The sequence below is a fragment of the Oncorhynchus gorbuscha genome, linkage group LG18 (genome assembly GCF_021184085.1).
Source record: "Oncorhynchus gorbuscha isolate QuinsamMale2020 ecotype Even-year linkage group LG18, OgorEven_v1.0, whole genome shotgun sequence".
NCBI classification, from domain to species: Eukaryota; Metazoa; Chordata; class Actinopteri; order Salmoniformes; family Salmonidae; genus Oncorhynchus; species Oncorhynchus gorbuscha.
In genome coordinates this window covers 21,781,839-21,903,734 of record NC_060190.1, presented here as the reverse complement: position 1 = coordinate 21,903,734, position 121,896 = coordinate 21,781,839, and the positions used below count along the sequence as shown (strand labels likewise).

Sequence of the window (121,896 nt, the reverse complement as noted above, 5' to 3'; positions counted from 1 at the left end):
ACATGATGTTTGAATGATTACCTGTCACGTGACGAGGGGGTGTTCTAGTTTAAAATTTCTATGTTGGTGTTTTGGTTTGGTTCCCAATTAGATGCAGCTGGTAATTGTTGCCTCTAATTGCGGATTATATTTAAGTAGCTAGTTTTATATTATTTTGTGTATGTGCACCACGTAGTCACGTTTGTTAGTTTATTTGTTTTTGTTTTGCTTAAGTTTCACTTTATAATAAAACTGTGGAACTCTACATACCCTGCGCCTTGGTCCCGTTCTTACGACAACCTTGACAGAATATTCCACCAAATGAGGACCAAGCAGCATACCTACGAGGTAAAGGAGTTTTGGACATGGGAAGAAGTGATGGGTGGATACGAAACCTTTCCTTGGAGGCAGACGGAAGGTAATAATGGAGGACAGCGACAACGGCAGGGTTCGCGGGCACAGAAAGCCGAAGGACAACCCCAAGTTTTTTGGTGGAGGGGGGCACAGGGGGTGGCCGTCTGAGCCGCGGGAAGAGCCAGAGTAGACGATAGAGAGGTGGTCGGTCGACCCAAGGATAGAGCCAGAGCCCGCCTGGGAATCGATGGAGCAGTGTGAAGAGGGATATCGGAGTCATCAGTGCCGGCTCAACGCGCCAGATCTCCAGTGCACCTTCCCAGCCCGGTACGTCATGTGCCTGCTCCCTGCACTTGCCCTGAAGAGCCAGAGACCATCAAGGAGGCAACGGGGAAGTTGGGAGAGAGAGATGAGAGAGATGTTGTGCATGTGTGTTCTCCTCAATATCCGACCAGAGGATCCGGTTAGCAGTCCGGTGCTACCTGCGCCGGCTTCACGCATCAGGCCTCCAGTGTGCCTCCCCAGTCCGGTATGTCCTGTACCTGCTCCCCGCACTCGCTCTGAAGAGCATGTCACCAGTCCGGTGCTACCGGTACCGGCTCCACGCACTAGGCCTCCAGTGCGCATTCACAGTCCAGAGCTTCCGGTGGTGGTTCACAGTCCAAAGCTTCCGGCAACGGTTCAGAGCTTCAACCCTTCAGTTATGGCAAGCCTTTATAATCGACGGTCCAGCGACGGTCTGGAACGTCCAGCAACGGTCCGGGACCTCCAGCGAAGGGCAGCAGTCCGTAGCTTTCAGGCACGGCGTCCAGTCCAGCTCCATAGCCGGAGCCTTCCTCTGCGCCAGTGTCTAGTCCTGGCACGGCGTCCAGTCCAGCTCCAAGGCCGGAGCATTCCTCTGCTCCAATGTCCAAGCACGGCGTCCTCTGCGCCGATGTCCATTCCAGGCACGGTGTCCAGTCCTGCTCCAAGGTCTGAGCCCTCCTCTGCGCCGGTGTCCAGTCCAGACACAGCGTCCAGTCACGCTTTTAGGTTGGAGCCTTCCTCAGCGCTGGTGCCCAGTCCAGGCACGGCGACCAGCCCAGCTCTATGGCCAGAGCCTTCCTCTGCGACGATGCCCAGTCTAGGCACGGCGTCCAATCCAGCTCCAGGGCCAGAGCCCTTCTCTGCGCCGATGCCCAGTACAGGCACGTCATTCAGCCCGGTGCCATGGTCGGATCCGGGGTCTGGGGGAGGCTACGACCTGCACCGGAGCCGCCACCGACACTAGTCATCCCCCCTAACCCTCCCATTTGGTTTCAGGTTTTGCGGCCGGAGTCCTCGAAATAAAGATGTGGAACTCTACGTACGCTGCACCTTGGTCCCATTCTTTCGACAACCGTGACACTACCTCATCTCTGTACCCCACACAATTGTCTGTAAGGTCCCTCAATTGAGTAGGGACTTGCAAGCACAGATTCAACTACAAAGACCAGGGAGGATTTTCAATGCCTTGGCAAAGAATGGCACCAATTGCTATATGTGTAAAAATAAATAAAGAAGATGCTGAATATCCCTTTAAGCACGGTGAAGTTATTAATTAGGCTTTGGATGGTGTATCAATACACCCAGTCACTACAAATAAAAAGGCATCATTCCTAACTCAGTTGCTGGAGAGGAAGGAAACTGCTCAGGGATTTCACCATGAGGCCAATGGTTATTTTAAAAGAGTTAGAGTTTAATGGTTGTGATAGGAGAAAACTGCGGAAGGATCAACATCGTAGTTAGTCCACAACACTTACCTAAATGACAGAGTGAAATGCAGGAAGCCTATACAGAATAAACATGTGTGATTGAACATTTTATATTTGTGCTTTTCTAACATCCAATTTATGTGTTATATTCATTTTCTTTTCTAATAACCAATTTCTGTGTTCATGCAAGTGACTGATTGATCGAATTTTCACTATCTGCAATTTGGCAGTATGCCCAGAACCTTGTTTAGAGAAAGAGATATCTCAGTTTTGGCATAGTTTGGGTTTATATCGCTGATGAGGTCAGCGATCAATCTTTTCATTGGCGAGGGTTCACTCATTAGCAGGGGAATGGGAGGCACCAACTCTGATAGCTTGCTCATTATTATTATTATTATTAATATTTGATAAAGTTTGGGTTTTGACTCGTTGGAAACTGCAAAAACGATTTGAATCAATTTATAGATGTTAATGAATCATTAATACTGCATCAGTAATGTGGGAGTTGGACTTCAAGGAAACTTGCAAAAGCAAAACTTAATTGATTTAGCAATGTTAATGATTAATCACACATGTATAGACTATCTGGGAATTAAACTTTAACCTGAAAGCGTCATTGTATCTAGGTTAAATTGACAAGTTTAAAATGTCTCATTGGTTGGAATAAATTAATTTGGTCCTTATCCGAATGATTAACCGGGAAAAAAGGTTTGTTTGGCAATTTACCTTTCTTGTTAAATCATATGAGACACGATATCCAATCAGTTGAGATTGGTTGGATATTATTAAATGTAACCAGATTTTACAGATGTGAGAAGAAGAAGTTTGGCTTCACATTGGAAAAACAATTATTCCCCCCCAAAATAGCAGATTCTTCACTTCAAGGGGTCACTGACCCTGAAAACTGAAATCACACAGGTTTCCAGCAAAGGTGGGACTTCAGTCGCCCAAAGCTTGGGATGTCCGCTGTAAACAAAGAAAAATGTACTCTCTATGTTAGCTTAGCTCTAATACAAAGCTAAACGCTCTTGTACAAGAATGTTCACTTCAAGCACAAAAAGGTCCCGTTCAATTCGGGAATGGGGGTTTACTAACGATGTCTCACGTTCAACCCAATCTGCGTTTCTTGCTATTGATATTACCGGAGCACGCAATAACAAAGAAATACTCGCCACGTCTACTCACGCGAGAGACAGAGAGATAATACTACGCTTCTGCCAAGCAAATATATTTTCTCAAATATCCTTAAATCGGCTGGCCCTTATGTCCTAGCTCTGAAAAAAATTATAATTCACCGTAAACACTCTGAACCTTTGTCAGATATACCAGACAGGTGACAATCTCTCCCTGGTATTTGGGTTGAAAGGAAACACACACCACTCAACATCAATTCTACCTACTGCTTTAAAAAAAATGCTATGCAATTCCTGATGACTGAATTCAACAGTAAGGCCTAATTTTGTCTTAGATTCCTCACACGGGGGCACCAATATGTCGTGGCTTGACTTTAACATTAATCTGAAGACAGTTAGTTAACTATGTTTAATTGCTATCCGATTAAATTAATCATGTAACAATTAACTCATTAGAGCGGGTCTTTAAAGAGTTAACATCTCCCGAAATAAACTATAAAAAGATATATACTTATCACATATATAAACAGTCAACTTATTAATCATAACCTCATATCATATCATCATTCTGAACAGTCATAACCTCCTTGCATCTGCAAAAACCCAAGCCCTACTCATGATTCAGTGCTACACAAATTGGTTTAATTATTTATTTAATAGCTAATTAAAATGGTAAAGGATAAACACACACATTCTGCACCGGCTATTGACTGGAGACTTAACACACTGAAAACAGGTTCTTAGCAGAATGACAACAACATGGATGCTTGTTAAAACCTCTTAAGGATCCACCCCTTTGTTTCAATTTTCGCATAAAATGACATAGCCAAATCGAACTGCCTATAGCTCAGGCTCTGAAGCAAGGATATGCATATTCTTGGTACCATTTGAAAGGAAAGTTTGAAGTTTGTGGAAATGTGAGAGGAATGTAGGAGAATATAACACAATAGATCTGGTAAAAGATAATACAATGAAAAAAACAACCATTCTTTTGTATTTTTGTACCATCATCTTTGCAAGAGAAATTGCATAATGTATATATTCCAGTCAAGGTGCCATTTAGATTTTGGCCACTAGATGGCAGCAGTGTATGTACAGATCATTAGACTGATCCAATGAGCCATTCCATTACTGTTCAAAATTTTTCATCAAGACTGCCCAAATGTGCCTCATTTGTTTATTAAAATTGGACAGTGCAGTTAGATTAACAAAAATGTAAGCTTTCTTTTTATTTTGTATTTTTTGTGAATTTTACCCCTTTTTCTCCCCAATTTCGTGGTATCCAATTGTTGTAGTAGCTACTATCTTGTCTCATCGCTACAACTCCCGTACGGGCTCGGGAGAGACGAAGGTTGAAAGTCATGCGTCCTCCGATACACAACCCAAACAAGCCGCACTGCTTCTTAACACAGTGCGCATCCAACCCGGAAGCCAGCTGCACCAATGCGCCGGAGGAAACACTGTGCACCTGGCCACCTTGGTTAGCGCACATGATGAGACAAGGACACCCCTACCGACCAAGCCCTTCCTAACCCGGGCGATGCTAGGCCAATTGTGCGTCGCCTCACGGACCTCCCGGTCACGGCCGGTTACGACAGAGCCTGGGCGCGAACTCAGGGACTCTGATGGCACAGCTGGCGCTGCAGTACAGCACCCTTAACCACTGCACTCCCGGGAGGCCAAAAATGTAAGCTTTCTGACAATATCAGATATGTCTGTGTGCTGGGAAATTGTCTTGCTACTTACAACCTCATGCTAATCGCATTAGCGCACAGTAGCTCAACCGTCCTGCGGGTGGGACACCGATCTATAGAGATCCTTAAGAGGTAAAATAAAATATGGAGAGGGAGAGAAAGAGGGAGACACTTAACATTGCTACATTCAGAAACGACTCTCACCTACAGTAACCATACACGTTGCACACGAACCGCCGCACACTTTGAGCAAGAAGACAGCAAATACCGAACAACTACGAAAGATAACCCTGAAGGAGCTGCAAAGCTCCACAGTGGAGATTGGAGTATCTGTCCATAGGACCACTTTAAGCCGTACACTCCACAGAGCTAGGTTTTTACAGAAGAATGGCCAGAAAAAAAGTCATTGGTTAAAGAAAAAAGTAAGCAAACATGTTTGGTGTTCACCAAAAGGCATGTGGGAGACTCCCCAAACATATGGAAGAAGGTACTCTGGTCAGATGAGACTAAAATTGAGCTTTTTGGCCATCAACGAAAACGCTATGTCTGGTGCAAACCCAACACCTCTCATCACCCCGAGAACATCATCCCCAGAGTGAAGCATGGTGGTGGCAGCATCATGTTGTGGGGATGATTTTCATCGGTATGGACTCGGAAACTGGTCAGAATTCAAGGAATTATTGATGGCACTAAATACAGGGAAATTCTTGAGATTTGAGACTGGGATGGAGGTTCACCTTCCAGCAGGACAATGACCCTAAGCATACTGCTAAAGCAACACTCGAGTGGCTTAAGGGGAACATTTAGATGTCTTGGAATGGCTTAGTCAAAGCCCAGACTTCAATTCAATTGAGAATCTGTGGTATTACTTAAAGATTTCTGTACACCAGTGGGACCCATCCAACTTGAAGGAGCTGGAGCAGTTTTGCCTTGAAGAATGGGCAAAAATCCCAGTGGCTAGATGTGCCAAGCTTATAGAGACATACCCCAAGAGACTTGCAGCTGTACTTGCTGCAAAAGGTGGCTCTGCAAAGTATTGACTTTGGGAGGGTGAATAGTTATGCACGTTCAAGTATTCTGTTTTTTGTCTTATTTGTTTGTTTCACAATCAAAAATATTTTGCATCTTCAAAGTGGTAGGCATGTTGTGTAAATCAAATGATACAACCCTCGCCAAAAAAATAAATTTTAATTCGAGGTTGTAAGTAGGCAAAGGGTCTGTTGAGACAAAGCACATTATTTGGTGAATTTGGAGAGCACAGGCCTGGATCTTCTCCCTTGATTAACAACAGGGCATGAGTTGTTAATCCACATAAATTATTTTCTTCCCCCTCCACGGGTGAGAGGGGGTCTGATTGAAGTTATTCATTGCAAACCTGATCTATTTGGATTCTCGTGGTCAGTCATTAACAATTTAAATATACAATTATACCTATTGTACAAATGTGAGCTTTGAGTTACTCAAGGTTATCAAGTGAATAATTAGTGAAAATTGTACAATAATAAATGACCTCAAATGTCTTTATTCCTTCTAAAACAAAGAAAGTAGACAACTGGAATATGCATAATCCTTACACTCATAAATTGTTAATTATTACAAGGCTGGCATTCAGTACATCGCAGGACAAACTAGACTTTCCTTATTCTCCACAATCTTAGGACAGAAGCACAATACAAATCTCCAAACGCTGTCTTGACTACCTATTCATAATGCTTATCATACACATGTACATACTGAGTCCTGACAGAAATTCCAGACACTTCCATCCATAATAAATAGGAGCAGGGGTTAAATTGGGCCGTCGCATTCTATGAGAGAAAAGAAAACCCCCTCAAAGTGCTTTCAAATTGCAGTGGAGAACAACGTGGAGAAAAACATGCATGTCAAGTCATTGTGGCCTACAACATTCTTAATGTAGTCGCTGGAAAACACACATTTTAAATCAGTTTTGATGGCCACTGTTAAAAGAGGAGGATCACAGAGCGTTCTAATTTTACTCAACGTATTTCTCAAATCCCCAAAATTTGTGAACTGCACCATTTTAGAACTAGAGTTTTTAGCAGTGGCATGGTTTATGCGCCTTGGCACTCGCCAATGGTGTTGAATGCATAGGAAAGACCAGGGCCAAACGTACCATGGGGCAGGTGGTATTCAGAGTACATGATCCTTGGATGAGTGCCAGTGGGACATTCAAATCATCAATATGTTGCTAACTAGCAACAAGATAATGTTTAGAGTTTGTGATCTAGCTAATGATTAGCCCAATGGGGTGAATTCAGATGGGTAACCCTCAGTCTATTTATATATATAGCTACTATGCTACAACAGGGGAAACTATACATCTTAGATGTCAGTATCATTTCATTTCAATAGGCTGTCCTTTTAAAAGTCACCCGAACTGAACGTCTCAGTCATTCCCCCCCCCCCCCCAAAAAAAATGGTAGGTTCTTCCAACCTGTAGTATGCTGTAATATGTACTTTTGTCATCAACCCGCCATGCGGCAGTTGGAGAACTTTTCCATTGAACAGTGTATTTTGCCTACACCCTATGGTAAATGTGGGCTTGTGATTCCTGGACGTTTGTACTTAGCATCCGTTTTTGGCCTTGTCCTGTGCATACTCTTCAGCACACCTGAGTGCCTCAGTGAGGTTGGCCCCACTCCCTGTGCCCTTTGCCACAGTGGCAGAGCCACCTGCGTTCCCTCCCAGGCGGGCACACACTGTCAGGGCCCAGTCACTGGCAGAGAGAGCACTAAAGCCCTATGGAGAGACAAAGATCAGGAGTGAGTGTTGGTGTGATGGAGAGAGAGAACAGGTGGGTAAAGAGTGTGTGAATATACACATGTATTTGGACAGTGAAGCTACATGTTTTAATTTGGTTCTATACTGCAGCATTTTTGGATTTGAGAGCAAATGTTTCATATAAGGCGACAGTAAAAACAAAAAATAAAAACTATTATTTGAGATTATTTTCATAAGGTGCATTCAGAAAGTATTCAGACCCCTTGACATTTTCCACGTTTTGTTACGTTACAGCCTTATTCTAAAATGGATTAAATTGTTTTTCCCCCCCTCATCAATCTACACACTATACCCCATAATGACAAAACAAAAACAGGTTTTTAGAAAATTAAATATTACATTTCATAAGTATTCAGACCCTTTACACCATACTTTGTTGAAGCACCTTTGGTAGCGAATACAGCCTCGAGTCTTCTTGGGTATGACGTTACAAGCGTGGCACACCTGTATTTGGGGAGTTTGTCAGATTCTTCTCCGGAGATCCTCGCTAGCTCTGTCAGGTTGGATGGGGAGCATTGCTTCACAGCTATTTTCAGGTCTCTCCAGAGACGTTCGATCGGATTCAAGTCCTAGCTCTGGCTAGGCCACTCAAGGACATTCAGAGACTTGTCCCGAAGCCACTACTGCGTTGTCTTGGCTGTGTGCTTAGGGTCATTGTCCTGTTGGAAGGCGAACCTTCGCCCCAGGCTGAGCTTCTGAGTGATCTGGAGCAGGTTTTCATCAAGGATCTCTCTGTACTTTGCTCTGTTCATCTTTCCCTTGAGACTGACTAGTCTCCCAGTCCCTGCCGCTGAAAAACATCCCACAGCATTATGCCGCCACCACCATGCTTCACCGTAGGGATGGTGCCAGGTTTCTTCCATACGTGACACTTGGAATTCAGGCCAAAGAGTTCAATCTTGGTTTCATCAGACCAAAGAATCTTGTTTCTCATGGTCCGAGAGCCCTTTAGGTGCCTTTTGGCAAACTCCAAGCGGGCTGTCATGTGCTTTTTACTGAGGAGTGGCTTCCGTATGGCCACTCTACCATAAAGACCTGATTGGTAGAGTGCTGCAGAGATGGTTGTCCTTCTGGAAGATTCTCCCATCGCCACAGAGGAACTCTGGAGCTCTGTCAAAGTCACCATCGGGTTCTTGGTCACATCCTTGACCAAGGCCCTTCTCCCCCGATAGCTCAGATTGACCGGGCGGCCAGCTCTAGGAAGAGTCTTGGTGGTTCCAAACTTCTTCCATTTAAAAATGATGGAGGCCAGTGTGTTCTTGGGGACCTTCAATGCTGCAGGAATGTTTTGGTACTCTTCCCCAGATCTGTGCATCGACACAATCCTGTCTCGAAGCTCTTCGGACAATTCCTTCGACCTCATGGCTTGGTTTTTGCTGACATACATCGTCAACTGTGGGACCTTAAATAGATAGGTGTGTGCCTTTCCAAATCATGTCCAATCAATTGAATTTACCATAGGTGAACTGAACTCCAATCTAGTTGTAGAAACATCTCAAGGAGGATCAATGGAAACAGGATGCCCCTAGGCACAATTTCAAGTCTCCAAGCAAAGGGTCTGAATACTTACGTAAATAAGGTATTTTTTTTTTTTTTTGCTAAAATAAAGAAACAAACTGTTTTTGCTTTATCTTTATGGGGCACTGTGTTTAGATTGATGAGGAAAATAAATAGTTTAATCCATTTTAAAACAAGGCTGTAGCGTAACAAAATGTGGAAAAAGTCAAGGGGTCTGAATACTTTTCCAAATGCATTGTAGGTGAGAGTGGGGTATGTTGAGACATTATTTACATTCAGGATCACTATATCAAAGGAAATATAATATTCTTTCTAACATAGATATCTACAAATATTTCAGGATGTTGATCATCCCTGAAAATAATCAGAATTCATGTAAACATAACAGTTTTGAAAACATAGTTGGCACAACTTACCTTGATGATGGGGTAAATTGAGCATAGGGACACATTTTGTAAAACTTTGCACTTTTAAAATAGACTCAGGTCCTGGTGTAACCTCATATCCCAGCGATAATGCCCTGCATTACACCTGGGAAGAAAATACTTAAATTGTGGCCTAGAGGGGGGCGAATCCAACTGAGGAAGGCGTTTTTCATCATTTGAACTTGACTAATCACACGAACGAAAGCTGTCTTCAAAATAGTATGCATATTATGCATAAAACTGCCAAAATGTAATCTTCATTTGAGGTATATTGATTAGCCATTAGATCAATTACCCACAAAGCAATCATTTTGACTATATTAGCCCATAGCGCTACAAGGATGCACTTTCATGCTAGGGTTAGGACCTCATATTACAGCTTATAGAGACCCCAACTGATGTACAAAACCGTCTTAAAACAATCTACTTTGGTTTAGATAAAATAATCATGAAACCTAAATAACAAATCAATTTGACTTTGTTAATATCAGGGTTTTGGACCGAACTTGCTTACCACTTTTCCCATGTGTTTTCTTCCTTCACAGACTCCATGAAATAATGACCTTTCCCTAAATATTTGGTCACACTATTAATTTTGTGTATGGTTTCCTAGAAACAAGGGGTGGCACAACTCACCCCACTCTCCCCCATCTTTTTTTACCATTAAGAAATGAAAGCACTTTATGTATTTAGTCTCCCCACCCTTGACATTAGAGGTCGACCGATTAATCGGAATGGCCGATTAATTTGGGCCAATCGGTATTTTTGGGCACCGATATATCTTTTTTTACATTCTTATTTTCAATGACGGCCTAGGAACGGTGGGTTAACTGCCTCATTCAGGGGCAGAAAGACAGATTTTCACCTTGTCAGCTCGGGTGATTCAATCGTGCAACCTTACAGTTAACTAGTCCAAAGCAATAACGACCTGCCTCTCTCTCGTTGCACTCCACAAGGAGTCTGCCTGTCACTAGTTAACTACACATGGTTGATGATATTACTAGATATTATCTAGTGTGTCCTGTGTTGCATATAATCTAACTGAGCATACAAGCATACAAGTATCTAAGTATCTGACTGAGCGGTGGTAGGCAGAAGCAGGCACGTAAACATGAATTCAAACAGCACTTTAGTGCGTTTTGCCAGCAGCTCTTCGTTGTGCGTCAAGCATTGCGTTGTTTATGACTTCAAACCTATCAACTCCCGAGATGAGGCTGGTGTAACCGAAGTGAAATGGCTGGCTAGTTAGCGCGCGCTAATAGCATTTCAAACTTCACTCGCTCTGAGCCTTGGGGTGGTTGTTTCCCTTGCTCTGCATGGGTAACGCTGCTTCGATGTGGTGGCTGTTGTCATTGTGTTGCTGGTTCGAGCCCAGGGAGGAGCGAGGAGAGGGACGGAAGCTATACTGGTACACTGGCAATACTAAAGTGCCTATAAGAACATCCAATAGTCAAAGGTTAATGAAATACAAATAGTATAGAGGGAAATAGTCCTATAATAACTACAACCTAAAACTTCTTACCTGGGAATATTGAAGACTCATGTTAAAAGGAACCACCAGCTTTCATATGTTCTCATGTTCTGAGCAAGGAACTGAAACGTTAGCTTTCTTACATAGCACATATTGCACTTTTACGTTCTTCTCCAACACTTTGTTTTTGCATTATTTAAACCAAATTGAACATGTTTCATTATCTACTTGAGGCTAAATTGATTTTATTGATGTATTATATTAAGTTAAAATAATTGTTAATTCAGTATGGTTGTAATTGTCATTATTACAAATACATTTTATTTTTTAAATCTGCAGATTAAATCGGTATCTGCTTTTTGGTCCTCCAATAATCGGTATCGGCGTTGAAAAATCATAATCGGTCGACCTCTACTTGACATATTAAGAGAAAATGCCATATCAGTAAATACAGTGATGTAAGAGCTAGAACCTATACCTTGGGCACTTGGCACGCACACAGGACCTTCCCCGTTGGCTGCTGGTGGGAGAGTAGCATGATCAGGGTCTCTGGGGCTCTGTCACTGTATTGGTTCACTGTCTTCATCAGCACCTACAATGAGAGCAATGGGATCAACTACATTGAGGCTCAGTTTCCCAGAGCCTTTATAACGGTAAGTTCATCATTAGATCCCACTTTAAGTGCATCATTAGAATCTAAGGTGTTTCCCCAAAAATTATGGTTGCATTGAAAGTGATTGATAAAATACAGTAACTCCCTCGCTGTGAATACTGATGCATTAGTTTTATATGGGGCAAAACGATCTAATTGTGGATGTTAAACAACTACTGAGCCTCATCAGAAATTCAGATGAAAAACATACTGATATAGAGTCTGTGTCCACAGTGTCCACTACAATATTCTTGCTGCTATTCTTTATGAATAGTGATTGGGCTTTCACAGCAGCCTGAAAATGGAACAAAAGTAAGTAAGAAAGAGAAAGTAGTTAAAAGTACAATTAGTATAATGCTTTATCATGCAGTATTTATCATGCATTAACTATTGTGATTGTTTTATAATGCTGTTGTGACTCATGTGTCTTCCTGCATACAAAAAGTTGGATCATTTTCATGTATTTTTACTTGTCACATGAAATGGTTATTGTGGGGGATATAATACACATTTGAAAGGACAATGGGGTTGTGTGCTTGTGATACCTCTTTGGTCTCCAGTTTCCTTATGCTTGTGTTGGTTGTCCTCTGTAGACCTTTGAGGCGAGTTTGAAGCTCCCTCCGCTTCCACTGTGGTATAGGAGTACAATCCACTGCCTGGGACAAAACACAAATAGGGCCTAAGCATTTGTGTCATATTCACATTTAATTCTAACTATTTAAAGTAATGTGGTAGCTTAGGACTATAAGGTTATATCTGCAAAAAGATGATTCTGAGTAAATTACCTTTAAAGTTTCGAACCATCATTGGTTTGAGTGGTGTTTTTTAGGAGTTTTAGTTTTAGGAGTTTTTAGGTGTTAAGGAGTTTTTATCTTGTATTCTTTTGAACTTAACAACATGAATTGGGGTATTTAGAGTACTATATGGGTGGAGAACATTGAACAGAACAAGGCTATGTCAATAACTAAAATTTAGGGCAGAACCTTTCCATAATGAATATTTACTTCACCCTGCTCACCCCCCTGATTTCCTCACTAAGGTATTTCTAGACTTTTCAGAATTAAACTCGGACACTGCAGTGGTTGGAGGAGATATTAACTGCTTGTTGAACCCCCATATTGATAAGTTTCCCAGCGGTATATCTTCACTCTCTCCTCAAGCTAAGTCACTTAAAGCTATTTGTGATGATCTGGGGTATGCGGATGTCTGGAGAGCTTTTCATCCCTCCAACAGAGAGTTCACTTTTTTCTCTGTACCTCATGGATGTCAGACTAGAATAGATTATTTTTTATGCCCAGGACGTCTTTGCAGTCTGTTTTATCCGCTAGGATAGGAAGCATAGTCATATCTGATCATGCTGAGGTGATCCTGGACATAAAACTCAACGGGGCATTCAATCGGTCAAGACATTGGAGGTTGAACACAACCATTCGTAAAGACCATACATTCACATCATATTTTATTACAGAGTTTAAAGCATTTTTCTCTATTAACTCTCAATCAACAGATAACCCCTCGCTCCTTTGGGAGACCTGTAAAGCGTATGCCAGGGGTCTGATGTCATACACAGCTACTAAGAGACGGAAAAAGCGGGAAAATCAAAAAATGTTAGAGGGTGAATTAGGAACTAAAGAGAAGGACTACATTAAAACGCCCACTCCTGCCCTATTAAAGGAAATATCAGTCATTAGATCAACGTTAGACTCTCTCCTAACACAGGACGCTGAAATGAAAATGAGATTTGTCAGGCAAAAGCTATATGAACATGGCGATAAGCCAGGAAAGTACTTGGCATACCTAGCTAAAAAGAGGGCTGACTCTCAGTCAATTGCTACTATTACTGATTCTGATGGTAATCATTTATATGAAAATAAATTGATAAGTGACTCATTTAAGAAATTTTATAGAAACCTTTATGCCTCAGAACTGCCAAAGGATGCACCCAAATTAATGGAGAACTTATTTTGTAAGATTGAGCTCCCTACTATCTCCGAAGAGCAGAGGTCCCTCCTCAATGCCCCTATTACCAAGGAAGAGATAATGTTCGCAATTAAGAACCTGCAAAATGGTAAGGCCCCAGGACCAGACGGGTTTTGTAGTGAGTTCTATAAAGAGTTCCATGGCCTGATCCTTGAGCCATTACGTGATATGTTTAACCACTCATTTTCAAATGACCAACTCCCTCAAACGCTGAGAGAAGCCAACATTTCACTTATTCTCAAAAAGGGAAAATGTCCAGAGTCTTGTTCCTCGTACAGACCAATTTCCCTTCTGAATGTGGATAGAAAATTGCTTTCTAAAATTCTAGCCACAAGATTAGAGGACTCACTGCCACTAATTGTGAAAGGAGACCAAACTGGCTTCATTAAGGGCCGTAAGTCATGCAAATGTCAGGCGGCTTCTTAATGTAATTCAAGCCTACCAACAAAGTGCTGTGGATGGTCTTGTGCTCTCCCTAGATGCTGAGAAGGCATTTGATCATGTGGAGTGGTCTTACCTATTATTTGCTCTAAATAAATTTGGTCTGGGGGACAACTTTATAAAATGGGTGAAAGTTTTATATGATGATCCTCAGGCTGCTGTCCTTACTAATGGGCTAAGGTCAAATAGCTTCTCTATACACAGAGGTACCAGACAGGGCTGTCCTTTATCCCCCCTCTTTGCACTCGTTATGGAACCACTGGCCGAGGCCATCAGGGTAACGCCTGCTATACAGGGGCTGCTCATTTGTGATGTTCACCATAAAATAAGCTTGTATGCTGATGATGTCCTGATATTCATCTCTAGTCCCGAGACTTCAATTTCATCTCTTATTAATATTATTGAATTATTCAGAGAATTCTCAGGCTACAAGATTAACCTTACTAAGTCAGAGGCTATGCCACTTGGTAGCCTACACTCTGTACCTAATACTTCTCCCCCCTTCCCTTTTAAATGGTCTCCCTCAGGTTTCATGTATCTGGGTATATTTGTAACTCCTAAATTCCAGCTAATGTACAAAGCCAATTTTGTTCCCTTGTTTGATACACAATAAGAACTCTCTCCCGATTTCTTGGTTGGGTAGAATATCCCTCTTCAAAATGAACATTTTACCTAGACTACTTTACCCAATCCAAATGATCCCAGTATTACTCTCCAATAAGGTAATAAAGGATGTAAATGGATGGCTAAGTTCCTTTATATGGAGTAAATGCAAGCCAAGACTTAAGATGGCAATATTGCAGCTGCCAGCTTGGACCTGCCCAATATCAGGTTCTATCAATGGTGTGCCCACCTTTGTTATATTTCTGACTGGATCACAAATGAGGACTCCTCTATTAGACATTGAGACTTCTCTTTCAAAATACCCCTTACAGGATCTTTTATTTTTCAGAAGTTTCAAGTCTGTAGAAGATCACTGCAATAATCCCGTTACTCTTAACACACTCAAAGTATGGAGGTCAGTTCAACGCTTCCTGGGAAAGTCCAAACTAACCTCTGCTCTTACCCCAATTCTTAACAACCCAGATTTCAGTCCAGGATTGCTGGATGCTGGCTTTAACTTATGGCTTAATAAGGATATACGCAGGCTAAATGACTTATTTGCTGATAAGATTTTGTTGTCATTTGAGCAGATGGTCGAGAAATATTGACTCCCAAAGCAGGACTTTTTCCGCTTCCTACAAGTAAGACATTATATTCTGAAGAGCACCACCTTAATTGGTAACCCCGATGTGTCCGTCATTGAAATAATGCTTTTTTTTCCCACAAAGGAAAATGTTTGTAAGTCTGTTTTATGATACTTTAAGGTCATTTTCTGCTGTCAACACACAGAGGGTGAAACAAGTGTGGGAGAAAGAATTGTCTGTTACTATTGACGAAGAGATGTGGGAGGACATTTGGAGATATGCAAAAACAATATCTATATGTAACCGTACTAGAGCAATCCAATTAAGAATAATACACAGATTGCATACATCCCTAAATCACAGACATGCTTTTAGCCCCACTTCCTCTTCCCCTCAGTGTCTTAAAAGCAAAACTGATACAGGCACCCTAAGACATTGTTTATGGTCATGTACCAAAATACAAAGATACTGGTCTGGTGTTCTGCAAGAAATTGAAAAGATCCTAGGGGTTGATCTAGAATTGGACCCAGTTTCTTTACTGTTAGGTCTCCCTAGTAGGCATGTTACTTCTGTGGGTAAAAGGAGGCTTTACAACATCCTTACCTTCGCAGCGAGGAAAAACATCCTTTTACAGTGGATTAGTGATAAGGTTCCTTCTATTAAAGACTGGCATAAGATACTATTTGAATGGGTGCCTCTTGAATATCTGACATGTACATTGCATTCTAAAACAGACCAGTTCTACAAAGTATGGGAACCTTACCTAAATTACCTAGAACCTGAGGTATCAGCTATTATGCTGCAAGGATTCTCTTAGAATGGCGGGGATCTATGTATTTCAGAACTACACTGTACGTTCCATGTGTGGAACCTAACCTCTTGGTTTAAACTGAGCTTTTTTGTTTAATTTCTGTTTGTAAGTTTGTTTAAAATGTATGTATTGAGAGACGCGGTGATGGGATGAGAGAAGCACCGAGCGGGAAGAGGAAAATGGTGTACGTATGTATGGGTGTGTATGTGTGTATGTGCGTGCGCGTATGTATGCGTATGTGTGTGTATATGCATGTGTGTGTATGTGTGTGTATGTATGTATGTATGTATGTATGTATGTATGTATGTATGTATGTATGTATGTATGTATGTATGTATGTATGTATGTATGTATGTATGTATGTATGTATGTATGTATGTATGTATGTATGTATGTATGTATGTATGTATGTATGTATGTATGTATGTATGTATGTATGTATGTATGTATGTATGTATGTATGTATGTATGTATGTATGTATGTATGTATGTATGTATGTATGTATGTATGTATGTATGTATGTATGTATGTATGTATGTGTATGTATGTGTATATATATGCGTGTAGATATGTGTAAGCGGGTGCTGTTTTTCTTGTTTTTGTTCTGTGTGCTTTGTCTCTGTTGTTGTATCTCTTAATATGGGTGAAAATGGTGAAATTACATTAAAAATACTGTTACAAATAACTAAAATTTAAAAAATGCAGGTCCCATGTTCTCAGCTATTCAAACACTTAGGCAATAATTTAATACTGTCTGAAATTGCCTTTTGGAGCATTTTCAATATTGTCTGTCTAATGACCATCAGTTAGGTCAGTAGGGAAGGAGTGGAAAAGCATACATACATCTGTCAGTATGCCCACTTCTTTGGCCAGTCGGTTGGCATCTGCGAGGGAGGGGCTGGCGACCGTTGCAAGACGTGCTGACAAAGACTCCACTTCCTGGGTCAGGACCTGACCCGCCTCTCGAGCCTGTGAGCCAACAAAACAACGACAAATATCAGAATGAATCTCGTTGAAAGCTACTTGTGATTCTGTAAAATCTCAACTTGGGCTACGTCCCAATTATCTCTCCTTCCTCCAAAGTGTGCATTTATTCACTCCCCTTCACTAATTTGAAAGGAAAGAACTGGTTTAAGAAATATTGTGGAAACTCCCACAGGCCCATGCCTCCAACAATCCGATGCTTATTTGATCATGGAGTGTTTTTTTAAAGATCAGTGATACATGACATCCTAAATAGGAAAATGTACAAAATTAATACTGAATCAGCAACACAAAAGTCTTGAGCGAGGGACTAACTGGTGCTGTAAAACACGAGAATACAAGGGATAAAGTGACGTGATTATATAGTCCGCTACTATGCACCTCTGGCATATTCACAATAAGTCACGACCTATTTAGTTTTATGTCTTCTTGCTTTTATATAACACACCTCTCTGGCGTCGTCTCCAGTGACTGCCACGATACGGCTGATCCCTTTAACCATCTGCCTCTCGGAAATGATAACCAAATCCCCGATCTCCCCGGTCGTCAGTAAATGCCTGAAAAAGAGAAAAACGCTTGGTCTAGTAGCCCTTTAGAAACAGCCAATGAACATAAAATATTTAGCATTGTTCACAACTATAGGAATGGTCAAATCTACTCCTCCAAATATATGAACCGTTTCTATCCTTAACCCACGATAAAACGTATACATTCTACTGTCTCTTCTCATTTTGGCTCTTTTACAGTATATAGAACAATTTGCCACATCCTCACAGCCCGAAAGGTAAGGCAGTGCATATTGTCATTTCATAATATCTTATGGTAAATAACAAGTAATGTTAAGTCCTACTTTTAAAAATGCCTTTTGAATCCATCATAGAGAGGGAGAAAGAGTGATTGAGTGAGAGAGACAGACAGACAAAACTTACGTCCCACAGCAGAGCTCCACTGACGTCCATCTGTCCGTCTGAGAACCGTACAGGTCTGCTACGGGAACTGCCACGGACACCACTCTCACCGGATCAGGGTACACCTAGGAAGAATTACACAGGATTCGGGAATCCTCCAATGCCAACACACTATTATGCAGAATATCTTGCACTTACAAATTGCAACCATTGGGTTGACACTTATACATTGTTAATGTATTATGTTGCTAAGAGAATTTAACAACACTTTACAAAACACAGTTATTATCAACATTATTCCTTTTAATCTGGGTAGGAGCATCCCCGAATCAACACACAGTTACCTCATCCACAGTCCTTAGACCTGGGATGTCTTTAGCCCGGGCCAGGGGAACCTCTTCTATGTACACCGCATTATTCTCTGTGATAATGTTGTGGATGCTCCTCTCAATCTCCTGGAGCTGGGGAATACTCAATGATCCCTACAGAGTGACCACCAAAAATCAATTATTATTATTACATCCAAAAAAGCGTTTTCATAAGAAAATGCATCTGCACGTCGCTCCAACGGGTAGTATAACTTTTTCATTATATTTCATTATATCACAACGGTTTGATTTGTCTTATCTTAGCAATTTCTTCTCAGCTAGCTACATAGCCGTCTTTGTATCAAAGATAATTGCGTAATTATCGTATTTCGCCGTCCTAACGTAGTCTTCACTAGCCAGCTAGCTAACGTCCACTGATTAGCTGCACTGGAGAAACTGTTACACTCAACTGAACGACTTGATTAGTTTAGTGTTAGCTAGCTACATAGCTGTCTTTGCTGTCTTCGTATCATCGTATCATCGTATCCAAGATAATTGTGTTGTTTAGGTTTAGAGTGTGTAGTCTTAGAGTGATTATCTTAATTTACCGAGGTTAGCTAGCCAGCTATTTGTCGTCCTTAACGTAGGTGACTCTGCTAGCTAGCCAACAGCTAGCCAACGCTAGCCAACGTCTTCTGTATAGAACTCAACTACCCGGTCGCATTCACAGGTTGTATCACATTTTCACTTCATTTTCATTACAGTACAACGGTTTGATTTGTTTGATCGTAGCTAGCTACTTAGCTAGCTACATAGCCGTCTTTGTATCAAAGATAATTGTGTAGTCTAGAGCGATTTTCTAGGTTCGCTAGCCATCTATTGTCGTTCTTTTAACGCAACGTAACGTAAACAACACTGCTAGCTAGCCTGCTAGCCCCCGAATAGCAACACTGCAGAAACTATTACACTCAACGGAACGACTTGATTAGTGTAGTGTCAACAACGCAGCCACTGCCAGCTAGCCTACTTCAGCAGTACTGTATCATTTTAATCATTTTAGTCAATAAGATTCTTGCTACGTAGCTTAACTTTCTGAACATTCGAGACGTGTAGTCCACTTGTCATTCCAATCTCCTTTGCATTAGCGTAGCCTCTTCTGTAGCCTGTCAACTATGTGTCGGTTTATCCCTGTTCTCTCCTCTCTGCACAGACCATACAAACGCTCCTCACCGCGTGGCCGCGGCCACCCTACTTTGGTGGTCCCAGCGCGCACGACCCACGTGGAGTTCCAGGTCTCCGGTAGCCTCTGGAACTGCCAATCTGCGGTCAACAAGGCAGAGTTCATCTCAGCCTATGCCTCCCTCCAGTCCCTCGACTTCTTGGCCCTGACGGAAACATGGATCACCACAGACAACACTGCTACTCCTACTGCTCTCTCTTCGTCCGCCCACGTGTTCTCGCACACCCGAGAGCGTCTGGTCAGCGGGGTGGTGGCACCGGGATCCTCATCTCTCCCAAGTGGTCATTCTCTCTTTCTCCCTTACCCATCTGTCTATCGCCTCCTTTGAATTCCATGCTGTCACAGTTACTAGCCCTTTCAAGCTTAACATCCTTATCATTTATCGCCCTCCAGGTTCCCTCGGAGAGTTCATCAATGAGCTTGATGCCTTGATAAGCTCCTTTCCTGAGGACGGCTCACCTCTCACAGTTCTGGGCGACTTTAACCTCCCCACGTCTACCTTTGACTCTTTCCTCTCTGCCTCCTTCTTTCCACTCCTCTCCTCTTTTGACCTCACCCTCTCACCTTCCCCCTACTCACAAGGCAGGCAATACGCTCGACCTCATCTTTACTAGATGCTGTTCTTCCACTAACCTCATTGCAACTCCCTCCAAGTCTCCGACCACTGCCTTGTATCCTTTTCCCTCTCGCTCTCATCCAACACCTCCCACACTGCCCCTACTCGGATGGTATCGCGCCGTCCCAACCTTCGCTCTCTCTCCCCCGCTACTCTCTCCTCTTCCATCCTATCATCTCTTCCCTCCGCTCAAACCTTCTCCCACCTATCTCCTGATTCTGCCTCCTCAACCCTCCTCTCCTCCCTCTCTGCATCCCTTGACTCTCTATGTCCCCTATCCTCCAGGCCGGCTCGGTCCTCCCCTCCCGCTCCGTGGCTCGATGACTCATTGCGAGCTCACAGAACAGGGCTCCGGGCAGCCGAGCGGAAATGGAGGAAAACTCGCCTCCCTGCGGACCTGGCATCCTTTCACTCCCTCCTCTCTACATTTTCCTCCTCTGTCTCTGCTGCTAAAGCCACTTTCTACCACGCTAAATTCCAAGCTGCTGCCTCTAACCCTAGGAAGCTCTTTGCCACCTTCTCCTCTCTCCTGAATCCTCCGCCCCCTCCCCCCCTCCTCCCTCTCTGCAGATGACTTCGTCAACCATTTTGAAAAGAAGGTCGACGACATCCGATCCTCGTTTGCTAAGTCAAACGACACTGCTGGTTCTGCTCACACTGCCCTACCCTGTGCTCTGACCTCTTTCTCCCTCTCTCTCCAGATGAAATCTCGCGTCTTGTGACGGCCGGCCGCCCAACAACCTGCCCGCTTGACCCTATCCCCTCCTCTCTTCTCCAGACCATTTCCGGAGACCTTCTCCCTTACCTCACCTCGCTCATCAACTCATCCCTGACCGTTGGCTACGTCCCTTCCGTCTTCAAGAGAGCGAGAGTTGCACCCCTTCTGAAAAAACCTACACTCGATCCCTCCGATGTCAACAATTACAGACCAGTATCCCTTCTTTCTTTTCTCTCCAAAACTCTTGAACGTGCTGTCCTTGGCCAGCTCTCCCGCTATCTCTCTCTGAATGACCTTCTTGATCCAAATCAGTCAGGTTTCAAGACTAGTCATTCAACTGAGACTGCTCTCCTCTGTATCACGGAGGCGCTCCGCACTGCTAAAGCTAACTCTCTCTCCTCTGCTCTCATCCTTCTAGATCTATCGGCTGCCTTCGATACTGTGAACCATCAGATCCTCCTCTCCACCCTCTCCGAGTTGGGCATCTCCGGCGCGGCCCACGCTTGGATTGCGTCCTACCTGACAGGTCGCTCCTACCAGGTGGCGTGGCGAGAATCTGTCTCCTCACCACGCGCTCTCACCACTGGTGTCCCCAGGGCTCTGTTCTTGGCCCTCTCCTATTCTCGCTATACACCAAGTCACTTGGCTCTGTCATAACCTCACATGGTCTCTCTTATCATTGCTATGCAGACGACACACAATTAATCTTCTCCTTTCCCCTTCTGATGACCAGGTGGCGAATCGCATCTCTGCATGTCTGGCAGACATATCAGTGTGGATGACGGATCACCACCTCAAGCTGAACCTCGGCAAGACGGAGCTGCTCTTCCTCCCGGGGAAGGACTGCCCGTTCCATGATCTCGCCATCACGGTTGACAACTCCATTGTGTCCTCCTCCCAGAGCGCCAAGAACCTTGGCGTGATCCTGGACAACACCCTGTCGTTCTCAACTAACATCAAGGCGGTGGCCCGTTCCTGTAGGTTCATGCTCTACAACATCCGCAGAGTACGACCCTGCCTCACACAGGAAGCGGCGCAGGTCCTAATCCAGGCACTTGTCATCTCCCGTCTGGATTACTGCAACTCGCTGTTGGCTGGGCTCCCTGCCTGTGCCATTAAACCCCTTCAACTCATCCAGAACGCCGCAGCCCGTCTGGTGTTCAACCTTCCCAAGTTCTCTCACGTCACCCCGCTCCTCCGTTCTCTCCACTGGCTTCCAGTTGAAGCTCGCATCCGCTACAAGACCATGGTGCTTGCCTACGGAGCTGTGAGGGGAACGGCACCTCAGTACCTCCAGGCTCTGATCAGGCCCTACACCCAAACAAGGGCACTGCGTTCATCCACCTCTGGCCTGCTCGCCTCCCTACCACTGAGGAAGTACAGCTCCCGCTCAGCCCAGTCAAAACTGTTCGCTGCCCTGGCCCCCAATGGTGGAACAAACTCCCTCACGACGCCAGGACAGCGGAGTCAATCACCACCTTCCGGAGACACCTGAAACCCCACCTCTTTAAGGAATACCTAGGATAGGTTAAGTAATCCCTCTCACCCCACCCCCCCTAAGTTTTAGATGCACTATTGTTAAGTGACTGTCCCACTGGATGTCATAAGGTGAATGCACCAATTTGTAAGTCGCTCTGGATAAGAGCGTCTGCTAAATGACTTAAATGTAATGTAAAATGTACTTTGCTATTATTCTGGCTCCATTGTTTGACGTGACTTTGTTAGCCAAAGTAGGCTAGCTAGCATGCAAGGGATAAGAATATTGCCAGCCGTCATGGCACCAGAACATTTAGAACAAACGACTGGATCGAGTCCATAGTTTTAGACCAAAGATTTAATGACTGGGTCGCGTCTCTGGCAACCGAATCGATAGAACGAACGACCAACCGGCTTGGGTAGCAACACTAGATTTGTGTTGGGACTATATCTTGTGGAAGGATGAAATAGTAACAATAAATCAAAATAAAGTTACTGAAAATGTATATAATTGAATTGTTGGACAACGACAGATGATGAAAATCACGGATCATCATTATACCTTGACGCTGAAGTCAAAGCGTAGGCGGTCTGCCGCGACATGACTGCCTCTTTGCTCCACAGAAGAACCCAGCAGCTGACGGAGGGCGAAGTTGAGGACGTGTGTGGCGGTGTGCTTGACCATGCAGGCTAGTCTCTGTGGCTGGATGTGAATAAACATTCATTTTCTTATTAGCAAATTAAATTATGACATGTAATATTCCATTAACATAATCATATTAATGACAAAGTATACGTCACAAACATCCCACTGGGCACAGACTTCAGTTCAACGTCTAGTTTTGATTTACGTTCATGTGAATTCAACGTGAAATCAACCAAAAATGTCCCCCTGTCATTGGATTTAGGTTAAAAGTTGGGTGAAAAAAATACAAAATTCCCATACGTTTATGACTTTGTAAATCCAATCAGTTTTCCACATTGATTCAACATCCTCACATTGTATTTTTTGGTTGAAATGTGGAAAACAACGTTGATTCAACCAGTTGTTGCCCCATTAGCTTTAAAGAGCACATCTCACAAATAGCTTTAAAGAGCACATTTCACAAATAACACACACACACACACACACACACAGTTAATTTGTTGCAGAAGCCTAATGAATAAATATTTATTTTATAAGCTATACTGCGTTTGTCTATGGCATGTGTCAAACACATTCCTCAAAGGGCCGAGTGTCTGCGGGGTTTTCGCTCCTCCCTTGTACTTGATTTATGAATTAAGGTCACTAATTAGTAAGGAACTCTCCACACATGGTTGTCTAGTGCTTAATTGAAAGGAAAAAACAAAAAACCAGCAAACATAAGGTCCATTGTGTAAGCTAAGAGTCGACCTGTAGAAAATGCTATACCTCATCCAGGTAGAGCTGGACCTGGTCCCCTTTTCTCAGCACTTCAGCAGCGGTGACCTGATGAACCACATATCCCCCAGCAAGCTGCACAGCCTCAACAGGGTACAGGACATCCTGAGGGAACACACACACCATCCCAACTAGGCTAGTAAATATACTATGAATGGAATGATTCAATGAATGTAGTTTCAATAGCTCAGTAAAAATGTTGCTGAGGGATAGGACATTCATACGAAGGAAAGTTGACATCAGAAACATTCAATGTATGGACCCCACATTTTCAGGTACATCCTTAACAAGCAGCTCACAGACACACGTTGTGACACAGTGTACTTAAACATGGTGTCCTAAAAAAGGTGTAGCTAATGCTGACCGGCAGTCCATCTCTGATGAAGTAGCCCTGGTCATGGGACTGCCCCCCTTGCTCTGCATAGAAACAGGTCCGGTCAAGCACCACACCACACCTCTGGCCCCCGGCCACCTCCGAGACAAGAGTCTGTCCATAGTACAGGGCCTGCACGGTAGCATGGCAGGGCTGGAACACTGGAGAAAAGACACAGGGCTCCTTTCAGAGAGAATGAATTGGACAGCAAAACAAAGGATAATTGACCTGAATATAACATATTGACTGAAGATTATCCTTTGGAGTGCTGTCTAACTCATTCTCTAAGGATTTTACTAGCGAGGATCCAGCACCCAACCGTTTTAGCCTAATTACTGTAATTGTGAGTGAGGATGTTGTTTATAATCTTGAGAACTCATCTATACCATATTTGCCATCCTGTGCCAAGCTGTAGTGGTACTTGGGGGAGTCGTCTGTGTGGGGAACTTCTCCACTCTGCAGCTGGGCTAGGCTGTGCAGATCCAGATGGACCAGCGTATCCCCAACAGAGGTCTGCACCTGACACCTAAGCTGGTGGTGGGGAGAGGAGAGACAGACACGGAATGGGGTGGATCATTTTCAGTAAAAATATACTGAAATGATACTTATCTGCAAAGGTTGCGGAAAAAGCTGGACGGCCTCATTTAGTTGAAATAGTTTAAAACCATAAATAATTTTTTATTAAGAATTAATTCAAGCTTTTAATGTAAAATGTAGTACTAATTAAATAATTCAGTGTTGAGTAAAGGAACAAACTAATGTATGATAAAATTATAAAAGTGTAATGTTTGAAGCAACTGTCCAGTGATAATCTCACATTCAACTCATACCCAAATATTGTTTTTGACTCGTCCTATGTGTGGCCAAAGCATAAATTAGAGAAAAGACACAAGAACTCCACCTCAAAGGTGAATCTCAAACAGGCCGTTTCAAAAATGCTTGCAATATCCTCATAGCACATGAAGTCATGTTGGCTCATCAATCAGCGGTCTCCTCACATTAATATTTTTAATGACCGTTATACGCCCACCATACTGTTGTTGGGGTATGTCTCCGCCATTCAAACACAGAAATACTTAATTACCCATTTTTGGAAGGGAAACTATTTCACTCAGGGTAATTAATTACATGTGATATTTCATAGAAATCTGGAAACATTGGACATTTACTTTTTAGTATTTTGCTATGCAAGCTTCATTAAGCTAGATTAGACTAGCAATATTGGCTTCATGTATAGAAAAGGAGAGGAAAAGCACTGACTGTAGTTACATTTTCATTTTCAATGGCCAACACATCAAGGGCCCGTTGGTCAACACTCAAGCCCTGTTCCTCCAGCATTAGTACAATGAGATCCAGAGGAAAGCCCAGGTTACGATGCAGAGACCAGGCCACAGGCACTAGGAGATAAGCACACACACACACAAAGGATTGACTACGGAAATAAATTGGCCCAAAAATGTATACCACAAATACCCTATTACAAACCATACCCTATCCCAGTACTGTATCCTAGTACTGAAGCTGACCTGGGAACAGAGTGTCATTGTTCTCCAATCTCTGGAGTGTCCTGTCAATCACTCTGCGCCCCTGCTTCAGAGAGGACAGGAATTGGGCCTCGTTTTCATTGATTATATCCATGATCTGAAAAATAAATCTTAGTAGTTTATCACTATACCTTCCTTGCCACTCATCTGAGAAAGTGTGTCAAGTGAATGGCTGTGTACGGAATGTCAGGAAGTTTGTATATGCAAGACTTTATTTTATTTGCAAGAACTTTACTTCCTGTTGTATAACCGTCAATAAACGTGTTGTTGATGTCATTTCTTTCATTTCATGGTAATTAACTTACCCTATCTGACTCTTTATGCAGTTCGGGATAAGCATCACCCTGTAGAAAAGATGTGGATGATAGAGGATCAAGACCATGATGACAAAGGTCACAATTCTGATATCACAGCCCAACTCACCAGGATGTGGGCAACTGTGGGTACCAGGCTTGCCAGCGCTCCCTCGGGGGCCTGCAGTACCTCAGTGCTGAACCTCACAGCTCGCCGGAGGATACGGCGTAAAACCAATCTGCAGCAGGCACACACAAACGCACGCACAAACACAATAATTGAAAGAGAATGAAAATTACAATTGTCAGATTATTGTCAGATGTGTTCAGACCTCCCACAGTCTATTTTGTAGATTCAGCTACGGCTCAATCCCAAACAAATTTTAACATTTCAATCTTCTTTCTCAATCTTTGGGATTGAGATATGTTAATTTTAGATTGAAATATTACTCTCAGTTAATTTAACATTTAACTCTAGAACCGCCATACGCCAATGGCCACTGACGTTTGATTTTATAAATAAAATAACCCCCCCCCCCCCCCCCCGGAAAAAGTAAGTCCTGCTACTCCCCTGACTTATCCTAAATATTTGTATTTTACATTGGTCATTTGTCTGAATTTTGAAATCAGAAACAGCCTTGTGACTTTTTTTTCCTGTTTTATTCACACCTATTCCCAACTTAACCCGCCGAAACAATGCGCTGTAGGACGTTGGTACACAGCCAGGCACTGAGGTGTCTCTCTCTCTCCTCACTGAATGAATGACAAATGGATGAATGGGCAATAATTGTTCACCTTACTTCACAATGGAATTTAAATTAGGCCAAACTGAATGATAATTAGGGTGAAGAGGTTGATTTAAATGACAAAGGCAATACTGTAATGATGAGTTTGTGTTATGCCTATTCATCAGCGTTGGCGCTCATGTTTAAGGCAAATAATTTGACCGCGCCTTATGGGTTGATATCATTCTCTTTGAAGTTTTACTTAGTAAAAATAAGCTGCTATGGGACTGTTTTATTTACTTTATTTATTACTTTATTTATATTTACTATTTACTATAATTATTCAAACTTATTGTAAGGGAAAACAAACACACGCTATGTGTTGCAGTAGGCCTTTCAGAATAAGGCAAAACATATCCTTGACTATCTGAGTTGACGAGCGAAGGGAAGCAAACGATGCCAGCCCACTGAATGACAAATGGATGAATGGGTAATAACTGTGCACATTACTCCACGGTCAAATTTAAAATAGTCCTAATTGAATGATAAGGAGGGTTACATAGTTGAGTTAATTTAGAACAACAATAGTGTAATGATGAGTTTATGTATTATGTCTATTTATCAGTGTTGGCGCTCATGTTAATAATTTCACTGTGCACCTTGTGGGTTTGATACCGTTCTCTTTTACATTTGATTAACTATCACATTTATTGTAAGGGAAATGATAACATGCTACGTGTTGCAACAGGCCTTCAGAATAATGCTAAACATATCCTTACTCTATCCAAGTTGATGAGCGAGGGAAAATAAATGATGCCACTCAGCCTGCCCACCGAAACTACACAAACTATACCGAAACTCATTTAACACAAAATAACAGTAAGCCTATAGACAAGATTCAATTGACAGTAGTCTGATGAGTGACAATACTATCAGTTGTCAAGTTGTACATGAAGAGATAGGCACATCTTGTAATTGACAGACGCAGGGCAAGGAGCATCACTTGATCAAATCCTCCATCAGTCACATGCAGGTAAAACGTTTTGATTTCTATAAGAAAGAGCATATTCTGCAGTTTCTACTGTTCGGATCAGGTTACTGTGGACATCTTTCTGGGGGAGAGATCAAGAGAAATCAAGAGATATGGAGGTGGGGGGTGGGTTATGACACCTCACGACCATTGTAAATCTTAAGGCAGTAGACAAAATCCTCTCAGTGTGAATGGAATGTATGATGGGCCTATGGAGAAATAACCTCAGAACAGTCACATGCAATAAATGGAATTGAGGACAATATGTTTCGTCAGCCAAAATGGTGGTAATGACGATAGATGGAATATGAAAATGAATGTCATTTTTGTTATGTTATTAAAAGTTAAATGACAATGTTATAACGAAAACATTGTAACTTGAAGAGTTTTCATAATATGTACCTGTTTGCATACTCTACGTTATGTAGAAAATGTCCAGATCAAAGAGAATGTTTAAAAAAAAAGATGAAATGTGAAGTTAGTTGTCTAAATTGGATCTGAGTCAAATTCAGACCTTGACTCGTAACTAGTGACGCCCCAGAGAATTTGCCATAAAGACGGAAACGCCACTTTCTGACCCGAGGGTATAAAACATGCGAGTTAAGAATTTACATATCAAACTAGGTAACCACGCACTGCAGCCAAGGCAACCCCAAAACGCAACACGAGGTTGAAGAAGACAAAAGAAACTCGAAAAAAAATCAATGCTACGGTTGAGTAACAGTATCTGTATCTAAGGTGAATTCAAGCAGGACTACCCAGTTATTGTCTCCGATGAATCGTGTGCCTACACTGCTTTCATTCCCACGCTGGAACCATCTACACGGCTGATCGTCCTCAGAAGACCCTCTACACTTGTCATTCCAATCTCCTTTGCATTAGCGTAGCCTCTTCTGTAGCCTGTCAACTATGTGTCTGTCTATCCTTGTTCTCTCCTCTCTGCACAGACCATACAAACGCTCCACACCGCGTGGCCGCTGCCACCCTAATCTGGTGGTCCCAGCGCGCACGACCCACGTGGAGTTCCAGGTCTCCGGTAGCCTCTGGAACTGCCGATCTGCGGCCAACAAGGCAGAGTTCATCTCAGCCTATGCCTCCCTCCAGTCCCTCGACTTCTTGGCACTGACGGAAACATGGATCACCACAGACAACACTGCTACTCCTACTGCTCTCTCTTCATCCGCCCACGTGTTCTCGCACACCCCGAGAGCTTCTGGTCAGCGGGGTGGTGGCACCGGGATCCTCATCTCTCCCAAGTGGTCATTCTCTCTTTCTCCCCTTACCCATCTGTCTATCGCCTCCTTTGAATTCCATGCTGTCACAGTTACCAGCCCTTTCAAGCTTAACATCCTTATCATTTATCGCCCTCCAGGTTCCCTCAGAGAGTTCATCAATGAGCTTGATGCCTTGATAAGCACCTTTCCTGAGGACGGCTCACCTCTCACAGTTCTGGGCCACTTTAACCTCCCCACGTCTACCTTTGACTCATTCCTCTCTGCCTCCTTCTTTCCACTCCTCTCCTCTTTTGACCTCACCCTCTCACCTTCCCCCCCTACTCACAAGGCAGGCAATACGCTCGACCTCATCTTTACTAGATGCTGTTCTTCCACTAACCTCATTGCAACTCCCCTCCAAGTCTCCGACCACTACCTTGTATCCTTTTCCCTCTCGCTCTCATCCAACACCTCCCACACTGCCCCTACTCGGATGGTATCGCGCCGTCCCAACCTTCGCTCTCTCTCCCCCGCTACTCTCTCCTCTTCCATCCTATCATCTCTTCCCTCTGCTCAAACCTTCTCCAACCTATCTCCTGATTCTGCCTCCTCTCCTCCGTCTCTGCATCCTTTGACTCTCTATGTCCCCTATCCTCCAGGCCGGCTCGGTCCTCCCCCTCCCGCTCCGTGGCTCGATGACTCATTGCGAGCTCACAGAACAGGGCTCCGGGCAGCCGAGCAGAAATGGAGGAAAACTCGCCTCCCTGCGGACCTGGCATCCTTTCACTTCCTCCTCTCTACATTTTCCTCCTCTGTCTCTGCTGCTAAAGCCACTTTCTACCACTCTAAATTCCAAGCATCTGCCTCTAACCCTAGGAAGCTCTTTGCCACCTTTTCCTCCCTCCCGAATCCTCCCCCCCCCCCCCCCCTCCCTCTCTGCAGATGACTTCGTCAACCATTTTGAAAAGGTCGACGACATCCGATCCTCGTTTGCTAAGTCAAACGACACCGCTGGTTCTGCTCACACTGCCCTACCCTGTGCTCTGACCTCTTTCTCCCCTCTCTCTCCAGATGAAATCTCGCGTCTTGTGACGGCCGGCCGCCCAACAACCTGCCCGCTTGACCCTATCCCCTCCTCTCTTCTCCAGACCATTTCCGGAGACCTTCTCCCTTACCTCACCTCGCTCATCAACTCATCCCTGACCGCTGGCTACGTCCCTTCCGTCTTCAAGAGAGCGAGAGTTGCACCCCTTCTGAAAAAACCTACACTCGATCCCTCCGATGTCAACAACTACAGACCAGTATCCCTTCTTTCTTTTCTCTCCAAAACTCTTGAACGTGCCGTCCTTGGCCAGCTCTCCCGCTATCTCTCTCTGAATGACCTTCTTGATCCAAATCAGTCAGGTTTCAAGACTAGTCATTCAACTGAGACTGCTCTCCTCTGTATCACAGAGGCACTCCGCACTGCTAAAGCTAACTCTCTCTCCTCTGCTCTCATCCTTCTAGATCTATCGGCTGCCTTCGATACTCTGAACCATCAGATCCTCCTCTCCACCCTCTCCGAGTTGGGCATCTCCGGCGCGGCCCACGCTTGGATTGCGTCCTACCTGACAGGTCGCTCCTACCAGGTGGTGTGGTGAGAATCTGTCTCCTCACCATGCGCTCTCACCACTGGTGTCCCCCAGGGCTCTGTTCTAGGCCCTCTCCTATTCTCGCTATACACCAAGTCACTTGGCTCTGTCATAACCTCACATGGTCTCTCCTATCATTGCTATGCAGACGACACACAATTAATCTTCTCCTTTCCCCCTTCTGATGACCAGGTGGCGAATCGCATCTCTGCATGTCTGGCAGACATATCCGTGTGGATGACGGATCACCACCTCAAGCTGAACCTCGGCAAGACGGAGCTGCTCTTCCTCCCGGGGAAGGACTGCCCGTTCCATGATCTCCCATCACGGTTGACAACTCCATTGTGTCCTCCTCCCAAAGCGCTAAGAACCTTGGCGTGATCCTGGACAACACCCTGTCGTTCTCAACCAACATCAAGGCGGTGGCCCGTTCCTGTAGGTTCATGCTCTACAACATCCGCAGAGTACGACCCTGCCTCACACAGGAAGCGGCGCAGGGCCTAATCCAGGCACTTGTCATCTCCCGTTTGGATTACTGCAACTCGCTGTTGGCTGGGCTCCCTGCCTGTGCCATTAAACCCCTTCAACTCATCCAGAACGCCGCAGCCCGTCTGGTGTTCAACCTTCCCAAGTTCTCTCACGTCACCCCGCTCCTCCGTTCTCTCCACTGGCTTCCAGTTGAAGCTCGCATCCGCTACAAGACCATGGTGCTTGCCTACGGAGCTGTGAGGGGAACGGCACCTCAGTACCTCCAGGCTCTGATCAGGCCCTACACCCAAACAAGGGCACTGCGTTCATCCACCTCTGGCCTGCTCGCCTCCCTACCACTGAGGAAGTACAGCTCCCGCTCAGCCCAGTCAAAACTGTTCGCTGCCCTGGCCCCCAATGGTGGAACAAACTCCCTCACGACGCCAGGACAGCGGAGTCAATCACCACCTTCCGGAGACACCTGAAACCCCACCTCTTTAAGGAATACCTAGGATAGGATAAGTAATCCCTCTCACCCCCCCCCTTTAAGATTTAGATGCACTATTGTAAAGTGACTGTTCCACTGGATGTCATAAGGTGAATGCACCAATTTGTAAGTCGCTCTGGATAAGAGCGTCTGCTAAGTGACTTAAATGATGTAAATGTACAGAACAAGCGCGAGGAAACAGACCATTAAGAGAAAGGACACTGACATCGTGTGGACAATCAGAGACTTACACCCGGTAACAACAGAAGTGTCGCCATCAGAGGGGAAGTCGGAACTCTGTCCACGAGGAGATAATTACATCATTATATTCTGACCCATAAGAGCTGCAGTTCGGGGCAAGGTGTTAGGGGTAAAGTAAGCATAGTTTACAAATGTATCCAAGTGTGCTTTTCTCTCATGCACTCTCTCTTTCTATATTCACATTTTGTGTGTCATATGTCATACAAATGTATCCAAGTGTGCTTTTCTCTCATGCACTCTCTCTTTCTATATTCACATTTTGTGTGTTGGCCCGCTAGGGACTTATTTCATTGTACTAAGTTCTAATAAATAGCCTAGACTGTGTGTTTGTGTATCTTATATTATCAGTTTAGCTTGTTAGTAAATAAATAATCATCTCAATTGGTGTGGTAAGGACTCATTGGTGGGACCCGGGTTTGTGCAGATTCCCGGATTATGCGAGGTTCAGGATGAGACTGTAGAGGAAATAGATTAATTAGCGACTGTTGTAAAATCGATATTGATATTCTTTGAGTTAATTTGGGAAATGGAAACTCAATAAAAACAAACTTTACCATGGTGCCCCAGGTTACTGAGTTAATGATGACCTGATTAATTTAATCACGTAATTATAAACAGTTAATCATTCGATGAACAGCAGTCGTCACAATCAATACAACGTCACAACACTAGTAACATAATAAACTTAAAATATGATGTTCTGTTGTTTTTTTTCTAAATACATTTTCTTATTTTACACAATGTTTGTTTTAATCTGCCAAAATGAAATTATAAAAAGACTTCTTTGTGATGGACTCGAACTAGTGGTTTTTAGTTTTAACTTACAAGGGAAAATGCTATTATGTTCTTAGAAAAAAATGTTTTTTAGTATTCTAATGTTGCCTAAGGCCTTTATAAACACAACCAGGTGTATATTATTTCAATAGCATATTTCTCACTTTGTAGAATTACACAAAACATATCCTTGACTCTAACAAATAACAGTTGTTATATTTTTTTACATGGATATATTCCCATGAATATTTATTCATGCTTCACAACTGTTTATGCTCTATTTATCACCCGTTGGTGCTTATATTTGGGCACCTTGCGGGTTGATATGCATCTGATGTTAAAGGGGACGCCGGGGATGCCTAGTAACACTCAATGTTCTCTAGCGGGTACTTATAGGCTCAAAGGCCAGGCTGTTCTAGTGTTAACTACCGTTTAAAAAAAAATACCTTTAGGTGTTATCATTCCCTTCCTCAATGAAGTGGAAATGCTTAGTAAGTCTGGCATTTTTCAGATTGCCTGTTGTGCATGAGCCATAATCGGAGCATAGTGCAGCAAGAGACTAACAGCAGTTTGACTCACTCGGCCCCAGACATGCCCGGGTAGACTCCGTCAGCAATGCAGACAGACAGGGTGCGCACGTGGTCAGCAACGACGCGGTACGCCATGTCCACTTTGCCCACATCCGCCTCTCCAGTCCTCCCTCTATACTCAGGGCAATTGGAGCACTAGATGGATTTAGATGATAACTAAATGAGAAAAAGAAACAAACCAAACTACAAAACAGACAAATCATTTGGCACTAATACTCTCCTGTAAGAAAGATATAGACGTCAGTGAACATTCATTTAATCCCGTGGGAGCAACAGAGCCATAGCAGTTCATTGTGAAATTAATTATGACACAATTTGTACAATCAGATACAAATTGAGCAACTTTTTTTTCTCTTTACCTATGTAGGGAAGGTTTATTTCATTATCTTTCTTGCCAAAAAAGTAATCTTGATTAATTCTCAGCTAAGATCCTTCTTATCTTTGAAATGTATTCTATACTGAACAAAAATATAAACCCAAAATGTAAAGTGTTGGTCCAATGTTTCATGAACTGAAATAAAATATCCCAGAAGTGTCCATATGTACAAAAAACGTATTTCTCTCAAATTTGGTGCACAAATGTATTTATATCCCTATTAGTGAGCATTTCTGCTTTGCCAAGGTAAATCTATCCACCTGACAAGTGTGGCATATCAAGAAGCTGATTAAACAGCATGATCATTACACATGTGCGCCTTGTGCTGGGGACAAAAAAGTCCACTCTAAAATGTGCAGTTTTGTCACAGAACACAATGCCACAGATGTTTTGAGGGAGCATGCAATTGGTATGCTGTTGGCATGCTGACTGCAGAAATGTCCACCAGAGCTGTTGCCATATAATTGATTGCTAATTTCTCTACCATAAGTCGTCTTCAATGTCATTTTAGAGAATTTGGCAGTACTTCCAACTGGCCTCACAACCGCAGATCACGTGTAACCACGCCAGCCCTGGACCTCCACATCCGGCTTCTGCACCAGGTGAAGCTGGTGGTTGAGTGAATGCCAAAAGCATGCAAAGCTGTCATCAAGGCAAAGGGTGGCTACTTTGAAGAATATCAAATATAAAATATATTTTGATTTGTTTACCACTTTTTTGGTTACTACATGATTCCATATGTGTTATTTCATAGTTGTGATGTCTTCACTATTATTCTACAATGTATAAAATAGTCCAAATAAGGAAAAACCCTGGAACAAGTAGGTGTGTCAAAACTTTTGACTGGTAATATATAATAATTTCTAGACAGATATAAATTGAGTTCTATCTACATATGACGTTAAATCAGGTTTCTTGGATATTTCCTGCAGGGGTTGAATCTGGGTCCTTGTACTTTTTACATTAACAATATCAACTTTGTCTGTAAATAATTGTAACCTGCACTTGTATGCCGATGATACTGTTGTGTATGCTATTGTCCCCCACGGTTGGTCTGAAATACAGTCTGCCTTCATTGTATTACAGAAAAACTTTATTAACCCGAATTAGTACTGAATGCAAGTAAAACTATGTATTTGTTTTTCTCTAGAGCACATAAAAATATGTCTGATGATTTAAGCATATGTACTTTGGATGGTGTCCATATTGATCGTGTCCGTGCTTACAAATATCTGAGCATCTGGATAGAGGAAAAGCTGTCTTTTAAAAAGCATGTTACTTAGTTAGTTAAGGAGCTGAGAATAAAATAGGGATTCTTCTATAAAAAAATAGGTCCTGCCACTCGGGGGAAAAAAATGCAGAAGCAGATTATTCATTTGACGTTCCTATCGGTCCTAGACTATGGCGACATCATCTATATGAACGCCACTTCATTAAAGCCGTTAGATGCAGTGTATCATAGCGCACTACGCTTTAGCATGCCCTACAATTTCAGTACTCATCACTGCATTCTCTACCAGAAAGTTGGAAAGGCCCTCTTTGATGTCAAGTAGGTTGATACATTGCTATGTTTTCATTTTTAAAGAACTTTTACAAAAAGTCCCACTGTACCTAACATCGTTACTAAACTTTAGACATACAAGTTACCACATCCGGTCTCAGGGATGGTTAACTCTGGAAGTTCCTTTGGTCTATACTGAGTTAGGTAAATCAGCTTTTAGTTGTTTCCTTGCACCTTATCTGTGGAACAATCTTCTAAATGTTCTTACATTTTATGTTATGGTGCCTTTGGGGGCAATTCACAAAGCTGATTAAGGATCTTACTACTCATGAACGTGTTCGTTTTTTTACGGCCGTGTTTTTCTTTCTGCTTGCATTTTGTATTTAGATTTTGATGTGTGTATTTTCTGTATTTTATGTAATTCAGGACTCATCTGTAAAAGAGACCTTGATCTCAGTATGACTTCCAGATCAAGTAAAGGTTAAATAAAATGTCTGCTTCTCTTCCTTCACATGTATTTTGTTTAATTTCTTAAATGTTTTTCTTCAATCCTCTATCTTATTGTACCTAATTATCTGTAAACAAACTAAACTTACCTGTTGTATAGCAGACAGCAGAGGGGTAAAGAGGTCAGTGTCGTAGTTGGAGCGTTGTCCTTGGAGAACCGTCACCAGTCGCTCCAGACCCATGCCAGTGTCCACGCTGAACTGGGGGAGTGACCGTAAGCTGCGATCTGCCTCTCTGGAACAGCCAAACGCAAGGAGTCAGACATAGGCTTGTAAACACAGACACACAATCCACCCTATAGTAATTTGATTCAGTCATGGAAAAATTATAACAGTCCATAGTAGAGTGAACTCCAGATGGAATATATTTTCATCGCATAATAATGTAAAGATGTTATCGTCTTGCTAACATCCTCTGCCAAGGTTAGAGTGCATGAGCATTAGCAGAAATTGTTCCTAACTAGCTAGCTGTGTGTGCCAAAAGTGATTGGGTTTCTTTATCTTTGATACATGAGACCTTGGCTGAAATAAAAAACTAAATGAGTTCGCAAGGGGTCTTGTCCGAATACTCAAACTTGCATTCTAAATAGTACTCTGATTGGGTATGCAAAAATATAAAGTTTTATAGTATGTTACATTACAAAAATGTATTATGTTTTAAATGCCAGGAAGTCAAACTAATTTAAGATTTTCATTTAGTATGAATTCACTGTACACTATTTATAGTCAGTAATGAGGATGAGTTGTACCAAAATGTACACACGGTGGGAAACAACACAGTTGTGCATTAGATGATGCATTCCTATGAATGAGTCTAGAATGTTGATATTTGTTGCTTACTGCAAAGTTTTTAAACTAAACAGCATGTTCTAAATAGTATTTAGTATGGTTAATTAAAACCCAAACTATAAGCCCCTGGTAGTAGGTATAGCACCTGTTGTATTGCATGAAGACCAGGTTCCAAATCTCGACCACATCAGGACTGTCTGCATTGACCAGCGAGGCTGCGTTACGGCCCCCAATGTGGTCATAGTGGATCTCTGTGCAGGGGCCACAGGGTCCAATCTCCCCCATCTCCCAAAAGTTGTCCTTCATCCCAAATGGCAGGAGGTGATCAGAGGGCACTCTATAAACAAAAACATCAACCAAAAAAAGAGAATGGCAAAGGATCAAAACACAAATGAGTCAGGAAGTTGTTATTATCTTGGAGAGGAAACTATGGCTTTCATACCCCATGCTTAGCCAGATGTGGCGCGTTTCCTCATCTGCTGGCAAACCAGAGGTGGTATCACCGGCAAAGTATGAGACGTAGAGGCGTTCTGGAGGAATCCTGTACTCCTCTGTGAGTAGACGCCAAGCCATGATGCACGCTTCCTCCTGCACAGAGACACTTTTAAACCTGCCTTTTAAACTGCTATGGCATCATAGATCACAGCTACATGTATGTCACACACCTTGAAGTAATCGCCAAAGGACCAGTTTCCTAACATCTCAAAGAAGGTGTGGTGGTAGACATCTCGACCAACATCTTCCAGGTCGTTGTGTTTACCCCCAGCCCGGACACACTTCTGACTATTCACCACCCGCCGGTATGTGGCCATTTCACTGCGCGGGTCTGCTGCTCCAAGGAAAATAGGCTTGAACTAAGTGAAGAGGAGAAGAGAGGCATCATTCCAACTCAGAGCCAGTGAAGTTGAAGCACCCCCAAAAAAAGCTATGAAGGAATTTGATGCATGGCCTAAGGTATGGTATGTATACACAACTTTTCACTTTTACGCAAAAAAAATCTACTGACTGTCAACAAGACACAAATCTGCATTTGACTGGAATTGCCTTTAGATAGCTAGCTAGTAGGTCTATGTATTGTCTACACTCGCCAATGCTGTTGTTCACGCGGGACTGTACACCCATAGAGCAACAGAACTGTCAGAGGTGTCAAATCTCCAGTGTCATGCATGAGGCTAGCTTTCTTCGCTATAGCTCCTTGCCATTAATAAAATTCGTGTCTACTGTATTCGATAATGTAGCTAATACTTCATGTGAAAACCGACCGATGATTGTTCAATTTACCTGGTTCATGCCTGCGTTGACAAACAGGAGACTCGGGTCTCCCCGCGGACGAACAGGGGAGGATGGCACAATTATGTGTTGGTAGAGTTCATGAAAAAAATCTGTGAACGTACGCCGCACACGATTAGACGAAAAGTCTGTTTGAACCTGAGAATATGACCTTGATAAATATCCTCTGACGCTTGAAAGTGATGTTAAATTATTGTTTATCACTGCTCTGTACCAAAGTGTCAAGCGTCTCATGTGCGCCGCCATGTTGGCAGCTCTTCTTCTTCGGTGGAGGTAAACGGCGGTTGGCATCAAATGTTAATGGATTATTACCGCCACCAACTGGATGGGCTGTTGAACGAGAAAATACCAAACATATTGCCGAGAAAAGGGGGAAACGATATCATACAAAATGCAAAAATAGACAGACGCACCAACAAGCAAAACCCACCCCCCTCATTCAGTCACAGTCCAATCCCATTTCTCTGACTCTTTCCTGTGCTTTACAGTTGATGATTATTGCAATAAATGACACAAATCCCACCCTTTTAACATTTAATGTATCATGATCCCTTAGTTGGTGTGAAACCTTCACTGGTGGTGTCTCTACCACCATTGTTTCTTCACCACGACTCGCTCCTTCCCTCTTCTCATCGCGTCCAGATAGGAGACCCTCTGGAGAGCACTTACTCTTACCACCTCTGTCTCCTTTGGGCGTATGTTCGTCACCACAATTGCAGCATTTCAACTCAGCTGGCATACGATACTCCTCCCATCTGCATACACTTGACACATTACCATATCTTTTGCAGTTATGACACTGAAGGGGCTTGTGCACGAAAGCTCTTACAGGGTATTTCATGAATCCTAACTTTACATGAGAAAGGAGAGAATCTTCATCAAAGAACAATAGCTTGATGAAGCAAATGTCTTTACTCCATCCACCATATGGGTCAGTTGATGTGCACCAAGCACTCCATCAAGGTCTTCAGTTATACAATCTGCCTTTACTTCATGCCCCATACCAGAGATAACCCTCTTGATATGTGCCCTGCTTAGAAAATCCATACACAAAACATTCCACTACGATATCTTTTTGAGATGCACAGCACACTTCTTCTGCTCCGCAGACACACAATCCAAAAGTGTGTCTAGACTAGGCTTGGATTTCAACACACCTTTACTTCTCTTGTTTCCTTTCTTTTTCACAACTGTAACCCACTTATTCTCACATCTTCACCTGAAGCACTGTCGGTTTCAAATAAAACATCAGTTTCCGCCGTCTCCTCTGCACAGAGGGCCAATGTTGGCAGCTCATCTAAGGTCAAAGGTAAAGGTGTGCAGTCTGTGTCCAATCACTGAAATACTTGTCATGGTCGTCTGAATAGGTGGCCTTGCGGCCGTACTTTATTTTGGGTGCATTACATATGGTTAGACTCTAGAAAAAATATTGTAATGCCTGAATGAAACGCTCTCTGCACCTGAAATAATTTCCTGACCTACACTTGTCTGAGAAAGGTCTTTAGGTGTGCTAATGTCCAAGTGAAGTGCAAAATCAAATAGCCTTTTTCTGTGTGCTTGCCCTAACTAAAATGTTGGTGTACAAATGTGAATTATTTTTAAAAAGAATTCATCTTGAGAATACTGACAAATGAGATAACATTGACTTGATAGTTATAAACAGTTGGAGCTATATACACTGCTCAAAAAAATAAAGGGAACACTAAAATAACACATCCTAGATCTGAATGAACGGAATATTCTTATTAAATACTTGTTTCTTTACATAGTTGAATGTGCTGACAACAAAATCACACAAAAATGATCAATGGAAATCAAATGTATCAACCCATTGAGGTCTGGATTTGGAGTCACACTCAAAATTAAAGTGGAAAACCACACTACAGGCTGATCCAACTTTGATGTAATGTCCTTAAAACAAGTCAACATGAACTTGTGGTCAATCCTCAAGAGGCGGGTGGACAAACAAAACCCCACAAATTCTGACAAACTCCAAGCATTGATTATGCAAGAATGGGCTGCCATCAGTCAGGATGTGGCCCAAAAGTTAATTGACAGAATGCCAGGGCGGATTGCAGAGGTCTTGAAAAAGAAGGGTCAACATTGCAAATATTGACTCTTTGCATCAACTTCATGTAATTGTAAATTAAAGCCTTTGACACTTATGAAATGCTTGTAATTATACTTCAGTATTCCATAGTAACATCTGACAAAAATATCTAAAAACACTGAAGCAGTCTGGCTTTAGATCGGGGCACAGCACCACAACTGCAGCTATGGCAGTGGCAAACGACATCATTAATTGACTTGATAAAAAGCAACATTGTGCTACTCTGTTTGTGGATTTATCAAAGGCCTTTGATTCAGTTGACCATGAATTGTTACTAGCTAGACTCAGAAACATTGGTCTCAGTGAAGGGGCAGTAAATTGGTTTAGGAACTATCTTTCTGACAGAACACAATGTGTATATACTGACAATCATAAGTCTAGCTTTCTTGAGATTAATAGAGGTGTGCCCCAAGGTTCAATTTTAGCTCCTGTGTTGTTCTCAATTTTTATTAATGATTTTGGAAACGGGATGTAACTAGCAAAGTTAAATCTATATGCAGATGATACAGTTCTATTTCATGTGCTCCTTCTCTGGTTCAGGCTGTTGAAGAGCTCCAGACTGCTGTTCAGTCACTGCAGGCCCCCCTTTATGGTCTCAAACTGGTCTTGAATATACAAAATACTAAATTAATGACCTTTACCAGAGCTAGAACTCTGCCAAAGAATGTTAAAATTGTCACATCTGGTGGCGTATCCATTGAAAAGTGTCATCCTACAAATACCTAGGTATTTGGTTGGATGACAAGTTGTTATTCAAAGTTCATGTGGATAATCTTGTGACAAAGCTTAAATTGAAATTGGGTTTTTATTTTCGTAATAAGGCTTGCTTCCCGCTTATGGCTAGAAAGAAGCTTGTTCAGGCCACCTTTCTCTCTGTAATTTATTATGGTGACTTGTTGTATATGCATATGCAGCCTCCTCCTTCTTACAGAGACTGGACTCTGTTGATCATGCATGCTCGCGCTTTATTACAAATGCCAAGTCACTCAACCACCATTGCACATTGTACCAAATGGTGGGTTGGACCTCACTTTATATGCGTAGAAAGATACATTTGTATGTGTTCATCTACAAAGCCCTTTTGGGTAAATGCCCTGTTTACCTCTGTAGTCTGGTCTCCTTCACCACCAGCAGTTACCATACCCGTCTGCTAGGTGGTTGCTACTTATTAAAATCCCCAGGACATTCACAGTATTAGGCAAGACTGCCTTCTCTTCTTGTGTACCATATGCATGGAATAATCTACAATCCATGCTTCATCTAGATATGTTAGTGGCACTGAATGAATTTAAAATATTGATGGGAGACTCTGTTACCGAGGAGTCTAAATGCTTTTTTTGGCTGGATCATGTTGTTGTATTGTATTGTTGTATGTTTTAATTCTGTAATGTACTAATAGTTGCTGCATTCTTGGCCAGGTCTCCCTTTAGGTCTCAATGGGCTTTTCCTGGTTAAATAAAGGTTAAAAAAAAGCATTTTTTTTAAATGACTGAGACGTGGATAAGGAAGAGTGTGTTGAATGCTGATGTTAACCTTTCTGGCTATAACCTTGTTCGGCAAGACAGATCTTCCAAAGGTGGGGGAGTGGCAATATTTACCAAAAATCACCTACAGTGCTCGGTTGTCTTCACCAAGTCTGTCCCCAAACAATTTGATTTGCTGGTTTTAAGCATTCAACTTTCAAATAGCTCTTTGTTGACTGTTGCTGGGTGCTATCGTCCTCCATCAGCACCAGTCTGTACCCTACCTGCCCTAAGCTCTATCCTGGCCCCTTGCACTAAGTAAATTTGTCCTGCTCGGTGGCCTAATATGGGACATGCTTAAACCACTTGACCAAGTCCGAAAGTAATGGGACTCCCATAAATCTTTTTCAGATTATTACCAATCCCACAAGGTATGACTCCAAACACCCAGAAAAGGTTATCCTCACAAATAATCCTGATAGGTATCAGTCTGGTGTTTTCTGTAATGACCTTAGCGATCACTGTTTTACAGCCTGTGTTCGTAATGGCTGCTCAGTGAAACGCCCTGTCCTGATTTGTCACAGACGCTTGCTAAAAACCTTTAATGAGCCAGCCTTCCTTCATGAACTGGCCTCTGTAAAATGGTATAGAATCAGCTTTATCCACTCTGTCGAAGACGCTTGGACCTTCTTTTTTGATATTTTCAGTGGTATTGTTAACGACCACGCCCCCATAAAGAAAAAGAGAATTAAAAACAGGTTCAGCCCCTGGTTCGACCGTGATTTTGCAGAGTTACTCCACTTCAAGAATTGCATTTGGCAAAAGGCTCGGCACATGCATACTCAGGCTGACTGGCTCTCGTTCAGGCAAATAAGAAATAAGTGCACTCAAGCTATCTGGAAGGCTAAAGTTAGTTACTTTAAGGAGCAGTTCTCTCTCTGTGGGTCTAACTCCAAGAAGTTATGGAAAACGGTTAAAGACCTGGAGAATAAACACTCCTTCTCACAGCTGCCCATGTCCCTTAATGTTGATGATGTTGTTGTTACTGACAAGAAGCACATGGCTGAGCTCTTTAATCACCACTTCATTAAATCAGGATTCTTATTTGACTCAGCCATGCCTCCTTGCCCATCCAACATTTCCTCATCTCCCACCCCTTCTAATGCGACTATCCCCGATGCTTCTCCCTCTTTTTCCCCTGCCCCGCTACAAAGTTTCTCCCTGTAGGCAGTCACTGAGTCCGAGGTGCTAAAGGAGCTCCTGAAACCTAACCCCCAAAAAACATCTGGGTCAGATGGTTTAGACCCTTTTATCTTTAAGGTTGCTGCCCCTATCATCGTCAAGCCTATCTCAGTCTCTCTTTTCTGGGGAGGTTCCCACTGCTTGGAAGGCAGTCACGGTTCTTCCTTTATTTAAATGGGGAGATCAAGCTGATCCTAACTGTTATAGGCCTATTTCTATTTTGCCCTGTTTATCAAAAGTGTTGGAAAAACTTGTCAATAATCAACTGACTGGCTTTCTTGATGTCTATAGTATTCTCTCTGGTATGCAATCTGGTTTCCGCTCAGGTTATGGACATGTCACTGCAACCTTAATGGTCCTTAATATTGTCACCATTGCCCTTGATTCTAAGCAATGTTTTGCTGCTATTTTTATTGACCTGGGTATGATAGACCATTCCATTCTTGTGGGCCGGCTAAGGAGTATTGGTGTCTCTGAGGGGCTTTGGCCTGGTTTGCTAACTACCTCTCTCAAGGAGTGCAGTGTATAAAGTCAGAAAATCTGCTGTCTCAGCCACTGCCTGTCAACAAGGGAGTACCCAAGGCTCGATCCTAGGCCCCACGGCCTTCTCAATTTACATCAACAACATAGCTCAGGCAGTAGGAAGCTCTCTCATACATTTGAGAGTGCTGTGGTAGCCATGTTGGTTAAGTCTGCCTTAAGTTCTAAATACATCACAGACAGTGTCACTAAAAAAGCACCCCCACACCTCCTCCTCCATGCTTCACAGTGCGAACAACACATGCGGAGATAATCCGTTCACCTACTCTGCATCTGACATAGACACGGCGGTTGAAACCAAAAATCTCAAATTTTGACAGATTTTCACCGGCTAATGTCCATTGTGTTTCTTGGCCCAAGCAAGTCTGTTCTTATTATTTGTGTCCTCTAGTAGTGGTTTCTTTGCAGCAAATTGACCATGAAGGCCTGATTCACGCAGTCTCCTCTGAACAGTTGATGTTGAGATGTGTCTGTTACTTTAACTCTGTGGAACATTTATCTGGGCTGCAATCTGAGGCTGGTACTGTAACTCTAATGAATTTATCCCCTTAATCAGATGTCTCTGGGTCTTCCTTTCCTGTGGTGGTCCTCATTAGAGCTAGTTTCATCATAGCGCTTGATGGTTTTTGCGACTACACTTGAAGAAATGCTCTTGAAATTCCTTTAGATTGACTGACCTTCATGTCTTAATGAGGGACTGTCATTTCTCTTTTCTTATTTGAGCTGTTCTTGCCCTACTATGGACTTGGTCTTTCACCAAATAGGGCTATCTTCTGTATACCTTGTCACAACACAACTGATTGGCTTAAACGCATTAAGAAGGAATGAAATTCCACAAATGAACTTTTAACAAGGCACACCTTAATTGAAATGCATTCCAGGTGACTACCTCATGAAGCTGGTTGATAGGATGCCAATAGTGTGCAAAGCTGTCATCAAGGCAAAGGGTGGCTACTTGAAGAATCTCAAATATAAAATATATTTAGATTTAACATTTCTTTGGTTACTACATGATTCCATGTGTTATTTCATAGCTTTGATGTTTTCACTATTATTCAATAATGTAGAAAATAGTACAAATAAAGAAAACCCTTGAAAAAGTAGGTGTGTCCAAACTTGACTGTACTGTAGTTCTTTTCAGAACAAAACGATTAGAAAAGAATTTTGGTTCCGACCCCTGATGAAGAAACGTGCTCTAGATGGAAAGGATTAATGGATGAAGGATGAAGCAGTATGAAGTGCAGCTTGCACGTGCCTATCAAGTCAAATGGGTGTTAGTAACTCAGTTCTTGGGATCGGAGAATCATGGTCGCTTGGATTTCAGTATCAACCAAATCAGCCTTCACACGGATTTTGACAAAAATAAAAACTTGGAACACTGTGCTGCTGATAAACACTTGCTGTCATAAAACAAAACAAACTAAAAACTTTTAAAAATAACATTGCTCAAAAGACTGTATAATTCACTTTTCGACCAGGGGTTATCTGGGTTGTGGGGTTTTGACTAAATAGTATACAGTTTGTCAGAATTGACCAGAATTTTATTGAATAAAATCACAGCCCAACTCTGGTAATATTGATTTTGTCCTTTATAAGAGCTCTTAAAAACAGTATCGACAACGATGAGTGTCCTATGAGTGGTAATAAGAGGCAGTGTGTCAAGACATTGTAAGGCTGGAGGGAGCTTCTTGTCTCTCCCTCTAGGTGGTGATTTTGCCAGGCTGTTTAAGACTGAAGCCTCCACCGGTGAAGCATGGACCATCGCTGCGCTGGGGCAGGATCACCGACTGTCCCACCTGGGCCAGGCTCCTCTCTTTCTCCCTGCGGACACACAAGAGAGTTCCAGAAAATCTGTCACACAGACACATGCAGACGCATTTAAGATTTGCTCCGTCAACACACACACACACACACACACACACACACACACACACACACACACACACACACACACACACACACACACACACACACACACACACACACACACACACACACACACACACACACACACACACACACACACACACACACACACGGTAAGTTCGCCCTAAGCTCTAGTTAATTGATTCTCTGGTCGTCCTCCCAGCTTTTTTGATTTGAGCAGTTGAGTCTCCTCAGAGGAGGAATGGGAGGACTATCCTCCTCAGTGAATTTCATAAAAATAAAAATTGTAAAACATTTAAAAAGTTATATTTTTTCAGATAAAACTATACTAAAAACAGTTGAAGTCGGAAGCTTACATACACTTAGGTTGGGGTCATTAAAACGTGTTTTTCAACCACAAAACACAGAATTGCCCATTATTAATTGCAGATTTTTTTAAATGTAGATATGATTTTTAGGCCGTATCACGTATCATGATGGCTTCAGACATACTGTACCTTAAATTATACAGTTGAAGTCAGAAGTTTACATACACCTTAGACAAATACATTTAAACTCAGTTTCTCACAATTCCTGACAATTAATCCTAATACAAATTACCTGTTTTAGGGCAGTTAGGATCACCACTTGTTTCATAAGAATGTAAAATGTCAGAATAATAGTAAGAGAGAATGATTTATTTAAGCTTTTATGTCTTTCATCACATTCCCAGTGGGTCAGAAGTTTACATACACTCAATATGTATTTGGTAGCATCACCTTTAAATTGGTTACCTTAGGTCAAACGTCTCAGGTAGCCTTCCACAAGCTTCCCACAATAAGTTGGGTGAATTTTGGCCCATTCCTCCTAACAGAGCTGGTGTAACTGAGTCAGGTTTGTAGGCATCTTTGCTCTCACGCTTTTTCAGTTTTACCCACCATTTTTCTATGAGATTGAGGTCAGGGCTTTGTGATGGCCACTCCAATAGCTTGACTTTGTTGTCCTTAAGCCATTTTGCCACAACTTTGGAAGTATGCTTGGGGTCATTGTCCATTTGGAAGACCCATTTGCGACCAAGCTTTAACTTCCTGACTGATGTCTTGAGATGTTGCTTCAATATATCCACAATTTTCCTACTTCATGTTGCCATCTATTTTGTTAAGTGCACCAGTCCCACCTGCAGCAAAGCACCCCCACAACATGATGTTGTCACCCCCGTGCTTCACGGTTGGGATGGTGTTCATCGGCTTGCAAGCCTCCCCCTTTTTCCTCCAAACATAACGATGGTTGTCATGGCTAAACAGTTATATTTTTATTTCATCAGACCAGAGGACATTTCTCCAAAAAGCACGATCTTTGTCCCCATGTGCAGTTGCAAACCGTAGTCTGGGTTTATTATGGCGGTTTTGGAGCAGTAGCTTCTTCCTTGTTGAGCGGCCTTTCAGGTTATGTCGACATTGGACTCATTTTACTGTGGATATAGATACTTTGTACACATTTCCTCCAGCATCTTCACAGGGTCATTTGCTGTTGTTCTGGGATTGATTTGCATTTTTCGCACCAAAGTACGTTCATCTCTAGGAGACAGAAGGCGTCTCCTTCCTGAGCAGTATGACGGCTGCGTGGTCCCATGGTGTTTATACTTGTGTACTATTGTTTGTACAGATGAACAAGCGGACATAAACAATTATAAAAAAGAAAAATAACAAAACCTTGATTCTTGCGATACAGGCATTTGGAATATCGCACAGAAATATACACTCAAATTAATTTGATATATCGCCCAGCCCTACTTGAACAGTTCAATCAGTTTAGATCAGAAACCCCAGAATGAGCTCAAGTGTGATTCACGTGGTTGGTAAGTACTATACCAGGATAATCTTTACCTGCACTGCTGTTCTTTGCGTTTCTGATTGAGGTACTTCTTCTTGATGTTCTGCAGCTCATGGGCCAGTCTCTCAATCTCATACTTGTACTCCTGTGTCTGGGACTCATACATGTTCAGCTCTGATGACAATGCCTGGATGTGGGGGATTAAAAGGACATCTAACATAAATCAACTTCAAGCAGCAGCATAGGACTAAACTGAAAATGACATAGCAGGGAAAAAGTTACTCTGGGCCTGAGAGCTTGGCTCGCAAGCCTGTACATGGTCCTGCTGTATCTGAAGTGGCCATTTCTCTGCCAGTGGTCAGAGCTGCTCGGAAGTAGAGAGGGAGAGAGGCAGACAGACCGACGAGGGATGTACAAAAATAAGATGAAAGGCACAGAGGACCTTGAGCTGTTTTGTCTTCTGCCTCAGTGTCTGCTGGTAGATTTGAAGCTGCTCGGCTGCCTCCGGTCCAGGCTGCCGGGACAGAATGTGCTTCAGCTCCACGTACAGCTTCTCCTTTTCCTGAGCATTTAAGTGGAAGAGAGGGGACGTTAGGCAGCCAAACATTCAGTCAGGGATGGGCTCTTTAAAAACGTGCACACATCCCACTGGGCGCCTCCTTACCAGCTCCCGGCCCACCCATTATTTACATATTTGCATACTGTATCTACACCGAGTATATAAAAACGTATATAAAAATGTCACTTAAATCCATTTCAATCAGTGTAGATGAAGGAGAGGAGACAGGTTAACATTTTACTGCAGTGGGCTAAATCAGTGTCTCTTGGCAGTCTTAAAGAAATCTACTTTGAAATAAAAGTATACACCTCACACACATGGTGAGCCATAAACATAGTGTTTATAGCCTTACAAAAAATAAGACACCTGTATACCATGTCACATATAGAGTTGAAATGTACTTCATTTTTAGATTGCTTTCTAATATTACACTTTATATATCACAGAGGACTGAAATATATCAAAACGGTTTGATATAGAAACACCAGATTTTCAGCGTAAAAAAATAAATTATGTTTATTAATTTAGAAATTATGAAAAATAAGGCCACTAGGTCATTTGACTGCAGGAAAGGGTTTTAAAAGAAGGATTTTTAAGCTTCGAAACAATTGAGATATGGATTGTGCATGTGTGCCATTCAGAAGGTGAATGGGCAAGACAAAAGGTTTAAGTGCCTTTGAACGGGGTATGGTAGTAGGTGCCAGGCACACTGGTTTTTGTCAAGAACTGCAACACTGCTGGGTTTTTCACTCAACAGTCCATGTCCCGACGAATTGAGGCTGTTCTGAGGGCAAAAGGGGGGGTTGCAACTTGCAACTCATTATTAGGAAGGTGTTCCTAATGTTTGGCATACTCAGTGTATGCAGTCCATGCTAATTTCTGAAAGTTATGATTAAGAAGTAGTGAAACAATTCTCCCAGGCTTCCATTGATTTCTGCAGTGACCCAACCTACTCCCTGTGGGAGCACCTGGTGTTTGGGTAGCCAACAGGATAAGACAGATTTATCTGGATTTTACCTGTAATAAAAGCTCTTTCTCCACCACCTCCTCGCTCTTGGTTATCAGACGCCTCTGTAAAGAGTGAATCTTCTGGATCAACTCATAGGTGCTTGGGTCGCTGGCCTGAAGAAAGTCAAATAAGAGGCATTAATGTATAACCCTAAATAGGTTCTCTGGCTATGTCTCCCAGAAGCTAGGCCGAAGCATTAAGAAGTTAATGTACTCAAACAGGTCTAAATGTTTTTGAGCCCAAGCACTCACAAGATATGCACACACACACACACAATCACACACACACACCTCCAGCCTTCTCCAACGATGTACATTCATAGGATTCTCCAGCTCCTCCTCCAAGGCTCTGCACCTTGTCCTCTCTTTGAGCAGCTCCTTCTGCATGTGGTAAACCTCACGTCTGTCACAAAACCCCAAAAAGGGCATCAAATGTCATGGCATTTCCTCATCACATATTTTATGACAACAAATTCAAGTGGGGCATAGATTGAAAACAGACTTCAATTCCATTTTTTCATTAATCATTAAGGATGTAAAAACATTGGCAAGCCTGTATCAATTCAATGTTTTGTTCATGGCAGATGTCCAGCAAATGCCACTATGGTAACCTTTTGTGGGCTGCAGATATCAACAGGTTCACAATAAAGCAAATTAATGCCGATGAATAAGACAGCAATGTAAACTGAGCAATGCAGAAATATTCCTGCTGCACAGATCTGTGCACTTTTGTACCACAAAAACAATTTACATAGTGAAATAATGTCAAAAGAAAAGTTATTAACAATTTAGCATAAATTACAGACATTGATTAGGAGTTTAGTGTGCTGTGCTCTTCGAACGGTGTTGGGTTCTAATAAGAAATATACTTATTCCTGTCACTATATAATAACTTATTGATTATATAACATGTATGATAACTGTTTATGTTCTGTGTCATTGAAAGGTGAATAAGGAACGTGTATGGAAAGTTAATGAGGGAGACGAAGGGCAACAGTTAATCTTTGATAAAGCAGGCCAGCTGCGGAACCAAGGAGGAGCGAGGCATTTGACTTGAGGTCCAAGTCAACAGAAGAAGTGAGAAGAAACCTCTTGGAGGGGGGCCAGAGGGGCCCACCCCAACAAACATCCTACAACAGTCCTATCTCACACACATTCACTTCCACACCTACAAAGGTTCTAGCATCAGGCAAGGCCATGACTATACCAGTTGAGAGGAACCAGGTTAGATCCTGCCTAGCAACGTAGATGCATTGGCTATGTAGATGTGCAAGGAATTGACCCCACCTAGTAGGTTAGAAATATATGTGCTTGTATCATCAAATGGTTGAATAAATCTAGCTTGAGCTTTCTTCGGAGTCCAACTGAAATTTGTCTCAATCTTTCTCTGTTTCCGTATGTCCCCCCTGTGCCCCGTCTATATCAGCGTCTCCCACCTCTGTCTCGCCCCCTCACTTTCTTACTGTCTTGCACTCTCTCACTCTCTACCTCTGTGTTTCTATTACTCCCTCTCCCTCTTCCTCTTTCAATCTCACCTTAAGTCTTCCACATTAGCCACAGTCTTGGCCAGGATGCCCTTCTCCCGTCTGAGTTTCTTGATCTCCATCTTGAGGAGGCGAATGTCCTCCACCCTCTGGTTGTACTGGATCTCTCCCTTGTTCAGCATGGACTGCTGGATCTTGATCTTCTCGTAGAGTAGGGCAAGCTCATCGTTTCGTCGCACCAGCTGAGTGCCCAGGATATCTCGCTCGCTGATCACCTACAAGACGGTGATGGCAAAAGAGCAAACAACAAAAATCCCAGGTTACTTTGATCAAAGACTATAAAAATACATTTAGAAATAAAACATATTTGTGATATTGGCCCTTTGTGATAACGTGTTTGATTATTTAATGGACACTAAATGGATAGTGCTATTTCCTAGAAAGTCACATTTACAGAATGTTTTACTTGGTCTCATACATTCAAAGACAAACCTCATTAGGAAGAAATGAAAAGCTGCACCTCTGTCACATTCTGCAGCCACATCAACACAATGTTTTTTGACCCATGTGATGCGTGACCACAAAGGCATGACAGATCTGCTGGCTGATGAAAACATCTCTCTCCATCCCAGGCCTCTACGGGAAGGGCCTGCCCCTTTATTCAAATCAGCACTATTTTATCGCTATGACAGTACTATTTGTCTCTTGGAATGGGCAGTGAGTTCTCAGTGAAAGCAGGTAGCCACCTTTCCACCCCTCTCTCTGTCCCTTACCTGATCCAATTCTTTCTTCTGTCTGAGCCGCTCAGCATCAGCGTCAGATATGATCTTGAGCAGCTTTCTCTCCTCGGTCTCCTGGTTGTCGATAAACTGCTTCGTCTCCTGAGCCTGCTGCTTCATCTTCTGGAGCTCGGCCTATGGGAGGAATGGAAAGACAGACGGCCTATACTTAAAATTTGAATTTGAAAATGAGGTAAATGACGGGTAAAGAAAAAGAAAACATTTTGGGCCTTGGTCAAAAGTTGTGCACTATAAAGGGAATTAGGTGCCATTTGGAATGCAGCATTTGCTTCAAGAAGGCAGGATGGGTGTCGTCCTGGTGGTGAGGGTGTCACCCTGGTGGTGAGGGTGTCACCCTGGTGTGATTGAAAGAGCTAAAGCAGGTTGGTGTTAATATTTGAGTAAATCAAAATGCGAAAAAAGTACATTTGCACAGTAGTTACTTTAGCCACTCACACAGTGAGCACGGCATAGTAAATTACCTTCAGAGCCTCCTTCTCTTTCTCCACTCGCTGGAACTCCAGGTGCTCCTTGACCAGTGCAGACTCTTTGCTGTTGATCTCCTCCCTTAGCTGGTCAATCTGATGGTTCATGATCTTCAGTTTCCTCTTCATCTCTGTGATCTCATCCTGAAAGAGAGGTCGGAGAGTGAATGAGTGAGTGGGTGAGCGAGCGAGCAAAGGATTGACCGATCGACAGACCGGACAATCACCTGCCTGCCTGTCCACAAGACTGACTACTCCTATGTAAATCCAACCTGGGCTTCGATGAGGTTCTTGCTGTAGAGGTTCCGATCAGATCGGACCGCCTCGTAGAGGTTCTGCTGCTGTTTGAGCTTGGTCTCTGCCTCTGCAATCTTCTTCTTGTACTCAAAGATCTGCATCTCCCTCATTTTAATGTCCTCCATGTGTTGGAGCACCTGTGGAAGAAAAGAACAGAGAGAACAAAAAATCATCCCAAGAGGGGGTTTAGTTTGGGACTTAATATAAGACTTGGGCTTACGTAACCAGAAGCTGATAGCTTGGTGTTTATAAAAGACAACCTAGACACAATACCGGCTTGTTGTAGTCCTAAATGATAAACTGTAATGTTCAAATTTTCTCCACATGTAACGATGTTTAGTCTGTTGCAACACACGTCGCATATCACATTATCTCGTCTTCTGTGTTGAAATCCTAATTGATAAACTGCAATGTTCAAATGGAGTTCCCTCCCATTTTCTCTGCTTCATCAACATTAATGCTAGTGCTACATTACTGGTACAGTATGTAACTGAGCCTAAATCCCTGGGGCTGTTATGTATCCAACGAGGATTTAGGATCAGCTATGCCCTTTAGATCACAACGAATAAGACCTGCCAGCACTCTGGGCACCTCATTGATAAGCATTGTATAATTCTCACACTAAATATCTACGTAACCCATTTCTGAAAACCCATTACTTATAAAAAACATTTGAGATTCATAAACTTGGCGTACACCATACATACGCATGTTTCTCACTATAAAATCAGCCCCGTCCTAAAACTGTGTGCATGTGAATGAGCATTATTTATTCGCCAGGAAAACTTTCACCTTTTATGGTGATTAATAACACCCTATTTTCTGTATAATTTGGAGGTATACTGAAATTAAGCCAGAACAGTTTCACCAAAAACAAGCAATGGCACATTTTATCAAATGTTTTGGAAGTGTTACCACAATGTTTTCATCTTTGGGGATTTCTATTGGAAAAGCAGTTTCTGCCCATCTTTATACTGTACTGTCTTTGTGGTTACTAATAGATGTACGAGATACCATATCCAGTCAAAGGGATGGCTAAATCTTGAAACTCCTTTTGTCACCACAGATTTAAGTAAAACGGCTTTTAACTGCTTGGTCTTGTCATGCAGGGCATCCTTGTAAAAGAGTCCTTGGTCTCAATGGAACTACCCTGCCTAAATAAAGGTTCAATAATTCCTATTTATCAATTAGATTGCAAATGTAAAGTAAATAGATGTTCGCTCTTCTTAGTAACGACAAAAAGCTGCATTTGTTTTGTCATTCAGTTTTTCTGTTGTTGTTGTTTTATGAACAACGTGTCAACCTCACCATTCCTCATTTGCACAAAGTACTTACTTGCCTGCTTGCAATGCAATAATTACTATAAGAGGCAAGAAGTTGTGCTTTGCATGGTCTGAACTTTGCGTGGAGGTAAGCACATTCTCCAGGCAAGTTCCGTTTTTAGAAATGCACTGAAAACGGGTGCATGTTATGTTTTACATGCAAAATATAATATTTTGTACGTACGCAGCGTTTATAAATGAGGCCCCTGGTCTCTCCAGTCATCCCTGAGCTATCTTAGTGCACCTTGTGTGTGAGGTCGCTGGCCTCGTTGATATAGCGGTCACGCTCCTTCTCCAGCTGGTAGATGATCTTGCGCTGCTTCTGGGCCTCGTCGCGGTAGTTCATGATCTCCTGGTCCAGGTTCTTCTTGGACTGCTCATGGAGCTTCACTACATTCAGCTGCTTCTCCGTGGCATTAGCTGCCTTGATCATGTTCTACAATGTACACACACACACACACGCATGCAAACACGCACAAAACAAACACACACACACACACACAAATGTACACGCACAAACGAACACAGACACACTTTAACAATGGGTTATGAGCAGATGAGAGTGTGTTTGGTGCACATTTGTCACATTAATCTGTCTAATGAAACAAATCATGCTAAACAAGACCTGCAACATATGCACATAATGTCATGTAGTAAGTAGTAGGTGCTGGCAATGCCGGGGTTGTCGGTTTGATTTCTGCATGGGGTACACACTGGATGTTTGTCACTGTCAATGTTGACAGTTCTGCAAGTTGCTTCAAATAAAAGTGTCTGCTAAATTATATTATTCTCCACATACCTTGTTCAGGATGTCTCTTTCCCGCACCAGTTCGTCAATGCCTTTCTTGTCAATCTCCATCTGCTTTTTGGAGGACTCCATTTCTGTTCACAACACATGGTTCATGTTTTTGAGTGAGAGAGAATGACAGAAATTCTGTATACATAATTGATGTACCTTGCACACAAACCCCACCACATTTAATATTTTCAGAGTTACTAAAAGGTAAAAAAACATGTCATCTTCCTGTCAAAAAGAGTGCATTTGGCCTCCCGAGTGGAGCAGCGGTCTAAGGAACTGCATCGCAGGGCTAGAAGCGTCACTACAGATCCGGGTTCAATCCCGGGATATGTCACAGCAGGCCGTGACCGGGTGACCCAGCTGTACGGTGTTTCCTCCAACACATTGGTGCAGCTGGCTTCCAGATTAAGCGGGCAGTGTGTCAAGAAGCAGTGCGGCTTGGCGGGGTCATGTTTCGGAGGACGCAAGACTCTCGACCTTCGCCTCTCCGAGTCCGTATGTGAGTTGCAGCAATGGGGTAAAACTGTAACTACCAATTGGATATCACGAAATTGGGGAGAAAAAGGGGTAAAAAGTAAACCCAGATATTTGTGTGTCTCCAAATCAAATCAAATGTTTTGGTCACATAACACATGGTTAGCAGATGTTAATGCGAGTGTAGCGAAATGCTTGTGCTTCTAGTTCCGACCGTGCAGTAATATCTAACAACAAATCTAAAAATTTCACAACAACTACCTTATACACACAAGTGTAAAGGAATGAATAAGAAAATGTACATATAAATATATGGATGAGCGATGGCCGAACGGCAAAGGCAAGATGCAGTAGACGGTATAGAGTACAGTATATACATATGAGATGAGTAAATGTATGGCATGTAAACATTATATAAAGTGGCATTGTTTAAAGTGACTAGTGATACATGTATTACATCTATTTTTTAATTATTAAAGTGGCTAGAGATTTGAGTCAGTATGATGGCACCAGCCACTCAATGTTAGTGATGGCTGTTTAACAGTCTGATGGCCTTTAGATAGAAGCTGTTTTTCAGTCTCTCGGTCCCAGCTTTGATGCACCTGTATTGACCTCGCCTTCTGGATGATAGTGGGGTGAACAGGCAGTGGCTCAGGTGGTTGTTGTCCTTGATGATCTTTTTGGCCTTCCTGTGACATCGGGTGGTGTAGGTGTCCTGGAGGGCAGGTAGTTTGCCCCCGGTGATGCGTTGTGCAGACCTCACTACCCTCTGGAAAGCCTTGCGGTTGTGGGCGGAGCAGTTGCCGTACCAGGCGGTGATACAGCCCGACAGGATGCTCTCGATTGTGCATCTCTAAAGGTTTGTGAGTGTTTTTGGTGACAAGCCAAATTTCTTCAGCCTCCTGAGGTTGCGCCTTCTCCTGTTGCGCCTTCTTCACCACTCTGTCTGTGTGGGTGGACCATTTCAGTTTGTCCATGATGGGTACGCCGAGGAACTCCACTATTGTCCTGTCGATGTGGATAGGGGAGTGCTCTGCTGTTTCCTGAAGTCAACGATCATCTCCTTTGTTTTGTTGACGTTGAGTGTGAGGTTATTTTCCTGACACCACACTCCGAGGGCCCTCACCTCCTCCCTGTAGTCCGTCTCGTCGTTGTTGGTAATCAAGCCTACCACTGTAGTGTCGTCTGCAAACTTGATGATTGAGTTGGAGGCGTGCATGGCCACGCAGTCATGGATGAACAGGGAGAACAGGAGAGGGCTGAGAACGCACCCTTGTGGGGCCCCAGTGTTGAGGATCAGCAGGGTGGAGATGTTTCCTACCCTCACCACCTGGGGGCGGCCCATCAGAAAGTCCAGGACCTAGTTGCACAGGGCGGGGTCGAGACCCAGGGTCTCGAGCTTAATGATGAGTTTGGAGGGTACTATCGTGTTAAATGCTGAGCTGTAATCGATAAACAGCTACATAGGTATGCCTACATAGGTATGCCTCGTGTCCAGATGGGTTAGGGCAGTGTGCAGTGTGATTGTGATTGTGTCGTCTGTGGACCTATTTGGGAGGTAAGCAAATTGGAGTGGGTCTAGGGTGTCAGGTAGGGTGGAGGTGATATGATCCTTGACTAGTCTCTCAAAGCACTTCATGATGACGGAAGTGAGTGCTACAGCGCAATAGTTGTTTAGCTCAGTTACCTTAGCTTTCTTGGGAACAGAAACAATGGTGGCCCTCTTGAAGCATGTGGAAACAGCAGACTGGGATAGGGATCAATTGAATATATCCATCAACACACCAGCCAGCTGGTCTGCGCATGTTCTGAGGACGCGGCCAGGGATGCCGTATGGGCCGGCAGCCTTGCGAGGGTTAACACGTTTAAATGTTTTACTCACGTTGGCTGCAGTGAAGGAGAGCCCGCTGGTTTTGATAGCGGGCCTTGTCAGTGGCACTGTATTGTCCTCAAAGCGAGCAAAGAATTTGTTTAGTTTGTCTGGGAGCAAGGCGTCGGTGTCCGCGACGGGGCTGGTTTTCTTTTTGTAATCCGTGATTGACTGTAGACCCTGCCACATACGTCTCGTGTCTGAACCGTTGAATTGCTACTCTACTTTGTCTCTATACTGACACTTAGCTTGTTTGATTGCCTTGCGGAGGGAATAGCTACATTGTATTTGGTCATGTTTCCGGTCGCCTTGCCACGATTAAAAGCTTGTTTGATTGCCTTGCGAAGGGAATAGCTACACTGTTTGTAGTCGGTCATGTTTCCGGTCGCCTTGCCATGATTAAAAGCAGTGGTTCGCGCAAATACTGCCATCAAACCATGGTTTCGGGTTGGGGAAGGTTTTAATAGTCACCGTGGGTACAACATCACCAATGCACTTGTTAATAAACTTGCTCACTGAATCAGCGTATACATCAATGTTGTTGTCTAAGGCTATCCAGAACATATCCCAGTCCACAATCGTGGAATCAGATTGGTCGACCAGCATTGAACAGACCTGAGCACAGGCGTTTCTTGTCTATAGGCTGGGAGCAACAAAATGGAGTTGTGGTCAGATTGGAGGGCTTTGTATGCATCGTGGAAGTTAGAGTAGCAATGATCCAGAATTTCTCCAGCCCAGGTCGCGCATTCGATATGCTGATAAAATTTAGGGAGCCTTGTTTTCAGATTAGTCTTGTTAAAATCCCCAGCTACAATAACTGCAGCCTTAGGATATGTGGTTTCCGGTTTACATAGAGTCCAATGAGGTTCTTTCAGGGCCGTTGAGGTGTCTGCTTGGGGGGGGATATACACGGCTGTGATTATAATCAAAGAGAATTATCTTGGTAGATAATGCGGTCCGCATTTGATTGTAAGGAATTCTAGGTCAGCTGAAAAAAAGGACTTGAGTTCCGGTATGTTGTTATGATCACACCACGACTCATTAATCATAAGGCATACACCCCCACCCTTCTTCTTACCAGAAAGATGTTTGTTTCTGTCAGCACGATGCGTGAAGAAACCGGGTGGCTGTACTGACTCTGATAAGGTATCCCGAGTGAGCCATGTTTCCGTGAAACAGAGAATGTTACAATCTCTGATGTCTCTCTGGAAGGCAACCCTTGTTTGAATTTCGTCTACCTTGTTGTCAAGAGACTTGACATTGGCGAGTAGTATACTCGGAAGCGGTGTAGGATGTGCCCATCGACGGAGCCTGACCAGAAGACCGCTCCGTCTGCCCCTTCCGCAGTGCCGTTGTCTTGGGTTGCCTACTGGGATCCGATCCATTGTCCTGGGTGGTGGTCCAAACAGAGGATCCGCTTCAGGAAAGTCGTATTCCTGGTCGTAATGTTGGTAAGTTGACGTTGCTCTTATATCCAATAGTTCTTATATCCAATAGTCCCGGCCATATGTAATAACACTTAAGATTTCCTGGGGTAACAGTGTAAGAAATAATACATAAAAAACACAAAATACTGCATAGTTTCCTAAGAACGCCAAGCGAGGCGACCATCTCTGTCAGTGCCATCATTCAGGGATGGCGCCTACAAATGCATCCCGGCATGCATTTGTGTGGGCGTGTATCCGTGTTGGTTTAGTTCTGCGTGTGTGTGCATGTTGAAATCAAATAAAATGTTATTTGTCACTTGCCAAATATAACAGGTATAGACTTTAACGTGAAAAGCTTGCTTACGAGCCCTTCCCAAAGATGCAGAGTAAATAAAAAATATAAAATAGTAACACAAGAGGAATAAGATACACAAGAATGGAGCTATATACAGGAAGTACCAGTATGTGCAGGGGTATGAGGTATTTGAGGTAGATATGCACATGAAGGCAGGGTAAGTGACTAGGCATCAGGATAGATAACAATAAACTAAAGAACAGAGTAGCAGCAGCATATGATGAGTGTAAAGGTGTGTGTATATGTGTGCATTTGTGGTGTTGTGTGAGTGTGTATATAGTGTGTATTTATTGTTTTGTGAGTGTGCATAGTGTGTGTGTATCCTTGCCTCTCTCCAGGCCAGCGATCTGGTTTTTCAGCATGTCCCTCTGCTGCTCCACTTCCAACTTCTGATCCTCCGTCTGTCGGAACTTCCGCTGAGTGGCCTCTCTCATCTTTGTTAGTTTGGCAATCTCCTGACGCATCTGATTCACCTCCTCCTCCTTCATCTGAGGAGGTGGAAACAAAAGGAGGGAGGAAGAGAGATAAGAAGAGAGAGAGAAAGAGAGAGGGGTGGGGGGTCAGAGAGAGAATAGATATTTATTGTGTTGCTGACATTAGGGCTCCTGTCCAATTTTCATGTCTCCCACGCCTCAGCCAGCTTGTCCAGCGCCTATGCCTCGGGCGGCCCGTCAAGCTCACCCAGGTGGTACGCCGGGTGCCGCCCCTAGAGGGGGAGTACTGTCACGCTTGCTCCCGCTCCCCCTCTCGAGCGCCAGTCTGCCCTTCATTACGCACGCCTGTCACCATCATTATGCAATATTGGACTCACCTGGACTCCATTGCTTTGTTGATTACCCCCTCTCGATATCTGTCTGCTCCTCAGTTTGTTCCCTGTGTCAGCATTGATGTCGTTGTTTTTGCCCCTGTCCAGACCCTGTTCCTGTTCTGTTTCATGTCCGTGTTTTATTAAATGTTTACTCCCTGTACCTGCTTCTCGTCTCCAGCGTCGATCCTTACACTCCTACTTTGCCACACTTTGTGAATATGGACCCATATGTGCTGCCTTGCAATGGTGTGCGAAAAACAGCCAAAAACAACCATGGTGTCCCATGATTAATATAAGGTTTTACTGGAATTATGTTTCGATCAACAGAGGGCAGCACTTTGTGAGGGCTCTCTATTGGTTTCTGTCATATGTGGAGCTACACACACACACACACACACACACACACACACACACACACACACACACACACACACACACACACACACACACACACACACACACACACACACACACACACACACACACACACACACACACACACACACACACACACACACACACACACACACACACACACTTTACCTTAAGGTCAGATGCCCTTTGCTGTGTGTCGAGGGAGAGCTGCTCCAAACTCAGGGCATTCTGTTCATTCTCCTGCTGGAGTTTGGTGTTTCTCACTTGCAGTTGCTCCAGCTCCTTTGTGACCCGCTCATTGAGAATCTGCGAAGGGACAAACGGCACAAATCAAATCACACATTAAATCTAATCCCCCTAAAGCATACATGTAAAAGTTGTATTCCATGTGTGTATGACTGGCACCATCTCTCAAGTTGGTGTTCCCTCGCCAGCCCATCTGTGAAAAGATTGGAGGATGGAGGGGAAGGGAGAGGACCGGTGGACAGGGAGGGCGGGTGGGACATCACCCCTGGTCACGGCCTCACCTTCTGCTCCCGCAGCTGCTGCTCCAGCCTCTGCTGCTCCTCTTTGCTGCGCTGGCTCTGCAGGTTCAGCACTTTAATGTCCGACTGCTTGGTGTCCAGGTCTGTGTGCAGCTGCTTCACTTCCTTCTCCAGCTTCTCCTTCCGCCGTGTCTCCCGCGAGCACTCGTTCTGACGGACCTGAATGTCTTGCTGGAGCTATGTTGGAGAGAATATAGGATAAAAACAATGGTGTTACTAGCAAGTATTTTGACAGAAAGCAGGCACTGGAGTGGACTTACTATATAATAAGGCCCCAGTTAATTTAGGGCTGGATGTGCCAAGACTTGTGGACACACTGTACAGCAAATAAAGCCTACTGGTTTATTTGCAACCGAATGGGAATGAGGACTGAAATTATAAACAATTACAGAGTCAGGATCCAGACAACTACCACGTGTATGGCCATAATACCTACCTAATAACTAATGCCTTACCTGCCAGTTAAGTGAAGGTAAAGCAAATGCACCACATACATTTTTTTAAAATGGTGATGTTGAGTTTCTGCATTACCTGAGATATGGTTTCCATCGCCTTTTCTTTTTGAACCTCCATCTCTTGTTGACTGGCGGTGGCCTTTGTTAGATTCTTTCGCAGTGTCACCACTTCCGTAAGCAGTTCATCTCTTTCCTTGGTTAGTTCCTCTTTGATTTTCAGCAGATCATTTACACTAAAAAACAAATTAGATTTCAGTTAAAACTCCTCTAATGTTATCGTTATCTAGAGATGTAGGCAGTGCTTCATTTGTAGGCTGAGGATCCGTAGGTAACCGCCCCTTCCTGTCACCCTGGAAATATCGTGTTCTGTGGTGTTTTTTGTCTTACAGTAACTTTATACTATGCTATTATTTTTGGCATTATGTGATCTTACAGATATTGATTCAGCTTTGATTGACCTTTATCAAACGAGCACTATATTCTCCAGAGTAGTCTGTTCTCTACGAGTAGACCAGAGACTATGTGTAAATAGAGAATCCTGCACATCCATAGAAGCACATCCAGTAGCCTAGAGCAGAAGCGTTTCTTGCACACAAAAATGTCCTTTTATAAGTGCATTTCATGCAATTCTACATAATTTTACATAACTTTTTTTTGGACCACAGAAATTACTGATATGACAGGCTACTCTGACATTGACAAACTGTGATCAATATATTACATTTACATTACATTTAAGTCATTTAGCAGACGCTCTTATCCAGAGCGACTTACAAATTGGTGCATTCACCTTATGACATCCAGTGGAACAACCACTTTACAATAGTGCATCTAAATATTTTAAGGGGGGTGAGAAGGATTACTTTATCCTATCCTAGGTATTCCTTAAAGAGGTGGGGTTTCAGGTGTCTCCGGAAGGTGGTGATTGACTCCGCTGTCCTGGCGTCGTGAGGGAGTTTGTTCCACCATTGGGGAGCCAGAGCAGCGAACAGTTTTGACTGAGCTGAGCGGGAACTGTACTTCCTCATTGGTAGGGAGGCGAGCAGGCCAGAGGTGGATGAACGCAGTGCCCTTATTTGGGTGTATAAATGACTGAGCGACCCAATGATGAAGATAGGCTAGTGGATGTGCACTCACCAGTAATGGCCGATGCGCTCGTGCCATTATCTCTCAAGATACTTTGTAAAATAGTGTTGTCCCCTAGAGTCATTATACTGAACTTGTATTTCAATTACAATACTTATAATAGGGCCTATTTATATTTGTATGATGAAGTGCAATGCTGGCGAGATGGAGAGTTACAGACACATGTCTATCAGAGCAGAGAGATCACAAAAATAGAATCTCAATGTAGTTCTGTGAGAGACACAGGTGCATGCTTCTCTCTCTCACCACAGCAATGGACAAGGGTTGGTCCCAAAACATAGGCTACAATGTTAAACAAACTTAAACCCGGACCCAGCCCAACCCGAATCAATTCTCAGAATAAGTGCAGGCTGAAAATCTAAGTTTTTCCATAACGTTTTTAAGGGGGCAGGAGAATTAACGTTGAGGCAACTTGATATAGCCTAACTAGGATATTTTTATTTTTACATTGCAAATAGACAAAATGTTTTGTCATGCCAAGAGGTACCGGATCCAGGCAAATAGGTGCCAAAACGAAGCAGTCCAAAACTGCAGGATCTTGTTCCGGCAGGATTCGGCTCAAATTAAGCATTGTATGTAGGCCTTCAGGTATGACAATAATCTCTAGTGAATTGGTTAATTCAAAGGAAGTGGACAATTTACAGTGTGAGTGCGCGCAACTCAACTCACCCATGTTCTTGACCCACGGACAAGCCAGCACCTTGTTCAACAAGTTTTGTTAGATTTGAAATTTCATGTTTCAATGTTTGAATTGTCTCTTTTGCTCTGAGCTCTTTATCGTGGGCTGCATCAACCATTTTCCAAGCCTTTTCTATTTCCTAAAAGAAAAAAAGTGTTCAATTGTACAGTGTGGCCATATTACTATGACACATCTGGGACATGTTGAAACAAAGCACAACTCTAAAACACTGCTCTATTCTGCTCAAAATGAAGTGTGAATATTTTACTCCATAATAGCCCTAAAGAGCTTATTGGCAACAACACTAATGACAACCATCGTCCTAACCTTAGGCTGTAGGCCTATTACACATCTCTGCAGCTACTCATGTTTTCACCATAAAAGGCCTACCTTCTTCAGAGAAGTTATAGTTGTTTGATCTTCCTGGGACAACTTCAGTGCAGTAGCAACTTTTACTGAATTGGACACTATCTCTGCATTCAGCTCCCTGCATTTTGTCATCAGCCTCTTCTCACTCTCGTGGGACTTCTTCAGGGCATTGGTCAGTTTCTCATATTCAACCCGGAATTTGTCCAGGCTCTTGTCTCCCACCAGCTCATCGAGAACCTCCTGGAACTCCTTCTCCAGTGATTCAAAACTGTTCTCATCTGCTTCTGGCTTTTGAACTTTATCCTGGGAAAGGACACACAAACTGCAATCAAACACTTGTCAAATCTGAGAGAGTAAGCTAATTGCAAGGCACTGAAATTGAAACATGAAGTTCTCTGTATGGTTTCACTCCTGCAATAACTACTGTAACTGATCTGTTTTCGATTCATCTTATGTGTATCTGTTAAGGTTGATCTTGTTTTTTGCCCTGACTATACTACACATGACCTGATTGTGACAATAAAGATATATTGATTCTTAACTGTCACTAGTTACTATAAGCCTACTATAGAAATGCAGTGACATGAATACAAATTATTGGACGAAAAATAAAGTTAACGAAGAAATCTTGACAATTCTGCAACGTTAACATACTGCAATACCGAACCAGTATCTATCTATCTGTGCGTTAGAGACCTCTCGCCCAGAAAGCTGATTCAAACTCCCATTCGCCAGCTCTGTATGCGTTTTAATGTCAAAATACCTTCGTCGTTGATCACCAAATATGGAGTTTCGCTGAGCAATTATCTTAATTTACTCGTTATGACCGGTATGTACTGTAATTTGAGGTGCTGAAAAGGCATTGCTTGTCAATTTTTTATGTAGACCTTTTTTGGAAGTGCATACCGGCCTTAAAATTAATATAGTTGCTCCACGAAACTTCATATTTGGCGATCAACGAACGTTTTTTAAATTAGGCCGAACGCTTGCAGAGCTGCCGCGGGTGAATGGAGTTTGAATCGGATTGAGAGCTTTCTGCACACACAGTGTACAGACAGTCACGATACAGTAGGTGATTATTCACTCGTCACCAACTAGACGCCAGAAAACGGACTGAAGCTTTCCAACAAGAAAGCCTTGTGTTTGTTATCCTTTGCTAAACGTTTTTCTGCGGTGTCCACTAATGAATACTACCCAGCGGAAGACAAAGTTAGCTAACGTACAGTAATTTAGCACCTGTTGCACTGTTGCTTTTGTTTTGGCAAAACAAAACGTAGCGTTAGCTATCTAGCTAGCTATACGAACCAGCACAACTTACCTCCATGTTTCCTGTCCCGTTAGTCAAAAGCGCTGAGTTATAATACACAAGATTGTTATTTCCAAATGTCTGCGACTCATTTGTTAGGACACTGACAGCTGGCTAGCTCCAGTAGCTAAGCTAGCTCTCTGCATGTTGTTCATTCATACACTCCAAGGAAACGCGTCCCGTTACCAGGCAACGACTGCCCGTTCTCTGGGTTCGCGCGGGTGTGGCATGAAGATGATGACTTGAGCCTGCCCTGGGACAACATTACTTTAATACGTTTCAACTAACTTCACTTTGTATTATCCAATTTTATGTATTATGAACAAGCACTCATTGTAGCTTAGAAAAATGTACGTTTTTTTTTACCGTGGTAAAACGTTTATTTGATATTCAATATTCGCCGGACATTCGAGCATTCAAAGTTACAGACCTCGGATTGGGCTCTTCATGAAGGGAAAAAAAGTGTACATTATTGCTCAGGTCTTATTTTCCCAATTCTGAACCGAGCTTGTAATAACATGGCTACGGTGTACGCTTCCTACAGCACGGTCAATGCACCAATACTGAACTAAAAAACACAATATGCACCAATTTCAAAGATTTCACTTGAGTTACAGTTCATATAAGGAAATCAGTCAGTTGAAATAAATTCATTAGGCCCTAAACTATGGATTTCTGGGAATACAAATATGCAACTGTTGGTCACATATACCTTAAAAGAAAAAGGAAGCCATGTGGATCAGAAATAAAAATGTCAGTATCTGGTGTGACCACCATTTGCCTCATGCAGTGCAACACATCTCCTTTGCATAGAGTAAATCAGGATGTTGATTGTGGCCTGTGGAATGTTGTCCCAATCCTCTTCAATGGCTGTGCAGAGTTTCTGGATATTGGCGGGAACTGGAACACGTTGTCCTACGCGTCAATCCAGAGCATCCCAGACATGTTCAATGTGTGACATGTCTGGTGAGTATGCAGGCCATAGAAGAACTAAGACATTTTCAGCTTCCAGGAATTGTGTACAGATCCTTGCAACATTGTGCCGTGTATTATCATACTGAAATATGAGGTAATGGCGGTCGGATGAATGGCACGATAATGGGCCTCGTCACGATATCTCTGTGCATTTAAATTGCCATCGGTAAAATGCAATTGTGTTCGTTGTCCATAGCTTATGCCTGCCAATACCATAACCCCACCGCCACCATGGGGCACTCTGTTCACAATGTTGACATCAGCAAACTGCTCACTCACACAACGCCATACACGTGGTCTTTGGTTGTGAGGCCGGTTGAGCTTAATGCCAAATTCTCTAAAACAATGTTGGAGGCAGATTAGGGTAGAGAAATTAGCATTAAATTATCTGACAACAGCTCTTGTGGGCATTCCTGCAGTCATGATGTAAATGGGGTGACAGGTAGCCTAGTGATTAGAGCATTGGACTAGTACCTGTAAGGTTGCAAGATCGAATCCCCGGGCTGACAAGGTAAAAAGCTGTTGTTCTACCCCTGAACAAGGCTGTCATTGAAAATAAGAATATTTTCTTAAATGACTTGCCTAGTAAAATAGAATTGCACAGTCCCTCAAATTTTGAGGCATTGTGTTTTGTGACAAACTGCACATTTTAGAGTGGACTTTTATTGTCCCCAGCACAAGGTGCACCTGTGTAATGATCAAGCTCTTTCACCACGTGATTTGGAAACCTCTATTCACCTTTATATTATTCCTTATATAGAGGCATGTTGCACACTGTTTAGTTTTGACAAGAAACATTTTTAGAAAATCACTTTAAAATGCAATAGTTCCTTCACCACATGACCTAGACACATTGAATAATGACCCTAAGCACACAGCCAAGACAACGCAGGAGTGGTTTTGGGACACCTTTGAATGTCCTTGAGTTGCCCAGCCAAAGCCCGGACTTGAACCCAATCGAACATCTCTAGAGAGACGTGAAAATTGATGTGCACCGACCCTCACCATCCAACATGACAGAGCTTGAGAGGATCTGCAGAAAAGAATGGGAGAAACTCCCCAAATACAGGTGTGCCAAGCTTGTAGCGTCATACAGAAGAAGACTCAAGGCTGTAATCACTGCCAAATGTGCTTCAACAAAGTACTGAGTAAAGGGTCTGAATACTTTTATAAATGTGATATTGAATTTCTCTATTTTTTATACATTTGGGGTATTGTATGTAGATTGATGGGGGGGGGGCAATTTAATCCATTTTAGAATAATGCTGTAACGTATCAAAATGTGGAAAAACTCAAGGGGTCTGAATACTTTCCGAATGCACTGTATAAAACCGATATTTAGAATTCAATCTTGTGTTCGTTTTACACATTTGAAGATTTCAAATGGCTTTCTGTGTAGAAGATAAACTGGACAAAATCAGTGTTAATGTTGCTTAATGAAGCGGCCAAGAAAGTACCGCAGTAAAAAAAAACTAATTGGGGATATTGGTTTGATATTCGGAGTTAGCTCGTCAATACCTCTTTGACGGGCGGTTTTAAGATGATTAGGGTGATGTATCTAGAATCAGATGATGATAGAAAGCAAGGTACAGCCTTTTAACACCCACAAGAATTACATTTAAAAATGTGATTGTTTATTTGTAATTGATTTTATGTAAAAATACGAACTCAAAAAACATAAATAGGCTCTATGATCTTTCTCACTCATACACAAACTACCGCAGCCTACTTGCATGACCTAGAGAGCTAAAATCAATTGCAGCAAAGTGACTGATGTCCCTAATGCATGATGCATCCATTAGAATTCCCATTTTAAAATTAACAGATTATAAATAAATATAAATTTGAATGGCTTCTGATCTACATGTGCTAGAGATCTATAGAGAAGTGTGTTGTGTTCCTTGACGTCTGTTATTATAGTGACTTTTCTAAATGACTCCTCTTTGATTGTCTAAAAATATTTATCCTATTGGAGCTATGGCTATAAATTGACGTACAGATCAAATTTTCAATAGCTTCCAGTCCAACATATACAGTTGAAGTCAGAAGTTTACATACACTTAGGTTGGAGTCAATAAAACTTGTTTTTTTAACCACTCCAAAAATATCTTGTTAACAAACTATAGTTTTGGCAAGTCGGTTAGGACATCATTTGGCAAGTCGGTTAGGACATCTACTTTGTGCATGACACAAGTAATTTTTCCAACAATTGTTTACAGACAGATTATTTAATTTATGATTCACTGTATCACAATTCCAGCGGGTCAGAAATTTACATACACTAGATTGACTGTGCCTTTAAACAGCTTGGACAATTCCAGAAAATTATGTCATGGCTTTAGAAGTTTCTGATAGGCTAATTGACATAATTTGAGTCAAATGGAGGTTGACCTGTGGATGTATTTCAAGGCCTAGCTTCAAACGCAGTGCCTCTTTGCTTGACATCATGGGAAAATCTAAAGAAATCAGCATAGACCTCAGAAAAATAATTTTTGACCTCCACAAGTCTGGTTCATCCTTGGGAGCAATTGCCAAACGCCTGAAGGTACCACGCCCATCTGTACAAAGAATAGTACGCAGGTATAAACACCATGGGACCGCGCAGCCGTCATACCGTTCAGAAAGGAGACACGTTCTGTCTCCTAGAGATGAATGTACTTTGGTGCAAAAAGTGAAAATCAATCCCAGAACAACAGCAAAGGACCTTGTGAAGATGTTGGAGGAAACAGTTACAAAATTATCTATATCCACAGTGAAACAAGTCCTGTATCGACATAACCTGAAAGGCCACTCAGCAAGGAAGAAGCCACTGCTCCAAAATCGCCATAAAAAATCCAGACTACAGTTTACAACTGCACATGGGGACAAAGATCGTACTTTTTGGAGAAATGTCCTCTGGTCTGATGAAACAAAAATATCTGGTTGGCCATAATGACCATCCTTATGTTTGTTGGAGGGAAAAGGGGGAAGCTTGCAAGCCATCCCAACCGTGCAGCACGGGGCAGCATCATGTTGTGGGGGTGCTTTGCTGCAGGAGGGACTCCTGCACTTCACAAAATAGATGGCATCATGTGGTAGGAACATTTTGTGAATATGTTGAAGCAACTCCTCAAGACATCAGTCAGGAAGTTAAAGCTTGGTCGCAAATGGGTCTTCCAAATGGACAATGACCCCAAGCATACTTCCAAAGTTGTGGCAAAATGGCTTAAGGACAACAAAGTCAAGCTATTGGAGTGGCCATCACAAAGCCCTGACCTCAATCCCATAGAAAAATGGTGGGCAGAACTGAAAAAGTGTGTGCGAGCAAGGAGGCCTACAAACCTGACTGAGTTACACCAGCTCTGTCAGGAGGAATGGGCCAAAATTCACCCAACTTATTGTGGGAAGCTTGTGGAAGGCTACCCGAGACGTTTGACCAAAGTTAAACAATTTAAAGGCAATGCTACCAAATACATATTGAGTGTATGTAAACTTCTGACCCACTGGGAACGTGATGAAAGAAATAAAAGCTGAAATAAATCATTCTCTCTACTATTATTCTGACATTTCACATTCTTAAAATAAAGTGGTGATCCTAACTGACTTATAACAGGGATTTTGTATTAGGATTAATTGTCAGGAATTGTGAAAAACTGAGTTTAAATGTATTTGGCTAAGGTGTATTTGTAACGGATGTGGAACGGCTAGCTTAGTTAGCGGTGTGCGCTAAATAGCGTTTCAATCGGTTACGTCACTTGCTCTGAGACCTTGAAGTAGTAGTTCCGCGGCTTTTGTGGAGCGATGGGTAACGATGATTCGTGGGTGACTGTTGTTGATGGTGTGCAGAAGGTCCCTGGTTCGCGCCCGGGTATGGGCGAGGGGACGGTTTAAAATTATACTGTTACATTGATGCTGTTGACCCGGATTACTGGTTGCTGCGGAAAAAGGAGGAAGGTCAAAAGGGGGGTGAGTGTAACGGATGTGAAACGGCTAGCTTAGTTAGCGGTGTACGCTAAATAGCGTTTCAATCGGTTACGTCACTTGCTCTGAGACCTTGAAGTAGTAGTTCCCCTTGCTCTGCAAGGGCCGCAGCTTTTGTGGAGTGATGGGTAACGACGCTTTGTGGGTGACTGTTGTTGATGTGTGCAGAAGGTCCCTGGTTCGTGCCCGGGTATGGGCGAGGGGACGGTTTAAAATTATACTGTTACATATTTAAACTTCCGACTTCAACTGTACATGTATAACCACTTGATGTTTGGTCACTGACCACCCTCCTCCATTACAAATGCTATTTTTCATTTATTAACTGATTTCCCATTAATATTTCCTGTGATAGATATCATTTTCAATAGATCACTGTCCATATGAGCTATAGATCTACAATGTGGTGGGTTCTTCGACCTCTCTTATAAAGGGTACACCTTTTATTTTTTCAAAATTCCTGACCTGTGGTTATTAATTAATGTACATATTTCATTTTCAATAGCTTCCTGTCCAAATGACATGAGTGTGGTCTATGGCATTTCAGATTTCAATATGATAATTTATCAGAAAGTATTTTGGATGTACTACTTTTTAAAATGAACTTTAAGAAGTAAACCATTTTTTTCAAGGTTAGCTTTAGTGTATACTTTTTTCCAGTATGAAGTAATTGGTAGCTTGGTGAACTATGTTTTCACAGTAGCTTCCCCGACATTGTCCTATCTTTTTTCGGAACCACCAACAAAAAAGCCAGAAATTGTACGTTTATTGAGAGCTAGAAAGTGAAATAGTGCCATCAACATGTTTTTACAATTACACAGTTTCAAAAGTATAGCACACATTGAATTTACTCATTGAATTTAAGTAGTTATTTACATTTTAATATGCAATTAACATTTTTGCATTCTATTTTCCTGAATTCCAAAACGTTTTATGTGCAAAACAGTGAATATATAAATGCTATGATTTATATATTTTGAGTGGTTTTAAAGTCAGTCTTTAGGGGTGTTTAATAAGTAGCCAGAATGCAGAATGACTGTTAGATGAGTTTCTATTGCTAAATTTCAACATGTTTATGAAGACTTATACCCAACTGTTAATGTGAATTTACAAAGGATTTTTGTAGGTTTTCAGATTATTTTGTGATTTTAAATTAGAAATGTGTGACATTTATGTAATTACTGTATTTGATATTTATTAGTATATTTATTTCCCAAATTGATAGGTTATTTAAGCAATAATGCACGAGAGGGTGTGGTATATGGCCAATATAACATGGCAAGGACTGTTCATTTAGCACAACGCAATTAGAGCAGTGAAAATAAATTATTTGTCATACCTGTGGTATATGGTCTGATGTACCACGGCTGTCAGCCAGTCAGCATTCAGGGCTCGAACCACCCAATTTATAATGTATATTAGGTACTTTAAAGTTTAATAAACATATGCACACTTTGTACTACCTTGTCTCTATTCCTTTTGAATTGAGTCATTATCCATTGAGTCATCGTTTACCAAATTGTGGGGTGCAACCACTTGGGGCGGGGAGAGGTAACTTAACTAAATTGTTGCACCTACTCGAGCAAATACACTAGTTCTATAGAGTATCCACTCAGATCTATAGGGTATAGGGTCTAGGGGTAGACTTGGGATTAGACCATACACCACTTCCAGGACCATTCGGTGTGTAATACTACATTTCTAACCATATAGGCTGCACAGTTCACTTCATGCAGAGGCAAGTCAGCATTTGGGGTGAAGGAATTTAATGTTTCAGAGTGGTCATAGTGACCTTAAACAATGAAATGTTAGTTTTAAAATGTGGAAAGGAGTGGAAGGCAAAAAAAACAAAGCGAGTCATTTAATTACTAGTTACTTTTCTCTTATCTTTATTCATATTTTTTGAAACTGCACTGTCAGTTAGGGGCTCGTAAGCAAGCATTTCACTGTAAGGTCTACACCTATTGTATTCGGCGCATGTGACTAATAAAATGTGATTTGATTTGAGTATATTGACTATTGTATCATAATGGAAAAGGAAAGGCGTAGAGCTCGCTCACCATTAAAAACTTAAGCAAAATGTTTCAGGATTCATCAATGGCCTTCGTCGAAACAATGACACAGGCGGAATGGAAATGTACGTTGGTCATAGGGATAAGGGAAGACTTTAAGCAAGGAAACAGAGGTTTGGCTGTCAATACAAGTAGGTCGACAGGGTAAGCGGTACTGTAGTCAAAATAATAGAACACAAATCACAAGAGGGTAAAGATTTGGTGGAATCTTTTGGAATTGGTAGAAAAAAACCTAGGTTGGAAATATACGATTGAATGATTTTATTATAGTGTCATGCATCTTCATGATGGCCTGCCTACATGGGCTAATAAGACATAGTTGTATTCTTGTATCCAAATAAAAGTATCATACTTTTATTTGCACACATACCTACATACCTAATTGCATTCCTACTGAAATTAAAACAATTGAAAAGCAAAACAAAAACATTTCAGCTATACAACTTATCTTGTCACGCCTTCCAAGCTTTAGAAATAAAATGAGTTCTGTTTTTTGTTGTTGCATTTTTTCAAACATGGTTTCTCTTAAATCATCATATAAAGTACAGTAAAATACTTGTCGTCCGCTTATGCCATAGTTTGTACATCTCAACATACTGTATGTTTATATGCCCCTTTATGTATCCTATGGTTCTGACTTGTTGTACTGGGAGTACACTGTAAGAACGGCCCATGTTCTGAATTCTGTCACTGGCCGATGAGCACTGATACGTGTTATTTATAATTTCTCTTCATCATTTATCTTCATATGACAGGGATAAAAAATAATTTGCCAGTAGATTGTCAACTTCATTCATGATGATGACTGCTGATCAGTCCAATCAAATCTACTGTACATATAACGTAATTTGATGTAATTTTATCTGTGGCCAATGACCTTGAACCTTCTTGGAAGGGCACTTGTAATATAACTCTATGGCAGGACACAAAGGGCTGACATTTTGGATGTCTACCCTTACAAAGGACTTAAACTTGGTGATGACATACTATCCCAATGAGTGACAAAACACCAGACATGCCACCAGGGGACTTTTCTCAGTCCCCAAATCCAGAACAAATTCAAGAAAGCTACAGTATTATATAGAGCCCATATTGCATGGAACCTCCTTCCATCTCATATTGCTCAAATAAACACCAAACCTGGTTTAAAAAAAACAGATAAAGTAACAGCTCGCGGCACAACGCCTCTCCCCTATTTGACCTAAATAGTTTGTGTGTATGCATTGATATGTAGGCTACGTGTGCCTTTTTAAAAATGTATGTAGTTCTGTCCTTGAGCTGTTCTTGTCTATTGATGTTCTGTATTATGCCATTCTGTATTATGTTTCATGTTTTGTGTGGACCCCAGGAAGAGTACAACAGCAAATGGGGATCCTAATAAAACACCAAATACCTAACACTGAGCCAATCATGGTGCAATGCCTATATTTTCTGCTGGCTCGCCCCACCACCACAAACGCATTAAGCTATGTTGAAACGCCTGCATTCTGGAGCTGCCTTACTGGAGAAAACAAAAAGAGACCATGTGTGTGTGCAGCTTTAATAACTAAATGATAGTTTTTTACATTTGATATGTATTAATGCCAAAATAACATACAAAACAGAAAAGCCTCCCCCAAAAAGTATGGACATTTTTATTTTATTATTATTTTGCTAAAAATATGGGGCTCAAAACAGGTGGGACTCTGCCCTGAATGACAGGTCACCACTGTGTACAGTGCATTCGGAAAGTATTCAGACCCCTTCCCTTTTTCAGCATTTTGTTACACAATACCCCATAATGACAAAGAATTTTTTTTTTTTTTCAAATGTATAAAATAAACTGAAATATTACATTTATATAATTATTCAGACCCTTTACTCAGTACTTTGTTGAAGCACCTTTGGAAGCCTCAAGTCTTCTGTATGACACTACAAGATTGGCACATCTGTATTTAGGGAGTTTCTCCCATTCCTCTCGGCAGATCCTCTCAAGCTCTGTCAGGTTGGATGGTGAGCGTCGCTGAACAGCTATTTTCAGGTCTCTCCAGAGATGTTTGATCGGGTTCAAGTCCGGGCTCTGGCTGGGCCACTGAAAAACATTGTCCCAAAACCACTCTTGCGTTGTCTTGGCCGTGGGCTTAGGGTCGTTGTCCTGTTGGAAGGTGAACCTTTGCCCCAGTCTGTGTTCCTGAGAGATCTGGAGTAGGTTATATATGCCATTTAGCAGACGCTTTTATCCAAAGCGACTTACAGTCATGTGTGCATACATTCTACGTATGGGTGGTCCCGGGAATCAAACCCACTACCCTGGCGTTACAAGCGCCATGCTCTACCAACTGAGCTACAGAAGGACCACAGGTTGTCATTTGCCCCGATCCAGACTAGGCTCCCAGTCCCTACCGCTGAAAAAAATCCCAAAATTTCCAGAAAAAATAAATAAAATGTTTTTGCTTTGTCATTATGGGGTATTGTGTGCAGATTGATGAGGGGAAAAACTATTTAATCCATTTTAGAATAAAGCTGGAACCTAACAAAATGTGGATAAAGTCAAGGGGTCTGAATACTTTCTGAAGGCACTGCAGACCTATCACAAGAAATATGCTTATGAAATCAGGGAATCGGTGAACTGGAATTCTAAGGAATGTAGCATGGATAAGGTGTGTGTGTGTGGAGGGGGTGTCAGTGACTTCATATTGTGGTTTTTACATTACCAATGGATGGGAAGCTTTTGAATAGTATCCTTGTAAATGGGTCAAATATAGCACAGTAGTTACAGGTAACCAATAAAAATGTTGGGCTATTTAGCGACTGAAGGTCCTTTGCAGTGTGTGTAATATTCGTATAGGGCTAATCCTCCTCGATGGGAAAGACAAAACATTTATTTGCTTACATGCAATCACCGGTATTGCACTTTTACGACGGTCCCTAAAACACCTTTGCGCTAGAAAAGGTTGTCCAATTGATTTAAACCTGAAATTTTAAAATTACCCCAGCAATTAGGTTTCAAGTTACTGAGTAACAGAAAATAAGACATTTACAGGTGAGGAAACTTATTTTCGCATTCACTTTTCCTATTGTAAACAAATGAGATAGATCAAGTACAGTATGCTGAAGTATTTTGGTCTATATTGTCTTTCGTTATTTGTCAGACACCAGTAAGACTAGAGGTCGCCATTGGCGTCGGCGAACGGGGATCCTAATAAATCAAATCAACGGTGCATACAAGGTAATGTGGATGGAGAAGTAAATGCGTTGTTTTACAATGACCATCAGGGTGTACCCTTTCCATGCATACTAAATGTTTGATCTTTTGGTGACTTGACCTACATTGCATACTCTATGACTATGATCATTGCGCACGATTTATGACCTTTGGGGGGGGGTTCTTACAAGATTCAAGATTCTTGAGTTCAATATCCAAAAGGGCTGTAGCTTTCAAATGATGTAACTTTCTATTTTATGCAGCCTCTTCCTGGTGTCCAAACAAGATTAACTGTTTTAAAAAAAATGCTTTTATCTAAACGGAACAGTACATCATACAACACTACATATCTACAATACAAAATGTATAATACAATATTACAATGTATGTGTGTGTAGTGTGTGTGCGTACGCTTGTGTGTGTGCCTGTATGTCTCTTCACAGTCCGCATTGTACCATAAGAAATAGTTTTAAAACATTTTAAACCTGATTTTACTGCTTGGAATATAGTTCCATGTAGTCATGGCTGTAATGTTTTTACATTTTACATTTAAGTCATTTAGCAGACGCTCTTATCCAGAGCGACTTACAAATTGGTGCATTCACCTTATGACATCCAGTGGAACAGCCACTTTACAATAGTGCATCTAAATATTTTAAGGGGGGGCCTGAGAAGGATTACTTTATCCTATCCTAGGTATTCCTTAAAGAGGTGGGGTTTCAGGTGTCTCCGGAAGGTGGTGATTGACTCCGCTGTCCTGGCGTCGTGAGGGAGTTTGTTCCACCATTGGGGAGCCAGAGCAGCGAACAGTTTTGACTGGGCTGAGCGGGAACTGTACTTCCTCAGTGGTAGGGAGGCGAGCAGGCCAGAGGTGGATGAACGCAGTGCCCTTATTTGGGTGTAGGGCCTGATCAGAGCCTGGAGGTACTGAGGTGCCGTTCCCCTCACAGCTCCGTAGGCAAGCACCATGGTCTTGTAGCGGATGCGAGCTTCAACTGGAAGCCAGTGGAGAGAGCGGAGGAGCGGGGTGACGTGAGAGAACTTGGGAAGGTTGAACACTAGACGGGCTGCGGCGTTCTGGATGAGTTGTAGGGGTTTAATGGCACAGGCAGGGAGCCCAGCCAACAGCGAGTTGCAGTAATCCAGACGGGAGATGACAAGTGCCTGGATTAGGACCTGCGTCGCTTCCTGTGTGAGGCAGGGTCGTACTCTGCGGATGTTGTAGAGCATGAACCTACAGGAACGGGCCACCGCCTTGATGTTAGTTGAGAACGACAGGGTGTTGTCCAGGATCACGCCAAGGTTCTTAGCGCTCTGGGAGGAGGACACAATGGAGTTGTCAACCGTGATGGCGAGATCATGGAACGGGCAGTCCTTCCCCGGGAGGAAGAGCAGCTCCGTCTTGCCGAAGTTCAGCTTGAGGTGGTGATCCGTCATCCACACTGATATGTCTGCCAGACATGCAGAGATGCGATTCACCACCTGGTCATCAGAAGGGGGAAAGGAGAAGATTGATTGTGTGTCGTCTGCATAGCAATGATAGGAGAGACCATGTGAGGTTATGACAGAGCCAAGTGACTTGGTGTATAGCGAGAATAGGAGAGGGCCTAGAACAGAGCCCTGGGGGACACCAGTGGTGAGAGCACGTGGTGAGGAGACAGATTCTCGCCACGCCACCTGGTAGGAGCGACCTGTCAGGTAGGACGCAATCCAAGCGTGGGCCGCGCCGGAGATGCCCAACTCGGAGAGGGTGGAGAGGAGGATCTGATGGTTCACAGTATCGAAGGCAGCCGATAGGTCTAGAAGGATGAGAGCAGAGGAGAGAGAGTTAGCTTTAGCGGTGCGGAGCGCCTCCGTGATACAGAGAAGAGCAGTCTCAGTTGAATGACTAGTCTTGAAACCTGATTGATTTGGATCAAGAAGGTCATTCTGAGAGAGATAGCGGGAGAGCTGACCAAGGACGGCACGTTCAAGAGTTTTGGAGAGAAAAGAAAGGGATACTGGTCTGTAGTTGTTAACATGTAATATTGTGCCTTTCCCAGAGTTTGTTCTGGACTTGGAAAGGGGCATGAGACCCCCCCCACTGCTCTTTTTACATTGCTGCTACTCTGTTTATCATTTATGCATAGTCACTAAATATACATTCATGTACATACTACCTCAATTGGGCCGACCAACCAGTGCTCCCGCACAGTGGCTAACTGGGCTATCCACCAACCCGTATTTTACACTACTGCTACGCTCTGTTCAACATATATGTATAGTCACTTTGACCATATCTACATACTACCTCAATCAGCCTGACGAACCGGTGTCTGTATGTAGCCGCGCTCCTTTTATAGCCTCGCTAATGTATAACCTGTCTTTTTACTGTTATTTTATTTCTTTACCTACCTATTGTTCACCTAATACTTTTTTTGCACTATTGGTTAGAGCCTGTAAGTAAGGCATTTGTATTCAGCACACGTGACAAACTTGATTTGATGCATGGTATCTGAGCTTTGTGATAGGCGCTTGAAAGGCTCTGCACAGGCAGCTGTGGATAACAGTGAGGATCTTTACTGAGCTGATCAGCACTATTGAGAGAAGGCGCTCTGAGCCCAGGAGAAGACTGAAGTGAGTTTGACTAAAGGACACCTGGAACAACTGGAGCAGGAGGCCGCTGGGTTGAAAAGCTAAGCTGGAGTAACTTTCACACACACAGAGGATCACCGAGAAAAAAAACATTAAAGCTATACACAGTGTGACGGAACAGAAGGATAGCGGTTGTCACATGATTGGTTTCACTCAGCCAATCAACTGCTTGCAAAGACCAAAACACTATAAACAATAGTGATTATGCGTCACAAATTATCAGTTACAACACATACATAATTTTTTTTTTTTTAAGTTACAAAAGTAACAGTCAAGTATTGCATTGTGTTTATTAGCTATATGTGTCAATCATTGTGTCAATGAGCTCAAAATCACATGTACAATGAGATGGGTGTTTAAAACTAGTTGATTACAGTATATTATTGTACACTTACGAGGTATTATTGGTGCTACAAAACAAGGAAACCAGAAGTCATTATTCTTAGACTATATTGAATGTACACCACATAATCAAACACTTCATGAACAATTTGAAAAATCTGTAAAAATGTCAGCAGTTTCTGTATGATTTCAAAAATAAGTCAAGATTTTGGCATACCATATAAGGCAAAGGCCACTGAAATTTATATTACTGTAACTAACAGTAACTCGTGGCAGGTTTCTCAAGCTTCCTTGTGCTCTGTACTGTAGGTTCTTCAGAGCCTCCATCCTCCATCAATGATATGCTCAGTTCCAGTGACATAGGCAGACTAGAGGGAGATGGAATAAACAGATACACTTTACTTGGACATGATCAGTCCAATCAAATCTACTGTACATATAACATCATTTGATGTCATTTTATCTGTGGCCAATGACCTTGAGCCTTCTTGGAAGCAGTCATAAGGGCGACAACATCATAACTTAGCTTAACAGATGTTTCAAATAAATTGTTGAAGAACATGACTAAACTAAACCCCTGGCTACATCAGCTGTCACTTAGCACCCAGTAGCATGCTAACGCACGGTAACAAAAACAAAACATTAACCCAACATTCAGATACTTTTTGTTGGTGTTGCTGTGGGCTCTGCAGACCATGAATGCGCTCACCTCGTCTGAGGCCAGGTAGACACAGAGGTGTGCCACCTCCTCGGCAGTGCACATTCGTCCCGTCTTCTGTCTCGCCATGAAGTCTTTTAGGGCCTGCAGAGATGAAGCAGGACATAGATCGTAGAAATATATTTACTATTGGCATCTTTCTAATGGAGCGTTTCCCACGGTGGGTTAAAAGGGCCACGTAAAATAGCCATCGAATCTAGTCAGCGTTGGTCCTTTATTTTAGGCTGTCCTGTTATACACTAAAACAATATGACAGTAGTTGTGGAAGGTAGAGAGTACCTGTTCTGGATTAGGCTGAGCCTGGATTCTCCCTCTCAGAGACGGGGTGTCCACGGTCCCTGTTTAGCAGAGAGGACACTTACATTTAGCACATAATCACTATTCTTTATACAGTGTATGGTACATCACAATGATTAAACAAAAATAATATATCTCCCTGTGAAAAGTGTCTCTGTACTGTGAACATGTCTTTGGTGTGAGCGGCATGTTAAATTCTTGAAAATATAACCAGAGCGTAATTTTAAGATGAGCAGCGCGAGCCACTCGCAGAGCCACACGGCTTATGCCCAGGTTTCATTTAAATAAACGGGAGCGTATCATGATTGACAAAAGTTCCCTGTCCAGTGCAGCATCCCTGTAAGCAGGGCCTGTAAGCAGTGTTTGTGTTATAATCTAACACAGATCATGCCATTCCTGAGAAATGCTAGGGTATGATTAAAAAGGAAAGGCATGTTAATCAGATTTTACACAAGGAATGTAGGGTGCAGTGCTTACCAGGACATACGCAGTTACAGCGAATGCCTTTCTCGAGAAAATCGGCTGCTATAGATTTGGTGAGCCCAATGACAGCAGCCTTGGAGGTGCTGTACACACATCGATTCACCACACCTATGGAGGGAACACACGCAACCACACAGGTTTTGCTTGACTAAATACATAGTCAGAGGATTGGATAGAGTAGACATGAACATCCAATGAAATTTGGTCACAGTCCATGATGAATTACCATACACAAATACATACTCAGGGTTGGGAGTAACGGATTACAAAAAACAGTAACTAACCCCTTACCAGCTAAAATATTGTAATCAGATTACAGATACTTTTGAAAAACTAGACGATTACTTTGAGGATTACTTCTAAATCCAGAAAGGATGTTAGCTGAAAAAAAATCTTTGACAATTCTGTTTCTAAATGACATTCAAATCAGCATTGAAAAAAGCCACAAGTTTAAGTTTGTTCCACCTGAGTGAGTGTGACCACAAGTCAGAGACCACTATGATGACACCAAATGTGTTTGATGGATTGCGGGAAAAGACCAGGAATAGGCTTTTGTAGGCTACAGTCCAAGCTATGGCTTCTAATGGTGCAACTGATGTCGGCATTCAATGACTATCCAATTTGAATAAAGGATGGTAAGGTGTAGTGTGCAGCGATACAGATGTCACTTATTATTGATATCTACATAGCGCATTGATGTGAATCACACTGCTGCTCTCTCATTTAGCTATTTGCACCTCATGAATTGTGGTTGTTGTGGATGTCCGTTCACGAATCTAAATGTGTATTCGAACCCAATAATGGTTTAATTCAAGAAGTTTAAGCTGCCCATCAATCATTGTTTTTTAAACCAGTGAACAGCCAGTGAAAAATGCACTCTTGCAACAGCTGCATAGTGTGGATCCCAACCTATGAAATAAAAGTAGGTCTGATTAAAAAAACAAATAAATAAAAATCACAGGCCTAATGGACACATGCTCAATAGACTTTAAAAAAAGGGGCAATCTGTAGTTGCTACATCCATTTTTGGACTTATATATATAATATATTATACAATATCTATATTATATATAATATATATTATAAATATATATTTATTATAAATAAATATATATATTATATAAATAAATATAAATATATAGCTCAAAAAAATAAAGGGAACACTAAAATAACATCCTAGATCTGAATGACATATTCTTATTAAATACTTTTTTCTTTACATAGTTGAATGTACTGACAACAAAAGCACACAAAAATTATCAATGGAAATCAAATTTATCAACCCATGGAGGTCTGGATTTGGAGTCGCACTAAAAATGAAAGTGGAAAACCACACTACAGGCTGATCCAACTTTGATGTAATGTCCTTAAAACAAGTCCAAATGAGGCTCAGTAGTGTGTGTGGCCTCCACGTGCCTGTATGACCTCCCTACAATGCCTGGGCATGCTCCTGATGAGGTGGCGGATGGTCTCCTGAGGGATCTCCTCCCAGACCTGGACTAAAGCATCCGTCAACTCCTGGACAGTCTGTGGTGCAACATGGCGTTGGTGGATGGAGCAAGACATGATGTCCCAGATGTGCTCAATTGGATTCAGGTCTGGGGAACGGGCGGGCCAGTCCATAGCATCAACGCCTTCCTCTTGCAGGAACTGCTGACACACTCCAGCCACACAAGGTCTAGCATTGTCTTGCATTAGGAGGAATCCAGGGCCAACCGCACCAGCATATGGTCTCACAAGGGGTCTGAGGATCTCATCTCGGTACCTAATGGCAGTCAGGCCACCTCTGGCGAGCACATGGAGGGCTGTGCGGCCCCCCAAAGAAATGCCACCCCACACCATGACTGACCCACCGCCAAACCGGTCATGCTGGAGGATGTTGCCCTCCTCCACGTCTCCTGATGTACTGGCCTGTCTCCTGGTAGCGCCTCCATGCTCTGGACACTACGCTGACAGACACAGCAAACCTTCTTGCCACAGCTCGCATTGATGTGCCATCCTGGATGAGCTGCACTACCTGAGCCACTTGTGTGGGTTGTAGACTCAGTCTCATGCTACCACTAGAGTGAAAGCACCGCCAGCATTCAAAAGTGAGCAAAACATCAGCCAGGAAGCATAGGAACTAAGAAGTGGTCTGTGGTCACCACCTGCAGAACCACTCCTTTATTGGGAGTGTCTTGCTAATTGCCTATAATTTCCACCTGTTGTCTATTCCATTTGCACAACAGCATGTGAAATGTATTGTCAATTAGTGTTGCTTCCTAAGTGGACAGTTTTGATTTCACAGAAGTGTGATTGACTTGGAGTTACATTGTGTTGTTTAAGTGTTCCCTTTATTTTTTTGACCAGTGTGTGTGTGTGTATATATATATATATATATATATATACACACACACTTGAGGAATATAAGTTATAAATGCCTCATGAGCTTTGTTCAACTGTCACACTCCATAAAAACCAAAATATAAGCTATTTTTTCTTTCAATGTTTGTAAACGTAAACAAACACTGTGTATCCTCATAACATGGTGAAAACAATCATGTTGATATAATGGATGGTCAGTCCTTGCATCCATAGTTGTCTATTAATCTGAGAATGGTTACATTTATCCAGTCCCATCCCTCAGCTTTTTAACCAAAACAGAGGCGGGGTGCCCGTTATGTTACTGTTTCATCTGTGGATTTGCCCTTTAAACAACTTCATATTATGAAGATATTTTGTTGTCACCAACAAAAAAGTAAACATATGGCATTTATTTTCCAAGGGTAAATAGCACTTTCAGTAATGCTCAGAGAATGCCATTCCATGAACGCAGCAGTTATTTCTCAACTTGAGTCAATGAGCCCATTCAGGCCTCCATGACAACAAAATCATAAACAGAGTAGTTATGCTCAGGTAAAACAATTTGACTAATCTATACTTCCATATTTCCAAGTCCTATTCTTGAAGATCAAGGGGTATAACATTTATTGGAATTCTGATACTTTGGTTTTTAATGTAAAGATAATTTAAATCATATTGTTATAATTAGTAGAAAGCGATGGGTTAGAAGAAGCCTACATAACCAACCCATAAAGTAAAATTTTACATCCATCTATGGCCAGCTATGTAAACATTGGTTTATCCTGCAATATACCGTTTAATTGGTAACATATTTTTTGTCTTCTTCTAATGTCTCTTAAGGGGAAAGAACTCTCAAAGTAACAGAATGTAATCAGAATACGTTAGAGTTTGGGTAATCCAAAAGTTGCTACTCATTACAATTTTGGACAAGTAACAAGCAACTGTAACAGATTACATTTAGAAAGTAACCTACCCAACCCTGTACACAAACGTTCCATACGCACAAAAATCTTATTTTCAAATGTTGTGCAAAAATTTGTGGCATTTATATTTTAGTTCAGTATTACAAAAAAAAAAAAAACATCCTTACCTTTTATACTGGAGGCCACAGACGCCATGTTAATGATATTCCCGGACTTCTTGGCCAACATCTGAGTTGAGAAAAAAATTGTTGATCAACAGGACAGTGTTATCCAAGTAAGTGATCCAATTTAAAATACAATTCCACTACAATACTTGCTGCAGTAACTACAAAAAAGAATGCCTCTACACGGTCATGGCCAATGCATTCGCCAAGTAGTCAAAACAATCGATAAAGGGTTTGGCTCGCGAGACCGCTTTGAAATAAATCTTAAATCACAAAAGCTTTATTAAAAGGTTGTTTGGCAGCAGCAAAACAGTGAGCAGACATCTCATTTTTGTCTACAGTATGTAGGCTATGACATAATTTTATCCAGAACCTGGCAGGTAGCCTAGAGTAGAATAGGTGAAAAATCTGTCTGTGCCCTTGAGCAAGGCACTTAACCCTAATCGCTCCTGTAAATTGATCTGGATAAGAGTCTGCTAAATTACTAAAAATGTTACATTACAGAAATCCCTGGCTATATACCCATCATGGAATGAGAGATAATCCGATGACTCGTATTTAGGAACATTTAAGTTATTTTCCTGTATTATTATATATTCTTTTTGCAATTTCGTGGTATGCAAATAGTAGTTAAAGTCTTGTCCCATCGCTACAACTCCCATTCAAATCCCTCCCCCAAACCGGACTACGCTGGTGCGCTGCTCCATGGGTCTGCCGGTCACGGCCGTTTGCGACAGAGCCTGGACTCGAACCAGGATCTCTCGTGGCACAGCGATGCAGAGCCTTAGATTAATACTTGTGATTTCTTCGGGGAGGGGGGAACACACTTCATACATAGAAATGACAATATCTTTAAAAAAAGTGACATTCTGTACGGTCACCTCATATTCATAATTTAATCTCAAAAAAAAAAAAATATGTGGCCATAAAATAAATGTAGTTCGTTCAGAAAGTATTCACACCCCTTTACTTTTTCCACATTTTGTTGTGTTAAAGCCTGAATTTAAAATGTATTAGACTGGGTAACTGATCTACACACAATACCCCATAATGTCAAAGTGGAATTGTTTGTAGATTTGAAAAATATATATTGATAAAGAAAATGAATAGCTGACACACGCACAAAGCTCTCCTGACATTTGGTCATTCCGACCACAACTCTATTCTGCTGATTCCTGCTTACAAGCAAACATTAACGCAGGAAGCACCAGTGACTCTGTATATAAAAAAGTTGTCAGAAGAAACAGATGCTAAACTACAGGACTGTTTCTGAATTTAGGCTGTAACAACCAAATGTAAAATAAGTCAAGGGTTATGAATAGTTTCTGAAGGCACTGTAGCTTCACAGTTGAAATTCATATGGTGAGGACTGTGTCTTCCTTAATTCTGGGGTCAGAGGTCGGTGGAGTAAAGTGGCGGGATGGTTGGTCACCTTGGGTAGGAAAGCCCTGCTCATGAGGTACATGCTGCGGACGTTGACGTTCATGGTGAAGTCCCAGTCTGCCTCCTCGCAGTCCAGGATGGAGCCGTGATGGACAAACCTGGGAGGGATGATGGGTAGTGGTCAATTTTGGATTGCCAAAATCCCGAAGTAACCCTTTAAATTGTATTTGCAGTGGTCTTAAAAAGTGTGAAATGTGACCTGTTGAAATTGTGCAGGTTCCCTACGTGGAGAGGGAAAATGTGAAGACAAAATACCCGGCAACATTGAACAGCACATCTATGTGGTCAAACTCCTTGGCCAGCGCTTCCACTTGGTCCTTCTTGGTCACATCCACCACCTTAGTTTTGATACCTAGGAGATACGTCAGATTAGCCACAAAAACAATAGGTGGATGCGGGCTGGGTCATGTGAAGTGATGTGTCAAGTTTTTCAAAGTTCTACATAGATTTGGAAATGTTAACTGTGTTGGAGCGTTCTCGACAAACACTTTTCAGACCAGGTAGCTATTACGCTTTCCGAAGTCAAGACAGAACTTCATTTTATTGATAAGATAGAGACGAATTTACCATCCATCGTGTAAGACTCAACCATTACTTCCACGGTAACCAGTCGTTTACTGGCCAACAAGCTATGCAGTAATGAGCAATGAGCTAATATAGCAACTACTAAAACAGGAGAATTATCATCACAACCATAATTAATCTAAGATTCGCCTTCTTTAAATAACTAAACCTCTGATTGTATATCCATACCAAGCAAAACTAAGTATTTTTCTAAAATAATTAAAAACTCTTCTCTCAACAGAGAAAGCCACCTTTCTCAAACTCAAAAGAGCATTGAATAGCATGAATAAAGGCACAGAAGTTTACATACACTCAATTAGTGTTTGGTAGCATCGCCTTTAAATTGCTTAATTGCTCAAACATTTCGGGTAGCCTTCCACAAACTTCCCACAATAAGTTGGGTGTATTTTGTACCATTCCTCCTGACAATGCTGGCGTAACTGAGTCAGGTTTGTAGGCCTCCTTGCTGCACACGCCTTTTCAGTTCTGCCTACATATCGTCTATAAGATTGAGGTCAGGGCTTTGTGACGGCCACTCAAATACCTTGACTTTGTTGTCCTTAAGCCATTTTGCCACAACTTCGGAAGATTGCTTGGGGTCATTGTCCATTTGGAAGATTAATTTGCGACCAAGCTATAACTTCCTGACTGATGTCTTGAGATGTTGCTTCAATAAATCCACAATTTTCCCCACCTCACGATGCCATCTATTTTGTGAAGTGCACCATTATGTCAATTAGCCTATCAGAAGCTTTTAAAGCCATGACATTATTTTCTGGAATTTTCCAACCTGTTTAAAAAAAGGCACAGTCTACATAGTGTACGTAAACTTCTGACCCACTGGAATTGTGATACAGTGAATTATAAGTGAAATAATCTTGTCTGTAAATAAATGCTACCAAATACTAATTGAGTGTATGTAAACTTCTGACCGACTGGGAATGTGACGAAAGAAAATAAAGCTGAAATAAATAATTTCCTCTACTATTCTGGGATTGTTCCTAACTGACCTAAGACAGGGAATTTTTACGAGGATTAAATGTCAGGAATTGTGACAAACTGAGTTTAAATGTATTTGGCTAAGGTGTATGTACAATTCTGTACAAACTGTATGTTGTAAACTTTCATTTATAGGCTAGGTTGTAGCAACCTCATGATAGCTGCTGGGACAATTTGAGTATCATGTAGTAGCCTAAACCTATCGATGTTACATTGAATGGAATATGAATGACTGTCATCCAACATGCTGTAATAAAAATAAGGCCATGCTCAAAAGTATCATCCTCCCTTAACAAACGGCACCGACCACCACTGTTTAAATATCAATACATTGGCAAGGCCTACAAAATATATATATTCTTAAAGTTGGGTGTATTAGGCCCTATATATGTACAATTATATAACATTGAGGTCCTTGAATTACAATTAAGTGGTTGAAAATATATCTGAAACTCCTTGAATTTGACTTGTCAATGTCTGTATTAACACCACTTAAAGGATGTATAGTCCTAGGCTGTACAGGTGGAGTTATGGGCCAATTTGCAAGTACACCAGTGGATCTACATGAAAATCGTTATTTTAGTTTCAAACCATTTACAAATGTTGATCACAATGTCACATACTGGCCCCATTATTTATAGAAAAACCCATATATATTTCCTTCCTTAGATAAAACCATTGGCAGAAAATTTAACAGGGGGCCTCCCGAGAAGGGCAGCGGACTAAGACACTGCAACGCATTGCTAGAGGTGTCACTACAGACCCGGGTTCAATCCCAGGCTGTGTCACATGAGGCAGCACACAATTGGCACTGCGTCGTCCGGGTTAGAGGAGGGTTTGGCCGACCGGGATGTCCTTGTCCCATCGTGTTCTAGCGACTCCTTGTGGCGGCAGGGCGCATGCATGCTGACTTTGGTCTCCAGTTGTATAGCGTTCCCTCTAGCACATTGGTGCGGCTGGCTTCCGGATTAAGCGAGCAGTGTTTCAAGAAGCAGAGCGGCTTGGCAGGGTCACGTTTCAGAGGATGCATGGCTCTCGACCTTCGCCTCTCCCGAGTCCGTACAGGGAGTTGCAATGATGGGACAAGTCTAACTACCAATTGGATATCACGAAATTGAGGAGAAAAAGGGTAAAAAAAAGAAGTAAAACTTTAATAAACCCAGTTGCTTTAACCCGCACATTATCTATAGTCAAAATGAATATATTGTCACAGCTGAATTTCTGTAGTTTACAGAAGTAAAGGAGGATTATTCGGAGGAAAGTTTAAATTGTATTTGCAGGCACGAGCATTTTGCCCCATTCTAAATTGGTTTAGACATGATTTTTCTTAGTATAGTGTCTCCTATATCACGCTTTGGTCCCACTATTGCAAACACAATTTCTATTTGCCGAAAAATTGAAAAACAATTTCACTTGTAATCAAAATGGCATGGCCATACTCCCAATATTTCACAATAATGCCTTGCGAATTGGAGGGAGGCCTTTGGTCCAAATGTAGAATCAGTACACTTACCGATATCATAGACAGTAATAGTTTGAGAACATTCCAAGATATGAAAGATGCATACACATTATCAGACAACTCCTTTTTTCTATGTTGACAACTTAGGTCAGCTACACTGGCTTATGGAGTCCCTTGGGAAACCAAACTACCGAACTATCCAATTATTGGTTTTATAAATAAACTCTAGGCTCCCAAAATAACTGATCTCAAAAATATATCAACATCTGGAAAGCTCATTATGAGCTAGCCATTAAAAAAAAGTATGTTCCACAGATCTAATTGAATCGGAACAACCCTTTAACTGGAACAGAATATGGAAAAATATTACCTTGGCATCCCGTAATCCGAACCATTCATTTATAAAATGTTAAGTTTGTTCGCACACTGTATTTAAGTGGGAGTGCCCTTTAGTTAAATTCTTCTGGGGCAAAGTTCAAATTAATTTAGAAGTGCATGAATTTAAATTTTCAATGCTTTGTATATATTATGTTTCTTAAAGTGGATACAGTTACTATTAGACGTTATAACAATTATCAACAGCGAGAATGAATGGTGCTAATCAAGGAACAATTGAGGCCTTGACATATATGCTTGACTCTAAAGGACAATCCCAGCTAAAGCCCCACACACAAATTATATAATTTATTTACTTTCAGGCCCACAGGCTGGTACATTTTGGATAAGTATTTAATTATCCAAAAATCTGTACACTATAGATATACTATAACTTTAATATCGGCAGCATTCTAAATTCTGGTGCATTCCTTTTATCCATTTATTCTCGCTGTTATCCAAAATATCTAAGCATGTGGGCAACCCAGTGTACCTTCAGAGCGCAGCCATAAATTGGAAGGAACAAAAGTGTAGGGCACAGGCATGAAATGTTGAGTAGCTTGAGTAGCTTTATCCACTAGGACAGGACACCAGATGGTATATAATGCATGTATGAACCATACATAGGCACTTTGTGTCCAAATCGCGAGATTTGAAAAAGATCCCGCAGCATCTCTTTAATACATTAGTAGTGTGGGAAGATGAACGTGCACGGAAGGAAAGCGGTACACTGTCCCCTTTAAGTAACTCACTTTGGGAGGAATATCTACCATAACTAAACACCCATGCTTCAAACATAGGCGTGGTTGGGTAATGTACTGTGATCATTGCACATGCGTCATAGAAATGCATTTAAGCATTGGAATGTATTGTAATAACAGCAGTTCATAACCCCTAAAAAAAAATACAACTACCCATTACACCTAAACAGTATGGTTAGAGATTAAACCATGGACATTGTTTTAATGTAGCCTTTGAAAATACCTGGGTTTTGCTATCCTCAAAAGGTAAGCGTTAATAACTTAAAGGGGCAATCTGCAAATGGTACATCAATTTTGCACTTTTAAATTAATAAACTTATCCTTTCCAATCCAATTCAATGTCATTTCATCTTTGTGGACTCGAACCATCACAGAATCGTTCACTCAATAGCCCCCACTGCAAAGCACAAGTTCAGGCTGCTAATAAGCTATTTGCAACTTCCGGTTTATTTAAAACGTTATGGTTCATTTGCTCATGTAAAAATATCACCCTTGGTTTGCAATATTGAACAATTATATGGTTTAAAATTTAACTGGGTGTGCAGAGCTATGGCTGAGTGGTAACTCTCCCTGTGCTCATCACATATGCAACTCCCCGCCAGAGACCGGGGTTTCTTTCCAGAGTTAACCAGGAAGGGTTCTCTCCCATCTTTACTCCCTTTCAAATGTATAATATGTCTAAGGAAAAGTTAGAAAATGTGAGACTGGCCAGTTGCATTTCCCCAGATGACATGCTTTTTTTGGAAAGAATGTAATTTGTAAACAAACATGGTTAAAACTATAATTTTGATATCACGGATGGTCAGTCCTCACATAGTTCCTTCTATGAACCTGAGAGTAGTTCCATTTCTCCAGCTCCATCTCTCAGCAGTTCACCAAAACAGTGGCAGAACAGGAACATTCATTGGGGTGTACTGGGGGTATTGCATTCAAACTAATGTCTTTAATGTTTTTTGGCTCTGTCATAACCTCACATGGTCTCTCCTATCATTGCTATGCAGACGACACACAATTAATCTTCTCCTTTCCCCTTCTGATGACCAGGTGGCGAATCGCATCTCTGCATGTCTGGCAGACATATCAGTGTGGATGACGGATCACCACCTCAAGCTGAATTTGCTCTTCCTCCCGGGAAGGACTGCCCGTTCCATGATCTCGCCATCACGGTTGACAACTCCATTGTGTCCTCCTCCCAGAGCGCTAAGAACCTTGGCGTGATCCTGGACAACAAACTGTCGTTCTCAACTAACATCAAGGCGGTGGCCCGTTCCTGTAGGTTCATGCTCTACAACATCCGCAGAGTGGTCGACCCTGCCTCACACAGGAAGCGGCGCAGGTCCTAATCCAGGCACTTGTCATCTCTCGTCTGGATTACTGCAACTCGCTGTTGGCTGGGCTCCCTGCCTGTGCCATTAAACCCCTACAACTCATCCAGAACGCCGCAGCCCGTCTAGTGTTCAACCTTCCCAAGTTCTCTCACGTCACCCCGCTCCTCCGCTCTCTCCACTGGCTTCCAGTTGAAGCTCGCATCCGCTACAAGACCATGGTGCTTGCCTACGGAGCTGTGGGGAACGGCACCTCAGTACCTCCAGGCTCTGATCAGGCCCTACACCCAAATAAGGGCACTGCGTTCATCCACCTCTGGCCTGCTCGCCTCCCTACCACTGAGGAAGTACAGTTCCCGCTCAGCTCAGTCAAAACTGTTCGCTGCTCTGGCTCCCCAATGGTGGAACAAACTCCCTCACGACGCCAGGACAGCGGAGTCAATCACCACCTTCCGGAGACACCTGAAACCCCACCTCTTTAAGGAATACCTAGGATAGGATAAAGTAATCCTTCTCACCCCCTCCCCCTTAAAATATTTAGATGCACTATTGTAAAGTGGTTGTTCCACTGGATGTCATAAGGTGAATGCACCAATTTGTAAGTCGCTCTGGATAAGAGCGTCTGCTAAATGACTTAAATGTAATGTAAATGTTAAGATTTGATATGAATGAAGGGCACATCTTAATTCTCAGGATGCCCAGTAAATGAAGGTAGTAAACAAAAATTAACTGTACCAGGGTGGCCATCCAGTTCCTTCAGCTTCTCTCCATTGATATCTGTTGCAGTGACTTGAGCTCCTTCTTTGGCAAAGGCCTACAGTTAAAATGACAGAATATTACTTTCATGGTTATTTACAGTTCACTCAATATCAGTAAAATGTTCAAATGAATACATCATGAATAGTTTACATCATTGTACAAGTCTTAGAGTAGGGGTAGGCAACTAGGTTTAGCCTCGTAAATTGACTGCAAGTAAACCCAAATAGATGCAAAAATATCATCCCTCAATTGAGACATGATCACATAGGTCTCCATTTGTGGGAATAGTTTGGAATGGAATTCCTGGTTAGTCTTTGGGAGGCCTAATAAAAATGCTAATAGGACGAATTTGGCAAGTGGGCTGCTTGTTGCCGACCCCCGTCAGAGGGTGTTTCTGAGAACCTTAATCAAATTCACCATATCTACACTGAGTGTACAAAACATTAGGAAACCTGCTCCATCCATGACAGACTGGCCAGATAAATCCAGGTGAAAGCTATGGTCCCTTATTGGTGTCACTTGTTTAATCCACTTCAAATCAGTGTAGATGAAGGGGACGAGACAGGTTAAATAAGTAATTTTAAGCCTCGAGTCATGGATTGTGTATTTGCCAATCAGAGGGTGAATGAGCAAGACAAAATATTTAAGTTCCTTTGAATGGGGTATGATAGTGGGGGCCAGGCGCACTGGTTTGAGTGTGACACGAATTGCAACGCTGCTGGGTTTTCATGCGCAACAGTTGTGTGTATCAAGAATGGTCCACCATCCAAAGGACATCCAGCCAACTTGACAACTGTGGGAAACATAGGCGTCAACATGGGCCAGCATCCCTGTGGAACGCGTTCAACACCTTGTAGAGTCCATGCCATGATTAATTGAGTCTGTTCTGAAGGCAAAAGGGGGTGCAACCCAATATTAGGAAGGTGTTCCTAATGTATTGTACACTCAGTGTATACTTGTTTAGCAAATGTAGCCTAGCTGTGTGGTGAATGGTAAATTAAGTAAATATTACAATGGCTGCAGCTCTTCCAATGCCCTGGGCTCCTGCTGACAACACAATGACTTTCCCATCCAGGCGGCCCATGATGATGCAGTGTTTAATTCTACAGGTAATTCTGCATATGAACAAAAACAATGTCATTATTGATCACAGTCTAGGTAGAGTTGAAGTTGCCGTGGTGGCTTTATTACCCAAAAACAGTGGTGGAATGTTCTTAAATACACATTTAGGAAACATAATGCTTTATTATTGTAAAATGTTTGATGTTTTTGTGTGAAAGATGCTTATTGGTTGGGTAATATTGCATTATCAGCTGCAGCAGGTATTCTTACACCCCAAAGCCCTATACTACGTACTTGGTTCGAGTTAGCGAGGTAACTTTAGTCAAATCGGAGTTCAACTCGGGACAACCAGCACCACGAAAGTGGCTCACCTTTTAGCCAGGTCAATGTCTATGGCAACGAATCCTTCAGAAATAAACTACTCTGGCCCAGGTTAACTCAGGGCTATCAACATCTCTAGTGAATGATGTGTCTGAGCTGCGAGTTGAGGACCAATTAAATCTACTAAAGATTGATTCAATATTTTATTCATTAAATGTTTCTTTTTTATGTCAAATTACCTATCACATTACACATTTAGTAATGAGAGAATGCATTTGAAACTTAATGCACAATAAAACTTGTATGACTTTATAAAAAAAAAAAATATTCCATAGAAGTGGGGAGAAAGGTGCTAGGGTTGTCCCTAACAATTAAAATCTTGGTCAACCAAAAGTCATCTGTTCTTTCAACCAAGCTAAGCTACAGGACTGTTTTGCTAGCAGTCAATTTCAAGTTTTCATAACAAATCGGAAATCGGTATTTTTGGGCGCCGATTTGCCAATTTTTTTTTTTTATACCTTTATTTAACTAGGCAAGTCAGTTAAGAACACATTCTTAATTTCAATGACGGCCTAGGAACGATGGGTTAACGGCCTTGGTCAGGGGCAGAACGACAGATTATCTCCTTGTCAGCCCGGGGGATCCAATCTTGCAACCTTACAGTTAACTAGTCCAACGCAATAACGACCTTCCTATCTCTCGTTGTACTCCACAAGGAGACTGCCTGTTACACGAATGCAGTAAACCAAGGTAAGTTCCTAGCTAGTATTAAACGTATCTTATAAAAAACAATCAATCATAATCACTAGTTAACTACACATGGTTGATGATATTACTAGATATTATTTGCGTGTCCTGCGTTGCATATAATCTGACTGAGCATACAAGTATCTAAGTATCTGACTGAGCAGTGGTAGGCAGAAGCAGGCGAGTAAACATGCATTCAAACAGCACTCTCGGGCGTTTAGCCAGCAGCTCTTTGTTGTGCGTCAAGCATTGCGCTGTTTATGACTTCAAGCCCATCAACTCCCGAGATTAGGCTTGTGTAACCGAAGTGAAATGGCTATCTAGCTACCGTGCGCTATTTGTCGTTGTGTTGCTGGTTCGAGCCCAGGGAGGAGCGAGGAGAGGGACAGAAGCTATACTGTTACACTGGCAATACTAAAGTGTCTATAAGAATATCCAATAGTCAAAGGTTAATGAAATACAAATGGTATATAGGGAAAGTCCTTTAATTCCTATAATAACTACAACTTAAAACTTCTTAACTTGGAATATTGAAGACTCATGTTAAAAGGAACCACCAGCTTTCATTGTTCTCATGTTCTGAGCAAGAACTGAAACATTAGCTTTCTTACATAGCACATATTGCACTTTTACTTTCTTCTCCAACACTCTGTTTTTGCATTATTTAAACTAAATTGAACATGTTTCATTATTTACTTGAGGCTAAATTGTTATTGTTATATTAAGTTAGAATAAGTGTTCATTCAGTATTGTTGTAATTGTCATTATTACAAATTTAAAAAAATAAGAAATTGGCCGATTAATCGGAATCGGCTTTTTGGGCCCTCCAATAAATCGGCATCGGCGTTGAAAAATCATAATCGGTCGACCTCTACTACATACCCCAACCAGAAGCCATGTATTACAGGCAACATCCGCACTGAGCTAAAGGGTAGAGTTTCCGCTTTCAAGGAGCGGGACCCTAACCCGGACGCTTATAAGAAATCCCGCTATGCCCTCCGACGAACCATCAAACAGGCAAAGCGTCAATACCGGCTCAGACGCTCCTCGAATGCGAAACGGCTTGCACACTATTACAGACTACAAAAGGGAAATACAGCTACGAGCTGTCCAGTGACACGAGCCTACCAGACTAGCTAAATTACTTCTATGCTCAATTTGAGGCAAGCAACAATGAAGCGTGCATTAGAGCATCGGCTGTTCCGGACAACTGTGTGATCACGCTCTCCGTAGCCGATGTGAGTAAGCCTTTTAAACAGGTCAACATTCCCAAGGTCGCAGGGCCAGATGATTTACCAGCACGTGTACACTGAGCATGCGCTGACCAACTGGCAAGTGTTGTCGCAGATATTTTCAACCTGTCCCTGACTGAGTCTGTAATACCAACATGTTTCATTCAAACAGACCACCATAGTCCCTGTGCCCAAGAAAACCAAGGTAACCCGCCTAAACGACTACCAACCCGTAACACTCACATCTGTAGACATGAAGTGCTTTGAAAGGCTGGTCATAGCTCAGTTCAACAACATTATCCTAGAAACCCTAGATCCACTCCAATTTGTTTACCACCCCAACAGATCCACAGATGGCGCAATCTCACTAAGCTACAGCCCCTGGGACTAAACACCTCCCCCTGAAACTGGATCCTGGACTTCCTGACGGGCCGCCCCAGGTGGTAAGGGTAGGTATCAACACATCTGCCACGCTGATCCTCAACACTGGCGCCCCCTCCTGTACTTCCTGTTCACCCATGACTGCATGGCCAGGCACAGCTCCAACACAATCATTAAGTTTGCAGACAAAACAGTGGCCTGATCACCAATAACAACCTCTCCCTCAACGTGACAAAGACAATGGAGACATTTGTGGACTACAGGAAAAAGAGGACCAAACACGCCCCCATTCTCATCGACAGGGCTGTAGTGGAGCAGGTTGAGAGCTTCAAATTCCTTGGTGTCCACATCACCAACAAACTATCATGGTCCAAACACACCAATACAGTTGTGAAGAGTGCACGACAAAAACTATTCCCCCTCAGGAGACTGAATAGATATGGCATGGGTCCTCAGATCCTCAAAACGTTCTACAACTACACCATCCTGAATGGTTGCATGGCAACTGCCTGATATGGCAACTGCTCAGCCTCCGACCGCAAGGCACTACAGAGGGTAGTGCGTACAGCCCAGTACTGGGGCCAAGAATGCTGCAGTCCAGGAACTCTATACCAAGCGGTGTCAGAGGAAGGCCCAAAAAAATTGTCAGAGACTCCAGCCACCCTAATTATAGACATTGTTATCTGCTACCGCAGGGTAAGTGGTACCGGAGCACCAAATCTAGGTCCAAAAGGCTTCTTAACCACGTCTATCCCCAAGCCATAAGACTCCTGAACAGCTAATCATATGGCTACATAGACTATTTGCAATGTCGTCATCCCCCTACCCCCTTTTACAGTGCTGCAACTATCTGTTTATTATCTGTGCATAGTCACTTTAACTCTACCTACATGTACATATTACCTCGACTAACCTGTGCCCCTGCACATCGACTCTGTACCGGTACCCCCTGTATATAGCCTCGATTTGATAGACACCCTATGTGTTTTAATAAAATCAACTATACATTGAGCTTGTCTGATGCTTTGAGGTTTGATTAAATAAATCAAATGCCTCAAGAGGGCACCAGAGCTCTAGATAATCAGAAAAAAAAGAAAAAAAAAACTTCTCCTCAACCAACTATTCTCCTTCCACTCTTGCTGGCTTTCACAGATTCTGCTATTACTCTCCTGAAGTTGCCAGTAATGGGCTACACAAGGAATCTGCAACCTTTCTCATGTTGAATGCCAATGTATCTTACAATTTCTAACGATCTGCATGCCAGTTATGGTGTTCATGTGCAAATTTTGTGAAAGTTATTAGAACGTCTTCATATCTCAATCATTGTCATGTGGTTAATCAAAATTCTATCCAAATGACACAAACCTAAAAAGTTACTTCTATTGTCAACAACTAAAAACTTGCAGTCTGATGTAGAAAACATCCTGACAAAAATAAATATCTTATAAATCACATTGTTAAAAACAGGCCATGTGTAACAACATTTTAAATATTGTATCAACTGTTAACTTGGGTCCAGCCCAAAGCTTGCATGAGGGAACTTGCAACATTTAATAAATATTCTGGGCCCTCAGATGTTGTGCACCAGTTAGCTCGGGACAGACAACTGTAGGCTATTTGCGCAAAGGATAAGAAGCAGTGCTTGACTTGGGCAGGAGCTCACCGGAGCTGATTACCGGCACCTCAAATTGTCGACTGCTGTTACTCTTATATAATATGAGTTCAAAAGTATTGTGGAGCTCCTGCATCTAAATAAACAGTGCCAGCACCCAAAATGAGTACAGGGACTTATTTCAGTCCAAGTCAAGCACTAATAAGTAACTTATTTTATGACATTTATCAAAAGGGAGAGAGCTGGAAAGATTTTTCAAATACATTGAGGAACTATTGTAATTATGAATGGATGTAAAAACATTCTGTTTGCTGGCTGTTTGAGGTAACGAAAACATTATTTTGAGAAGCTTCACAGGTGGTGTGTGGTGGTGCGTTAAGCCAATCAGAAATATTATCAGATCCCCAGATCCCCAGATGTATATGCCTACATTTGCACTCAGGCCAGGTACCAATAGGCCTACTTCTATGCATGCGCGTCCTTACTCAACATTGACATTAGAGGTCCAAACAAAAGACAAATGACTAAATTGACAAAACTCATAAATGGAATGAAATAAACCAAAACTAGTTTTTCACAAGTGTAGCATAGGTTGTGCACTCTGCATACAATGTGTCCACTCAGACAATGAGACGGGGAAGACTGGAATAATAATATTGAATGCATTCAAATAAATTATGGTAAGCAAAGTAACAAACATTGTAGATTAGAAATTATAGGGTTTAACGGTAATGTACTACTGGTGATGTGTAATAAGGAATTGATATACACTAACACTCAAATGAAAAAATTCACACAATGAAATTATGAAACAATGAATGTGCACAAATTGGCAGGAGAGAGCACATTCTGGAAAGAGAAGTGCATTGTGCATCTGAGTGCATGTTCAATCCGGCATCTGCATTGGCCATGCAGCAGTTAAGATGATATGGCCTCAGTAGAAGTCATGGCATTCATGCTTCGCATGAGCAGTGCAGAGTTGTTGTCAAGAAAGTGAGTTTGTGTTCATACAGGATCCAATCATGTCAATGCTTTGTTAGAACATTTGGGAAGCACATAGCGATGCGGTACAGAGCTCGATTTGGCATCTGCATGCCTTTGAAGGCTCAGCAAATGCGTCACACCCTCCATATGGAGCCTCCGACCACATTTTCAGATCAAGCATAAATTGGCTTTTAGTCTAGGCCTCCGAAATGGATTAGGTCACTGAGATGTGCGCATATATAAAGTACCAGTCAAAAGTTCAGACACACCTACTCATTCCAGGGTTTTTCTTTATTTTTACTATTTTCTATTATATATTTGAGATTTTTCAAAGTAGCCACCCTTTGCAGAATATTCATTTAAGGTTATGGGTTAAATGGAATAGCAACTGAAATATGGACAATGACTGTAGGCCTACAACCTCTCACATAGCGTAATATATAATATTAACTCCGGCAGAATTATGCATTTCTTGCAGTAAAACTATACACATGTTAATTATCTCAGGAACATGAGTGGAGAAATATGATTTCTTTCTTTCGGCATCTCTAGAGAAAATATAAATCTGCGTGTAATGTGTTATCTTTGACACTTATGGAAGCAGACAGTATTTCAACCACAAAATATGCACCCAAAATTAACAGAAGTCTAATCAGAAATGTTTCTTCATTTTCTCAGCTTTTAAATTTCCTTAAAACTGGTCAAACTGATGACATTTGGCCATTTTGCACAGGACCCATCTTTCCACTGTTTTGGAGTTATTGCGTTCTCCCCGGTCCCTAAACAAAACATACAACTTTACCGGTGTCAATTAGATTACTATAATGCATTCATTTCATCGATGTAAGACATTCTGGTGAGCACTACTTTCGTCTTCTGGGGCAACAAATTATGACAGAAGAGAATCTACATGCATCAAACTATAGTTGGAAATTAGATACTGAACAAAAATATAAAACGCAACATGAAACAATTTCAAAGATTTTACTTTGTTACTGTACTTTCTTGTTAGTTACATAATCTGAAATTAGGTAAACGATTAGATTTTAGCAACCAGGAAATGGCTGAGCGATTTCTGCATAGTGCATCTTGAAACTGAGGTAAGGTCCTTTGGACTAAGGAGTAATGTTAGGCTCCTTTAGTACCATATCGGGCTAGGTTTGACAAGAATTGAAGGCATGTCAACCTCATCTCTTTTTACCATGGCATTTCCTCGCAGTTTAAAAAACACTTTCCTATAGTACTTTGTTATTCATTTGCAAGTTAATTCAATAGCTAGAATCATACTCTTTTGTTTGAACTATTCAGCGTGCAAAATTGCTGTTACAAGCAAATACTATATTGATCTACACAGCAAACGTGTGCAACGGAGATGCATTACATAACGTTATATTTGCATTTAAATATCTAACTATTCATATGAGTGATACATGCTGTTTCGACAGGGCAAAAATAACTTTGTAGGATCATTTTGAAACAACTTACTAACGCTCTGCAACGACAACAGACCATGAACTTCAGTCAGGAGATGCCTCGTGCCCATTTACTAAGTTCTTATTGGCTTCTGTAGAAGGAAGTAGCTCGCGAGCTGATTCTTCTTCTTTAAAATGTGCACTTGTGGATCGTAACCAACTGAAAGGTGCATACACCGCCACCTACCTGAAAGGAAAGCACACCACCACTCAACACATCCTATAACTCTATCGCCACATTCTCTTACTTAACCCAGTATTTCTAATAAAATAAAGCCTTACAAACCTTACTAATCCCCCACCCAAATCCTATCCCGGGCCAACCTCTCTGACCCTATTAAACTAACTCTCCAATCTAAATCTGTGACGGAGCTGGGAGTCACTCCAAACACATAAGTTCAAAATACAACTACACTCAAAAGTAATAAAACAATGTATGAATATTGATCTAAAACAGATGGGGTGACAAAGGGGATAGAATATACTAAAAATGCTATAAAAACAAGTAACACCTGAACCTTAAAGAGATAACAGGTCTAGCCTCTTATTACAGGGCCTCCCAAGTGGCACAGTGGTCAAAGGCTCTGCATCTCAGTGCAATAAACATCACTACAGTACCTAGTTCAAATCCAGGCTGTATCGAATCTGGTTGTGATTGGGAGTCCCAGAGGTTGGTGCACAATTGGCTGGGGTAGGCTGTCTTGTAAATAAGAAATTGTTCTTAATTGACTTGTCTAGTTAAATAAATATATTGTTAAGCTCTGTCCCAAACTACTTCTTTGAGGTTTAACAGCATTCAATACATGTTGCACTCCTACTAGACTGGGGTATAAGTCCCTTATACCTTGCTTGAAAAAACTAAATAAAATCAACAAATACACTACACTCACTAAAATCCCACTACCCTACTCCACTATTTAAATCTCTCTAGTCCTTCCTCAGGCCAATAGCCTGAAAAGGGGGCACACCACCACTCAACACACCCTGTAACTCTTCTCACGTCAAGTCTCATACACCCAAATACCTCTATGCAGCTGCCACCACACCCTCAATTTTCTTTGACTTATGTTCCATTGGTTAATAACCATTGCTATAAAACGCTAAACATCCTATCTTATTGAAGCATATATCACTTGTTGGCATATCCCTCTGTACTGGTACAAATCTACTACTGACACCACTCTCAGGATCGCTCCCCCTTAACCCATCTTCCTTTACTTTCTTCCTTGCCTCAGCATGTGACAACTTCTGCACTACTCTAACCCTGGAAACCTCAACCTGCCTCTCTCGCACTGGACATTTCTGATACCCATCCCAATGGGCACCCCAACAATTAACACATACCACTACTTTCCCCAATGCCACACATTTCTTTGTCTCATGCCCTTCTGCACACTTCTCACATGTGGGAACCTCCCTCCTACACACTGCTGCCACATGCCCCTAAGCTTGACACCTGTAACAACTTAATGTATTCGGCACAAAAGCTCATACAGAATCATTTATATATCCGAACATCACTTTGTCGGGAAAAGACAACATCAAAACTCAAAAGACAACAGCTCTTCTGTTTCACCTCTCACAACACCTGGTCTACGTTGCACCAAATGACGAGCATCACCAACACCGGGAATCTTCCCCTTCGGTTGGTCAACTTTCACATTTACTAATACCCCAGTAATCACTCCTTTCGCCTTTTCTTAAGAGCAGAACATTTCAACTCTCTTGTCCCCATTCGTTTAACGTGGAGTGCCTGCTCGCTAATACACTTCACAATAATCAATCATTCTCAAAAGTTATATCTATCATACACCCATTGCACATTCCAGTGTCATGTTTCAGTATACATTTAAAGAAGAGTTTAATCCCGTAAGATCTCATCTTGCACAAGACAACTTCCTCCCTTCTGTTACCATTATATGACACTACCTCCCGTACAGATGTCCTTATACTATAGAAATGTCTCCCCTCCCCTCAAATCCCATTGTCTCTGCCAGCAATCCAACCCAGTCTTTTTTAATCAATGTTTTTACCCCACCTCTACCCAACTGATCCACTATATTATTTTTCACTGCACCCTTTGTGATTAGATCTACTCTATCATTTCCCTTTACTCCTGCAGGGGCAGGAATACAACAAAACTGAACCACAATACCATTCCTTTGCCAACCACCTCACAAACTGCTTGATCAATAGTGTTGATTTGAGCTAGGTGCTGCACAGTTTGAGTAATATTGTAAAAGACCGGTGCAGTCAAAATTCATTTTTTTTCCATATTGTACAACAGCTGATGAAACTAACACTGTAAAAGTGTGACAGAATTTGATCAGTGTTAGTTGCTGTTTGGAAATACAATATACACAGGACCTTCTTATCAGCAGGTTTGCATGTGCAGAAGTTTCGGCTTTCCATGGTGAGATCACCAAGCGGTAAATTGGTTAATAGATCAATAACAAAGAGAGTTCCAAACCTCTTTGTCAATAACAGCTAGTTTTCAGTTTTCCCCTCCTCACTCAGACCCCTCCCAGACAGTCCTAGCAAAAATATTGCTTAAGAAATAGTTATTTTCTCATAACTCTAAGTTTAAAAAAAATGGTGGTGGGAATAGACTGTTGATCAGATAGTTTCTTTTTACTTTCAGAAAATGCACATGACCAAATATTTGTGGCCTACCCTCCTGAACAAGTGTCAAAGGGGCTTATTTTAAGATTGATAGGCCACATTGCTCATCACGAGTCATATATCCACATTGGCATTCACAGTCAAGATAAATCGCCATCATAATATTGTAGGGACCCTAATTATGATCTCCCCAAGTGGGTAAATCCTATTTAGGAGACCTTTCGAGACACCTATAGGACGTTGCACTGTCGCCATTTGCAACATCCGTGTAAGTAGTGGGATGGGCCCCCGGTTGTGGCCCTCTCGAGGTACGTGGAGCAGTGAAGCACAAAGATGCATTCTCCAGACAACCCATCCTATATTGAAGAAATCTATATCTCTTGGTGTAACGGCTATGCTGTTGGGTTGACAGGTTCAAGGTCGTGGGTTCAAGCCCTAGTTGGGATTGACATTTCCGCAATAAAACACCTTTTTTTAACACAGGAGGCAAAATATACTGTAAACTTGAAAAATGATATTTGTTATTTGCAGTACTGGTAATACTGATACGTGAAAATATACTGTAGCCTATTTATTTTTTCAACAAATGTTGGAACATGTTCAAAGCTGTTACCTATGAGTTGAGGATGATGTACATTACTGTACAATATCCATTCCAATGTACTGTGTGAAATTACTCACATTTAGTGACCTTATACATTAAAACGTAAATTTATTAAATTAGGATTTTGTTTCACTGATCTACAGAACCAACTGTACCTTCAAAACATTATAGTAAATACTCTATCCAGAGCAATTTATAGTAGTAAGTGCATTCATTTTCATACTGAGCCCCCATGGCAACTGAACCGACAGCCCTGGTATTGCAAGTTGTATGCTCTACCAACTGAGCCAACCAGAACCCTATAATGCATAAAGAATGACGATCTAAATAAAATATTTTCCATCCTTTTATTGAGACTTCATCTACAGATAGTTTTGTACCGTCCAATATGTATGCTAAATCAATGTTTCTCAACCTTTTTCTACCAGCAGCTGGGGTGCTTCCGCCATGGGGGACAGCTAACATTAAAATTTGAGTACTTGTGCACAAAATCAGTGTCAGCTAAATATCAGCTAAACATCAGAATAAGGGATGGCAGGTAGTCTTGAGGTCAGAGTGTTGAGCCAGTAACTGTAAAGGTTGCTGTTTGAATACTGAAATATAGATATTTTGCTGCACCTTTGAGCATGGCCTTTAGCCCTAATTGCCCCAGAGGTCCTTTATAATTGTGGGTGTCTCAGGAGTTGGGATATGCAAAATAATACATTACCATTACGCACTTGTGTGTAACAGGACAAATATAGCCCCCTCCCACAAAAAATAGAATATATTATCACAGAGTTTAACCTCTCGTGGGCAGACAGTATGGAGGATCTGACGCAGTTACGCATGATTTAAGATCAGGGTTTCCGAGATTAGGCAGGTTTTAGACCTTCTCTGTCTGGTCCAGTAGGTGGTAGTAATTCACCACTAAAGTTGCTTAAATTAGAAGAAGACGCATAAGCAGAAGAAAAATGGTGGCAGTGAGCAGGGCATAGCTCAGACTTATCTTTGAGGAAAGCAACTAAAATAGCTACATCTGTTAGCCGGGAGAGGGCCTGGGTTTATTGCATGGGTAGTGTGGAAAGCCTAAATAGTTTAGTTTTATCCTTAGTGGTTATTTTACTTGCCATGTCTACCAACGTTGATGTTGGAGGTGAAAAGCTTGCCTCTGTAGATTTCGAGATATTCGGGAACGTCCAGGGTAGGTAGGCTGACTAGGCTACCCTGCGCATGTTCAGTTGCCTGCCTTGGGGTTGAGCCTGTGCATGTATGTAAAAATGGTCAACTCACACAATGCACACTGCCTGAAGTAGATTCACTGAGTAGGCAAGTTTGGTAACAATTTTCACTGTGCAACCGAAACATAGCATGCTGCTATCCATATTTTCAAATGCAATTGTTGAGGGGAATTGATCTAGGCATGAAATGCTCTTAATTAAAAACAATTTATCCTTGATTGTGAATTTAATTATCATCCCAAAATAACTTCACAAATATAAAAGTTACACAAAAAAGACCAGGGGAAGAAGGGTAATAGCTTCGAGACAATGTTATACATTTGTTTTGCCTTAGATTATATTAGTTCAGGAAGTGTCATATTCAGTTAAAGGGAATTGGAATCTGTGTTAAAACGGTGCACAGTAAGTGTATATTTTGCATTTGAAAAAAAATATTTGGGCGTGATATGAAAGTAGAATTTGTAAAACCCTTTGGATTATATACAGTTTCTAGTCTCTTGAAAGGATCAGGTCATCAAGTCAATAAAGCAAGATATAGCTAATCTGGAATATTTTGATACCCCTATTTCTTTTCATGTTTATTTTGTTCTTACAGGTGTTTGCTTCAGAATGGTGAGCAACTTCACTTAGCCTTTTACATGTTGAGGATTTTTTTTTTTTTTTAACAATAAAATAAAATTAGCACAAAATATATATTTTAAAACCTATCACATTCCATTTTGATTTGCAACGTGTTAGTATTTCCCCTCTTTCATCTAACTGTACTCTTCTTTTTAAATTCTGTGTTCCATACGTATTGATAAAGTGAAGTGTGTTAGCATTTTCATGTAGCCCACACACAGTGTAGAGAATCTGTGGTTCCGTTTCTAAAATACATTGTACAGTGTTATCTTTATAAGAAGATAACCCCAGTTACTGCACTGACATGACACCCCCTGTGCCATTTTTCCTTCCTTTCTTTTGATCCTTTGTTTTCCAGTACACAGAAGACCAGGGGAAGAAGCTGGGTGTTAATGGCTGGGTGAAGAACACACGAGAAGGAACCGTGGTTGGCCAGTTACAGGGGCCCCATGACAAGGTCAAGGAAATGTAAGTCCACTCTGAGATAGACAATACAATTCATTAGACAGGACATGATTCAATTAATCATTCCATTTTACTGCATAAGCAATGCCTTGGTTTACAAACTACTGCACACCAGAAGAGGCTGGTGGGAGGAGCTATAGGAGGAAGGGCTCATTGAAATGTTTGTAAATGAATCAATGGAACGGAGTCAAACCAGCCTCCTCTGCTGAACACATCTTATTCTATAAACAAATCAGCTACCTGAGGGGTGGGTCTACCTGTTATTATTATTATTATTTTTTTACAGCACCCCAATCTGTTGAGGGAATTTTTATATGATACTGGTTCAATGGAATTTAGCCATCAGCATCACAACACTCAATATGTTTTATTTTGCATTACCATTTAAAGACAGTTTTTGAGTTGTTTGCCACACAGAGAGAGAACATATTATAAGCCTTATTCTAATCATAAAGGCTCATACATGCTTTTAACAACTAATACCGCTTCATACATGTAAGTAAAGTGTTTAATGATAGCTATACTACACGTATCAAATAAAATAGTTTTTTGCACATGCGCCGCATACAACAGGTTGCTGTGAAATGCTTACTTATAAGCCCTTAGTCAACAATGCAAAGTTGTAATAAAGTAAGAAACATGTGCTAAGTAAACTAAAGGAAAAACAGTAACACAATAAAATAACAATTACGAGCCTATATAAAAGGGGTACGGGTACCGAGTCAATGTGCAAGGGTACGGGGTTAGTCATGGTAATTGAGGTAATATGTAGGTAGAGGTAAAGTGACTATAGCTAAACAGAGAGTAGCAGCAGTGTATGTGAATAGTGTGAATTTTTGTGTGTGTGTGGCGTCAATGTGTGTGTGTGAGTGTGTGGTTAGAGTCCAGTGAGTGTACATCGAGCCTATGCAAGAATCAGTGCAAAAAAACGTAATTAAATGTAGGCATACCTCAGAGCAGTTACATTGGTTGAAACCAGGCAAGAGTATCACTGACACCATGCAGCTACTTTAATATCATCACACTTGTGAGAGCTTAACAGAGGACATACATTTTTACTTACTTACTGTCTTTACTAGAGATAATACCTTTGTATATTGAGAATGCAAAGTAGTAGTTTGCCAGTAGGTGTCATCATATGCCCAGACTTACCAAATGCCAGGGTTCCCCAACTGGTGGGTTTTTTGGGGGGATTTAATAGAGAGATATATGTGATCATATACAAATGTTTGAAAGGATTATGTTTTAGTCAAGTATTATATTATTTGTGCTTCTTGTGGGCAATTTGCAGTCTAAAAAATATTTTTTTTGTATGTTCGGGCCCCCTGACCATCTGCTCAAGAAGGAATTGGCACACATCTGAATCTAGTTGATGATCCCTGCCCCATAGAATACTCTAGAATAGAGCTTCCCATGCCTAGTCACAGGCTGTGGCCTGATTCTCTATCCCCAAAAGGTGCGCTCACAAACTCCCCCTCATGGATTTAAAAGGAATAGACTGGTGTATGGTAGAAACTCCCTCTTGAAGAAAAGGAGGGTGATATGTACATCCTAAACTTGCGAATACCGGTGCTGGACTAATGGATATTACTGAGAAAAAGGAATTAGTATTTGGGTGCAGAAATAAAGTACTGGGGAGCAGCAATATTCCGTGTGCCGGCTTCTCATTTGTTTATCTCAGGGAACTCCCTTTTGCCCATGCTTGCACAAAACTGAAGGACGCTAAAACTGACTTCAGATCAGTGTTGAGGGGCAACTTCATCTTACTACTTCCCTGACCTATTTGGTGGGTGTGGCTCAGCCTGTAGTTCCTAAAACCGAGGTACATGGGAAAGTAAGTCAGCCTGGGTCGAGCTGTGAATTACATCACCAGGTTCTCTACGAACTGGGAAATGGGAACAAGATGTACTGGAGAGCTGGAGGAGGGTCCGGCCAGCAGGGGAGTATTTCCTTTCACAATGCCTGGTGTGTGTGTGTGTGTGTGTGTGTGTGTGTGTGTGTGTGTGTGTGTGTGTGTGTGTGTGTGTGTGTGTGTGTGTGTGTGTGTGTGTGTGTGTGTGTGTGTGTGTGTGTGTGTGTGTGTGTGTGTGTGTGTGTGTGTGTGTGTGTGTGAGATTGATTGCAATGGATCCTCCAAGTCCTTTGGCTTGTTTCTAATTTCTATTGTATTGTGACTTACATAATGGTAAATGTGCTATGTGATGAAAAATGGTACATTATAAAAACTACCCTAAACTACCTTAACATGAATCTCTCTGGGCAGCTCCTCCACCCATTGGCTATAGAGTATTTATCTAGCTCTGAAATTTGGGGGGAGGGTTCCTCTTGAAGTATGTGTATTTTTTTATGTACACACTGCAGTGTTTGTAGTCATTCAACTGTGCCTGACATTGCCTTTTGAGGATTGAGCTTTTGCTGCACAAAAAAAGTGTTCCTTTTCACTCCGGCCTGCGAACACGAGATGTGAGAACAGAAATGTGTTTGGTCATTAAATATTGAAACAGACAGAGCAGGCGGGGTTGGAATCTGCTGGAGTCTGCCTGCATTCCCCCCTCTTTTTTCTCTCTTTCATGAACAATAAATATTTCCCCTGTCTTACTTTCCACCTCTCTTTGGCAGGGTTGGAATTGCTAGTCTGCTGACTTAACTCCTTTTGTTCCACGTCTTAGTCCTGATATCTACCACTTCATCACTTTATCTGTATTTTTGGGGGCCTTGTATCTGAATTTATCCTTTTTAGTAGTGTGGAGATAAGGCTAGCTTAATTTGAACTAATCCAAGATGTTGTTGGAATGTTAGATCTAGCTATGTCTCAAAGAGCTCTTCTCAAGCAGTACACAAAGTAATGGTACCACTTTACGATGAAGGCACTTTACAGGAACAGCAATGTGGGAACCCCCCCCCCTACTATCTAACTTCCCCAAACCAGTGAGAGGGTTGGAGCCTCCCAGTTCTTCGCTTGAAAACAATGAGTAGCAGCCTGCGCTTGAGAACACAGATGGGCTCCACTGTGTACATGGGGGGGGGGGGGGGGGGGTATTGACCAGCGGATGTGGTAGAGTGAGAGAGAACGAGCAGGTTTTCAAAGCTCTTACTCACACCTCTATAGAAAACGCAAAGGGGAAAGAAAGGTTATAGACATCCAATAAAGTTCTTCCTCTGCCAACCACTCAGAGATGTAAGATAGGGAATGTAAACAAGCAAGGGTGGGTGTTCATAAAGGATTCATTTGACTAAATTACCTCCCTCCCTCGGCAACTAGCAAGTGCAATTATTTTCCAATTTCCCTGTTTTCTTTTGTTAGGGTTTAGTTTCCTGAAAAACTGGGCAGATCTATGCACTTAATACATTGTGTATAATACTGTAATAGCCTGTGTCCGAATGTGGTACCTATTTAAAATGCTCTGTTTGTGTGTGTGTGGTCTGTGATTCAGAAATGTGCTATAGTAGTTTGTCAATGTATATTGAACAACAAATATAAACGCAACATGCAACAATTTCAAAGATTTTACTGAGTTGCACAGTTCATATAAGGAAATCAGTCAATTTAAATAAATTGATTAGGCCCTAATCTATGGATTTCACATGACTGGGCAGAGGCGCAGCCATGGCTATATTTCCCCCCCAAAAAAGTGCTTCATTACAGATATAAGTAATCCTCAGTTTCATCAGCTGCGGGTGGCTGGTCTCAGATGATCCCGCAGGTGAAGAAGCCAGATTTGGTGGTCCTGGGCTGGCAAATCCGACCACGACGCCATCTTGCTCCTCCCATCTTATAGGCAGAAACTCAAACCGGATGTGCAAGTGACTGGAACCATTCAACGCTGGTCTGACCAATCAGAATCCAGGCTTCAAGATTGTTTTGATCACGCGGACTGGGATATGTTCTGGTCAGCCTCAGAGAACAACATCGATCTATTCGCTGACTCAGTGAGTGAGTTTATAAGGAAGTGCATTAGAGATAAGGTACCCTCTGTGACTATTAAAACATACCCTAACCAGAAACCATGGATTGATGGCAGGATTTGCGAACGTGCGAACCACCGCATTTAACAATGGAAAGAGGTCTGGAAATATGGCTGAATATTAACAGTGTAGTTATTCCATCTGCAAGGCAATCAAACAAGCAAAATGCCGGTACAGGGACGAGGTGGAGTCGCAATTCAACGGCTCAGACACAAGACGTATGTGGCAGGGTCTACAGGAAGTCGAAGACTAAAACAACAACAAAAACAGCCACATCACGGACACCGACGTCATGCTTCCAGACAAACTAAACACCTTTGTCCGCTTTGAGGATAATACAGTGACACCGTTGCGGCCCGCTAATGAGGACTATGCTCCTCCTTCTCCATGGCCGACGTGAGTAAAACATTTAAATGGGTTAACCCTCACAAGGCTGCTGGCCCAGAAGGCATCCCTAGCCGCATCCTCAGAGCATTCACAGACCAGCTGGCTGATGTGTTTACGGACATATTCAATCACTTCCTATCCCAGTCTGCTGTCCCCACATGCTTCAAGACAGCCACCATTGTTCCGGTACCCAAGAAGGCAAAGATAACTGAACTAAATGACTACCGCCCCGTAGCACTCACTTCTGTCATCATGTAGTAACTTTGAGAGACTAGTCAAGGATTATATCACCTCCACCTTACCGGCTACCCTAGACCCACTTCAGTTTGCATACCGCCCCTATAGGTCCACAGACGATGCAATCACCATCGCAATATCCCATCTGGACAAGAGGAATACCGATGTAAAAATGCTGTTCATTGACTACAGCTCAGCATTCAACACCATAGTACCCTCCAAGCTCATCATCAAGCTGGAGGCCCTGGGTCTCAACCCCGCCCTGTGCAATTGGGTTCTGGACTTTCTGACGGGCCACCCCCCAGGTTTTGAAGGTAGGAAACATCTCCACTTCGCTGACCCTCAACACTGGGGCCCCACAAGGTTGTGTGCTCAGCCCCCTCCTGTACTCCTTGTTCACCCACGACTGTGGCCATGCACGCCTCCAACTCAATCATCAAGTTTGCAGACGACATAATAGTAGTGGGCTTGATTACCAACAACAATGAGACAGTCTTCATGGAGGAGGTGAGAGCACTCGTAGTGTGGTGTCAGGAAGACAACCTTTCACTCAACGTCAACAAAACAAAGGAGATGATTGTGGACTTCAGGAAACAGCAGAGGGAGCACCCCCAACCCTCATCGAAGGGACAGCAGAGGAGAAGGTGGAAAGTTCTATGTTCCTTGGTGTACACATCACAGACAAACTGAAATGGTCCACCCACACAGACATTGTGGTGAAGAAGGGGCAACAGCGCCTCTTCAACCTCAGGAGGCTGAAAAAATGTGGCTTGTCACCCGGAACACTGACAAACCTTTACAGATGCACAATCGAGAGCATCCTGTCAGGCTATATCATAGCCTGGCACGGCAACTGCACCACCCTAAACCGCAAGGCTCTCCAGAGAGTGGTACGGTCTGCACAACGCATCACTGGGGTCAAACTACCTGCCCCTCTGACACCAACAGCACCCGATGTCACAGGAAGGCCAAACGGATCATCAAGGACAACAACCAGCCGAGCCACTACCTGTTCACACCGCTACCATCCAGAAGGCGAGGTCAGTACAGGTGCATCATAGCTGGGACCGAGAGACTGAAAAACAGCTTCTTTCTGAAGGCCATCAGACTGCTAAACAGTAATCACTAACTCAGAGAGGCTGCTGCCTACATTGAGACCCAATCACTGGCCACTTTAATAAGTGGATCACCAGTCACACACACAAACAATGCCACTTTAATAATGTTTACATATCTTACATTCATAATATCATATGTATATAGTGTATTTTATACCATCTATTGCACCTTGCCTATGACGCTCGGCCATCGCTCATCCATATATTTATATGTACATATTCTCATTCACCCCTTTTAGATTTGTGTGTATTAGGTAATTGTTGGGTAATTGTTAGATTACTTGTTAGATATTACTGCACTGTCAACTAGAAGCACAAGCATTTCGCTACACTCACATTAACATCTGTTTACCATGTGTATGTGACAAATAAAATTAGATTTGATTAAGGCCGGTTGGACGTACTGTCAAAGTCTCTAAAATTACTTTGGACATGGTTTAAGGTAGACAAATTAACATTTTAAATTCTCTGGCAACCACTCTAGTTGATATTTATGCAGTCAGCATGCCAATTGCACGCTCCCTCAAAAGTTGAGACATCTGTGTCAGAAAGTTCCCTCAAAATTCGAGACATTATTTGCGCAGAAAGCTACATTGGAATGTGTTCATCTACAAAGCCCTTTTGGGTATACTCCCTCTGTAATCTGGTCTCCTTCACCATCAGCAGTTACTATACCCAGTCTGCTAGGTGGTTGCTACTTAAAGTCCCCAGGACATTTACAGTATTAGGCAAGACTGGCTTATCTTCTTGTGCACCAGAGGCATGGAATAGTCTACAATCCATGCTTCATCTAGATATGTTAGTGCCACTGAATGAATTAAAAATATTGATGGGAGACTCTGTTACAGAGGAGTGTAAATGCTTTTGTAGGCTGGATCATGCTGTATTGTTGTTTGTTTTAATTCTGTAATGTATTGATTGTTGCTGCCTTCTTGGCCAGGACTCCCTTGACAAAAGAGACTATGGGTCTCAATGGGCTTTTCCTGGTTAAATAAAACTAATTTGTTGTGTGACAAAACTGCACATTTTAGTGGCCTTTTATTGTCCCCAGCACTCGGTGTAACCCGTGTAATGATCATGCTGTCAGGTAGAAATGCTCACTAACAAACTTTTGCCCAAAACTTGAGCGAAATAAGCTTTTTGTGCATATGCAACAATTCTGGGACCTTTCATTGCAGCTCATGAAACATGGAACCAACACTTTACATGTTGCGTTTTAATTTTTTTATTTAGTAGATTTGTAATTTTCAGTGTTTTTTTCTATTTTATACACCTTGGTGTGTATCCTATATTTACAATGTCAGTATTGATAACATTTGAGTTATTTATATAGTTTATGTCAGGGAAAATGCACAATAATCAACAAATTTGACAGCACTGCGATATAACATTGTCAGAGTTAACTAGACAGCATTTTTTTATTACTGGGTAGTCTGTATTTTCTAGGCTTTAAAAAAAATTCCTGTATTCCCAAAGCTCAGACACTCTCTGTGCTCAACTTGATAATACATAGCCTAGTGAACCACTAGTAGAATTACTTGTATTTCATTGAAAGGGAATATCAATGCACCCTTGTAAGAGAGAATGAGACATCTCTTCCATGGCAACGACACATACATCTCTCTTTGGTTGTTAGTCAATTTCCTCCATCCTAGACTCCAACGCAAGATGTTTCCCGGCAGTCTCAACACAGACGCACCTTAAAAAAAAGCTTCCGACTGCCAACCGGTGCGCCTTCCTGCTCGCACTCATCCAATAAGAATGGAGTGATGGGCCCTCTGAGGACCATAATGCATTTAGTGACCTCTTGATTCACTTGAATACAGCATGAGGGATGTAGTGTACAGACTGCGAGGAAAGGGAACATAGGTCCTCTGGTGGTAGCTCATCGCTTGCACCCATGAGATGATTATCACCAACATGAATTGCTCCCATTGTGTTTGCGTTATGCTGGGGACTCAAAACATATGGCCTATTACAGCCAAATCTTGGCTGTAGCTGGCAATATTTATTGTTATGTCTGTCAATGCATTGACACCAGACCTGGGTCAAATAGATTGTTTAATACATTGTCTGCCCTTTATTTTGTTTAGTCCAGTACAATGGAATCAATGGAGTAGTCCCAAAAGCCTAATTAAAACACCTGAACTACATACTATATTATCAGAAGAGATTATTGCCTGAAACTGAAAATCATGTTGCGTGTCTTTTATAGTCCTGGTTTTGAATACCAGTGACAGTTTGTGAGGTGTTGTTTTGACTCAGAATTGTGGGCCTTTTCTCTCTCTTTCCGTAGGAAGGTGTGGCTGAGTAAGGTGGGGAGTCCCAGCTCACGCATTGACCACGCCGAGTTCTCTTAACGAGAGGGACATCCCCAAACTGGAAATCCATGGCTTTGGCACTCGCTACTGACTGCCAGAGCAGCGACAGAGCACCGCAGCAGCAAGTATCCACCCTGAGGCCTGCCCCAAAGGAATTAGTAGCTTCTCAACTTCTAAGGTGCTTGATTTGACCTGTAATATTCATATCTTCACAGTTTTAAATGTCATTCTGAGGCCTGTTATGCCATTGATTTATTGTTTGAAGAAGTCATTTGAATGCTCTGTTATCATGTAACCCACAACAGAAGTTTGACATGATTAGTTTGCTAAATGCAACTTTTAAATTGCACTTAAATGCCACCATATATGTCAATAATAGTCAACCTTTACAATGTTGAGTTCATCCCATCAAAGACAGAAATAAAATAATTTAGTGAAACCACTGTGTGAACATTTTAAGTAGTTTTAAATATTACAAATATTTTGAGGATCTGCAGAGTTGTTTTTCTCAACATGGATGCAACACACACTCACCGGACAATTTATTAGGTACACATATCTAGTACCGGGTCGGACCCCCCTTTGCCTCTTTAACAGTCTGAATTTTTCAGGGCATTCAACAAGGTGTCGGAAACATTCCACAGGGATGTTGGTCCAAGCTGACGCGATGGCATTACGCAGTTGCTGCAGATTGGACAGCAGCACATTCATGCTGTGAACAGCCCGTTCCATCTCATCCCAAAGATGCTCCATTGGGTTGAGGTTTGGGGTCTGCGCAGGCCACTCGATTAAACTGAACTTTCTGTCGTGTTCCAGCCAATGTTTTTTCACTCCTCAATTTTCCAATGTACTCCATCGCGTGCCTATTGGAGCCACTTCTTGTTTTTAGCTGATACGAGTGGAACCCAGTGTGATCAGCAGATGCGATAGCCCATCCGTGACAAGGATCGATGAGTTCTGCGTTCCGAGATGCCGTTCTGCACACCACTGTTGTACTGCACCGTTATGTCTGTTTGTGGCCCGCCTATTAGCTTGCACGATTCTTACCATTATCCTTTTGACCTCTCTCATCAATGACCAGTTTATTCCCACAGGACTGGCGCTGACTGGATGTTGTTTGTCGCACCATTCTCTGTAAACCCTAAACACTGTCGTGCGTGAAATACCCATTAGCACGACCGTTTGAGATACTGGATCCGGTGCACCTGCCACATGATTACACCGCACTCAAAGTCGCTTAGGTCACTCGTTTTGCCCATTCTAACGTTCAATCGAACAGTAACTGGATGCCTGTATGCCTGCTTTATATACAGTGCCTTCAGAAAGTATTCACACCCCTTTACTTTTTCCAAATGTTGTTGTATTACAGGCTGAATTTGAAATGTATTACATTTAGATTTCTTGGGTCACTGGCCTACACACAATTGCTACTGATGATACATCAGTAGCAATACAAGGATATAACATTTATAGAAGAGACAGAAATGCTTATGGGGGAGGAAATGCTTATGCTGTATATATTCAGAGCCATATCCCTGTAATGCTTAGAGAAGTTATTTTGTCAAGTGTTATTGAAGTGTTGTGGTTGCAGGTTCACTTGGCACATCTAAAGCCTTTTCTTTTGGGGTGTTGCTATAGGCCGCCAAGTGCTAGCAGTCTATCTAAATAATATGTGTGAAATGCTTGATAGTGTATGTGATGTAAACAGAGAGGTCTACTTTCTTGGGGACCTGAATATTGACTGGTGTTCATCAAGCTGTCCGCTCAAGAGGAAGGTTCTCACTGTAACCAGTGCCTGTAATCTGGTTCAGGTTATTAATCAACCTACCAGGGTGTTTACAAACACTACACAAACAAGATCATCCACATGTATCGATCACATTTTTACTAATGCTGTAGAACTTTGTTCTAAAGCTATATCCGTACCCATTGGATGCAGTGATCACAATATAGTGGCTATATCCAGGAAAGCCACATTTCCAACAGCTGAGCCTAAAATAGTGTATAAGAGATCATACAAACGATTTTGCTGTGACTTATGTGGATGATGTTAAAAAGATTTGTTGGTCTGATGTGATTGAGGAGCATCCAGACGCTGCACTTGATGCATTTATGAAATTGCTTCTTCCGATTGATAAACATGCACCTGTTCAGAAACTGACAGTTAAGGCTCCATGGATTGATGAGGAATTAAAAAACTGTATGGTTGAAAAAGAAGTGGCTAATAAGTCTGGCTGTACATCTGACTGGCTTACTTACTGCAAATTGAGACATTTTGTGACTAAACTCAACAAAAAGAAGAAACTTTATTATGAAGCCAAGATCAATGATATAAAGAATGATAGAAAAAAACTTGAACTTTAACTTAAATTATGGGCAGAAAGACAAATTCAACTCCATCTTTTATCGAATCAGATGGCTTATTCATCACAAAACCATTTGATGTTGCCAATTATTTTAAGGATTATTTCATTTGCAAAGTGGGCAAACTTAGGCAGGGAATTCCCACAACAAAAAGTGAGCAATTATATGTATGTATAAAAAACAAATACTGAAAGAAAAGCAGTGCAAGTTTGAATTTTGTAAAGTTAGTGTAGGAGAGGTGGAAAAATGATTGTTAACGATTAACAATCTTTAACAATAATGACAAACCTCCTGGCATTGGCAACTTAGATGGAAATGGTAGCTGACTCTATAGCCACTCCTATCTGAGTGGTAAAGCGGCCTTTACTGGTTCTAAACAGCAGACCTATCAGCTTGCTGCCAGCTCTTAGCAAACTGTTGGGAACAAATGTGTTTGACCAAATACAATGCTATTTCTCTGTAAACAAATTAACAACAGACTTTCAACATGCTTATAGAGATGGGCACTCAACAAGTACAGCACTGACACAAATGACAGATGATTGGTTGAAGGAAATTGATAATAAGAACATTGTGGGAGTTGTACTGTTAGATTTCAGTGCAGCCTTTGATATTATTGACCATAACCTGTTGTTGAAAAAACTTAAGTGCTATTGTAACTGACAGTTAGACTTACAGGTTATCTCGTTGTCTTTTGTTTGAATTGTTTATGTGTCCGCTGTGCGGGGGAAATGATAATACAAGCGGAACTACGTAGCTAATACTGTTGTAACGGGGATCGTTATTGTAGCAACACACCTTTGGAGGGAAGGCAATCCTGCGCTGCGTTAGCTAAGTTTTCATGTCATCGGGAGTAGTTCATAAACGTTGAAGAGTATGTTAGGATGAAGTGTGAATTCATGCCAGGAATAATAAGTGTGAAGTTTGATTTCCTCCCTTCTGTAATAAGCAGCCAATGAGGTATTTGTTCCTTTATTCATGTGTTATTCTGAACCTGTTATAACGCTGGTTAAACTGTTATGTATGTAAGCACTTCAGAGTTATACCAAGCTAATAAGTCACTCGTAAGATAAGGTTGTAAGAGTGTGCTTAACTGTATTTTTCATTTACTTTATAGTTCTCACGGAAGGTGATAATTCTGACTAAAACTACAGAATAAAGCCGCCAGTTAAAATCAAGGAACGGTTGTGCTCGTGGTTTAAAATCAAGGAACGGTTGTGCTCGTGGTTACTGAAGGGAGCTATAGCTATGGCTTTTCAACCTCTGCCATATCGTGAATTCAGAGCTATATATCTTTTAGAACTCAAATGGTTTTCTTTTAATGGAAGCATCTCTAATGTCAAACATGTAAAGTGTGGTGTACTGCAGGGAAGCTCTCTAGGTCCTCTACTCTTTTCTATGTTTACCAATGACCTGCCACTGGCATTAAATAAAGCATGTGTGTCCATGTATGCTGATGATTCAACCATAAATGCATCAGCAACCACAGCTAATGAAGTCACTGAAACCTTTAACAAAGAGTTGGGTGGCCATTAATAAACTGGTCCTGAACAAATCTAAAACTAAGAGCATTGTATTTGGTACAAATCATTCCTTAAGTGCTAGACCTCAGCTGAAACTAGTAATGAATGGTGTGGCTGTTGAACAAGTTGAGGAGACTAAATTACTTGGCTTTACCTTAGATTGTAAACTCATGGTCAAAACATATAGATTCAATGGTTGGAAAGATGGGGAGAGGTGTAGCCGTAATAAAGAGATGCTCTGCTTTTTTGACACCACACTCCAAAAAGCAAGTTCTGCAGGCTCTAGTTTTGCCTAATCTTGATTATTGTCCAGTTGTGTGGTCCAGTGCTGCAAGAAAAGACCTAGTTAAGCTGCAGCTGGCCCAGAACAGAGCGGCATGTTTTGCCCTTCATTGTAATCAGAGGGCTAATATTAATAATATGCATGCCAGTCTCTCTTGACTAAGAGTTGAGGAGAGACTGACTGTATCACTTCTTGTTTTTATAAGAAACATTGTGTTGAAAATCCCAAATTATTTGCAGTCAACTTACACACAGCACTGACACACACACTTATCCCACCAGACATGCCACCAGGGTCTTTTCATAGTCCCCAAATCCAGAACAAATTCAAGAAAACGTACAGTTTTATATAGAGCCCTTACTGCATGGAACTTCCTTCCGTCTCATATTACTCAAATAAACAGCAAACCTGATTTCAAAAAACAGAAAAAGCAACACCTCGCGGCACAACACCTCTCCCCAATTTGACCTAGTTTGTGTGGATGCATTAATATGTAGGCTACGTGTACCTTTTTAAGAATGTATGTAGTTCTGTCCTTAAGCTGTTCTTGTCTAATGATCTGTATTATGTAATTCTGTATTATGTATTGTGTTTCATGTTTTGTGTGGACCCCAGGAAGAGTAGCTGCTGCTTTTGCAACAGCTAATGGGGATCCTAATAAAATACCAAAATACCAAACAAATAATGTCAAATTAGAATAATGTTCCAAACAAAAATTCAACCCATTTGTTATGGCAAGCCTAAATACATTTGAATTGACTACCTCCTCTCTGTACCGCACACATACAATTATATATAAGCTCCCTCAGTCAAGCAGTGCATTTTAAACACAAATTCAACCACAAAGACCAGGGAGGTTCCAAAGCCTCGCAAAGAAGGGCACCTATTAGTATATGTTACATGAGAAAACAACTGAGGATGGATCAACAACATTGAAGTGACTCCACAATACTAACCTAAATGAGTGAAAAGAAGGAAGCCTGTAAAGAATAAACCTATTCCAAAATATGCAATCTGTTGGCAATGAGTCACTTACGTAATACGCCAAAATACTGTATGTGGCAAAGAAAAAACGTTTTTTCCTGAATACAAAGTGTTATATTTGGGGCAAATCCAACACATCACTGAGTACCATTCTTCATATAATACCAAGCATTGTGGTGGCTGCATCATGTTATGGTTATGCTTGTAATCGTTAAGGACTGGGGAGTTTTTCAGGATAAAAAAGAAACAGAATAGAGTTAAATACACAGCAAAATCCTAGAGAAAAACCTGGTTCAGTCTGCTTTCCACCAGGCACTGGGAGATTAATTCACCTTTCAGCAGGACAAAAACCTAAAACACAAGGCCAACTCTACATTGGAGTTGTTTACCAAGAAGACAGTGAATGTTCCTGAGTGGACAAGTTACAGTTTTGACTTAAATCTACTGATAATCTATGGTAAGACCTGTAAATGTTTGTCTAGCAATGTTCAACAACCAATTTGACAAAGCTTGAAGAATTGTATAAAGAATGATGGGCAAATGTTGCACAATCCAGGTGTGGAAAGCTCTTAGAGAGAATTACCAAGAAAGACCCAAAGCTGTAATCGCCGCCAAAAGTGCAGTGAGTACTTATGTAAATTAGACATTTCTGTATTTAATTTTCTATAAATTTGCAAAAACCTCTAAAAATATGTTTTGCCTTTGTCATTATTGGGTATTGTGTGTAGATGGGTGAGTGTAGATGTGTAGATGTTATTTAATTCATTTTGAATTCAGGCTGTAACACAACAAAATGCGGAGTAAATCAAGAGGTATGAATACTTTCTGAAGGCATTGTAGCAAGCCACGGAAAATGGAGCGATCCACTTTCATGAACGGGTATTACCTAATAAACTGCCCAGTAAGTGTATCATTGAACTTTATCATTATAGAATGCCCTTCATACAAGTTCACTACACGAATGTCCATGATCCAAATAACAACATTAATGTTATTGTATTGGGATGTAGGTTACAGTAAAGTAAAATCATTACAAGCTGAAAACCTGCCTATTTGAGCGAGATGTAGCTCCACCTGTGGAAGAAATCAACCAATATTGGCAGTGCTTTGCCCTCCTCACAACTCTCTTTCCTCTGCAAGGATAGCCAGCGTTTGTGTACAGGAAACTTCACCGCTAGAGACTTTTTGGGGTGTTTTTCCAGAGAGTGATGAGAGGGTGATTCAGACATTTATGATGGCATTGGTTGATTGAGCTTGCTGTCTGATCAAAAAATGAATGGAGTTACGTTTCTAAGCAATTATTGTGGCCTTTGTGTTTCGCCGACTGCATGATCACGCAGGTAGATATGGTTGTCCTTGTTCAATAGAGCCATTGGACTTTTCTCAACAGTGTTCCTATCTGCCAGGACATTGCAGGATATCTAGATTGACTCATTTTACCTGGCTTTGCATAGACGGGAGCCATACTTCCTTGTTCCCGCCCTCGAAAGCAAGCTTTTAAAAAGTGGGGCGGTACTAGTTTACAGGTTCACAGGAGCTATGTTACCGAGAATGCTCAATAATTTGCTGCAATGACTGCTTCCTCTTTCTAAGAAGAGTTGAACAACAAATCCTTTATATTCTTTTACATAGGAACATACAGCCCTATTTATTTGAGCTAGAATACACTGAAGAGAAGTTGAGATGGCAAGAAAAATAATTACGAGACCAGCAAGCAGCGACCAGCAACCAGTGTTGTTGAGTACAATTTGGTGATCAATTCGGCAAGTTGTGTTGTTTGCTAAACCTAAAATGTACTGTAGTCTAACGTTGTAGCTAGCTAACTAGCCCCAGTGCCTCTCATTATGAGCAAAATTTGAGAAATGTTTTGATGATGATACTTGAGAATAAAGGAATGACTTTGGCTTGATGACTCATATTAGACTTGGGGTACGTAATAATAATAATAATAATAATAATAATATATGCTATTTAGCAGACGCTTTTATCCAAAGCGACTTACAGACAAGTGTGCATACATTCTATGTATGGGTGGTCCCGGGGATCGAACCCACTACCCTGGCGTTACAAGCGCCATGCTCTACCAACTGAGCTACAGAAGGACCGGATTCTGTGTGTTGTAGCTAGCTAGCTAGTTAACATGTCTGTGAGATGTCTCATATTCTACTGCATGTTGCTACAGTAGGAATACAGACAGTATTCCATGAATGTGTAATAGCGTTTTCTTCTTTCTCTCATAGATGATACCGCTTGGATACAAAGAAATTGATGACTCAAGACAAGATGTGAAAGGTCCCATAACAGCAAACTCCCATTGTATCAAAGTGACTCTGAACACCTCACTGCACCACCCAAACACCCAAACACACCATATGCAATTATTCCCTTTGTAGAACTGTAGTATTTATTAAATGCGTTAGAATTAGTATTTATTCTACTGTATATACTGTATTCCTGCATACTGCTGTGTAAAATTACCACCGTCCCCAGAACAAATCAACTTTGTCCTGAAAACAAGCCATGTCTACCTATTTGCTACATTGACAGACTAATCCACCTTCGCCGTCCTGACCGGCCACTCTTCGCCCTCGGGGCCGGCGTTGTCCTGCGGCTGGGGCTGCACGTTGGAGGGGGGAGTTCATCACTTCCCTGATTACTCCCCCTTCATCTAGCACTCCGAGGAGGATCTCCCTGCGTCTCTATTACAATTTTAGATTATACTACAACATCAGTCTAACAGAATACGGATGTTGTGTTGGTTGAATGTTCCAGGCAAGTTCCAGAATGTTCTTCAGCTGGTGAACCTCTCCTTGTTTTGGGTAATGGCAGCTGGTTTAGCAAGCTTTGGCACTGCAGCGATGTTGGCAGGGATGTTAGGTTTGGGGGGCTGTGACTCTGGCTCCTTGTAGACAACAGTCTGGTCCTTTCTGCACTCCACAGCCAAGTAGACAAGCCTCTCTTTCTTCACCAGCCACTGCTTCGACCTCACGCAGAAGATTGGTTTGTTCTGCAAGTCTCCTGGAAAGACATGAAGACCGATCATGATGATGTGTAACCATACATTAAAACATGTTCATCTGTAAACATAAAAGGGTACAGTAGACTGTTATGTGTTTAATTACACTCAGAGTCAATAATGGGGCATTGAGATGGACTGTGTGAAAAGGTGTGAAAAGTTTGAGTGGGGCTTGACTTGTAGAGAGTCTAGTTGTGTATGACCACCTACAGTTGTGCTGTTGACTAGACACGCACTGCCAACAGTAGAGTGAATAAGCTCAACGGGGATACTAACAGCCCCTCTCCCCTATGCCTAAGAACTGACTGCAAGAATGTGAAAAGTTTGAGGAGCACTTGGTGTATTAGTGATTTTGTTTTCTCAAGAGGGTATTGTTGCTTTCATAAATACGTTTGGCTGTCGGCTTGTTTTAAAGTCAGATCATGTTGAGCTTGAGTTCATTCCAGGCTGAACACTTTCATCCAATGGGTCTACAGGCTCTGTACTACTGAAGCTGGTGTCAACATCATCATCAGCAGCTGGATTGATCTGTAGGACATAGTCTGTGATTAGCCAACGTTTCACTATACTTAACAAAAATATAACCGCAACAATTTCAATGATTTTACTCAGTTACAATTCATATAAGGAAATCAGTCAATATAAAATAATAAATTAGGCCCTAATCTATGGATTTCACATGACTGGGCAGGGGCGCAGCTATGGGTGGTCATGGGAGGGGCATAGGCCCACCCACTTGGGAGACTGGCCCACCTACTGTGGAGCAAGGCCCAGCCAATCAGAGTGAGGTTTTCCCCACAAAAGGGCTTTATTGCAGACAAAAATACTTCTCAGTTCCATCAAATGTTTGTGTGGCTGGTCTCAGACGATCCCGCAAGTGAAAAAGCCGGATGTGGAGATCCTGGGCTGGCGTGGTTACACGAGGGAGGTCTGTGGTTTTGAGGCCTGTTAGACGTACTGCCAAAGTCTCTAAAACGCCATTGGAGGCGGCTTAAGGTAAAAAAAAATTAACATTCAATTATCTGGCAACAGCTCTGGTGGATATACAGTGGGGCAAAAAAGTATTTAGTCAGCCACCAATTGTGCAAGTTCTCCCACTTAAAAAGATGAGAGAGGCCTGTAATTTTCATCATAGGTACACTTCAACTATGACAGACAAAATGAGAAAAGAAATCCAGAAAATCACATTGTAGGATTTTTAATGAATTTATTTGCAAATTATGGTGGAAAATAAGTATTTGGTCAATAACAAAAGTTTATCTCAATACTTTGTTATATACCCTTTGTTGGCAATGACAGAGGTGTTGGCTTTAGGGATGATCAGTGAGATACACCTGCTGGAGCGTGTGCTATGGGTGGGTGTTGCCATCGTGACCAGTGAACTGAGATAAGGCGGAGCTTTACCTAGCATGGACTTGTAGATGACCTGGAGCCAGTGGGTCTGGCGATGAATATGTAGCGAGGGCCAGCCGACTAGAGCATACAGGTCGCAGTGGTGGGTGGTATAAGGTGCTTTAGTGACAAAACGGATGGCACTGTGATAAACTGCATCCAGTTTGTTGAGTGGAGTGTTGGAAGCTATTTTGTAGATAACATCGCTGAAGTTGAGGATCGGTAGGATAGTCAGTTTTACTAGGGTAAGTTTGGCGGCGTGAGTGAAGGAGGCTTTGTTGCGGAATAGAAAGCCGACTCTAGATTTTTATTTTTTATTGGAGATGTTTGATACGAGTCTGGAAGGAGAGTTTACAGTCTAGCCAGACACCTAGGTACTTATAGGTATATGTCCACATATTCAAGGTCGGAACCATCCAGGGTGGTGATGCTAGTCGGGCGTGCGGGTGGAGGCCACGGAAGGAGTGTTGTATGGCATTGAAGCTCGTTTGGAGGTTAGATAGCACAGTGTCCAAGGACGGGCCGGAAGTATACAGAATGGTGTCGTCTGCGTAGAGGTGGATCAGGGAATCGCCCGCAGCAAGAGCAATATCATTGATAAACAGAGAAAAGAGTCAGCCCGAGAATTGAACCCTGTGGCACCCCCATAGAGACTGCCAGAGGACCGGACAGCATGCCCTCCGATTTGACACACTGAACTCTGTCTGCAAAGTAGTTGGTGAACCAGGCAAGGCAGTCATCAGAAAAACCGAGGCTACTGAGTCTGCCGATAAGAATATGGTGATTGACAGAGTCGAAAGCCTTGGCAAGGTCGATGAAGACACATATGGACACATATGACAGCCCCACTATGCTCTGACTTCTCCAGAGGCCTCATTGCTATAAATGCTGTATGGCCACTGCAGACAGATAAATCGGCTTTAAAGGAGCAAGAATGTGTAGAGGGAGCGGTTAGAAAGCAATTGAGTGAGTGAGACAAGGTGGGGAAAGTGAATTTAGGGAGATGCACATGAACAAATGGTACGCTAGAATCAGAGCAAATTAGAGTTGCTTCAAGACTAAATTTTGACCAAATAGTTTTACAGTATTTGTAAAAAATGTCATCTCTGGTTAAAGATTGTGTTTTGATGTCTGTTTGAGTACTTGAGTACTCGATTACTCATGCCCATCCCTAGAAACAACATTGGGGAACTACTAAGTTGTGTGTAGAGTACAACTTCAACTGTCTCGTTGGATGTCCACACGCTGACATGCACAGCTCTCTGGGTGAGGTTCTGTCTTCAAGTCTCCAGTGGGGGATGAAGTCCATTCCATCTATGTAATGTATTTCAGGTTATGGACAGGTGCAATCAGGTGGCAGGAGGGGTGGAGTGCACCTCATCCTGGATATGACAGAGTTTGCCTCAACCCATGGGTCCAGAAGGCAGAGTTCAATAACTACAGACAGATGTGAGATGCAGGAGGATGGCACTCTTCTCACACCACTCTCTAGGCTACTGCCAAATTCAAAGCTACCTCCAGGAGGAAGCTGATAAAGTGTTTTGATAACTTTCAAGTGTAACAGTTCCATGTAGAACATACCATACGACACATAATATTGTTAAAAGCAATGTTCTGCTAATATAACAATGTAAAATATAAAATATTATACCTGTCTTATTTGTATCACATTTTGTCCCTTTCTGACATGCTACATCACATTACACGTTAGCTTGATGTTCTTAGCTCGTTAGCATTATCAAATAATGTTGCATAGGAACAACTATCTACTAACGTACTCATCATCACCAGTAGTTTGACGGTTGACAGGCAGCAGAAGTAACCATGTTGAATGTAACTTTGAGGAGTCTTGCAGAGGCCAAATCAAGCTCCGTGCCGTC

General features: G+C 42.0%; 4 protein-coding genes across 5 annotated transcripts; 1 reads left to right on the top strand and 3 right to left on the bottom strand.

Annotated features, from left to right (window-relative positions):
* Positions 1 to 6,399: 6,399 nt before the first annotated feature.
* On the bottom strand, positions 6,400 to 37,974 carry aars2 (alanyl-tRNA synthetase 2, mitochondrial (putative)). Of its 2 annotated transcripts, none has more exons than XM_046312491.1 (22): positions 37,695 to 37,974; positions 37,079 to 37,267; positions 36,856 to 37,001; positions 36,559 to 36,750; positions 35,715 to 35,859; positions 33,231 to 33,376; positions 26,192 to 26,300; positions 26,074 to 26,112; positions 25,751 to 25,865; positions 25,485 to 25,621; positions 24,611 to 24,755; positions 24,216 to 24,385; positions 23,843 to 23,956; positions 22,994 to 23,134; positions 18,418 to 18,555; positions 18,095 to 18,198; positions 17,614 to 17,722; positions 17,025 to 17,150; positions 12,307 to 12,417; positions 11,973 to 12,056; positions 11,588 to 11,701; positions 6,400 to 7,653 (listed from the first exon to the last, which is right to left on the bottom strand). In XM_046312491.1, exons 1-22 carry the CDS (start codon positions 37,947 to 37,949, stop codon positions 7,480 to 7,482), a joined length of 3,003 nt encoding a protein of 1,000 aa, XP_046168447.1. In that variant the 5' UTR covers positions 37,950 to 37,974; the 3' UTR covers positions 6,400 to 7,479. The 2 variants fall into 2 exon arrangements, with proteins under 2 accessions (XP_046168447.1, XP_046168449.1); XM_046312493.1 differs by having other exon boundaries at positions 25,494 to 25,621.
* Positions 37,975 to 44,600: 6,626 nt separating this feature from the next.
* Positions 44,601 to 63,482, bottom strand: cfap58 (cilia and flagella associated protein 58). Its single transcript, XM_046312315.1, has 18 exons — positions 63,312 to 63,482; positions 62,015 to 62,296; positions 61,615 to 61,763; positions 59,876 to 60,032; positions 59,327 to 59,521; positions 58,968 to 59,105; positions 57,945 to 58,104; positions 53,491 to 53,573; positions 52,936 to 53,127; positions 51,345 to 51,506; positions 51,070 to 51,216; positions 50,582 to 50,722; positions 49,860 to 50,083; positions 48,616 to 48,727; positions 48,334 to 48,438; positions 47,200 to 47,319; positions 46,811 to 46,944; positions 44,601 to 44,879 (listed from the first exon to the last, which is right to left on the bottom strand). The coding sequence occupies exons 1-18, from the start codon at positions 63,315 to 63,317 to the stop codon at positions 44,759 to 44,761; spliced, it is 2,628 nt and encodes an 875-aa protein (XP_046168271.1). The 5' UTR covers positions 63,318 to 63,482; the 3' UTR covers positions 44,601 to 44,758.
* A 12,915-nt stretch (positions 63,483 to 76,397) lies between these two features.
* Positions 76,398 to 97,021, bottom strand: bdh2 (3-hydroxybutyrate dehydrogenase, type 2). Its single transcript, XM_046310614.1, has 10 exons — positions 96,907 to 97,021; positions 90,095 to 90,197; positions 89,059 to 89,137; positions 83,093 to 83,189; positions 82,827 to 82,935; positions 81,398 to 81,458; positions 77,959 to 78,072; positions 77,464 to 77,522; positions 77,176 to 77,268; positions 76,398 to 76,834 (listed from the first exon to the last, which is right to left on the bottom strand). The coding sequence occupies exons 2-10, from the start codon at positions 90,164 to 90,166 to the stop codon at positions 76,781 to 76,783; spliced, it is 738 nt and encodes a 245-aa protein (XP_046166570.1). The 5' UTR covers positions 90,167 to 90,197; positions 96,907 to 97,021; the 3' UTR covers positions 76,398 to 76,780.
* A 4,034-nt stretch (positions 97,022 to 101,055) lies between these two features.
* LOC124002856 (acylphosphatase-2-like) lies at positions 101,056 to 110,893 on the top strand. Its single transcript, XM_046310613.1, is given in 5 exon segments — positions 101,056 to 101,302; positions 101,935 to 101,951; positions 102,319 to 102,428; positions 110,430 to 110,490; positions 110,492 to 110,893. Coding segments are annotated over 5 exon segments (375 nt in total). The 5' UTR covers positions 101,056 to 101,169; the 3' UTR covers positions 110,546 to 110,893.
* The last annotated feature ends 11,003 nt before the right edge of the window (positions 110,894 to 121,896 follow it).

What these genes read in the sequence shown, in the direction of transcription:
- aars2 (XM_046312491.1), bottom strand. Translation starts at nt 37,949, where the DNA reads ATGGCGGCGCACATGAGACGCTTGACACTTTGGTACAGAGCAGTGATA. An exon ending in CACATCTGGCTAAGCATGGG is followed by an intron (nt 36,751 to 36,855) that starts GTATGAAAGCCA and finishes TTTTGTTTATAG; the next exon opens with AGTGCCCTCTGATCACCTCC. An exon ending in GTCTAAGGACTGTGGATGAG is followed by an intron (nt 18,199 to 18,417) that starts GTAACTGTGTGT and finishes AATTCTTCCTAG; the next exon opens with GTGTACCCTGATCCGGTGAG.
- cfap58 (XM_046312315.1), bottom strand. An exon ending in AAAGAGACATCCTGAACAAG is followed by an intron (nt 53,128 to 53,490) that starts GTATGTGGAGAA and finishes TGTACATTGTAG; the next exon opens with AACATGATCAAGGCAGCTAA. An exon ending in CGCAAAGAACAGCAGTGCAG is followed by an intron (nt 44,880 to 46,810) that starts GTAAAGATTATC and finishes GTGTGTCCGCAG; the next exon opens with GGAGAAAGAGAGGAGCCTGG.
- bdh2 (XM_046310614.1), bottom strand. Translation starts at nt 90,166, where the DNA reads ATGGGCCGCCTGGATGGGAAAGTCATTGTGTTGTCAGCAGGAGCCCAG. An exon ending in TTGGAAGAGCTGCAGCCATT is followed by an intron (nt 89,138 to 90,094) that starts GTAATATTTACT and finishes TTTTAACTGTAG; the next exon opens with GCCTTTGCCAAAGAAGGAGC. An exon ending in TCTACCTGGCCTCAGACGAG is followed by an intron (nt 76,835 to 77,175) that starts GTGAGCGCATTC and finishes ATCTCCCTCTAG; the next exon opens with TCTGCCTATGTCACTGGAAC.